The sequence below is a fragment of the Prionailurus viverrinus genome, unplaced genomic scaffold, assembly GCF_022837055.1.
Source record: "Prionailurus viverrinus isolate Anna unplaced genomic scaffold, UM_Priviv_1.0 scaffold_42, whole genome shotgun sequence".
In the NCBI taxonomy this organism is placed as follows: Eukaryota; Metazoa; Chordata; class Mammalia; order Carnivora; family Felidae; genus Prionailurus; species Prionailurus viverrinus.
This window is the reverse complement of record NW_025927609.1, coordinates 3,517,618-3,633,022: the sequence shown is the minus strand read 5'-3', so window position 1 is coordinate 3,633,022 and position 115,405 is coordinate 3,517,618. Positions and strand designations below refer to the sequence as shown.

At 55.6% G+C, this 115,405-nt stretch overlaps 2 protein-coding genes across 11 annotated transcripts; one reads left to right on the top strand and one right to left on the bottom strand.

Annotated features, from left to right (window-relative positions):
- Positions 1-10,339: 10,339 nt before the first annotated feature.
- Positions 10,340-28,964, bottom strand: RSPH1 (radial spoke head component 1). Of its 2 annotated transcripts, XM_047846910.1 has the most exons (9): positions 28,858-28,964; positions 26,454-26,567; positions 26,246-26,351; positions 19,591-19,681; positions 19,219-19,354; positions 15,416-15,487; positions 12,768-12,930; positions 11,784-11,939; positions 10,340-10,542 (listed from the first exon to the last, which is right to left on the bottom strand). In XM_047846910.1, the coding sequence occupies exons 1-9, from the start codon at positions 28,909-28,911 to the stop codon at positions 10,490-10,492; spliced, it is 945 nt and encodes a 314-aa protein (XP_047702866.1). In that variant the 5' UTR covers positions 28,912-28,964; the 3' UTR covers positions 10,340-10,489. The 2 variants fall into 2 exon arrangements, with proteins under 2 accessions (XP_047702866.1, XP_047702865.1); XM_047846909.1 differs by lacking the exon at positions 10,340-10,542 and having other exon boundaries at positions 10,562-11,939.
- On the top strand, positions 28,827-110,756 carry SLC37A1 (solute carrier family 37 member 1). 9 transcript variants are annotated; one of them, XM_047846904.1, is made up of 21 exons: positions 28,827-28,956; positions 37,045-37,106; positions 50,767-50,999; positions 60,448-60,529; positions 68,398-68,530; positions 69,230-69,308; positions 72,795-72,930; positions 74,140-74,216; positions 75,260-75,426; positions 80,286-80,323; positions 82,020-82,100; positions 88,484-88,615; positions 90,960-91,050; positions 93,340-93,402; positions 93,605-93,690; positions 94,639-94,687; positions 96,331-96,404; positions 99,031-99,109; positions 105,449-105,546; positions 109,249-109,313; positions 109,800-110,756. In XM_047846904.1, the coding sequence occupies exons 3-21, from the start codon at positions 50,944-50,946 to the stop codon at positions 109,813-109,815; spliced, it is 1,602 nt and encodes a 533-aa protein (XP_047702860.1). In that variant the 5' UTR covers positions 28,827-28,956; positions 37,045-37,106; positions 50,767-50,943; the 3' UTR covers positions 109,816-110,756. The 9 variants fall into 9 exon arrangements, with proteins under 9 accessions (XP_047702860.1, XP_047702855.1, XP_047702861.1 ...); XM_047846899.1 differs by lacking the exon at positions 28,827-28,956 and adding an exon at positions 33,405-33,465; XM_047846905.1 differs by lacking the exon at positions 28,827-28,956 and adding an exon at positions 33,498-33,515.
- The last annotated feature ends 4,649 nt before the right edge of the window (positions 110,757-115,405 follow it).

Sequence of the window (115,405 nt, the reverse complement as noted above, 5' to 3'; positions counted from 1 at the left end):
ATCGCGCGCACACACACACACACACACACACCCCTCTTCTTGCTGAAACCTGCAAGTTCTCTGAGAAGTCATTCGGCAAATAAACGATCTGGAAACGTCAGATGTCTCCTTCTTTCTCCAAAAGCATATTTCTTTTAACTCTCAACTCATCTTTCATGGTGTGCCACCCCTAATGAGGTAAAGATTCGTCAGTGCAATAAATAATGTATTTTCCAAAGGAGCTACAGCACAAAATGAACCTAAATCCCAAAGGAGAAGTCTGTGAACCAGCCACCCACAGGCAGACTTCCCCACCGACGCCTCCCAGAAAGGCAACACAGCTTATTTTAGTGATTGATTTGGGGAAACACACATTTGATTTGCCCTCAGTGAGCCCTGGACCGCTTTGCTCTCCCTGGTCTGGGTGCAGCTAGAGAGGGCGAAACCTGTGCCCTGGTTCACTTTGACATGATTAAAAAACAGGGCTCCCAGAGCACAGTATCCGGAGAAATAGAACCAGACTTGAGCAAAGGTGAGGAAGGCCCCGTAAGTCATTGGCTACCTTGCTTCTCAAGCCTGTGGTCCCCTGGGCGTCACCTGGGAGCTTGCTGGAAATGCCGTTTCTGGGGCGCCCGGGGGGCTCAGTCGGTTAAGCCTCCAACTCTTGGTTTCCGTTCAGGTCATGAGCTCACAGTTTCGTGAGTTCGAGCCGTGTCGGGCTCTGTGCTGATGGTTCAGATCCTGCTTGGGATTCTCTCTCTCTCTCTCTCTGCCCCTCCCCCACTTGTGCTGTCTCCGTCTCTCTCAAAATAAACATGCTTAGAAAAAGAAACCAGAGACCCAGGCCCCCTGCCAGGCTGCTGGACCGGAAGCTGCCGTTAGCACCGTCCCCAGGGGGTCTGCGTGCCACCAACGAGGAGCCGGGCCGTTTGCCCCGAAGTGTACACAATGCGATATACCGTGAGGAGATGAGGAAGAATAAAGCAGAGAGGGACACGGTGATGGGGAGGGACACTGCCTTGTTAGAGAAACCTGCTACTGTCCCCCAGGTCACAGCTGGTCACCTGAACATCTCCCTAAGTCTTCCTCTTGCTTTGTTTATTGCGTGAGATAAGTGGACTCATATTCTTACTGCTGGAGGGAAACTGTCCTCACCCTTCAAGGCCTCATAGGAAGCCACGCGGCTTGTGTGAGGCGATCACGGGGTGTCTTTGTGGGCAGCGCACCACGAGGTCCTGGCAACAGAAATGCAGGCTCGGACCCTGTCCTGCAGGAGCTCCGGGCAGGTGGGTCCCCTGGCAGGTGGCTCTCCAGGCAGGTGGCTCTCCAGGCAGGTGGGTCTCCAAGCAGGTGGGCGGGACCACGATAGGGAAGATGGAGGGGGCGTGCCCACCTTGCCCAGCACAGCCCCTGTCACTGGGTCGTGAATGTCACCCCAAGCGTGTACTCTGATGCCACAGCCCGGCGCACAAGACAGGAGCCTGGGCAGGACAAACCAATGAGGACTCTCGAGCAAAAACACTCACCATTTCATATGAGCCAGAGATCCAACGAGCCTCAGACAGGCGCCCCCAGACTGAACCCCGGTGTGCTGAGTATGGCAGGTACAGCCCGGGGTTACTCACAGAGAAAACTACCCCCTGTTCCCCGTTCAGACCAGACTGGGCCCCTCCTTGTAAATCCGACCTGGTCCTTGGCCCTGCTGGGTCCTAGGGACAGCAGCGAAGGAAACCCCCAGAGTATAATGGCTTATCATCCATTTCCGCAGTTGTTTTTATTGTGGTGACAAACCTACGGGAGCCCCGTTATAATCCTCTGTGATCTTAACACACACTGCGACTTGCCAACGTTCCGAACTTCGTGGCATCATGAAACGCATTTGTATTGCATCTGCAAAAGGCAAAGAAATCCAATAGTGTCGTGTAATCTGTGTTACGCACTCTTAACAATCCAGATTCCAGGCAACCGTTTTCAAGTCCGTTTCGTTCAGCAGATGTGGTCTGGGCCACTGCTGTATAAAACGAACTCGAGCGGACTGAGTCTTAACGACGGCAGCGACTGCCAGGCAAAGGTTCAGTCCTTGGAGCTGCTGTGATAGCACGTTCCTGCGTTATCTCACCGAATCCTCAAGGCAGCTCAGATCTAGGATGAAGAAATCACATCACATGCAGAGGCAGTCGTGAAGCTGGCTGGCTGTGAGGCTGGTGCCCGAATCCCGGCACCCGGACGCGTCAACTCGCGGGTCCTGACCACCGTGACCCCGAGGCACGTCAGAAAGGCCCTAAGCAGGTGGTTCTCGAAGTGGGGTCCCTAGACCGGCAGCACCTGCATCCCCTGGGAGCTTGTTACAAACGTACCCTCTGAGGTCCCGCCAACTCAGGCTCACTAAGTCAGAAACTCTGGGGTCGAGCCCAGTAACCTGTGTTTTAACAAGCCCGCCGGGTGATTCTGGTGCTCGCCCGCTGGAGTTTGAGAACCACCGCTGTAGGGGGACTTGCTTTGTAAAGGAATCCTATCGCAAATCCCTTACGAAGATCAGCCCCTTGAACTTGGCCACCAGGTGTTCATGTCAGCTTTGCTCAAAGGCAAGACCCCCATATGAGGGGAAGAGGGTCCCGTGACTTTATAACTATCTAGACACATACATAATTTGCCCGTCGGTAAAATCCGAACCACAGGGAAGCTGGAGGCACGGACAGTGTTTCACTTGATGGTCATTTTCTCCTCCTCCTCCTCCAGAAGTGTTCCTGCAGCATGCATCATTGGGGGTCCACACTGTGCCAGGTTGGGTACCGGGCCAAAGGCTGGGTAGGCAGTGAGCTCGAGGACTTCCAGTTGCCTCTCTGTCTCCAGGCTGACCTGCGTGGACACATCACTCAGGCTCCTGTGTCCTCGGGGCCATGGGGAGCCTGGGGGGGGGGCGCCCGGAAGGAGGGCGGGGTTGGGGTATCTATTTCCACAGCTCACTCCCTTACGAGGTTTCTGTCAAGCTACCCTCACCTTCGTGCATTCACTCCTGCCGTGGCCTTGACTAATAAAGTCATCGGTACCAGAGTGGCTCAAGAAAGAGCTTCTCCCATTATCAGGTTCCACGCCAACCAGCTGTGGTCACCCCATCGCTGGCTGGGACAAGGAGTAGGTCACCCACGGCGAGCAGTAGCATCCCTACTGCTCACTTTAGCTGTGGCTGTCACCATAGCAACTAATAACACACAGACTGCACCGTCAGTCACCTGGCGTCTCATGGCCCTGGAGGCACACGTCCAGGGAGAGAGAGACGAAAAACCGTGGGCATACAAACAAGACCAAGCACGGGGACTCAGGGGTCCTCCTCCGCTGATCACCGGGTAGATGTGCCAAGGACATGGGTCTGATTATAGGACTGGAGGGCGGCAAGGAGCTGAGAGCCCATCAAATGCTCAACCCTGTCAGATCTCTTCCAGGAGAAGGTGCTAGAAGGGAGTGAGAGGTGGAGACACGTCGTGGACACATTTGGGCAGAAGCGGATGAGAGGCTGAAGATTTGAAAGCGCAAATTCCCCTGTCGGTAGAGAAACATCCCCCTCTCTTCCCCTCCCCTCCTCTCCCTCCTCCCTTTCCCCTCGACGCCTCCACTCTGCTCTCCCCCAGGGAAGGAAGCCACCCTTTCTCTGCTACACAAGCCTTTCCACACCTGCGTCTGGGGAAGTTTCCTCTGATCTGCTGTCGGTTCTCAGGGCCCCCTCCTCCTCTCATCGCTCCGGCCCCAGAGAAGAGTTGAGGTCAACGGAGCCCGGGTCGGGGGGCACAGACCTTTCCAGGAGGGGGCTGCCCACACAGGGGAAGACGTCGGGTACCCCCAGCACGCCAGCAGGAACCCGGGAGCAAGCGGCAGACCAAATAGGGTGGAATTAGTCGAGATTTGCTGAAATGTTCGACATAAGCGCCCTCGCCTGGGATCTACGTACGCGTTGCCTCAAGCCCCGAAGGCATAGTCAATGAGTTACCAGCTTGACTACCTGAAGCCTGAACAAGGGTGGTGTGGAATTAATGAGGGCAGACTGTTTGAGGTCCTGGGCTCCTGTCCAGGACAGAGGTCGAAGGCTCAGGGACGCAGAAGTGGAGAAACGGATTTGTTCTCTGCAACTGACTCAGCCACTGCCTCGTCATAGCCTCCCGCCTTTGGGGGCCCCGAGGACAAGAAGATTGCATGGGAGTCCTTGCCGAGCCCTGGGCTGTCCTCTGCAGCCTGGAGGGGGTGCTGGGGGCACAGCCCCTGCACTGAACTCCGATGTCAGCAGGGATAATGGGATCCCAGAGTGGGAGTAGCATCCAGCCACCAGGGGTCAGGCGGGCCTGGACACCTCCAGAGGGCACGGTGTCTTGACCCACTGGCCTGTGTGGCTGGCTCCTTGTCCATGAGGTCCCTGGACACGAAGGAGATACGTTCAAAGTGCTGCGTGACCTGTTTGGGTACGAGAAGCCGTGGTCTGCTAAGAAGGGACCTGACTGATGGCTTTTTCCCAGCCAGTTTTCTACACCCAGTTCACACCTCTCTAGGGAGGCCCTCCCTTTACCAAGTGCTCCCTTGAATCACCCGTTTGGACAGGGTCATCCACTTCCTGCTGGGGTCCCCCTCTCAGAGGACAGTATCCGGTGGGGCGGTGGTCACTACCGGGGCCATTGTAAAAATAACCACATCAGGAAGCTCTCCTTACCAGAAGATAAGGGCGCTGAGAAAAAGTCACCCGAGGACAGTCTAGGTGAAACAGCGAAATCCACGTTTCACTATTTGTGAAAGCTCGGGCTCGATCGGACTTCAGTTTGATAAACTAAAAATGGTGAACACAGGTCACCTTGCCAAGAGGGAAATCGTGCAAAGTCGTAGCTGGGCGCCACCAAGGCTTAATACCGACCTGACAGGAGTCGCAGCCTTCCCCCGCGGCGGGACCGGGAACCGTGGGCCTGAGCTTTGCTGATCAGCACGAGCGGGTGGCCTGCCTGATGAGACCCCCTGCCTTTCCAGGGGAAAGTGACCTTGCCTCAGACAACGGTTTGCCTTCTGCTAATAACTTCCTGGTCCCGCCCATTTCTGCCCCCGAAAGCCTTCCGTTCCGTACAACTGCCCAGAGCTCCCGTCCATTTGGCAGGTGGGATGCTGCCCCATTCACGAACCCGCCAGTAAAGCCAATTAGATCTTTACATTTTCGGTTAAGCGTCCGACTCTTGATTTTGGCTCAGGTCATGATCTCACGGTTCACGAGATCGTTCCCCGCAGCAGGCTCTGCACTGAGTGTGGAGCGTGCTTAAGATTCTCTCTCTCTCCCCTTCCCTCTGCCCCTCTCCCCTGCTTGTACATTCTCTCTCTTTCTAAAATAAAATAAATTTTAAATAAATAAAGTTACTTGGTTGAGTTTTTGTTCTTTAAAATCCTAAAACCCTTATAATTTCTTAGGTGATGAGAGATATTCGGTGTTTGACCCTGGGTCCTGAAACTGAGCTCCTAAGTCCCTTGGAATTTCCGGGGTGTCGGGAGCATCTCTTATTCGAACGAGGTGGCTCAGGATGGCTCCCAGGTGGGGGCTGGTCACCAGGAAGACCTTACCTGCTGCCCAAACTGAGACCAGACCAAGTCAGCAGGGAAGAACAGGGGTGCATCTGACAGGAGGGCCCTGGGAGGCTGGGTCCCCAGTGAGAGAGAAGAGCTGGCCTGGCCAGGGCCCAGGCCACCCCTCTGGACTGTCAGGGAGAAGAACGGGCAGGTGCAGGAACTTCTCTGAGATGGGGCCCCAAGAGCATCACCCAGGAGGGCAAACATGCGGGGAGCGGCCCCCAGGATGGCTCCAGCGGAGACAAAGCCGTAAGGCTGGCGGAGGCCAGGGGACAGGAACCGTTTCCATCTTGAGGTCAAGAAGAATGTCACCATTGTTCCGCTTGTGATAAAGACATTTGGCGAACCGTTCTGTGCTCGGCCCAGCGTCACACGCGGCAGGCTCCATACCTGGCGAGCCCCTTCGGGACCCAGCCTTCCCAAGGACGATAGCTACGCGCTCTGCGGAGGTTACAGAACAAGGCCCCGGCGCCAGTGGACAGTGAACGAAAAGCAGCCAGCTTCTAGGAGAGCCAACAGCGGCAGGAAAACCTGGTAAGGGTGACTTCCGTTCGTGTGGCTTCAGCCCGTACCCGCTGCAACCACGCAGAGCAACCTCGGCCCCTGTCCAGTCTGAAGAGCCAGAGGGCTGGGCTCAGGCAGCCACAGCCTTGGAAAGTGAGCGGAGAATCCAGGAGCCGGGGGTACATCTGCCCAGTTAGACTCGCCTGGCTTCAAAGTCCTGCACATCAAGGACTCTGACAAGAAGACAAGGAGGCAGGGGCCCCTGGTGGCTCAGTCGGCTAAGCATCTGACTCTTGATCTCAGCTCAGGTTATGATCCCACAGTTTGAGAGTTCAAGCCCTGAGCCCTGAATCGGGCTCTGTGTTGGTGACACAGAACCCGCTTGGGATTCTGTCTCCCCTTCTCTCTGCCCCCTCACCCACTTGTGCACTCTCTCTCTCTCTCTCTCTCTCTCAAAATTAATAAACTTTAAAACAATTAAAAGTTTTGTCCATTTTGTGTCGAAAGTCCATCACCATCTGGAAGCAGATGATGTGTCATCGGAAGGTCAACAGTAGCCTAACGCTAGGTCACAACGTGTCCGACACTCACCTCACCTCATCACGCGGCATTTTATTATCTCCCATCATCACAGGAGGGGGGAGTGCAGAAAGAGAGAGAGAGAGAGAGAGAGAGAGAGAGAGAGACCACGTTCATACAATGTTCATTAGAGAATATTATCATTGTTCTATGTTGTTATTATTGTTGCTAATCTCTTACGGTGCTGATTTATAAGTTAAACTCTATTATATGTATGCGTGTATGTATAGGAAGAACATAGTCTATGTGGAGTTAGGTACTACCCATGTTTCAGGCATGTGCAGGGGTCTGGGAACACATCGTCCTCGGATAAGCGTGACCACGGAACCACATGTGTACAGTTATACACACACACACTATTCTTTCTCTTTTGCTCTCTCTAAAGCAAACGGGGCAAGATGGAAACAATTTCAGAGTCTGGGCGAAGAAAATACAAGTTCCTTTTACTATTCTTGCAAATTTTCTGTAAGTTTGGAATTATATAAAAATAAATTACAAAACATCAAAAGCACTGGGAAAATGTAATAAAATTTTCAAGGACTGATGGGGTTGTGTCAGAAGGACCAGAAGTCAGTACGAGGAGCTACCAGTGGCCAAAGCCGTCTGTTTCAGCACAGTAGAGAATGAGGATCGCACTGGGTTGAAACACACTGACTCAGTGAAAATCCATGAGGCCACAAGGATCGCTCAACAAAAAATTTAAAAAAAAGAGAGAGAGAGAGATCCGGGGGCACCTAGGTGGCTCAGTCAGTTAAGCATCTGACTTCGGCTCAGGTCATGATCTCACAGTCTGTGAGTTCGAGCCCCACATCGGGCTCTCTGCTGACAGCTTGGAGCCTGGAGCCAGCTTCATATTCTGAGTCTCCCTCTCTCTCTGCCCCTCCCCCACTCGTGCTCTGTCTCTCTCACTCTCCAAAATGAATAAATGTTAAAACAATTTTTTTTAATAACAACAAAAAAAAGGAAAACCACTGTTTAAACCATGGTTGCAATGGTCTGAGGAGTGGTCCAAAAGATTTCAGGTCCTTATCCCTGGAATCTGTAAATGTCACTTCTTTGAAAACAGGGTCTTTGCAGGTGTGATTAAATCAAGCGACCTGAGATGGGGACGTGGTCCCGGATCGTCCAATCACAAGGGTCCTTGCAAGAGAGAAGCAGAGGGACACGTGAGATGGAAGAGGGGGCATTAGGGTAGTCACTGAGCACCGGACCCACCAGGAGCTGCAAGGACAGGTCCTCCCCTAGAGCTCCTCAGGGAGCACAGCCCTGCACAGACCTCAGGTTTGGACTTCCCAGCCTCCAGCACGGTGACGGAATAGACGTCTGTTGATTGAATCACCCTGTTTGTGGTAATCTGAGACAGCAGCCACGAGAAAGTAAGGTAACAATAAAACAGATTCGGACAATGATCAGGAGCTGGTGTTGAAACTGGGCGGTGAGGATGGAGAGCAGAAGGTCGTACGATGTCAGCGTTCACAGCATACACGCCGCTTTTGGCTGTGTGGGACAAGAGGGGTCAGGCTGCTCAGTGCAGGGTGGCAGAGCTAATGCAGGGGCCAGCCAGCCACACTGTGTCTTCTGATCAGATGACACAGGAAGTATACAACAGCAAAAAACGGTGCATTTAGCTAACTGTTCGTGAACGGTGAATCCACCAAGCCTTTGGCCATAACTTCTAGAAATTAGAAATACAGGGGATAGCAGAACAAGCTAAGAGAGCCCAGACACAACCAGGGGCTGCAATAGTCTGCAGACAGCAGCTCCGTCCTGAAAACCAGCGACGTGGGAGGGACTGCGCCCAATAAAGGGTGTGAAGGCTCACGAGCCCGAGGTCCCTCCACACCCTGACGGTGTGCTCTCACAGGTACAGGCTCTTGTGCATTTGGCACAAGTATCTTCCCCATGACCATCTAAGTCCTCTGTCTCTTTTCCCTCTGAGGCATTCTGACACCTGTCCCCTGGTGATGGGTGGCAATACAGCCATCACAGCACTTTTAGAACATGATAAGGGATGGGGCGCCCGGGTGACCCAGTCGGCTAAGCGTCCGACTCTTGATCTCAGCTCAGGTCATGATCTCAGGATTCACGGGACTGAGCCCCCTGTCGGGCTTTGTGCTGACAGCACAGAGCCTGCTTGGGATTCTCGCTCTCTCCCTCTCTCTGCCCCTCTCCTGTTTGTGCTCTCCCTTTCTCTGTCTCAAAATAGATAAACTTAAAAAAAAAGAACACGCTAAGGGAGGGCCCAATCGGGGACGGATTTGGCAGGTGTGGGTTTCTGGAATACATGCGTGTTACTGGTTTGTAGTAACTCCCACGTGTGGTTCCGTTCTTGCACGCTGCTCTGGAATAGCTTCCGGAAATACTCCTGCCACCCATTTGGGTGACTTACCCTGCACTCTGACACATAGGTATGGGGTCAAAGGTCAGGTCTCCATCTGCCCTTGTCCCGTGGACCCAGCACCACGTCTGTGGGAGTGGAGGAACGAGCTTTGAGGGACACCAGGCTCTAGAGTGTGGACGTCACTTCATCTACAGGACGCTCTCCCGTCGGGAACTTGATGATGTGCCGTGCACAATTTTCGGCGCCCAGTAGGATCTATCAGACCGCCTGTACATAGCGCACAGTCGAAGGCAGTTTTGTGAGCCAAGAGATGTGGGGTGTGAGGGGCAATGCTCTAGCCCATCAACCGCCAGGAATTACAAACCGCATTCAAGGGAAAAGTGATGACCTTGCTGATCTCCCTGCAGGAAATCTTGCAAAATTATCGTCGTAGGAAGAGACAGGCTCGGGGCGTGCGGCGAATTCACGCCGTATTCTGATAGTTTTCTAGATGTGCTATTTGTGGACTCACTGGCCTCTGAGTGGGTAATTTTTTTTGGAAATTTCTTATCCTAGAAGAGTATCCGCCTTGGTGTAATTTTAGATTCATAATGCTGTGTGCGTTTCTGTGGAGAGGCTCGGAGGCCATGTTAATAATGCATTGTTCATAAAGAGGCCCCCCTGCTCTGGGGACCGGATGACCAGATGCAGGGCACGGCGCCGGGCGCACCAGCTACGAACGCCATTCTGGGGTGATGAAGACCCCCCCTGCAAGCCACTCTGGGGGTGGAGGAAGACAGATGCTGTTCGTGGAGTTGGGGTAGACAGGGGACAGGGGCTCCTCCAGGAGCTCAGGACTTCACAGCCGTGCTGGGCAGTCAGGAGGGGCTGGGACAGAGAGCTCGTGGTCTACATGTTAGCCCCCGGCCCACCCGAGGACCCGAAGAGTTGGCACCACAGGCCAGAGCCACGCCTGTGGGCAGCCCTGCTCTTCAACCATCCGCAGGGACCCCCGAAACCCACACTGGGATGCTGCAGCCCTAGGATGGCCAGGAGCGCCCCCTCCGATGGCAGCCGATGGTTTCTCGCTCAAGCCCATAGTCTATTCATCACTCTGTGCTTCGTGCGTGTTGCACACGGGGTTATTTTCCAGGCGTCCTCCTGGCTCTGTCGAGGAAGGCCTGAGAGAGAAGCTTTGGTGAGTAGTTACTCCACGAGCTCGGCCAGGAGGCCGCTGCCATGAACCATCTTCTGCAGAGTCCGGGTCGTGGGACCTCTTTCTTTGTCCCAAGAGACAAGACCCCTGGGCAAACACAGCAGAATAACCTGGCGACTTCGGGCTTAAAGAACTGGAAGCAGAAGCTCCTCCACAAGCAAAGGATGAGGAAGAAATTTATTCGTATTGTCACTATATTGCACCATATAAACAACTAGTAAGATAGTTGGATAGACTCGCGTCAGCAGGCAAGCAACAGCGCGTTTGTGACGCATTCTGCTACTCTTCCCGTTTGCTTCCCCTCACGCGGGCTGCTCTCCCTGCTTACTTTCCTCTTCTTCAAAATTAACATTTCCTGGAGGGCGGGGGGACAAAGAAACATGAGTATATCCCACGTCCCTCTTGCTATCTTGAAATTCTGTGAGCTAACAGGTCTTTTGCAGTGAATAATATCATAAATATTAAGCCTTTCTTGGGCAAAAAAAAAAAAAGGAATGTTCAATTTTATCTCACACAGACGCTGGTGGGTTTTTTTCTTTGGCACCAGTTAATACATTAAGCAAAAGTTGTATTCCAAGTCCAGGCTGAGAATGTTCGCGTCAGCGAGCGTGAGCTCGGGAATGTCTCTGCCCGCACACGCCATCCAAACACGGGCAGCTTTACAAGCGCGAGGGGTCACTATTTGGCCTTTGCATCAATCAAAAGAAAAGCAGGGACTTGCTACATTCTGGAAAGATGTTATCTTGAATGCTTCATGAAATCGAGAGTTACCTTGTTTTGGGAAGTGGGCTCTGTAACATGTCAGAAGTGATGAGCAGGGTGAACCTCAGACACGCTGTCAGAATCAAGTTAAGTCTCAAGTTTGGGTAATTGTGCACGCAGGCACACGGCAGGAAGACACGGGCACACGCAAGCACACACGGGCACACACAACCACACACAGGCGTGCACAGGCACACGGGGGCACATGGCACATGCTTCTCCGCTCACTTCCTGTTGGGCCCTCAGTGCCTCTCGGCTCCCCTGGGAAGCACCCGGTCATCCCATCGGGGATGCTCTGCATCAGCCTCTCCGTGCTGTTTCCATGCTCTACGGACACAGCCTACTCTGCCCTCACAAACCCTGGGGCATCCGGTCCACATGCAGGAGGCAGGGGGACAAGTGAGACGTCACCGGGCCGCCCCTTAGCCATGGGCCACCCGATGCCAGCGCAAGCTTCTCGGGTGTGGCCCTGCAGCAGTTACAATCACTTGCCAACAAAAGCCTAACGCTCTGTGCACCTCAAGCATTTAGATTGAAACCTGATTTACGGGAGTTCATCTTTTCAGGTATCTCCAAAAAACCGGGAAAGACATTTGCTCTTACTCTGCAACAGAGACAAACAAAATTGCGCGGGGCCCCTGGCCCTCCAACCACCGTCTAGAGCCGGCCGTTCCCAGACCACCGGCCCCCTCAGCGCCAACACACCCGCCTTAAATCAGATAAAAGAAATCCGGTTTGAAGAGAGCCCTCCCTGGACTGCTGGTACCCACAGCTCTCGGAAGACCTTCAACGGCTCCAGGAACCTGCAGCCCCAAGCAGACCTACAGAGCTCACCCTGGTCGATGGTGCCATATCGAAGCTCCTCTCGGCCGTCCTTGCGCCCCTCCTCCCCGGTGGCGTCTTCGTCGTCCTCCCCAGGCCTCGTGAGGTCAGCCTCCCCCTCGGAAAGGTCCGCCAGAGCCTGGTCGTCCTCCGCAGGCTCCCCACCACCTGAGACGGAGCCATGAGAACTGCTGTCGTGTGGGCTGCGGCCTGTCTCAGGCGGCCTCCTGCTGATAGGGCGCCCGCCACCCCTCCGGGGACCCTCCCCTTCCCGAAGTCACCCAGTCCAGCCTGCACCAGGAGTGCCTGTCCCGCTCCCCGGCGAGGGGCGCAGAGGGGGATCTCTACTCCCCACTGACAAGACACGCTCTGTCGCCCAGGGTTCCAGCGCTGATGGGGCCACAATCTGATGAAGTCGGTTGAGCACCGCTCTCCAAAGGGGACGGAGCGCACACAGCAGAGACCAGAGAGCCGAGGCCTGACCCCACCAGGCCCGGGGAGGCATCTCCACCCCCGACCCCACAGCGGTAGGGACCCCAGCGCGTTAGTATAATTTCACTTGAGCCAGTTCGGGTTTGGGTTTCAATCACTTGCGACGCAAGGACCCCTGCACGGTGTCACCTTCTTCATCGTCCCACGGCACGATGGCTGCTTCTCGGGAAGACCCCGGGCCGGGCACAGAGGCCGCACCCTCCTCGGGAAGGACTTGCCGCCCAGCTGCTGTCGGCCCTGCCCGAGCTCCCGCCCACAGACAGTCGCTGACCGAGGCGGGAGGGGGGGGCTCTTAACCACAGGGCTTTCCCGTGGAACCAGCCAGGCTGTCCCTCCACAGCCAGTCTCTGCTGCTGCTCCTTCCTGCCCCGCCGGGAGGGCCCGACCCCCAAGGCTCCCGGCCCCCTGACTACATCCTGCACACAAAACAGGCTGAGTCTGACTCCCAGAGCTCAACCGGCCACCGGCCCATAGAGAGGAGGCGCCCTCCCCCACACCCCGCACCCTCGGGTCCCGGAGCCTCTTCCTGGATGGTCCCGTCCGCAGGTGGCTGCTCCTCGGGGAGGGTCGGTGTCCACAGAGCCAGTTCTGTGATGCTGGTGGCCTTCCATTTGGGAACGACGGTCATCAGAGTCACCTCCTCCTCCTCTTCCTCTTCTCCTCTTTCCTATTTTAAGTTTGAAAATGTGAAATTACTGATGTCTCTGTGAACTCGCCATGGGATGCTCACAGTGAGGGGCCACTCGGGCATTGTCACCGCACGGCTCAGGGGTCGGCCCGATTGCCAGCTGGCCCTGGTGGTGATCTGGGCTGGAGGGTGGGTCTGGGAAGCGCTAGGACGAGGTGCGGACGGGCATCGCCACGCGGCACCTGCCCGCTCCCCCATGCATGCCGTGAACGGCTCTCAGACCCGACACTCCCAAGCCTTCCCTCTGGAACAGCTGGGAACTGACCCAGGCTCAGTGCGCCTTCCCGCGCTTGGCCACACTTTCCAGCTCCCAGATTCTTTATATGTAACAAGACCACCATCACCGTAAGGACTGGACAGAGAGGGTCCTGAGACAACCATATAATATGAAAGGGCCTAAACACTAAAAGCTCTGGAATCGAGGATTCTGCAGGGAAAATGGAATTCTGCGAAAGCAGACCGAGTGCTGATCACCTCTAAGCGTGGGGTCTTCTGTAAGAGTGTATAATCCCAACAATGGTCAGCGGCCGGCACACGCCCACCAGGCCAAGCAGACCAGCTCCTCCCCAGCTTTATAGCTATCCCGAAATTCCAAAGGTCTGAATATCAGCCCACAAGTGTGGAAAGCATCACTGTCACATGGAGGATGATACCTATGGCAAAGAGTGACAGACACCTCCCTATGACTTCCGCTGAGTCACTCGGAAATAGAGGAGGCAGTTTCAAAATATCTGAGCCCTGTCCCCCGTGTCGTGTAGCATCCATGCCCCAGGACGGCCGTGCCGCAAAGGGAACCGTCCCAGAATCAGCAGAGGACCCGTGAAGACACGGCTCAGAGCGGCCGCGTCCGAACATCGGGGTGGGGCCCGGTCACCTGCACTTCTAGTGGAGGCCCCGGTGATGCCCACGATGCAGGCCCAGGACCAGGCCCGGGGGACCGCCCCTGGAGCCCCCGTCGGCTCGCGTCCTGCGTGCACCATTGACACCCGGGTTCCTCTGCTTCATCACAGACCAGTCACCGTCCCAGAAGGCACAAGGGTGGCCTCGGACGCGGCCTTATTCCCGAACAGGAGCAGTCTGGGGGCTTACGCACTATTTCTCCCCCTTAGAGCTGTTAGAATGTTCTTCCTACTTCCCCCTACTTAGAGGCCCCGACCTCTGAGAACTTCTCCCGGGACACACTTCAACCGCCCACGACGCCGCTGTTTTAGTGTTTATCGCTTCACAAAGCAAAATAACTGTGCGACCACTAGTGAGAACACAAAGGCCAGATTCGGGGGGCAGTGTAATGAGTTCAGCCCACGGGTTCCTCCGGGGGGCGGGTAAGAGGCTTCCGCGCCAGGCGGAGCCCAGCGAGCACGCGCCACGTCGCTGTCACGATCCAACAGCACAGCAATTAACTGCGTTTGCACTTGACGCGCGCGCACGGGGCTCCGCGCAGACGTAGACGCGGGGGGCCGTACCCCGTGGGGGTGACGCATCAAACCCCTCTCCTTGCTGGTGGGCGCGTCGGCTTCTGGGAGCCCCTCGCTCAGACGACGCGTCCTCTACTGGGCGTGGGGGCGGGGCCTATGTTTTAGCAACAGAGTCGCGCATTTGGGCCGTTTCATATTGGGTAGTGAGCTAGGATGCTGGCCCCACCTCGGTCCGTGTCAGCTGGTCCAAAGGGGCCGTGAAGGCAAGCAGGGGCCGTAAGGCCAGGGGACGGGTCACTGTGGGCTCATACGGCATCCTGGCCACTGCAGAGAAGGTGGACGTTCACTCTGCAGACCTCTGGGAACCACAGGCTGTCTGGGGGACCCAGGGGCTCCGGGAGACTGACACACAGGAAGTGGAGCCCAGCAGGAAAAGAGGGGCTGAGCAGCGGCTGGGTGCGGGGGAGCCCAGGGGACGTGGGGGGGGGGGGGCTGTAGATAAAGTGCCTGTTACCTACAGGCCCCATCAGGTGACAATGACAGGAAATCCAGCACAGACAGCGCTCCCCCAGCGTGCGCGCGCGCGCGCGCGCGTGCGCGCGCGCACACACACACACACACACACACACACACACACACGGATGCCTGCTAATGACATCATTCGGGGCTAATCTCCGCTTTGACCAGGGAGCACCGAGGTCGCATCAGCATTACTGCTGAGTACCGGAGAGGGACAAAAAGACAAAACTAGGAGAGCTACCTGCCGCACGCGGGGAGCAGTGTCGCTGGACGGACTTGGGGGGGCCACAGCCCCCCGACTCGGGGCCAGAGCTACGCACAGGCTCTGGCGAGAACCGTGACGCGATACCACTCGGCCCTGGCACTTGGGGGCCAAACCAACGCCCGCACGCCCAGAAGGAGGAGGAGAGCGTGAACGATGCCGAGGGCTGGCACCACTCCCGTCCGACCTCGTCGGGGCCGTAGGGTCCACGTCACGGGGCAGCTCGGTCGCCCACGAAAAGAGAAGCGGTCTGCGGTCTGCCACGTACCACATCTGTCAGACGGTACTCCCCGTGCTGCTCACATCCAATGTCGAACACGTACTTTCCAGGGCCGACGGGCTGCGAGCAAAGGGAAACCGAGAAGCACCTCATTCCCAAGTTCACCGCCCAACGTCCAGTGCACCTGCTGCAGAAATCCCGCCCAAAGTCACGTCCCGGGAAGGCCGGTGCGGGTTAAAGAAAGCCTTTTTGTATTCGTGGCGCCCGGAATTGCCAAGTAGAGGGCCTCTCTCTCTGCCTGTCCCTCTCTCTCTGCCCCTCCCCCCTCTCAAAAATAAATAAACATTAAAAAACTATTAAAAAAGAGTTATTATAGTCTATTTCACCCATTTACTCTGCTAATATTTGGTGTGCCAATACTAGTCTTGGACAAAGGCCACTGCCGGAAACATAAGCGGAGTCACATCTTATGTCCCCTCTTGACATTTTCCGCGGGGAAGTTTCCAGAAGTGGAATTTCTGGGCAACAGCACGCGCACGCACACACATACACCGTGCACATATTTACACACAAAAGATACGGACACACGTATTTTTTAAAATATATTGACCAGAATGAGGCTCCAATAATGTCCCTTCCCACAACAGCACTCAAGAACACCTTGTCCTCAAACTCTTGTTTTTTCCTGGGCATTAACATTTTGCTCTACTTTTAGATTTTTTTAACATACTTTTACATTTTTTTTTGAACATGTAGAAAACAGGATCTCACCATGAAGTCACATTTTTAAGCTATTAGTAGGGTTGGGTTTTTTTTCAACATTTTTTGGCCACTTAAATCACATTGATTGATAGAAGTGCTTTATATTTATATTAATGTTACAAATACCCTAACCCCATTGGTCGTGTATCTCTTAAATTTTTAAAAAATTTTTGTAGGGGCGCCTGGGTGGCGCAGTCGGTTAAGCGTCCGACTTCAGCTCAGGTCACGATCTTGCGGTCTGTGAGTTCGAGCCCCGCGTCAGGCTCTGGGCTGATGGCTCGGAGCCTGGAGCCTGCTTCCGATTCTGTGTCTCCTTCTCTCTCGGCCCCTCCCCCCTTCGTGCTCTGTGTCTCTCTGTCTCAAAAATAAATAAACGTTAAAAAAAAATTTAAAAAATAAATAAATAAATAAATAAAATTTTTGTAATGTTTATTTTTGAGAGAGAGAGAGAGAGAGAGCACAAGCAGGGGAGGAGCAGAGAGAAAGGAAGACACAGAATCTGAAGCAGGCTCCAGGCTCTGAGCTGTTAGCACAGAGCCCGATGCAGGGCTGGAACCCACAAACCACGAGAGCATGACCTGAGCCAAAGTCAGACACTCAACCGACTGAGCCACCCAGGCGCCCCTCTTAAATTTTCTTTATAGTGCATTCTAATCTATAAGGGGTTATTTTTTATCAACCAGCTCTATTGGGTTTTCCTTTTCTACTTCTGTTTAGAGAGTTCTCTCTCCTCATTTCAAAGTTAATAAACATTCACCTATTTTTTTTTCTGTGACTTTGTTCACGCTTAAACCTTTCTTCCTGTCCTCGCATGTCTCCATCCAATGCTAGAGGGGGAACCCTGACATTGCTTCCCTGCCCCACCCCCAGTGGTTATCAAGGGTCCTGGGACCACTCTTTCACTTGTCCCTGTCGGGTCCTCCTCGCTGACTTAAAACGACGCCCTTTTCCAGAGCTAGATTACTGTAGGCACTTGAATCTGTCCCCAGACTCTCTAATCCACGTCACTGATCTGTATTTCTCCACTCGCGTATCGCGGTTTCATTTATCACAGCTTTAAATTTGTTTTAACAATTTGCCGGCAAGGGTTGGAACAGGTGATTCTCTGAGGAAAAGTCAAGCCCGTAGCAAAAGGGTGTGAGGTTGCTGGACTTCACTAGGAACCGGGGAAAAGCGCATCAAAACAACGTGAAAATATTTTTTTATCCATCGGATTTGCAAAAAAGTTAAAGACTGCCGTTGGCGGGAGTGCAAACTGGCACAGCTTTGGAGGGAAGTTGGCAGCATCGATCACAACTTAAAATGTCAATATTTGTGGACTCCACGATTGCAGGGTCTAACCTACACGGATATCCCCAAATGCGCAAATGTGTATGTTTCCATGTCCTGATGTAATGTTTTCCCACGTATGTAAGTGTGTGCATGTGGGTTGCACAGAAAGACGTGGGGCGGGGGGGTCACACAGCCCCAGGAGAAGAAGCAGGGGAAGAAGGGAGGGCTGGAGGCTGGAGCTCAGGTGGGCAGCAGAGGGGGCCACGTGTCTGGGTGCCCTACAACTGGAATGGGCAGCTGACCCTTGAATAACGTGGGCTTGGGCTGCACGAGTCCACGGACACGAGGATATTTTTCAATAAATACAGGAAAGCGCTGTAAATGTATCTTCTCTCCCTTGTGGTTTTCTTTTTTTAATTTTTTTTTTAAGTTTATTTACTTACTTTGAGAGAGACGGAGACAGCACAAGCGGGGGAGGGGCAGAGAGAGAGGGAGAGAGAGACCCGAGCAGGCTCTGCGCTGTCAGCTTAGAGCCCAACGTGGGGCTCGAACCCACGAAACGCGAGACCATGAAACCGAGCTGAAACCGAGAGTCGGACGTGCCACCGACTGAGCCACCCAGGCGCCCCTCTTCCTTATGATTTTCTTAATAACGTGTCCTTTCTTCTAGCTACTTTATTGTAAGAATACAGTGTATAATACCTACGACGTACAAAGTGTGTGTTAATTGACTGTTGGTGTCACTGGTAAGGCGTCCAGCCGACACCAGGCTGTTAGCAGTCACGTTTTGGGAGAGTCAAAAGCTATCTGTGGATCTTCGACTGTGTGGGGGTCAGCGCCCCTGACCCCGCACTGTTCAAGGGTCAGCTGAACTCCTGTGTTTCTAGCACACTTTCACTACCCAGCAGAACAAAGCCCTTGTCCTCCAGGCTCATCTAGCCTCGCTGATTCTTCCCGATTAACTCCTGCCGACTTCTCTTTCCCTCCACATACCTCCCCATGCCAAAAAGTGTCCCAGGAGAATTTTGCCGGGAATTCCGTACAATTGCATATAGGCAGCATATAGATTTGGGGGAAATGTGCTGTTTTACAAACACTGGAAAGGAGAATCCGGAAAGTTAGGGCATGAACGATACGAAAATGAAAATTGAGTTTTAAGAGAGTCTGAGGCGACTCACTGAAATCAGTTAAATATTCCCCACGTCAACTTCCAACACCTTGAATTTGCTCGGAAAACTCTTCAGGGAGAGTTTCGGCCCAACGCTTGCTCGAAGCCACGGGGGATGGCAGCGTGGTGGGTGCTGAATTAGCCGGGGTTTCTCTGTATCCCCACCAGGGCTCGGCAAAGCCGCGGAGCCCTCCAGACAGAAATGAGCAGTCGCGAGCACTGCACACTGAACGCGGGCACGCCTGAGTCCAGGCCCAGGGTGGGTGGCCTAGCCTGCAGGAAGCAAGCTCACGCACGGCTCGGCCTTCCCGGGGCAAAGAAAGTCCAGACACCCGCACGCGCAACCGCAGGAGATGCTTCACGTCCGATCTAGCCATGACGGGGAGCACGTAGGAGAGGAAGGATGCCCCCGTGTTACAAGGATTGGCTGGATCGCTGCTGGGGAGGGGGGGGGGGAGGGAGGATTTCGCTCTCTACTCTGCCCCCCTCCACGCTGCCCTCTGTAGGCACCAGAGGCCTGGGGAGAGGCACGGCCACCTGCTCCCTGTACTTGGAGGCGGCGGGAGGACTCCCTGAGATTTTAGGGTTCTTCCTTCACGTATGTACCCAGACGGGGGGAGGGGGCACACGTTGCTGCCCAGTGACTTACGTTTTTGTTCAAGAACTTGCCCTGGTACCTGTGGTTCAGGTGAATGAGCTCGGCCATGCCCTCCTGCTGTCCGTTCACCCAGGTGCCTACGTACTTACTGCCCGTCTCGGCGTAGAAGTAGGTGCCTTGCCCGTGCCTGGTGAAGACAGACGTTAAAATTGGGCGTGGCCCCTATGTGGCTTGCCTGCGCCCCGTCCAAGCGCGCTCCTGCCCTGTGTGCCTGCTCGCGTTCTCACCTTAAAGCCGTGAGGGGTTTGAACTGCCTGGCAAGAGCCGGCTAGTGGGCTTTTATCATGATTCTGCTTCTTAATAAGACAGCATCCTGTTCTTGTTACGTAAGTAGGTCTACCGAGCTGAGGGGAAAACGCGCACCTTTGGTGAGCAAACCACTCTCCGGTGTAGGTGTCGTTATTGACGTAGTAGTAGACGCCGTAACCGTGTCTTCGGTCATCTGCCCACTCCCCTGGAAGGGACGACACAAAAGCGGGCCCGGGTGAGAAGGGAAGGACAGCCGCCACCTGCTGCGACCCTCACCTCCCGCCGTGACTCCCCGCTGTCCCCCTGCCCCTCTGGCTGGATGGCGTGGCGTCGGGCGCTGGTTAGGGGAAGCTAGGTCAGGGGCTCACCGCGTGCAGGTCTGGGTGCGTGGGCCGCGGTCACCCGCGTGTGCCGACAGCAGGTATCGCGGCCGGTCAGTGGCGTGGCCAGGACTCAAACCAGGGTTTTGTCCGCCCGGCTGCCAGCAGTCCCCACACCACCCTCCCTCTGCTTGCGTGGATTTACCGATCCAGCAGCAACCATCTCGTGCCGTTTCCCACCTCCTTCCTCACCAGACTCCCGCACACTCTCCCAGCCTGGGCGCCCAGGGCGCCCCACCTGTGCACCTGCTTCGCGTGACTGGACGCCACACCTTTGCCAACCAGCGTCCGTGCGTGGACTCTTCCCTCACTGATTGTCCCCGCCGACTTACCTCCGAGCAGGTTCCTGCTGATTTCTGAAATACTGGAACCAGCAAAGATACCATAAAATTCGTAACACCTCTACCAGAATGACCGCAGCAAAGTAGCTAGTGATCGCTGCCCATTCTTGAAGATTGATCCCTGCCCTGGGAGACTCACAGCGTCCTCAAACAATGTCCTCAAACCTTCCAGCCCCCAGATGAAAGAAACTTAATACAGATTTCCGAAGACGACAGCTACCCTGAAAACTCCCACGGCATTGCTAATAACACGCTGTTAAGCTGAACGACTCTTCTCTAGACAGGGAATAATTTTTTTCAAAAGCTAATTTCTATCGATTTTTGATCAAAGACCAGAGATAGAGTTCTCTTATTTTCTCTCTAGAAAGTGTTATCACAAAATTGTTGTCAGACAGACATTCCATTCTTTGCTAGAAAGGCAAGGAAAAGGCAAGCTACAGGCACATCAGACATGAATTTGAGAGACAGGAAGCCTCTTGCACTCTCGGTGGGAATGCAAACTGGGGCAGCCACTCTGGAAAACAGTGTGGAGGTTCCTCCAGAAATTGAAAATAGATCTACCCTATGACCCAGCAATAGCACTGCTAGGAACATACCCAAGGGATACAGGAGTGCTGATGCATAGCGGACTCGTACCCCAATGTTTATAGCAGCATTTTCTTTTTTTTTTTTTAATTTTTTTTTCAACGTTTATTTATTTTTGGGACAGAGAGAGACAGAGCATGAACGGGGGAGGGGCAGAGAGAGAGGGAGACACAGAATCGGAAACAGGCTCCAGGCTCTGAGCCGTCAGCCCAGAGCCTGACGCGGGGCTCGAACTCCCGGACCGCGAGATCGTGACCTGACTGAAGTCGGACGCTTAACTGACTGCGCCACCCAGGCGCCCCAGCAGCATTTTCAACAATAGCCACATGATGGAAAGAGCCTAAATGTCTATCAACTGATGAATGGATAAAGAAATTGTGGTTTATATACACAATGGAATATTACATGGCAATGAGAAAAAATGAAATATGGCCTTTTGTAGCAACGTGGATGGAACTGGAGAGTGTGATGCTAAGTGAAATAAGTCAGGCAGAGAAAGACAGATACCATAGGTTTTCACTCTTATGTGGATCCTGAGAAACTTAACAGAAGACCATGGGGGGAGGGAAGAGGGGAAAATAGTTACAAACAGGGAGGGAGGGAGGGAAACCATAAGAGACTCTGAAATACAGAGAACAAACTAAGGGTGGATGGGGGGTGAGGGAAAGGGAAAAGTGGGTGATGGGCATTGAGGAGGGCACTTGCTGGGATGAGCACTGGGTGTTGTATGTAAGCCAATTTGACGATAAATTCTATTAAAAATAGCGATAAATAATAACTAAATAGCAATAAAATAAAAATTTATATATTATTCCCTCAGATTTTGTAATGGTCACAGCATTTAAAATCTTTACATTTATTTTGATTTCTTGTTACAAATCAAAATTTACTTTGATGCCAATGTTATATTTTTTCTTTCTTTTAAAAAAAAATTTTTTTTTAATGTTTATTTATTTTTGAGACAGAGAGAGACAGAGCATGAACAGGGGAGGAGCAGAGAGAGGGAGACACAGAATCTGAAACAGGCTCCAGGCTCTGAGCGGTCAGCACAGAGCCCGACGCGGGGCTCGAACTCACGGACCGTGAGATCGTGACCTGAGCCGAAGTCGGATGCTTCACCGACCGAGCCACCCAGGCGCCCCTATATTCTTTTTCTTAAATAGAGCCCCCAAAACTTGTATAAGCTTCCGGCTTACAGGAAACCTGGACCCGCTTCCACACAAAGAAGAAGAATTCACATGCCTAGAATACATTGATCGTCCAAGAAATACATGTTCGCGCGAATAAACTCCATGTTCACCACCACCACCAACACATCTACAAAAGGAACTTGTACGCGTTCTCTCTGTCAGTCCCGCAGGGTCCTCGGCACTCTGTGAGACAGACCAGCAGCTGGGCTGGTGACAGAGCCCACGGGGAGGGCCTGCCCTCGTCTGGGCAGGAGGCAGACACCACAAAGAAGAAAGAACTGTGCTTTCGGGAAGCAGCTTCCAGGTTCGGGACAGGGCGGGCGAACCGAGCCTGCCCGGAGAGGAGGATTCGGCAACTGGTAATAGTTAAGGGAGAGGACTGGGTTCCATGGTATGACGCGTGTCAGGAACCCCATGAGCAGAAGGAACGGAGAATCCCCAAACTGAAATAATTCAGTAAAAACAGGAGTTCGCACCTAACGTAGCCACGAGGATAGACAGAGTGTGCAGAAGTCCCCAGAGGACTTGTCTGGAGTTTTTAAAAAAATTTTTAAGTTTATTTTTTGAGAGACAGAGAAGCAGAGACAGAGAGAGAGAGAGCAGGGGAGGAGCAGGCAGAGAGGGAGAGAGAGAATCCCAAGCAGGCTCTTCTCTGCCGGACGCAGGGCTCAAACTCACAAACCGTGAGATCATGACCTGAGCAGAAATCGAAGAGTCGGGCGCTTAACCGACTGAGTCACGCAGGTACCTGGACTTGTCCGGATTTTTAAGGGGCAGTTGTGTCCTTGTAAATTACCAGTTTAAAAGAAGAAAGAAGGGGGTGCCTGGGGAGCTCAGTCAGATGGGCATCCGACTTCGGCTCAGGTCATGATCTCGTGGCTCGTGGGTTCAAGCCCCGCGTCGGGCTCTGTGCTGACGGCTCGGAACCTGGAGCCTGCTTCGGATTCTGTGTCTCCCTCTCTCTCTGTTCCTCCCCTACTCATGCTCTGTTTCTCTCTCAAAAACAAACATAGAAAAAAAAATTTTAATAAAATAATAAAAGAAAATAAATAAAAGAAGAAGGAACAGGAGAAAGAGGAGGGGGAGGGGAGGGGGAGGAGGGGGAGGAGGGGGAAGAGGAGGGGGAGGAGGGGGAAGAGGAGGGGGAGGAGGGGGAAGAGGAGGGGGAGGAGGGGGAAGAGGAGGGGGAGGAGGGGCGAGGGAGGAGGGGGAGGAGGGGGAAGAGGAGGGGGAGGAGGGGACAGGGAGGAGGTGGAAGAAGAGGGGGAGGAAGAGAAAGGGAGGAGGAGGAGGAGGAGGAAGGCAGACGTGTAGCATACACCGATTTCCGCGGTGTAAGTATTCGCACACTGGCCAAGGTTGGGCTGCACGTGGTTCTGGGGCAAGCGGGCAGAGCTGGCTCGTGTGAACGTTCAGGAACTGACCAAGCAGGGCCCTGGGGCCAAGACCTCCCTTGGTCTCTTCCCAACAAAACACCACGACTGACGAAGCAATTCCGTCCTCTTCTCTTGGCCGAGGGAGCTGGTCTCCAGGGCAGCATGGCAAGAAAAGTGTGTGAAGCATTTCACAGGAAATGTTCAAAAAAAGAATTAACTTGCAAACCAAATTTCAAGCCAGCCAGATATGGTGAGGAAGCTTTTTTTTATAAAGTCCCAGTCTAGGGGCACCTGGGTGTTCGACTCCCGATTTCGGCCCAGGTTATGATCTCACGGTTCGTGGGTTCGAGTCCCACGTTGGGCTCTGTGCTGACAGTGTGGAGCCTGCTTGGGATTCTGTCTCCCTCCGTCTCTCTCTCTCTCTGCCCCTCCCCGCCTCGTACTTTCTCTGTCTCTCCAAAAATAAATAAATAAACTGTAAAAAATATTTTTTTCTTTTTAAAGTCCCAGTTTACCTGTTGGAGACCCGGCCCAGCCACCGGTACCCGGGCCGCAGTAAACGGTGCAGAAGTGGGAAAGGTGGCCTCCTGGAACAGGGGTAATAACTGAAACATGCGTTTACAGGGACGGCACCCGGAAACCAGAGACATCATGCACTTTGCCCAAGGCCACACAGCGGGGCTGAGACGAAAATCCGGGTTTCTCTGGCTCTCTTCCACAGGCACCCCAACGGCCAAGCATTTGTGTCTCCCTCCGGCTCCTGCCACCTGAGAGCTTCCAGAAGAGCCGACCCCAAGTCATCATGGCGCTTTGTTTCTCTGCAACTTTGTTGCTAAACATCATCGTCTTTCTTCGCTCCTTGCGGCCAGGAGCAGGACCAGCACTGGAGACGCGAGCCCCCTCTCCTTCCCCAGCCCTCATCGGCCCTCCCTCCCCTCACCTCACAATCTGTGCGGGTGGTCCAGAGGCCCCTCCAAAGTCTGCCACCCACTCACCCCTCCGACCCCATCCCCTGCTTCGCCAAGCACCCCCGTCTCCCTGCCTCTGCTCAAGTGGCCCCGCAAACCGGGAGTGTCCGCTCCGTCCCCGGGCTCCCCATCAGGCTCAGCTCGGTGTCTCGGAGACCAGGAATACGCCCCATACCTCGGGCCGAGGCTGAGCGCGCTCGCTAGCCTGCGGGAAACCACTCTGTGTCCCTCAGGGTGGCAGTCAGCCAACGCTCAGTCGTGACGAATTCGGCCATGGGTTCACACGGACTTTGTGGCCGGAAGCTTGTTTGCTCCCTGAGCTAAGATTGATGTTGCAGCTTCTGACCTTGGAGAAGAACTCCCTGAGTAGTGACTACACCCTGCACCCTCTAAGAGACAAAGCCACAGGGAGACACAAAAACGCGCAGCTGTTTCCAAAGACGGTCACGTTAGAAACTTCTTCCATCTCTTATTCTGAGTATTTTTTCTTTTCTATATTTGTGTGTGGCTCCAGCTGTATTAACGTCTACGTGAAAATAGAACATGACGGCAATGAGATCAGGCTCGTGACGGTTTGGAAAGAATTCGATCGAACTCTATAAATTAAATTGTTGAACGTCGATTCCAAAAGCAGATGGTGCTCCTTCTGGAATAAGCCCTCCGAGAAATAGGGAACAAGCAGAAATGCCCCCTCTGACGGGGAGGCATTAACCACCTGCATCTCGGACGCGGGCAGGATGGTTGCTGCAGAATTCCGGGGCCCTGCCTTCATTCAGCAACGGGGCAGGCGGCTGTGGCTCGCACCCGGAGGACGTGGCGTCGCCCGTCGGGAGGTGATGCCGCCTCCCAGGCCGCCGCACACTGAGCGCTCGCCACCTGTCAGGTGCCCTGTCCCGCTTGCGTTCATCCATTCAGTCCTGGTGCCGCAGACGAGGAGTGAGGCTCCCCGCGCAAGGTCACACCTGTCACCATAGCTCTGGGGTTGGGGGTCACGGGTCTCCTTGGAAAACTAGATAAGTTCTTCCCAGAAAAAGTCCGGAACACGGGCCCCTGCACGGTTCCTGAAGAGTCACGTGCATGCTCCACTTGTGTCTCTCCCCCCAGGCTCGCCCCCCTCCCATTGCGATCAGATCCACACCGTAGTCACCGTGGGGGATGACGGTGCGTGAGGGCTGCAGTGGGGGTCTCGGAAATAAGGGGATTAGCATCTTCCTGAGACATAACATTGGCGGCTAAGAAATCGCCAGACATAGAAATGCCAGCTTGACGAGGCAGAGGGTCCCCCGGACCAGAAGCCTTCATCGAAGGAACCACCAGGTCTAAAGGACCCGTGTGTTCAGCAGAAGAGGGGATGGTCAGAGAGAAAAACAGCAGAAGCAGCTTCAAGGAGAAGAAAGCTACAGGGCATCTAACATCATGGGTCTGGACCCCATGGGGGTCTGTGCGGCCCCCCGTGCCTCAGCACAGGGGCTCACAAGAGAGTGTGCTGGCCGCAGCGACGGCCACATTTCCCACCTCGCTAATTAAGCCTTTCTGGCTTCTGTGTCAACCCTGTGAACACAGGGGCACAGCCTGTGTTTGTTGAGTGACTGACTGATCTGGAGAACTCTAAGCCCTCTCCTACAGTTGAGCATCCGCAGCCAAGTCCAGTCCCCAGGGGACACCACTACAGCACAAACATCTGCTTTGTGACTGCATTTTACCTTCACATCTTGTAATGTTTTTATTTATGTTTGAGAAAAAGAGAGACAGAGTGGGAGCAGGGGAGGGAAGCAGAGAGAGAAAGCGAGACACAGAATCCGAAGCAGGCTCCAGGCTCTGAGCTATCAGCACAGAGCCAGATGCGGGGCTCGAACCCCTGAACCACGAGATCGTGACCTGAGCCGAAGCCGGAGGCTTAACCAGATGAGCCACCCAAGCGCCCCTTACCTTCATATCTTGATCCGTCTGGGTATATGAAAGTGCCACGGCCATGCTTTTTGTTTTTAACGTATTCTCCTATGTATCGAGCACCGCTTTTAAATTTGTAGATCCCCTGAAACACGTTGGTTACATAATTCATATCATTCCTGAATTTAATACTCACCCATAGAGTATTCACTAGAGAAAACGACCCACTCACGTCACCAGTTCTGACCTGGCCGTGCCTTTTCCCGTGTTGGTAGCTCCCTTCATACGTGTCCCCGTTGGGCAGCCTTGCTCTCCCGTGTCCGTGCCGTTCACCTGCCTCATTCCGTTCCCCGTCGTACTCCTGGGCAGAAGAAAGCGGGATCATCACAGCTACCGTGTGTTCAGCACTAATGATATGTCAAAGCATTTTGTAAACAGTGGTTCGTTGAAGCCCTCCCAATCCTCAGCCCCATCTTACAGGTGAGGTAGGTGACTGCACCTGGGCGACATGGGGCATTTGTCCAAGGTAACACACTTAGTACCTGTCGCTGGTGGAAGCCTCACTCTCTCTCTGCCACGTCTGAGCTTGTAATTTATCATGATAACCCTTCACACTGTAAACAAAATTCAAGGCATTCCAAATTGCGTTCTTTATAGCAACGTGTTTGGACGAACATATGTGGGTGGAATCGGTCCTCGGTCACACAAGTACCTCCCTGGTGCTTCCTTCAACAATCCAGGACTTAAAATGCAAAGACAAGTCTTCCTTCAAACGATTCCCTGGGCGCACGTGGTCTCAGGAGGCGCCAGTGGGAGAGGAAGCAGCAAGGGGGAGCCGAGGCGTAAACAGGGCTCAACTGTCACAAGAGTCCCTAAGTCCACTTAGTTTAACTTCCTTACCAAGAGACTTGAGTTTCAAACACTCATAGACTCATATGGAAATAATGACGTATCTGAAAAGTAAATCTCTCTCTCTCTCTCTCTCTACACACACACACACACACACACACACACACACACACACACACGCGCGTATATATAACACAAGCTTGCAATTCACCTGTTTCCTCTGACCCTTCATAAAATAAACCTTCCTCCAGTACCTGATCACGAGTGCAGAGTGCACATAACATAATAAAAGGGCCAAGCACAGAGTAACGATTTGACATAGACCCGCATCTGCATGGACTTATTACAACACAGGTTCAAACACAAGTTCAAGTTCCTGCCGGGGCTTCAGACCCTCTTTCCCAGCACGATCCAGCTCAGAAATCCGTGCTCAGGACAGAAGGTAAAAATGGCATGATCTTACACACTTGTTGCGGGGTCAGTCTAAATCAAAATGTATAAAAGCTTTTGAGGTCTGCTCAAAAGACCTCCCAGTGCACCCCTACTGAGCCAGTGGGGTGACTGAACAGGAAGGGAACCCTTTAAAACGACCCCAGCTGTGATTGAAGCTACAAATTGCAGGCACCAAAACGTGACAAACCAGCAGGGCTATTTGAGGAGACAAACTTGAAGTCTTCCTGGACTGATGTTGTAAGTCGGGCTCCCCCGGAAGCAGACCCCGAGCAAGTGGTTTTTATAAGCCCTCCCTGAGGAACCGGTAAAGGGGACGGGGAAACAGATACGAAGGAGGAGGCCGCCCAGCATGGGGATGTCAGGAGGTGTCCCAGACTCGGCCTCATTGCACGAGGGACCCTGCAGTGCAAATCCTGTGGTTTGCGGTGCTGTTAGCACTAGCCGCTGGCTGTGGGGACAGTGTGCAGATTCCAGGCACTTCTGGCTCTCCGACCTGGCCAGGCGGCTCCCCACGATGGAGGTGCTAGTCTTGAGCAGAAAATGGGGCAGAGGCTGAGAGACGGGCACACAGAGCTGCCAAAAGGTGTGAACAGGCACCAAGACATCCGGCCCCGGAGAGGTGCTAGGTTTTCAGTTAATTCTGAACCTATCTCGACTCTGTGCCCTGAACGCACGCACCGTGGCTGGGGTTCCCAGCCTGTCAGCCAAGAAATGATCACCCCTGGGTTAGACGGTTAATCTGTGGATATGGAAATGGATAGATAGATAGATACACACACGCACACACACCTATGCCCACCCTGCACCCAGCTCACATCGCGGGATGTGCACCCCATACCGCCTCTCTGCTGCCCAAACCCGGGAATAATGCCAGAGACTCGGGTCACCTCCCACCACACTGAAGAAAGCACACGGCATTCCGGGCCTGCAGGAAGCCTTCGCTGAGTCTGAGACCCTCTGAGCGATTCTTCAAGGTTGCCAGGAAGAACTTTCCTCCATCCTCCTTGATCCCGAGCAGCCGAGCTCCATTACAGAGCAGCATGGCAGGTCGGGGTGACGCCGCCAACCAAGGAGACTGCCTGGGCGGACTGCGGCAGCGGGGTCGAGGCCGCTTCCCAAGTCTTTGACTTGGAAATCTTTGCCTTTAATGGGAGGCGGGCTGGGGAGGGGAGGAGGCGGCGAGAAGGGATGTGGCCAGAGACGTCACAGCGTTTCACCTTTCACCGCCAACTTCCAGGCCGCGGTGGCCGGCGCGTCCCCGTCCCTGGCTGGGCCGCCCGGGGGACTGTGGTCGGCCTCCGGGGGTGCGCCTGGGAAGCACCCCCACCCCGTACACCCGGAGCTCTCACCCCAAGATCGTTCTCTCCCTCCTCCTCCAACTCCTCCGAACCCAGGTCCGACATGGCCTCGCCCCCGTCTCGGTCCTCGCCGCCACCAGCGCGTCTCTGGTAGGTAGGTGCACTCTGCTCGCACAGCCGCGTCCGCCGTCGCCATGGGGACGCGGCCCGTCCCGCCTCCCCCCCCCCCCCCCCGCCTAGCGCGGGCGGAGGGATGGGGAAGCGTGAGGCGGAGCCACTGGCCGCGTTCGGGTGCTGTCATAGCAACGGGACGGGGCACCTCGACCAATCGTGGCCCGGGAAGATAGGGGGCGTGGCCTGGGGCGGGAAGGGGCGGGGCGGAGCCGCTGGAAGCTCTCGGTGCTGTCATAGCAACGAGAGGGCCACCTCGACCAATCGCCGCCCGGGAAGAGGGAGGGGGCGGGACTTGGGATGGGCTTGGTACCCACCAGCTCTCCCACCTGGACCCCATGTGACAGGTCCCCGACTCTTTAGTTGGAGGCTGGGCGATCCTGTAACGTGGAGCCACCTTTGGACCAGGGCCCTAAAGAGTTGGTGCACAGAAGACACACCGGGCCAGCTCTCGAGAGGGCCTCATTTCTGCCCCGCGCTGAGCACGGCCCCTTCCCACCCCTCCCCTTGGCTTCTTGAGTCCCTCCGTGGGCCCTGCCCGCTCTTCCTCACCTGTCTGGGCCCTTCTGGCCCTTCAGCGTTAGCAGTCCAGAGACATGTGTCCGCTGAGATCCTTTCTCATGTTTATAAATGTCTCCTGAAGCGCAAGGAGTCGGCTCCTCGCAGAGGCGCTTCCACACTGATGCCCTGCAGGATGTGACGTCCCATCTCCACCCTGAACATGGGTGCAGTCCCCTTTCTACCCGAAGGAGGAAAGGACTTCAGCTCCATGTATGATCTACCCACCTGTCATCCATCCATCCATCCATCCACCTAGCTACCACCCATCCATCTAGCGATCGGCCCCCACAGCACCTAGAAAGGTGTTTTTCCCACAGCCGGTGCTCAGCCGCGCCAGTGAAATCAGTCCACCTGAGCCTTTAGATGCCTGGTGAGATGGAACTATGGTCGAGGTCTTTCTTCATCAGTTGCACTGAAAAGAATCTCTATCTTGTGGTGTGAATAGAGAAAAGCCACCCGAATGAGAACAAGCAAAGACTACTTATTCAGAGCTTGCTACAGCAAGGGGCTCAGCCACCATCATTTGCATTTTGGCGGAGATTCACAGGCAGGCAGGGGATTTGGCAAAGCTGACAGTGGAGAACAGGGAGGCTCCAGGTGCGCCCCGTCAGAGGCTGTTGGCCCGGGAAGCTGTAGGCAGCTAACTAGAAGTGGTGGTGAGCGAGCACAAGGCACGCTGACACCTCGCAAACACCCCCCACCCCCAGGTGGGATTGTGTAACATTCCTCGGGCACTCCTGGCTGCCCAAGAACAAAGGAAAGCGGAAAACAAATGGCTAACTGGTAGAGATCACCGTCCCGCACGACCTGAGTCTCCATCTATTTACAAATATCTTAGTAAATCACCAGAAAAAGGCAATCTTATCAATAGCTAATCTCCAGAAACCTATAGACTCCGTTTCCTGGAGCCCCAACATCACCCCTCCATGGTGACGTGGGGAACAAAGGCAGAAGGAAATGGCAGATCAAATTAAATTTCCTTCTAACCTGCAGCCCATTGACAACCACTTGAGGCCGGCAGAATCCAACGTCTCTCCAGGAACTCCCTGCTGTCTTAATGCTAATGCTTTGCTAGAGGGAAAAACAACCTTAGCTTGACAATAGCTAGGCCTCCATATCCTAGGAGTCTTCTTTAGCATATGAAAATCCTTCTGGGAACTTCCCCTTGACTTTACCTCCCTCAACTCCCAAGTATATAACCAGTCTCTTCTCAGGGTCTGGGGCAGCTCTTCCTTTCTGGGTCCTGTCTTAACAAAATCACCTTTTTGCACCAAAGACGTCTTCAAGAATTCTTTCTTGGCCGTCAGCTCTGGACCCCACCATCACTCCCAAACCTCATCAGTGGGACATCCCTAAATGATTGGTTATCAGTGCAAATTGGACTCCCTCTGGTTGGTCCTAAGCTGGAAGTAGGGAAAATGGTCAGGAACTGCTCAGTTATTAATCAAGTCCTGGCCAATTGTTACAGAAGTTATGGTTTGCTCCTAGACCAATTGGTAGAGACAGAGGACTGACTGCCGACAAGCCTGACTTACAGCACACTGGCTTTTTGGGCTGGTTTCTATAAATAATGGGTTGGTTTCCTGGGTTGTAGCTTGTGCATCAGAGTTCTATTTTTCTATACGACTTGGCCATCATACATTTGTATATCTGATTTCTAATGTGTTTTTGCAAGTTATACAAATAACTGTGTCATCTTAAATCTAAATACTGTTGCTTTTTGAGATTTAGTACCTTCAGCAATAACAATAACCCAATAGTTTTATTTCTTTAAACCCATTTAAGGACTCAAAAAAAAATTGACCTAAATGGGGAGAGGGGGGGAGACCGGTCCTAAAGTCATCATTGTCCAGTGGAAACATTACTCATCTAGAGCCAGAATGCCCAAGTTCCAATTCTGGGTCCCCATGGCTTTGGTGACCTCAAGCAGTTCAGCTGCCCTCTGAGGCTCGGATTCCTATTTTGTAAACTGAGGAGAATATGCCCTTCTAATCTCAAAGAGCCGCCACGGGGACCAAAGATAATATTTTATGAATGTATTGTCATTTATTGTGACAGCTACATCATGTTAACCACAAAAATATTACCAAGAAATCACACATCCTTCATAGAAAGTTCCCCACACACCCACCCCAAGGTGTGTTGTTTGTTGTTGCTGTCAGAGTAGGGGAGGAGTGGCTGAGGAAACAGAGTTTGATCCTGCCCGACAGCCTCGTGGATGCCACATCCAAGAAGGGAAACATCCACAGATCTCCCAGGTCACACACACTTTGCCGGCCTTTCCCTCAGAAACAGTGACAGAATGGAAGATGGCGATCTTAACCAAATCTCAGGCCCAAACACATCATTTACTGAACAAAGAAACAATTTACAAGCTGATTAACACACAAGACCCTACAATTAACATTATTTGTTAGTTGCAAAGAAAAAAAGTTGTAAAAAAAAGTCAGGTGTTTGGGATAAAGATGATTAAGATCTACTTTATGCTTGACGATTGCCACACTGACTACAATTGTGTCTTTTTATAATAAAACGTCAAAAATATTTTAATGTTAGAAATCTGTGATGATAATAGTAACGGAAATAAATTTTTGCTTTTATGCATGTGAAACTGTCGGAAACTCAACTTTCAGATTTGCTCTAACAATGACAGTAACTACGGTTTGCTAAGTTCCAACTTGTGCTGGCAGTGTTCTGTTGTTGTTTTTAATTTTGTTTAATGTTTATTTATTTTTGAGGGGGGGAAGGGCAGAGAGGGGGAGACACAGAATGCGAAGCAGGCTGCAGGTTCCGAGCTGTCGGCACAGAGCCCGATGTGGGCCTCAGACTCACGAACCACGAGATCGTGACACCAGCTAAGTCAGACACAACCCGCTGAGCCACCCAGGCGCCCCTGGGCTGGTGGTGTTTTAAGAGTTTTATATGAATTATCTTATTAAACCCGTGCTGCCATTCCCCCACCATACAGTTAAGGAAAGGAAGCCACAGAGAGGTAAAGTCGTTGCTTGTGATCATAGAGCCAGCGGGATTCAAAGCTCATACCCCTACTGCCTCCCAGATCTCTGATTTAAAGGAGTAACTATGGTTTTTGAGGAGTGGCCTTAACCATCTACCAAGCAGAGAACCACTGGCTCAATACGCTTTAGATTGGAAAAAGACAGCAAGTGGCATAAACAAATCCTGTTCTGGATCACATCGTTAGTAAGCAGCTGGGTGTCTGGCCATAGCACTGGCGAACCCTAAAATTTACAACTTATGTCCCACGCACAGGAGTCAGAGTTCCCCCTCCCCCCATCTTTCCATCTACAGTAATTTCACTACACGGCAGGTTTAGCAAGTGTCCAAATAAAGCAATACCGGGTGACAGCAGGGCCGCCTCCCCAGCCTCCCACAGCAACACGGGACCTGATCCAAACTCCTCCTTCCAGAAGCGTTCCCTGGCTCCGATCAGGCTCTCTCCCTCGCAGGAGACCTGGGGAGTCCCGGGAAGACTTCATCAGGCCAAGCCGGTTCCTGGCAGCTTGACCCCTAACTCCCAGGTGACCCCGAAGTGCCCGGTGATCACAAGAGCAGCGCCCTCAAACTCCGAAGGCCTTCAAAATGCTCGCTTAACTCATCCTTTGCCTTTCTTTGGGGGGAACGAGGGGCAAAAAGGTGAGGCCATCACCAGGAGGGGAAAAAAGAAAGAAATCCTCCTCTACTCCTTTAAAACCTTTTCAGGGAGGCCCTTCCCGTAATTCCCCCGCAAGGGTCTCCCGTCGCGCCCCAGCCGGCCCTCCCCGCCACCCGCCACCAGGCGTTTCCCATCATCCCCCAGGGAGCTCTTCCCAGCATCCCCCACGAGGGATTTCCCATCCACCCCCGCGGCGAGCTTGCGCAGAGGCGGCGCTCCGTGAAGACGGGCGGGCGCGGCCGGCGGGGCCTCGGGTGAGTGCGGACGGGGCGCGCCCACGGGTCCGCCCAGATCCCTTTCTCGGGTAGGAAATCCTCTTCTGCCCCTTCCCCCCGTGTGGGTGACGGAGGCCACCTCTCTACCCACCTGCCCTCCTCCAAAACAAAGAACGAGAGCACAGGGGCCCGACTGGAGCGGGTGCCCCGCGCCCCTCTCGTGGGGGTGCTCCCGAGCGGGGGGAGAGGGCTCTTGGAAGCCCTCCTGGGGGTCTGTTACCCAACCGTGCACACCTTTCTGACCCACTTCCGAGCGGAGGGCTGGAGGCCTGGCGGTTGCCATGGCAACTGGGGGAGTCCCCGAGCCGTCCCTTCTGAGCTCTTCAGGACCCTGCATGGGAAGCCCTAAGAACTGAGGACGGTGGGAGGCATGCCGGCAGGCCTGTTTTGTTGTGTTGCCTTTGCGGCAGCCGCTCAGAGAATAAGCAACAAAATGAACTCAGACCCATCTCAATTATGGAAACGTCAGGCTGTGTATTAAAATTGCTTATGTTCTTGGAAACGTATGCATGTGTTACGGGTATACCCACATATGACCATACATGTACAGATATAGGTACGTAGATACAGATATGTGGGTATAGGGATGTAGATGTATAGCTATTTTAAAAACGGGAGTTGCGGGGGGCGCCTGGGTGGCTCAGTCGGTTAAGCCTCTGACTTGCTCAGGTCATGACCTTGTGGTTTGTGTGTTCAAGTCCCGCATCCCACCCAGAGCCTGGATCCCACTTTGGATTCTGTGTCTCCCTCTCTGTCTGTTCCTCCCCCACTCGCATTCTGCCTCGTTGTCTCTCAAAAATAAAGAATAAAAAAACATTTTAAAATAGGAATTGCAACTTTTTTTTTTTTTTTTTTAGAAGGAGGGGGAAGGGCAGAGAGAGAGAGGAAGAGACAGAATCCCAAGCAGGTTCCACGCTGTCAGTGTGGAGCCTGACACAGGGGTCGATCTCACAAGCTGTGAGATCATGACCTGACCCAAAGTCAAGAGTCAGTTGCTCAACCAACTGAGCCACCCTGGCGCCCTTAGATAGATACTTTATATGGATTTTTTTAAGTTTATTTATTTTGAAAGAGAGAGAGAGAGAGTGTGTGTGGAGGAGGGGCAGAAGGAGAGAGGGAATCCCAAGCAGGCTCTGCACTGTCAGTGTGGAGCCTGACACAGGGGTTGATCTCACAAACTGTGAAATCATGACCTCAGCCAAAGTCAAGAGTCATTTAACCAATTAAGCTATCCAGCCCCCCTCCAACAGATAGATATTTTAAAAACAGGAATTGCAACTTCTTATTTTAAAAAATAAAAGATTTTAGGGGCGCCTGGGTAGCTCAGTTGGTTAAGCCTCGGATTTTGGCTCAGGTCATTATCTCACAGTTCGTAGGTTCAAACCCCGCGTCAGGCTCTGCTGACAGCTCAGAGCCTGGAGCTTGTTTAGGATTCTGTATCTCCCTCTCTCTCTGCCCCTCGCCTGCTGGCGCTCTCTGTCTCTTTCTCTCTGTCTCAAAAATAAATAAACATTAAAAACAATAAAAATAAAAGACTTTTAATGACATTTAGTGGATAGGAGTCAGATGCAGGGTTGGAACCCTAGCTCTGTTTACTTCTTTCTGGTCAGTTTGTCCATGTTTAAAATGGAGATCTAGCTAACTGCCCTCTTAGGGCCGTTGCCATGTCTGAATAAAATGTTTCTAATGAGCTCAGCCCAGTGGGGAGTGCTTAGTAAATGCAAGCTATTATTAATAAGTATTCTGTGTTAACTGTGTAGTAAGCTAAGCACCTTCTATGGGTAGGTCTTTGGTGAACTTTTGACTCCAGTTTATCTTAATTATCTTCAATTGTCATTTCTTGCTAAAGAGGGATCAAACCGCCAAGGTGTCAGCCAGGTAATTGTGAGGATCAGGGTTAGGCTATGATGAAGAGATTTCACTGAATGCTCGTATTCATTAGTGCTAATACACCTGAGGGCAGGAAGAGACTGCAGTTTCTGGAAATATATAGACATGTAGCTTCTCTTTTTAACATTTATTTCTTTGTTTTGAGAGAGAGAGAGAGAGAGAGAGAGCGCGTGAGCAGGAGAGGGGCGGGGGGGTGGGGGGAGACAGAATCCCAAGCAGGCTCTGTGCTATCAGCGCAGAGCCCAAGGTGGGGCTCCACTTCACGAGCCATGAGATCATGACCTGAACCGGAAACTGAGAATCAGACACCTAACTGTGAGCCGCCCAGGCTGCCCTTGACTTGTGGATTCTTAAGCGCAAGTGGCTCTTGGAACAGTTTGAAGTCACGCCTCTCTCATGCAGACGGCAGTCAGCAAAGAAGAAACAGACAGACACACCTGCCTGAGTTATGTGCTTTAAGGAGGGATGTTGAGACTCGTGTCATCAAGAGACAAAAACGAATTCCTGACCACCCAGGAAGCGAAACCATTCAGTAATGTGCATGGGGGGGCGGGGGCAGGGAGGTTAGTGGAGTCAGCCCGGGTGGAGGCGAGGTGTCTGGAAATTGTGCAGACTGGCCTTGTCTGCTGGACAGCACCTCAGGGGAAGAGGTGCGGCTCCTCTGTGCTCTGGTCTCACCACCCAGCACACAGTAAGGGTTCAGTCAACACAAGCTGATCAAACTGAATGTTAGGTATCATTTTGCAACAGCACTGGAAGTTACGCAACACTTGGAAAAGAGAAAGAAAAGGAAAGTACATCCGGTTTTTATTCTTTTTTTCTTCTGCTTTATGAGCTGGGTTTTTTACCGCTCTTAAATCAGGTTTGATTTCCCAGGGGCCCTCTCAATACATTAGTTAAGTAATTGTAGCAGTGTGTGTGTGTGTGCGCGGGGCCCCGGGTTGGGTATTAGGGGGCTCTGAGGAAAGGAGGAAAATGTGCAGACCATTTAGGACAAATTCAACATTAATCCATGCTATGAAAAAAAAATTACCAAAACTCTGATGCTTCGTGGCTTCATCTTGGACCCCTATTCTAAAAAAGATGTCACTCCTGTGTCCTAGTGGATATGTAAGATTGGTCCTACTCTGCCGTCACAGATGACGTTGGTGTGGCCAGTGATGGTGGAGGGAGATCTCAAGGGACAAGGGGCTGCACCCTGCAGGACTTAAGGATGCATCAGGCTCTCTGAGCAAGGTGCAGGGAGGAGCCTGCGAGCTGAGTGACTTCTGCCACAACGAGGCTTGTCCTGCCCAACTTGCAGAAAGGTCATGAGAACCAAAGATAATGAGGATGAGATGCTCTGGAAACGCCCCGTGCTGTAGAAATGGAACGTGTATATTTCGCTCGGGCTTTTAAATCGCTGACCACATACTCTTCGCTCTGTCCGGAAGAATCCGGAAGAATAATATGTTCCCACATGCTAGCGATGTAGCAAAGTGATGCAGTGGTCACCCTGAACCCACTCCCCCAAATGAAGAAATGTATCCGGGTGAATATCTGCGTGCATAGGTCTCTGTCCACACCTCAAATCCACCTGTGTGGGATTTGGTTGTGTGCGGGTTGAGGGTTCACCGACCAGAGGGAGGAACGTGGAGACTAAATGCGCACTACCGTGTTGCCTCCTAGAATGGCCGGCCCCGCCCCGCTCTCCAGCCCGGCGACTGCTGCCCGCGGAACCTGTGCCTACTGTAAGTCATTTCTCTCCTTTGCTAATTTGATGGGCAAAAGGGCATCTCATGGTGCTTTTACTTTGTATTTCCCGGAGTGTTCGTGAGGACAAGCACTTTTCCGCCAAAGGCTTATTCTTCACCGACATGAGCTACTGTTAATTTTTTAGATCATTTTTCTCCAGGACGCCCTCCTAGTCAGTGTATGCTGTTCTCTCTTTCTGAAACGCGATTCCCGATTCTCATGTTTCTCTTCACCTTGAATACCCTACCCAGACGCAACCTGCTGGGGGGCTGCTTTCCTACCTGCTTTGAGCCCCTGGGTCCCCCTCCCTTCTGTTGCGTTCCTGCCACAATCGTGACTGGTGCCTTCAGGTCTGCCTCCCTAAGTGCTCCCAGGGCCTTGACCCCCATAGTCTAGCACAGAGCCTGACACAAGGTCAAGGCTCAAATTATTAAAAATTACTAAGTGTTTTTTGCAAAGTGGGTAAAATGCAGTGAAGTATAAAGAAGAAAGGAAAGACTACCAGGAACCTTGCCTCCCAGGTCCGGCCGTTCCTGGCATTTTGGCGTGAATCCTTCCAGGCTTTTTAAATGCACAGATATTTGTACTTGATGGGAATGCTTTCATTTCTCACTTGCCATTACCATGTACCTTCTATGGCACACGTGTCCGAGCTTCTTCAGAAGTGTTTTAAATTTTTTTTTTAATGTTTATTTTTTACTTTTGAGAGAGACAGAGACAGAATGCAAGTGGGTTGGGGCAGAGAGAGAGAGGGAGACACAGAATCCGAAGCAGGCTCCAGGCTCTGAGCTGTCAGCACAGAGCCCGACGCGGGACTCAAACTCATGAGCTGTGAGATCGTGACCTGAGCCGAAGTCGGACACTCAACCGACTGAGCCACCCAGGCACCCCACTTCAGAAGTGTTTTAAATGACCAATGTTTTGCCTTGAGGATATGTCAAAATTATCTTCATTCGATCAAGGTTTGATAAAAGAATGAGTGGAAATGTTTAATACACGTTTGAAGGAGGTACGGAGCGTTCCTTAAGGAGATTATACTCCTTTACGTTTTTAAGGAAATACCTTTTCAGCTGTCTTTTCTGGGCACCCCCTTCAATCCCTACTCTGGAGCGACCATCAAAAGTGCTTCCTCGGCTCTGGGTGCGAGCCTCGCCTCTGCTTCGGGCCCCGGTATACCTGCGTGTAACTATGTCTGTCTCTCCCTCCCGGGCCTGGTCTTTAATGATCCAGCTGCTAGGAGAAGCCTCTAAAAGGCTGGGGGCCAAGCACAGTACGTAGTCAGGAGAGCTGCGGGATCGTTTCCCTCCCCCTCCACAAAGAGGAGAGCCACAGAGGGTTGAAACACCACGTGAGCACTACAACTTGGCACTGAGACCCTGGCTGGGACCCCCTGTGGGCCACGCCGGGGGTCCTGGTCGCCACCCGCGCCACTGCCGCCGTTCCTGGCACAAGGGGCAGGTTCTCGGTGCGGGGACCCTAGAAGTTTCCCCACCGAAACGGGATGGAAATGTAAAATCCCACGTCTGTTAAGCAAGGTCAGTTGGGCGAAGACGACTTCATCTCACCAGTGCGCTCCTTTGATTGGCTCCGTAGAATGTTCAGAATCCTGTTTGATTCACAAAAGTTGGGATATCAACAAAGTGCATGATTGTTTTTTCTGAAACACTTTTAAAATTTTTTTAAGTTAAAACTAGAAAATGTGTAACCTGTTTAAGGATCTTTGGGGGGATTTGGGGGTTTCGTGGCTGGAGGTTCTCTGTTGTTTCATGCCAGCTAGATGGTGAGCGCCCTGTCCTTTCCCTCTGTGTAACAGGGACAGTGTCTTGCACAGAGAAGTGCTCAGTGACCCTGCCTTAGAGGAGGAAACACTGAAGTATAAGCACGTTCAGGAACATTCCACAGTGGCACATCCAGTAAGTGCTGATCGGCTCAGCAGCGATCGCGAGGAGCATGCTTGCGGGAGGAAGGTGGGCGCGGGCAGCCAGGCCACTCTTTGGTACCCGGCCACTGACGTGGCACACTGCACGTCCCCTCACAGATGCGCCCGTGTCTGCCAGCAGGGGGATGGCTGTGAAGGAACACATAGGCGCCCTGTAGCACATTTGGCTTTAAAACCTCTATTAGCTCTATGCCCCCGAGCCGAACCTTAACACGACTTACATTAAAGATCGGGGGCAGGAAATCAAATTCCATTTTTATTTTATTTTAATTTAAACATTTTTTAGGATTCTTTATTTATTTCAAGAGAGACAGAGACGGTGTGATTAGGGAGGGGCAGAGAGCGAATCCCAAGCAGGCTCCGTACCGTCAGCGCAGAGCCCAACGTGGGGCTCAGACTTACGAAACCGTGAGATCTTGACCTGAGCTGAAACCAAGAGTCGGACGCTTAACCGACCGAGCCACCCAGGTGCCCTGAACTCCATTTTTAGAAGAAACTGGCAAACCCACAAAATAAGCTGCGGAGAGGGACTTTGTAGTTCCCTCTTACCCAGCGCCCAGTGTGTGTCCAGGAACTGTTACGCACTCATGCCGATGAGCTGTGTTTGCCAGTATTTGAGCCACTGCACGCTTGTGACCAGTCAGCGTCAAGGGGTCAGCCAGGGCCCCCTGTGTGCCAGGCTTGACTCTAGGTGCTAAGGATTCACGGTGGACAAACAGGTAAAAAAAACCTCTAGCCAGGCGCCATCCTAACACGTGACCTCCTTCGCCCTCACGTCAGCCCCAGGGAACCATGGGTGAGAGCTGGCGCTCGGGAGGGTAGGGTGATGTTCCCAGGGTGCCCCTCCAGTGAGGACGGGCCACCGCCGTCCACTCTGTTCGTTAGCAACAACGCGGATAATTGAGCGGAGATCACCTCGCTCACCGCCGAGCGCCCCAGAGCTGCCAGAATTCTGAGTTTTTGATGAGTGGAGATAAAATGAAGCTTCTCTTCTCCGGGTTAAGTGAGCCCCGCTGATTTTACCTCTCTAATAATGCTTAATGCTTGGATGCTTTCTAAGCCTGAGGCATTTCCTCAAGCTCTGAAGCCCAGAATCGCCAGAGCTGTCTCCAGGGAGGCCTTCTCTGGGAATGTCTGCCTCTGCTCCTTCCCTGGAGCGTCCTGGCCTCGCCTCCCGGTTCCAGGTCCGCAGACACCAAGCTCTCTCGGACTGGAGGTCCTTGTTTTAAGCCTTACTTCTCGTCGCAACCCCAGCCCCCGAGCACAGGACTTATCTTACACACAGTAGGGTCTCATTCTCCCGTTCTTGGTCATGAAGGACCGAACCTCCCAGTAGGTGGAGTGCCTCCTCCCTGCAAATTGGGGGGGTGACAAAGGCTGACCCCTCAGGTTGGATCTGCCCACCCTCGTCCTCCCTCGGGGTCACTCGGGTCACAGACACGCTCACCGCTTCACGCGCACAGATTGGCACCGATAGAAATTCGTGATGTCCTTATTTTCTGTCTCTCGACACCTGCTGCCCTCCCCCAGCGTTTGCTGCCCTCCCGCTAAATCCTCTGGATTGTCCCCAAACACCAGAGGCCACCTCCTCCCTCTTCACCTTCAGCCCCCGACTTCACCTTCTGCAAGAAGGGAGAGCAGATAACTCTCACCTCCCGCCTTCCCGCCCACAAAATGATCTCTGTCCCCATCCCGAGGCTCATTCTTCCGCGCGTGTTTTGGATTCCTGTCTTTGTGCCCCTGGAGGGCCCTGTGTCCTTTAAGCTGACAGCCCCTTGTCCTGTGCGCATCGACTCCCGCTCCCTCTGGTGGCTTCTGTAGGACGGGTGTCTCCTGAGAGAAGTGGCTGGTTCCGGGTCCGGGGCAGACGTGTGAGGTGAGCCCAGACGTGTTGTCACACTAGAAAGCAAGGACGCTATCAGGGGACCAGGTCGTGGCGGAAGGAGTCGGGAGCCAACGAGAAGAGGCCGGAATGGGTGAATGAGGGGGGCGAGGGCAGCGGGTCAGAGCACAGCCAGGCGCCGGCCACCGGTGCGCGTAACAAAAGGGCAAAACGAAGTGGGAAGAAACTGTTTGGTGACGTGGGGAAGAATGCTAGAAGACCTACACCTTATTTTGCAAACTGGCCACTAAGGAGTTCCGCATTTATTCCTCCTTGCCTGTGTGCACCGCGCCTCAGAGCTAAATAATTGGTGAGGGGAGGCCCGTCCTTGTGGACGCGTGCTGCCCACAGGAAGACGTCATGGGATGAGGACCTCACAGTTTCACTGCTCCTGTGATTCTCACCCGCGGTGAGTAACCGGCTCGGGCCGGGGACGTCTGCTGTCGCGCTTGCTGTGCTCCTCACTGCCCGAATCTGCCCCCGCCTCGAGGCCTCGCCACCCAGCTCAGGAAGGGCAGGGAGCAAAAACAACACGTTGGACCACATCGCGAAGACGGAATCTGCACCGCACGGTGTGGGAGGCTGCGGGACAGACGGCCCGGACTCTGCGACCAGAGCGCGGGGGCAGAGACAGGTGCAGGGCAAACCTCCAGATGGGGAGACCTGGGGGACACATCAGGACAAGGCGCGTGTGGACTGTTTGGAACCCCATTTAAAAACAGACACGGTAGCGGGGTGCCTGCCGGGGTGGCTCAGTCAGTTAAGCGTTGACTCTGGATTTAGGCTCAGGTCATGATATCACGGTTCCTGGGTTCAAGCCCCGCGTTGGACTGCACTGGCAGCATGGAGCCTGCTTGGGATTCTCCCTCTGCCTCTCTCTGCTCCTCCCTTTCTCTCTCCCTCTCTCTCTCTGTCTCCCTCAAATGGACACACTTTAAAAACAAATACAATAGTGAGAACGTAGGGAGTCAGGGAGGAGAGAGCACAGGCTGAGTATTTGATGCTATTATGGGGATTATTCTTGTTTGGGGAGTCACGACGATGGGGTTGTGGTGGTGTTTAAAACCCTATGTTTTAGAGATACATCCTGAAAATTTGCCGATGAAATACGGCCGTGTCTGGGATTTGCGGCAGAATGGTCCTGGGACGGGAAGGGGGTCGACAGAAGGAGGAGGCGCGGTCGGCCGCGTGTTGGCAGTGGATGAAGTGCGTGATGGGCCCACGGGCTTCACTCTCATGTCCTGTCCCCTTCCACCTGTGCTTGGAAACGTCCAGATGCCTCAAACGTGCCCTTCCTCCTCCCCGGGTCCTCCTCCAGCTTTGGGTCCTTCTCTCTCCTCCCAGGCTCAGCGAACCCTCCTGAAATGGTCTGTCTGCTTTACGTGGCCTCTGCTTCCTGCTTCCTGCTCCCACTCAGTCCCCTACGAAGGTCTGCCCGCCCCCCTGGAAGCTTCAGTCCCCGCCTTCTGGGCCAAGCCTGTAAACCCTGACTCCTGTGCTGCATCTGGCCCTCTCCCTCCCCTTCTGGAAACTGCCTTCCTCGGGCCCTTGGACGTCACCGCCTGCCGGCCTCTCCCACCACTGTGTCCGCGGCTTCCAGCTTCTCCTCTCTGTCCGGCCCCTAAATGTTGGCCCCCCTGGGTTCCGTCTTAGCCTCCTGCCTGGGCGAGCTTCTCCCCTGCTGTGCATTGCTGTCCACACCCAGCCGCCCCCACCAGCCTAGGATTCTTCCAGAGACTCTAAAACCACACATCCAGCCCCGGTCAGCATCTGCACTGACGGGTCCCCTGGGCCAAATGCTCAACAAGTACAAATATGTTCCTCTCCCGCCTGCCCCCCAAGTCTGTGTCCCGCATCCATGTCTCCCTAGTGACTCCGCCACTCACTTAGCTGCCCAAGTCAGGCATGTGGGGGCCAGCCCTGGCTCCTATCTCTCCGTTGCCTCCTTCCTCTGGTCTCGTAGATCTTTCTCCAACCCGTGCTCCCCAGCAGCCATATCTCGGGCCCAGACAGCCACAGGAGCGGCTCTCTTGCACCCTGTATGCCCCCTGTTATCACGTGTAACAGTGCTGTGATCGCTGGTTATCTGTGTGACATGTTCCCTAGCCGGGTGCTCTCTGAGCATCACGTCTGTCTCTGCCTCCCAGAGCCGTGCTGTGGCAGTGGGGCCCCGTCGCCTCTGCCTGCCTCTTGGCTTGGGTCAGTGGGAGAGTAGGACTTGAGAGAGAGGACTGCTCACTCCCTGCTCGGTCCCTGCCAGGCCACCGCCAGACAGCAGTCACCCCCGCTCCCAAGCCCCAGCCCCCTCCTGCCGAGCACCTCTGGCCACAGCCTCAGCTCCGCCTGCCGTGCCAGCAGCTTCCTGATGTTGCTAGCCTAAGGATGCATTCCCCCATTAGTTTCCCTACACCCTGTGCCCTGCTCGAACTTACGGAACGCCCCCCGTACCAGGCTCTGCCCCTGCCGCACACATCCTTGTCCTTCCTGGAGCCTCAGAACGTGACCTGACGTGGAAATGAGGCTGCAGATGTAAATAGTTAAGATGAGGTCATGTTGGAGCGGGGTGCACCCGAAATCCAACGACCTGGTGTCCTCATAAGAGGGGAGACATGGAGACGCAGTGCGACGACCGGTAGCTTGGAGCCTGGCGTCCGCAAGCTGAGAAACCCCGAGGATTGCCGGCAACCCCGGAAGCTAAGAGAAAGGCCCGAAGCAGATTCTTCCCTGGAGGCTTCAGAGGGAGCACAGCCTTGATCTTAGACTTCCGGCCTCCAGAGCTGGGAGACCATAAACTTCGGCCGTTCGAAGCTACCCAGTTTGAGGTACTTGGTCACGGCGGCCCTAAGAAATGCCCCTTCCTCACGCTCACGTCGATTTGCTTTGGAGTGCACCCGGCCTTTTGCTCTATGAACTTTTCAGAGTCAAGGCCCCTTGCTGACTTGGAGGCCTCAGTGCCTGGCACAGGGCTGGCCGCTCTAGGCAAGCAGTAAGCATCTGTTGGATAAGAAAGAGCTTGCCCCTCGTTTGGTCTGTGGCTCTTTCACCGAGATAGCATCAAAACATGGACAGCAAGCATGGAAGTTTGGGGTTAAAGCAGAGGCCACCCCCCGCCCCCCCCCCCCACCAGGCGAGGTGTGTTCAGCTGACCAGCCCCAAGTCTGGCCGCCCTGGGTTTGTCCGTGTGGAGCCCTGGCCCTCGGCTGTGTCAGTGGCCCCCCGAGGGCACACCGCCTGTGGCCTGGCGCGCCTGGTCACGATTTGGAAATGCTGGATATGAGAAGTTCAACTGGATTGGAATTCTTTCTGTTCTTCTAAGAAATTTCCACATGACGTGTCAATGAAAGAGAAGGAAGAGCTGTTAGATTCTTTACAATTTCAACTGTTGTAAGATCTGTGATGGCAACAAATGGTTTTAAAATTATCTGGTCGCACAAAGAAAGCGTCTCAGTGGTGACGTGCGAGCTGCGCCCTCCGTCCAGAACCTGCGTGCGGCGTCTTCACCGTCAAGCCTGGTGCGTTCTCATCGTGAAGCAATCACAGGTTTTCATTCCAAAGTGTGACCTGTTTGTTTTATTTGGGGAGTTTGACACAAATTGATTATCTCCCCTAATACATTTTTAGGTGTTTCTTATGATCGCATACCCGATTAATATTTTATAAAAGATAAATATTGTCATCATTTCTAAAATTAAAAGACTGACACTCTCAGCAAACACCATGAAGACCGCCCGGCTCCCTCCGGTTTTTCCGGGTGCCATACAAATACCACTTTCTCTGAGAGGAGATGTTGTGAACACCGTCAGGAGACGCCATCCCTGTGGCACCGCATTCCTTCACGCGGCTGGCAAACAGAGACTGGTGTCTTCTGAGTCAGGGCTGGACCCTGAGAATATCTCCAACCCCAGGCCGGGGGCCAGGAGGTAGATTTAGAAATAACTGGGACCAGCTCCTGGTGATAAGTCAGGATAAACTGGTTTCTACTGCCCCCAGGAAACGCAGCACAGACTAGGAAGACGGAGAGAGTGGATCCAGCTCGCAGAGTTTGAGCCCACCGGGACCGGCTGAGGTTGGAGGGCAAGGCAGAAACGGCCTTGTGTGGGAGAAAGCACGCCTCTTGGAAGTGACAAAGCTTGGGCAGGAAGCTGTAAGCGCGGGTCAGGCCTGTTGTCCCGCTACTAAAGGACCAGGTCGTGTTCCTGCGGGCCAAGGGGCTTCGTGAAGGGTTTTTGTTGGGAATGACAGGATCCCAGCTGCTTCAGGAGGGCGATTTGGTGCCGCTGGGAGAGTGGGTGCCTGAGGGAGAGCCTAGAAGTGGGGGGAGGGGACGGCTGATGCACACGTTCAGTGACAGACAAGGAGCCCTGAGCAGACCCTGCAGGAGCACCAGAGGAGGGGTGACCTAGGACGAGCTGGGAGCCACGCTGGGCGGGTTTGGGGATCACTCAGAACGGAGAGTCAGGAAAGGGAGAAGGGACTGGCAGACAGAGACCCTGCCAAAGGGAGAGAGACGTTGAGGGGCCTGCGGCCATCCCCAGCAGGTGTCCTGTGGCCGAACCCCGGGGCCACCTGCAGCCGGCAGGTTTCCTTTCTGCATGGAGAACCTTTGCAAAAGCCAAGTAGGCCGTGCATTGGACACAAGTCAACTCAGCCAACAGAAAAGGATAACCGTGTTCTAGAAACAGAACGGGGCCCCAGGGGAAACCGCGAGCCTGGCAGGGGAGGAGGGAGCTGGCCCGAGGGAGATGTTGGGCGGGGCAGGGCAGGTCGGTGTGGGCCGCTGTCCCTACAGACCTCAAGGTTTTCACAGGGAGGCCCTGGATTGTTTTAGCCCTAAGCATTGTTCTTAGTTTTAGCTGGGGGCAGCCACTTCCTGGAATTTCATCTGCAAGATGTGTTTTCTGCGCTTTACTCTTCCTGGGAGGTGCTCCTCTGGGAGCTGGGCTTGGGTGCTCTGTGCCTACAGAGGGTGCTCTGTGGGTGCTGTGGGAACATCATGGGGCCCTCTGGCGGCTGCCCAAGGTCAGTTGTGGGCCAAAAGTGAGAGCGGGATGCAGAGAACAATTGTTGGGGGGGGCGGGGGAACGGGGACCATGTGTGAAGACACCAGCAAGTGCAGCGGATGCAGGTGACTGGAGCCAGGCTGGCCTTGTCCGGCTAACCCTGTGAGCTGCTGTGGGTCATGCGCGTCCAGACGCGGTAAAAGAAGGCTCAGCAGAGCCTCTCCGTGGACCCCACTTTCACTTAATACGATGCTACTTTCCTGATTCTGACCCTTGAGAAGGGACTATAGGAATAAAGGCCAGTGGCCCAAGGCACGCCCTTTTTAGCGCTGGGCCTTCCCGCGGGACGCGTCGCTTTGTCTCTTTGCTGCTGGTCGGCAAGACCTGCCTTGAGGACTAAGGAAGGGGGGCTCCCCGGGGGCTCCCCGGGGGCCAGTGGAGAACAAGCCAATGAATGCCCGGGAGCCCGCCGGCAGGTGCAAGGACACAGGACGGCCGCCGAAATACCGCCCGGGGGGATGGCCTGGGGGCCCCAGCAGCCGGCCGGCCGGCAGCGCCGTTCGCGTGGGGGCGCCCCCGGGGCTGTTTGGGACCCTGGACGCACCCCGGGGCCGGGGCTGAGGCGTGGATCGCGGGAGGGAGGGGAGGATCGGAGGAGGGGGATGAGCCAGAGAGGGAGGGCCGCGCCGCCCGCCGCCGCCCGGCCCCGGCGCCCCACGGCCCGCAGGAAAGTGAAAGGGGCGGCGGGGCCGGCGGGGCCTCCGCGCGCCGCCCCAGGAAGTCGCGAGCAGGAAGCGCCCGCGGCAGCCGGGTCGGGCTGAGGCGCAGGTGAGGCACGGGGACGGGGCTAGGGGCTGGGCGGGGAGAGCGGCGCGGGGTGGGCGTCCTCGGGCTTGGCGGCGGCGCGGCACCTGCCGCGGCGGGGCCGGTCCCGGCGCGCCCGCTGCCCCCCGCCCCGCCGGCCTTTGTGCTTGGCCTGGGCCTGGGCCCGGGAGTCTCGACTCCTTCCGTGCGTCCGGAGGGACCCGAGCGGCGCGGGGACCCCGGGCAAGTGGGGGCAGGGGCGGGCCGAGCGGTCCTGCGGGTCCCCCCCTCCCCACCCCGCCCCGGCCGCGCTGGCATTGGGGGACCGGGGCCGCCGCGGGAGGAGCCCCGCGCATTGTCCGCCGCGCGCCGGGGACGTGGGCGTGCCGCCGAGTCCGCCTCCCCCGGGACCGGCCGCCGGGGAGGAGCCGGCGGAAAAGCCGTCCCGGAGGCTCGGGGCGCCGGCGCCCTGGGCCTCTGGGCGGTTTGCGTGCGGCGCGGCTGGTTCCCGGGCTCGTGAGCCTCCCGGCCGACGCGAGTGACAGCGACCTTGTGGATCGAGAGGGGAGCGCCGGGACGTCCCCCACCTGCCGACCACCACCCATCGGGCTCTTTTTTCCTCTTTCTCCCACCTTCCGGCCCTCCCCGCCCCAGCAGCCACGCGGCCCATCCCGGTGACCCGGCGACTGCGGCCGGCGGACCGCCCGGATTTGCATTTGAACGGAGGACCCTGGAAAGCCCCAGCCCTCGGCCCCCAGGTCGGAATTTCTCTCTAAAAGGGGAATGAATTGTCACGCCTGCCTCTCCTCCGGCTTCCCTGAGCTCGCTGCCGGGAACGTGCTGCCTGCCTCGGATCTGAAATCCTGTCAAGTTGTTTGAGTTGGTGACTGTGTTAGATTTCCTCCCAGGCCCCTTCGCTGGTGTCCTTGTGGGTCAAGGCTCCAGACCTTCGGTGTCTCACCATGCAGCTTCTGTTTTGTGCACCACCTTTGAGGTTCTGTCTGCGGGTGGAGGCAAGGACAGTGGTACAGGTAGAGGAGTCCTTTTTTGTGTTTAGACCCCGGGAAACACACAGTGGCCATTGTCATTAATCTTTAATATGGAATAGAGCCTTTAAAGTACCAACCGCAGAAAGTATTTTCTCTGGCAAGGAAGCTGTATTCGTTCTCTCTCCTCCCCTCCCCTCCTCCCCTCCTTCTCTCTCTCTCTCTCTCTCTCTCTCTCTCTCTCTCTCTGTCTCTCTAAGAAAAAAGAAAAACTTTTGGGGGGCAGGGGCATGCACTTGCCATCCATGTTTGTCTCAAAATAAGGCCCACTTTTAAAACTTTGTCTTTAAGTAGGTCATTTAAAATGTGCTCAGGGTTGTGTAGATCGTTTAGAGCAGCACTCAGTTCTGGAAAGACCCTTTCCGCCTTACTCTTGCCATTACCTCCTTTCAGTCTCCTTATTTTTGCTTGGAAGAGCACACGGAGCCACTGCCGGGCCACCAGTGGAGGGTCTGAGGCCGCCCTGGGGAACGCAGGTCTCCCTCTGGTCACTCCTCTCCTAGCTGGCTGGGTTGGGCTCTTCCAGAAGGTGGGTGTAAAAACGTGCCTGTGGCAGATTTTAACAGAGTTGGTGGGGGGTCCTGAAGTTGCTGTCTTTGGTGATAGAATGACACTGGACATGCTGACTTCTCTCCCGAATGTTGAGTTCCAGGGGCGCCTGGAAAGAACGACGGGGGGAAAAGTCTGTCTCCTTTTTACGTGATTGGGCTGCATGCCAAACACAGGATGTCAAGCAGGTGCTTTGCCTCGTTCTTCTGTGCTCTCTGGAGGGGACAGGACAGCCTGGAGGAAGCGAGGTGGGAGGGAGGACAGGGCTGAGAGGATCTGGACCTGAATCTGCCCAGTGTCCAGCCCCGGCGAGCCATCTGTCCCTGTTGTCCTCCGTAGAAGGGAACGCCATGCCTCACGGTGGTTACAGGAGTCCTCGCCGTGAACCTCAGAGGGCTCGGCCGGCTCTCCGTGGAATGCTTCTCAGTGGGCACCGCCCGGGCTCTGGAGGAAGGAGCCTCATTAAGTTGAGCTCTTAACATCTCGCGTGTAAAGTCACTACCTTTATGCAGCTTAACTGCACTTGCTATGAGAATTATATTACTTGGCTTTGACCCACTGTACAGGGGAAAAATCCGCTGTTGTTTTAAAAAGAGATTGACGTTTTCCTCCCCTGCTGTTTTCCAGTGCCTTTTGGATTTTTAAATTTTTTTTGAAATTACAGGTTTTACCAGAATTGAGGTTGGTTGGTTGATTGATTGATTCAGATGACAATAGAATATTCCTAGATAAGCCGTGCCTAGAGAAGCAGTGTTTGGACAGAGGAAGAAATTGCACTCTGACCATCCATTTTCAGGCACTGTGAAGTTGAAATAAAATCGTTCACTACGAGGTCATTGTCGCAAGATTGTTTCTCAAAATAGATTTAGGCTCAAGCAGGGGCCCACTCGTTTTGAGCAGAGTTTTAGTAAAATATTTTGTAAATCTAGATTTTGAGCAAAAACATTTTTGAAGCATTTGTGGAGATACATTTCACACATCTCTTGAGCCCTTGCTGCGTGTGAAGTTCTAAACCTCAGTCACGGGAGCGGGGCCGTCCCCGGCAGTCCTGGGCCTCCCTCATCCGTGTTCGCAAGAACACTAGCTGCTGTTTACCAAGCATCTTCCACACCAGGCCCTGTGTGAAGGGTTTTCCACGGACAATCTCCTGTCCTCTTCATAACAACCCTAAAATGTAGGTGCCATCATCCCTATCTTTTAGGCAGGGACCGCAAGGGAGCAGACAGTTTAAGCAGCGTGCCCAGGGTCACCCAGCCCAAGGCGGGAGGGCGGGGTCGGGAGGGGTGGTGCAGCGGGCTGGCGGAAGTTCAGGCACAGTTCTGGCTGGAGCAGACTCACCTCTCCACTGCCTCCCTGGGTGGAGGGTTCAGGGTCGGGGCTTCTGGGATGAAAACTCAGCAAGGATTTTGAATTTTTCTCTACCGTCATGCAGGGAGATCCTTGAAGAAGGTGTGCGGAGGAAGAAGGGAGAAGGGAGGGCTGGAATGAAAGAGAAGGAGACGCCCAGGCACTGAGGAACTTAGTTGGAGTGCTCCGACTCTCCTATTTGCTTTGCTTGTTTGTTATCCCAAGGAAGTTGCTTGAAGACGTTAAATAAATTTCAGCTGCTTTAGATTGAGATTAATGTTTACTCAAAGTAGCTTTCTTTGAAAAAGTATATAAGCCGGTGAATTTTTGGCCAGGGTCCTACAGTGCACCGTGTACCGTGTTATTTAATGCGTTGGTCCAAAAGACTCCTTGTTGCCGAGCGTGGCGGATAGACTGGAAAATAACACAAGTCATGAGGTTGGCTTTGGGACGGGGGACAGATCTCCCTGGGGTGCTGGGGGTCTCTGAGGTGACCACAGGAGATGAGGAACGGAGAGGCAGATGCGCAGTCGAGTTCCTTCCCGTGGCATTCGGTGTGTTTCCACTGAGTTGCACGGCCACAGTTCAGCGATCGGTTTGCTGATGTGCCATCTTGTCTAGGCCTGCGTTCCTCTCTGTTAGCGCGGCCCAGACGTGGCCTGGTCCGCGGTGGGCGGGATCGAGCGTGTCCGGGGTCCTGGCGTGCCCTGGTAATTGAGCACGTGGTGTAGCCACCGAGCACAACCGGGCTTCCTGTGAAGGCTAATATTAGCTCTGAGGAGTACCGTGGTTAAGAGCCAAGGGGTTGATCTGTAGACGTCTCCCACATGGAGGCGAGCCCTGGGTCGCCTGAGGCTTCATCAGAACATCGGGTGAAACTCATTCCTGTGATCTTGGAACAAGCCGTCCCGAGTGTGGACGCTCTGTGTCCGCCTTGTAGCACTCACGGCGGGAGTTCCCCGTCGTGCTGGACGTCCAGTTTTGCCGCGGGCTGGCCGGCAGCCGTCCAGGGTGTTCCTTCAGCCGGGGACCCCACCGGCATGTGCCGGTCACAACAGCCGACTTTTCCATTCCTCGTCCTCCTTGTAGAGAGCCGAGGCTCCGCCGGACGGAAGAGGGCCAGCGAGAACCAGCAGGACGCCTCGACGCACTTTCCAGTCCGCGTGAGCCGCAGCGGCCAGAGGAAAATCCTTGGAGCCGGGGTCAGGAGCCCGTGGAGGAAGCATCCTGCCTTGTGACTGGAGCTCCGTGGTCAGTGCGGCGTAAATGGCTCCCCTCCCTGCCGGCATCCGCTTCATCGTCTCCTTCTCCCGGGACCAGTGGTAAGTGATGGCACCAGCCAGGCCCGCCGCCCTGTGCCGGTGACACCGCACGGCCGGTGGCATCAGGAAGTCCCGTGGGCGGACCGGCCTCCCTGCGACCTTTGAGTGGCCTGTCAGTGGTGCAGACGTGACCAGGATTGTCGCCAAACCATCTCCCATCTTCGCTTCTGGCGGCGACAGTGTTCGGACCCCTTCACGGGCTCCGGTAGTTTCCGTAATGACCGCAGTCTGCACAGAAAAAGGGCCACTGGCTCCCGGCAGGAGGGAAATAAAAACAAAAGGGCTGCGGGTGAAATGAGTGCATTAACTCCAAACTCAGCGAGCGGCTTAGCCGGGGCAGAACTTGCTGGGAGAAAACGAGACGTAAACAAGTGAGATGCAGACCCGAACACCACTTTCTGTTCTGAGAGCAACCTCTCCTGGCGTGTCCTTCTCATGGTGGGTTCAGGAACCCCAGGCTCCTTGGAGGAAGAAGAGGGTGAGGGCAGCCTAGAGTCAGGCTCTGCATCGTCCGGCCCGCCCTCTCAAAGGCTTCTCTTCCCTGCTGATCTCTATTGGGAAGGAACAAGATTGCCCGTACCCTCTTAGGTTCTTTCTTTGGGGGCATGCGAATTAAACCACAAAAGACAAATGTGATCACATATGTATGGGAGGTTGCAGAAGGGTGTGATTCAAAAGGGCTTATTTGCCATCTTAATAAGGGAAGAGGAGGAGGAGAAGACGTGTGGGAAAACCAACGATGTTCTGGAAAGGGTGAAATGGGCCCTTAGGGACTAGGTGAGAGATATGATAGTGCTGTGGCTACTTCTCATTTCCAGTAAGAAGGGTCGTCTCCCCTGGTTGTGCCCAAGGAGGGTTTTGTGACACTTGAGTTGTTCTAGATGGCTGTGCTTTCGGGTGGGTAAGAGATTTCGGGAACTCAAATGCCTTCTATTCAAAATAGTTCTTATGCCATATTGGTGTATTCTGGACGCTTCTTCTCTGCCACGACAGCCCACTGGTGGCATCACACTCTTCCCTGCTTCTCAGGCCCCTGCTGGTTGGTGGGCACCCACGGGGTCTCCGGTGTGACCGCAGACATTTGCCTCCTTTCCAGAGTGGCTCCCGTGTCAGCTCATTTCATGCCTACCAGTAACCCGGCCACAAGGCTTTACACACTTACCTTTCATCTCCTGGGTGCTTCTCTTCCGTTTCTTTGTCTGTTTTGTAACTCTCTTTTGGTACAATGTTTAAACTCCCAGAGGAAAATTACAAGGATATCACAAAGAACTTGGAAGAACCCCTGAATGTCACAAATTCTTTTTCTTTTTTCAGGTTGAGGCAGGGGTAGAACAGAGCTTCTCACACTTCAGCGCACGTGTAAATCACCCCAAGAACTTGTTAAAATGCGTTGCTGACTTGGGAGGTCTGGAGTGGGGCCAGGGAATCTGCGTCTCCCAGGGGATGCGGAGTCCGTAGACAGCACTTGGGGTAGCAAGGATATAGAGTATCACTTCCATCTTTGCCTCAGACTTGCTCTTTGACCTTCAAAAGTTATTGAACCTTTCTGGACCCAGCTTCCTTCCCTGTAAAAGGAGAGAGCTGGCTTTAAGATTCCTCCGAAGGGCTTTATGTTTTTCTCCCAGCACGCATTGCCCTTCCTGACAGCACCTTGATGTCCTTTGGGGACCTGACTTCCCTCCTTCATGTGCAGTTGTGGGAGTGACGCAGGCTGGCTGGGTCCCTGGACCCAGAGGGGGGCCCACAGGACCAGCCAAGAAGGGCTCTGGGTTTCACACGGGATAGAAATGAAACGTGAGCCGAGAGGAAGTAATAAACAAGAGTTTATTAAAGATACAGAGAGAGTGTGGATACAGACAGAGCTTTTGGGAGACTCGGAGAGGAAAGAAGAGGGAGTCTCCTGTTTGCTTGGGGCCTGGGGTTTTTATTGATGGTGGTCTAGTGCCTATGTCTTCTCAAAATCCGGAAACAAAGACCCAGACGAGTGCTTAGGTGTCGTCCACCAGTCACTGATGCCCTGGGGCCAGGGGTCTTGGTGAGTCCGCAGTCTTGGAAAAACATTCATGCCGCTGATGAGGACCTGCCCAGTCACTCCTTAGATGTCATCTCTTGTGCTCGAAGAAGACTCCAAAGAAGTCATTAACTCCTTGACCTTGACAAGGAGGACATATGTTACCTGTTCTGTAACAGGTGTGTAAGGCGGGGGTGTAGGCCTTAGCAAAAAGCTAGAAACAGGAAAAAGAAAAGAGCAGTTTTTTATGGGGTCCCTTTAGTTTCCCTGTCTCAGCAGGTGGGTAAGTCTCATGCTTTCGGGTCCGTTATGGTGGCCAGCGGAGGCCCTTGAGGCTCTCATCCCGTGGCGGTTCTCACGCAGCCCACGTCCCCCGGGAGGCAGGGTAGGACCCAGGATGGGCTCTTGGTCTCTCCTGGGACATTCAGTCTTTTTTGTTTTTTACTTTTTTTTTTTTTTTAAATGTTTAGTTTTGAGAGACAGAGACAGAGCGTGAGCGGGGGTGGGGCAGAGAGAGAGGGAGACACAGAATCCGGACCAGGCTCCAGGCTCCGAGCTGTCAGCACAGAGCCCGACACAGGGCTTGAGCCCACTGACCGTGAGATCGTGACCTGAGCCAAAGTCGGACGCTCACCTGCCTGAGCGCTCCCGGAGCCCCCGGGACATTCAGTCTTGAGGGTCTTGAGTAGAGTGAACCTCGGGCAGAAGTACTCTTGAAATGCAGCGAGTCCACCGTCCATCAGCATGGAGCCTGCTTAAGAATCAATCAGTCTCTCTCTCTTTCTCTGTCTCCCCCCCCACCCCTCTCCCCTGCTCATGCGCACGTGCCCAAGTTCTCTCTCCAGAAAAAAAAAATGAAAATAAATGATACTAGGAATGGATGATAGCCCATTGGATACACTAAGAATCTAATGAGTAAGTGAATGCACAAACAGGAGAAAGGAAGCCCCTCCCCAAGTGGAATGCCAGCCGCTAAGTAGAGCAGCCGGGCCCGCGATGGCACACTGCCGTCCCGTGACCGTCAGGATCACTGCTTCAAGCCTGAAGCTTCCGTGCACACATTGTTGAGGAGGTGGGAGGGACAGGGTAGCCGTGTGGTCTCCACGTATGTCCCCACGGTTCCTCCGTTAATTGCTTAGAAAAGGTGTGGCTCTCCCTGAGGGACAGACAGGGGCAGACAGCCCCTTAGCCAAGTGGCCACTGCTAACACCACACCGACATCCTGCCTCTGCTTTAGGATGCTCTGAAAAGGACTCCCATCACGGCTAGGCGCGGTTTCACTGTTTCCAGATGAAGCCTGTGGACTGGTGTCTGTGCCAAATCGAATTGCTCCGTTACCCTCGTCTAAAGTATGCGTCATTAGTTGCATACAACTCAGAGCGATAACACTCAGAGGAGGAAACGGATACTCTGCCCCGAATCTCTCAGGTGGCAGCAGGCTGCTATCCATCTGGGGACACCTGCGATATTCGAGAACGTGTCCAAGCAGACTCTGGAAGTGCACACCTGTCCTGGGCTGTCGCTGCCGAGACGTGCTCTGGTTTTGCTAGAGACGTGGTGTTAACCCGCACGCTGTTCTCGTGGTACCGATAGACGCGGACGAGGCCACCGTCAGACGTCCCTACGAAAAGCAGGCGGAACAGCCAGGAACGAAAGTGTCAGGCAGCTCATTTGTAAGGGTTCCTGTTTAATGTCCACAAGCCTGTGTGTAACACAACACAAAAATAAAAGCATGGGATGGTGTCCGTTTCCCAAGGCTGCTGTAACAAGGGACCACAAACTGTAGGGCTCCCGACAGCAGAAATTTCCTCCCACCGTCCTGGAGGCTGGAAGTCAGAGATCCAGGTGTCGGCTGGTCTGCAGGGTGGAGGGAAGGCCCCCTCCTGCCTCTCCTGGCTTCTGTGGTTGCTGGCAGTCCTTGGCTTGGCTGTGCCTCTGCGGTCACATGGCCCTCTGCCCTGCCTGTCCCTGTCTTCACACGGCCTTTTACAAAGATAGCAGTCATTGGATTTAGGATCTCATTTGATTTGAGGTCGCACATGAGCTAAGTATGACCTCAACTAATTACAGCCCCAGGACTCTATTTCCAAATAAGGTCACATTCTGAGGTTTCTGGATGGACTTGAATTGGGAGGAGGGAGGGCTGGGGGGGGGGGGGGGGGAGACATTATTCAACCCAGTATAAAGTGGATAATAGAACAAATAACCATCCACAATCTTGTTTCGTGAACGACAAAGAAAAAGGAGGGTAGAACTACAAAGTGGGAAAAGGAATCAGGGCCGCGTAGGACTTGGGTCCCATAACCCCGGGTAACCCCGAGGAAGTCGAGCGTCTGCTCCCTCTCCAGGACAGGCGTAGTGACCTGGCTGCTGTGGCCAGGCCTTCTGGAAGGGGAAAAGTCGACCTCTGCTACGGGCTCTTCCCCCTCCCCAAGTCCCACGTAAACAAGAGGAGGAAAGAGAGGGAGGAAGGACCGTCGGCCCTGACACTGGCTGAATCAAAGATACCGCTTTCCTCTTTGGGAGACACAGTTTCCATCTCCAAGAAAACTCCAGTTTGCCGTGTATGTTCACCCTTCGCCCTGACGTCGGGACAGCTTCTCTCAGAGAACCCTGCCGGCCTCTCGGCACGTGCCCTCCCCAAAGATGCTGATGCATCACGGAAAATTCAGATTGGTCTGGAAGCACGTACAGCTCCCCTCTGCGGCCCCTGTACTCAGGGGGCATCCCCCAGCGAGGGGCCGTCAGGGGAACGACCTTCACCCACCAGGCCCTGCGCGGGGGAGTGCCCACTATAGAACTGCCAGCTAGGGAAGGAGGCAGCGGCCCGGGGAGCGAAGTTGGAGGCCCAGGGAGGGAGGACAGCAGCCTCGAGGTGGAGGGTGGAGGCCCGGCTCGTCCACTAAGTCCCAATAACCTGGGCGGACTGCACCATCCAGGAATGCAGGGTAGGGTAGGGCCCCCGGGCTCTTCAGATGTTATCTGGACGAACCGAGGAGCTCTTTATGTCTGGGTTTTTTGACTCTATTGAATAAACATGTTAATGTATTTAATAAAAATCAAGTATTTCTAAGTAGAATATTCCGTTTATGTCTGGGTGGAGGGTAGAGAGCGTGAACCCAAAAGCCACTCTGTCAAATTCCTGAGCGGAATGACGATGAAATTCGGATTTCTCCTGGCTGATAACACACTCGTGAACCGGTGTTACATAGCATCCTCGAAGGCTCCAGATGCTTCTCTCAGACTCTGGTCCGGCAGATGCTGGAGCTGACTCAGTCCCAGACCGGTGTCCATACTCCTTGTGGAGACTGGAGAAGGGAGCCCTGTGCCCAGGTGGGGGCAGGTCGGGGTCCCTGTGGAGGTGGAGCCCCGACTTGCCCCCTTCTGTCACCCGTGCCTCCACCGGAGGTCACTACCCGCCGAAGCGGCACTCTTTTGGAAACTCACTGGCCTTTTCAGACCAGAAACAGGCAGGTTCTTCAGGGCTTGGGGCTGCGCCTCCCGAAACGAGGGGCCTGCCTCTACCTGAGAGCAGGTAGAGGCCCCTGCTCTCATCTCTTGCCGAATACTCTTCCTGCTCACCTGTCTCCCTCTCTGAGAAATACTTTTGTAGAAAGTGGTTCAAGCTCTAAAGCTGGAAAAACTTTTATCTTCTTACACAATTATCTTTTCTTGAGTCTCTGATTCAGATTCATTTCAGTCTTCCTCTCGGTTTGCTTTCCGCATAAGCCGAGAAGAGCAGCAAGGCTTTAGGCCAGGGTTTGCTACGTCATCGGCCTTGATCGTCGCATGTCCGCATCGCTGACTTTCTCGTGGAGGTGCCTGAGGTATTTATGTGCCTGCATTTCTTGTGTCCCTTCTACCAAGTTGCACAGAAACAAAAAAGTAAAGAATAAACAGGATCTGAAACACCCAGGATAGTAGGCTTACAAGAAATTTGCAGTTAATTCTGTTACGGACTAGATGACGGTTTCTTTCTGTCTACTTCATGGACTCCGTTCATGTTCCGCATCTCAGATTTCTCTTTGTGGTCGTTTTTTTTAACGAATATTGAAATAGCTTCGATTTGGACAAAAGTGGCAGATGTTTTAAACGTGATATTATGGCCATCCTGCATACAGGATTAATAATGATATAGGACTGAATGAACAATATACAGCATAAGACGATTTAAAATGCATCCAGTATAGGGGCGCCCGGTGGCTCAGTTGGTTAAGCGTCCGACTCAGCTCGGCCGATGATCTCGCGGTTTGTGAGTCTGAGCCCCGCGTCGGGCTCTGTGCTGACAGCTCGGAGCCTGAGCCTGCTTCAGATTCTATGTCTCCCTCTCTCTCTGCCCCTTCTCTGCTCGTGCTCTGTCCCTCTCTTTCAAAAAATGAAATAAAAACGTTACAAAATTAAAACACATTAAGTACATTAAAATACAATACAGTTACAGTGTTTTAGTATGTGTGTATTTATTTATTTACTTACTTATTTTCATCCTGATAAGTGCCCTCCTTAATCTCCATCCCCTACTCACGCTTGCCCCCACCCACCTCCCCTCTGGTGACCATCAGTCTCTATAGTTAAGAGTCTGTTTCTTGGTTTGACTCTCTCTCTTTTTTCTTTTCCTTTATTCATTTGTTTGGTTTCTGAAATTCCACATGTGAGTGAAACCGTATAATATTTGTCTTTCTCTGACTGACTTATTTCACTTAACGTTATACTCTCTAGTTCCGCTCATGTCACTGCAAGCGAGTGGCAAGATTTCACTTTTTTGTGGTTGAGTAATATTCCAGTGTATACGTATACCACATCTACCTTATCCATTCATCAGTTGGTGGACACTTGGGCTGTTTCCATAATTTGGCTACTGTAGATGATGCTGCTATAAACATAGGGGTGCACATATTCCCCTGAGTTCGTGTTTTTGTATTTGGGAGGTAAATACTCAGTATTGTGATTCCTGGGTCATAGGGTAGTTCTATTTTTAACTTCGGAAGGAACCGCCATACTGTTCCCTAGAGTGGCTGCACCAGTTTGCATTCCCACCAGCAGTGCACCCGGGTTCCCCTTTCTCTGCATTCTCACCAACACCTGTTGTTTCTCGTGTTGTTGATTGTAGCCGTTCTGACAGGTGTGAAGGGATATCACAGGGTAGCTTTGATTTGCATTTTCCTGATGGTGAGTGATGCTGAGACTCTTTCCATGTGTCTGTTGGCCATCTGGGTGCCTTCTTTGGAGAAGTGTCGGTTCATGTCTTCTGCCCATTTTTAAATTGGGTTATTCATTTTTGGGGTGTTGAGTTGTAACAGTTCTTCATATATTTGGATACTAACCCTTTATCAGATATGTCATTTGCAAATATCTTCTCCCATTCGGTAGGTTGCCTTTTCGTTTTCTTGATTGTTTCCTTTACCGTGCAGAAGCTTTTTATTTTGATGTAGTCCCAGGAGTTTATTTTTGCTTTTATTTCTTTTGCCTTGGGAGACACATCTAGAAAGATGTTGCTATAACCGATGTTAGAGCAATTACTGCCTATGCTCTCTTCGGGGATTTTTTTAAGTTTACTTATTTTGAGAGAGAGAAAACACAACTGGAGTAGGGGCAGAGAGAGAGGAGAGAGCTAGAATCCCAAGTAGGCTCCACACTGCCACTAAGAGCCCAACACAGGGCTCAAATGCACAAACCGTGAGATCATGACCTGAGCCAAAGTTGGACACTTAACTGACTGAGCCACCCAGGCACCCCTCTCTTTAAGGATTTTTATCTCCTCAGGCCAGTATCTCTCATGAATATAGATGTGAAAGTGCTTAACAAAATAGCATCAAACCAAATCCAACAATAAATCAAAAAAATCATACGCCATGATCAAGGGGATCTATTCCTGGGATGCAAGTGTAGTTCAGTGTTCGCAAAACAATCAGCACGATACCTTACATCAGTAAGAGGAAGTATAAAAACCATAAGATCATTTCAAAGCATGTCAAAATGCTTTCAAAAAGCATTTGACAAAGTATAACATCCATTCATGATAAAAACCCTCAACAGAGTAGGTCTAAAGGGAACGTACCTCAACATCATAAAGACCATATATGAAAAGCCCACAGCGAACCTCATATTCAGTAGGGAAAAACAGAGCCTTTCCCCCAAGGTCAGGAACAAGACAGGGATGTCTGCTCTCACCACTGTGAGAGCCCTAGCTTCAGTAATCCAACAACAAAAGGAAATAAAAGGCATCCAGATGGGTAAGGAAGAAACAAAACTCTCGCTGTTTACGGGTGACATGATAGAATATATAGAAAACCCGAAAGACTCCACCAAAAATCTACTAGAACTGATAAATGAACTCGGTAAGGTCATAGGATACAAAATCAATTTACAGAAAACTGTTGCATTTCCCTTTTTTTTTTTTTTTAGCATAATTAGAGCATTTTATTTATTTTTAGTTTGAGAGAGAAAGAGCGTGAGGTGGGGAGGGGGCAGAGCAGAGGGGGAGAGAGAGAGAGAATCCCAAGTAAGCTCCACACTCAGCGCAGAGCCCAACGTGGCGCTCGGTCCCATGACCCTGGGATCACAACCTGAACCAAAATCAAGAATTGGACACTTAACCGACTGAACCACCCAGGTGCCCCTGGTGCATTTCCATACACTAATAATGAAGGAGCAGAAACTGAAATTGGGAAAACAAATCTGTTTACAGTTGTACCCAAACCAACAAAATGTTGAGGAATAAACTTAACCAAAGAGGTGAAACACCTGTATCCTGAAAACTATGAAACATTGACAAAAGAAAGTCAAAATGGTGCAAAGAAGTGGAAAGCCATTCCACGCTCATGCATTGGAAAAACAAACATTGTTAAAACGTCTGTACTACCCAAAGCAATCTATAGACTCCATGCAAACCCTCAGATACCAAGAGGACTTTTCTCAGCCCTAGAGCAAGCACTCCTAAAATGTGTATGGAACCGCAAAAGACCCCGAATAACCCAAGCACTCTTGAAAAAACTGGAGGCATCATAATCCCAGATTTCAAGAGACACTACAGAGCTGTAGTAATCAAAGTAGTGTGGTACCGGCACAAAAATAGACACATAGGTCAGTAGAACAGAGTAGAAAACCCAGAAATAAATCCACGATCGTAACGTGTGGTCGATTAATCTTCAACAAAGGAGGCAAGAATATGCAATGGGAGAAAGACAGTGTCTTCAACCAATGATGCTGGGAAAACTGGACAGTGACATGCAGAAGAATGGAACCGGACCGCTTTCTTACGCCAGACACGAAAAGAAACTCAAAACTAAATATGAGACCCGAACCATCAAAATCCCGGAAGAGAGCACAGGCAGTAACTTCACTTTCTAGCTATGTCTCCGGAGGCAAGGGAAACACAGTGTACTCTTAACGCATCTTGTATCATTTTACGTCACCCCCCACCTCTGTTCTGTGTTTCAGGTACAGAGCCTTCATTTTTGTTTTGACATTTTTGCTGTATGCCAGTTTCCACTTATCCCGAAAGCCTATCAGCATAGTGAAGGTAAGAAATCATAAAAAGCACCCCGTTTCATGTCCTGCCTATGATTTCCGTAAGGAACTTGTTACCTTAGGAACGGGTTTGGGAGCGAGGGAGGGGGTGGGGGGTGGTGGTGAGACAAGTGGAGGAAACAGACGGTTTAGAAGCAAGTTATCCTCCTTGGTTTCTCTTTTCTGAAATGAACGTCTTCGAAGTGTTTTTAGGGTTTGTAACTCCAGAGGTGCCGCATTAGTCGACGGCTGCAGATTTCTAAAGCTTCGTTAAGTATTTATTCTGTCCTGCGTGAATTTTTCCCGCCAGACACATCTAATCTGAAATCGTTCCCCAAGGTGCTTCTCCCGTCACCGTGCTCCGATCCTAAGCCTGGCCGTGGTGGCCCCGCTATTCTTAGAGCCACGAGCTTCTGTTTGAGTGAGGGGTGAGCACCAGGTGACGCTCAGCAGGGCACTTAACTAGACTTCAAGAAGAGAAGATTCAAGTAGACAGTCCTACGTAGTAGCCAGTTTAAACTGGGGAAGGAGCGAGATAATTTTCTTACCCTCACAGGAACGACATCATTTTGCCTATAGACTGTCAAGGCTTTTGACTCCTGGTTGTAGAAGGAACAGGAAATTGTTTGTTGCCAAAGATCGCTTAGTCAGAACTCGACTGCCTGCCCCCTCACCCTCTGGTCCTGGGCAGGGACCCAGATCGGGCACCGTGATTCTGACCTTTGTAGCCACGCTTCCTCCCTTCCCGCCCAGAGGCCTTCAGGCCAGCGGGACAGGGAATGCCGAACACGGCCATCGTTCTGTGGACAGTTTTGTGTTCCCTGCTCTCCAGTAACGCCCAGTGGGTGTTAGTTAAACAGCATCCATCTACTCAAAGGATCCTACAGTTCGTCCTTGACCCCCAGTTAGCAGGAATCTTCTGTGCCCTTCAGTCACTGGAGTTTTTGATATACCAAGTTTGAATGACTGTGGGGGGACAAGAGATGGTGGGATGTGATGCACCCAACCAGGGACTCTAAAATCATACCAAGGACCCGCCACTACATTTCAATGCTACCACTCACTCCTTGTCTTCCTTGTTAGGGAAGTGCACATACGGCTCAAGGAAAGGCAAGTTCTAAGAATGGAGGAGGCCATTAGAGGGGTCCCGGTGAGCGCCGTGGGGCTGAAGGAGCTGCTGGGGGTTCAGCATTGACCTTGGGTGGGGGGCAAACGCCTAGAGTAGGGAGGGTGGGCTCTCACCGGCAAGCCCCGCCTAGGGGGCAGAGGCTCCGTGCGAGGACACAGGAGGGGGCGCCGGCCGCCACAGGACCTCCGTGGCGGGACAGGACACTTGGATTCAATGCGCTGTCACAAGGGTTCTGCTCAGCCAGGAAGGGATGTAGCATTGTTGTGGGGCACCCTCCCAGCTTCCCCGCCGGGAGCTTGGGGCTTACTGATGAGGCGGTGTCCCATCAACTCCTATGTGAGTATTGCATCCGTCAGGGCACCTGCTGAGCCCCGTGGCAGGGCAGGGTGCCCTGTTCATCGTTTGACAGTCCTCGCAGCAGGCCTGGGGGCTCGGGAGCCCAGTCCCCTCGTGCAGGGTGGCGCAGCTCCAGCAAATTCCACAGGGTCTCTGCTCTCGGCCTCTGTGCCGCGGGCCCGCAGGGTGTGGAGTACCTGAGTATGACCGCAGCCTCGCACCCGGCTTTTCTTTCACACACGGATTTTCAGGCTTAGCACCTGCGATGGGCTGAGCTGAGGTTTCTTCTTCTCAGGTGGATAAGGTTGTCCCACTACCTGCAGCAACTTAAGCTTTATAACACCTGACAAAGCGCTCATGTGCTTGGGCCTCTTCTGTACAAAACGAGAAGTAGGGATGATTCTGGGGACACAAGGAATAGTTTGAATTCTCTGCAGCCTGTATCTCCTAACACATTATAAGCAACACAAAATTAAAATATATTTGCTTACCTGGAATCGGTCACCAGGTAGAACGGTTCTCATTCTGTAGAGTGACAGGTTCTCATTCTCATTCTGTAGAACGCTTCTCATCTGTAGAGTGACAGGACATATGTCATGTCAGATTTAGACTACTCTGTTTGGACTCGCCTTTAATCACCGTTGAGACATTCCACTTGTCTCTGATTTTAGTGGAGCAAAAAGAAAGCAAAGATGACAGTGATGGAGAGCCGGGGGCACAGCCCTCCCCCTTCCCACATCCTGTCCCAGCCGGCCTCAGGCCACGAGGCTGGGCACTGGCACTGGGTGCCGCTGGGGGCTCTTTCTCCGCAACGCGCCGCCCCCGTGGGCCCGAGCGTACCTGAGGGCAGGGGGCTTCTCTGGGGAGCTGCAGGGAGCCCTGTGCCCCGCGGGAATGGGGACACCCACTGGTTTGAGTGTGAGCATCCGGCCCTCCCTGCACACACAGGGCCTGTAGGAAGGAAGGTGTGAAACCCTCAGCAGCAGACAGAAGACCGCCGGGAAAGCTGGCCACGGTGCACACCGTGGGTAGAGCGGCCAGTGTCCCGGTGTGCGGGCTTCATTAGAACACAGCAGCGTTTGTTTTTTTAAGTTCATTTATCTATTTTGAGAGAGAGAGAGAGAGAGAGAGAGAGAGAAAGCACGATCAGAAGAGGGGGAGAGAGAGAGGAAGAGAGAGAATCCCAAGCGGGTTCCACACTGTCAGTGCAGAGCCCAACGTGGGGCTCGATCCCACAAACTGACGTGACCTGAGCCCAGATCCAAAGTCAGATGCTTAACCGACTGAGCCACCCAGGTGCCCTGCCACGGTGTCTTTTTAACTGAACAAAGTCTCCCTAGAATATATGTGGAAAAATGTGCAAGAATTAATGACCAAGGAAAAAATTAAGCCACCATGATCAAGTTTTTATGGTATGCCTGAGAGTAGACCAAGAGGTCCGTAGAAGAGAATAGAAACGTGGCGTGGTCGACGGAGGTGCTGGGAAAAGTGTAGCTTATTTAGCAAAAGGCATGAGCACAGCTGGCTACTCGGCTACAAGAATGAAGTGGGGTCTCTTATACAAATAGATGGGTACATTAAAGAATTAAATGGGTGGGGGGGGCACCTGGGTGGCTCAGTCGGTTAAGCGGCCGACTTCGGCTCAGGTCATGATCTCGCGGTCCGTGAGTTTGAGCCCCGCGTCGGGCTCTGTGCTGACAGCTCAGAGCCTGGAGCCTGTTTCAGATTCTGTGTCTCCCTCTCTCTGACCCTCCCCCGTTCATGCTTTGTCTCTCTCGGTCTCAAAAATAAAGATTTAAAAAAAAAAAAAGAATTAAATGGGAAAAATAAGTAAAATTCCAAGAGCGGAAGTATGTCCATCTTAGAGGCGTGGAGTTGGCAAGCCCGAAGGCGGCCGGCCAGAGGGGATGGCGGGCGGGGTGGTTCACGGACACCCGGTGGCCGGGCGAGAGCGGTCACGAAGGCGAGCGAAAGTGGCCCCTGATCGCATCACTCCCGCTGTCGAAACACTTGCCCTCGTCACGGCAGCGAGGGCAGGGAGACGGCCAGGCGCTGGCAATGGGGACGCCGGGCTCCCCCCTTCTGGGGACCATTTTGTGAACCGTATCTCTTCCGAGATAGAATATGCACCCTTCAGCCGCGCTGGGACCCTTGCCCATTAACTGAAAGCGCCTCCGTACTTCAAATCTGCAAATGTGTCTTTACTGTGGCACTGTTTGCAATTTCAAAAAGAAAAAGGAAAAATCCTGCATATTATGTGACCCTAGTCAGCAGGTGAAAGAAAGTTTGAGTAAATTATGGCCAGTCCATAAGCTGATATACGCAGCCACTTAAAAGAATCACAGGGGCGCCTGGCCGGCTCAGTCAGAAGAGCCTGCGGCTCTCCATCTTGGGGTCGTGAGTTCGAGCCCCACGTGGGGTGTAGAGATTACTTAAATAAATAAACTTCAAAAAGTAAAGAAACAAGTATTAAGAAACAAAACGATAATTAATCAGAGCCAGACCAGGTGACACAGGAAGATTTCTAGAGCTATTTTGCGAGGGGAGAGGAAGGTGTACTTACCGTCTATATAGAACGGTTCCGTTTCTGAACACCAGAGGAGGCACAGGGGCAGAAAGCCCCCCGCCCCCTTTCCGTGCCCCTGTGGCAGCGGGTGTGGGCTGGCGGCGCGGTCCTGTGGTGCCAGTGGTTCCCGCAGACCAGCTGAGCACACGCAGGGCCCGCCGCCCTTCCCGAGGTCAGCCTGTCCCCGAGCTCACGCTGGTCTAGCAAGTTCCGCGGGCTGGGTGGCTCACCAGCAGCAGACGTGTACTGCTCTCAGTCCTGGGGGCTGGAAGTCCCAGATCGGGGTGCCAGCGGGGTCCGGCCTGCAGATGGCCGCCTCCCTGTGTCCTCACGTAGGGGACCTGCCGTCCTCACAGAGGCCCCCGCTCCTACTCCATCACGGGGGCGGGGGGCAGGTTTCAACACAGGGATTTGGGGGAACACAGGCATTCAGACCGCCACAGGTACTGTAACTTTCCTTTCTCCTTTATGACTTCCTCTGGATAATGCCTTGGCAGGTTCTTTTAACCCAAAGCCTGATAAAAGGAATGTAAAGGACTAGTTAAAGTGAACGGGCCCACGCCACCTGGTGGACCACAGAGAGCTGACCACACGTGTCCCTGCATGTGGACTGCGTCCACACTCACACGTACACGCGTGCACTCGTGCTCTAATCTAAGCTCTCACTGTGCCGTCTACAGGGGGCACAACCACGACCCCTCTCCTGGGGGCGTTGACGAGGCCGGCATCCCACTCTGACCTGCCGTCCCCATCGTCACCGCCCTGAATTCCTGACCCCGGCCTGGTCCCCGCCCTGGTCCCCGCCCGGTTGGTTTTCTGCTCAGTCACCCAGAACCAGCAGCATCACTGGGGCCTGGCAGACCTGAGAACCCAGGAGGTGCCCGCCCCCCCCCACCACAGTTGGGATGAATGAGTCTATGAGGCTCGTGGCTCAAGTTGAGGCTTAAACAACAGTCTTCAGTAAATGTGCGTCCACGTACAGATATGTGTGCCTAAGTCTGCGTGGATGTGAGCGCGTGTAGAACGTCGGTGCCTCGGAAAGGCCATGCTGCCCGCTGATCCCGCGCGGTTCCCTCTTGTTGCCCACTGGTAGGGGCACTGGGGGAGGGGCCAGGGCTGGAGATGCATCTGCAGACGGGACAGAGAGCACCCGCACCCCACCCCTGCCCGCCCCTCCCCCACCCCCACCCGCCTTGTGGCCCCGTGGCTGTTTTCGTGGCCGCTTGCCGTGTCCCCCCATCCTGCGGACACCAGCCCCTCCCGCCCCCGCCCCCACCTCCCAATCCCCGTGGCACTTGCTGTGTACTTTGTTGCTGTCCCGCCGTGTGGCACGTGGGCAGCGGTAAATAACCTGGAGGGTCGTGTACCTGGAGCCTCCAGGCCACATAGTCTCCTGATTGCTTGGCTTTTATGACCGCCTGGTGTCACACGTCCATTAATTTTGTTACCTGTGGAAACATTCGCGTAAAAATTGGCAAGGGCCGAGGACTAGCCCCCCGTCGCTGGCACACCAGGGTATGAACCCGTTCCCCTGCTGAGGGTTTTTCTGATCAGATCCTCTTGGCCTAATTCATCCTTCCTTTCCCTCACACACCGGGTGTGGGAATAAAGCTGGTGGCTGACAGCCAGCACGTGGCGATAGAAACAAGCATCCTCGGGACCAGTGTGAAGTCTTTGCTGGCTCTCCTGCAGCCCTTCGGCCGCCCGGAGGGTGGAGATCGCGGTTCCGGTGGGAAGGGTGCGGGCTGGGGAAGGGCTCAGCGTGGCCGCCGGAGGCTGGAGTGAGTGGGGGGCCCCCTGCCTTGGTGAAGTCGCTGTGCCCTCTGAGAGTCCAGGGGAGAAGCGGGAGGCCAGCCCCGTGGCACCAGAGTCCCCGCTCAGAGTCCCCCTCATCACAGGACAACCAAGATGAAACCCTTTTCTGCTTGTTTATGACACAAGAAGGGATCCTTCCTCATCTTTCTTGGTCCCAGGGGATGTGGAAGCCCCGCTTGGAGCCGTGGCTCACGGCCACCTCCTCCCTCGTTCCGTCTCGGCAGGCGGGTCAGCGCCCGGCCTGCCTGCGGCTCTCTCGGCGACGGATGGACAGCGAGGGCGGTGAGGCACGGGGTCTGGCCCAGGGAAGGGTGACTTCTGCGGGGAGAGGAGGAGCCAAGTATGAACCCGGGGGAATGGGGAAGGGCCGCCTGCTGTGTGCAGGGCAGGGGGACTCCTGAGATCCAGGCCAGCACAGCCGGCCTCCGGCCCCGGGAGGGTGAGAGGAAAGCTGTCTTGCAAAGACTCGACTGAGTTTGTAAAGCGGAGCCCGCGGAGAACTTTTAGGGCGAGGTTTGAATGCTAGCAGAACGCCCAGTGCTGATGACAAGCCACGGGACCACAGAGTGGCTGAGTCCCATGTGCCCTGCCAGGCCTCGGTGGCGTGTGTCCGTGCAAAACCAGGAGGCGTCCAGCCCAGGCTGACCACAGCCCTGGCAAGGGCAGCCGTTCGCAGGAGCCTCTTTGGTGACTCCCTCTGGAAGAGACGGGTGCCAGGGAAGGAGGCGGTGGGCAGGACGTGTGGCCGCTGTTCTTTCTGGGGCCAGCTTTCCTCGTGAGCCCCAGACCCCTGCCTTCACGCTGCAGCTCCGTGAAGAACGCCGCTTGGGGCCCCGCTCCCACTAAGGGCCACTCCCTGCCCTTGTGGTTGCCTCCTTTCTGCCCTCACTCACCCCTGGGGGATTACTTCATCTGAGCCCCTGGGAGCAGAAAAGCCCAGAAAATGCACAGCAGGCGGCAGGGGCGCCTGGGGAGGGGAGACATGGACTGTGGGGCTGAAAGGCAGACTGGTAGACAGGTGGAGGTTCCCCCGTAGCAAGACGGGCCCTTTGCTGGAAGGGGAGGTCCTCTTGTAAGGAGCACCCCGCGTCCCCTGTGCCCTGCACACAGCCCCGGTGCCCACTCCTCCGGCCCTCCCTGGTGCGTCCATGCCCCGGAACAGCATCACCAGTCCCGCTAAGTTCTGCAGCTGAGGGGGGCCAGCCCTGTCTGTAGGCGGGCACACTGAGGCAGGTGGGAGCGACTTCCTCAGGCCCCCACACCTGTCAGCCAGAGGGCTCCCGAGCCTCACACTCCTCTGCCCCTGGCCCGCGTGCTGGCTCCGCGGACAACTTGGTGGGTCGGTGGCCTTGTGCCCCAGCTGTGCTGTTGTCTTACTGAGGCATGTGATTTGCACACGGTAACACCCGCAGATCTGAAGCGTCTAGCCTGGCAAATATGCGCAAGCCCGCACGATCCCCGGGTTAGGGTCTGGCCCCTTCCAGCTCCCGCTCCAGGCCCCGCGTGCCCCGCCCCCCTCGCGGCCCTCCTGCTGGTGGGTGAGTGTCACCGCTGCCACCTGGGGCTAGGTTCTGTCCTCCAGTGACTGACCGAGTCTGCCCTTTGCGCTCCTCACGTCAGGCTTCTTCTGATGGGAGGTTCATCCTCCTCTTTGCTTGGACCTGTGCCTTGCTCTCCGGCTTCGCGGGGCATTTGCTTGGGCGTAAATCTGGCACGATGAGGCCGTGTTCGCAGTGTGGCAGGCGGTGCCGGGCTGGCAGCAGGCGGCTCTCAGCTGCGCGGTCGTCTCCGCCGCCCGACCGTCACAGGCCCGTGTTGGCTGTGTGTGAGTTCGGGGCTGGGAGCGGCAGAGGCCCGAGCAGCCCCGGTCACCGCAGGCATTCGGTGGGTCGTGCAGACAGACCGCCCCGGCGGGGGCCTCGCTCCCCCAGAGCGTGGTTGCCCTGGGAAGACCGAAAGGAGGGGGCGGCTGTTCCAATGCCGCGAGCCCCTGAACCTGGCCTGAGCGCGCTCTCTGTCTCTGCTGATGTCCTAGGGTGAGCTCCACAGGTACTGTGCCGCACTGAACGAGGGGGACGTCGAATTCAGCAGCCAGAGCCAGAGGGCCAGTGACACCCCCCGCCAACAGCCACCAGACAACGAGACTGACTGCAGCTGGGCCCCGTTTGGTGAGTTCTCCGTCTGTCCACCCCGGTGCATCCCGATCCTGACGCGCGCCGTCCTGCGGCCTCTCGCGTGGCTAGACAGCCGGTCCTGAAGGCGACAGGCAGCCTCACCGATGTGGGCGGCACTAACGGTGTTCCCGGACGTGACTGCCTGTCCAGGGACAGCTCTGTCCTGTCACCCGCTCGCCTCCTCCCGCAGCTACTGTGCCCGCGGCACCTGCTGACTCCCGGGAGATCCTCTTTCTGGGGAAATCTGCTCAAGAGGACTTGTATCTTGCATCTGTCGGGGCTGAGAGCCAGGCTTTGCCGAGCGGGGACCGTGCTGGACAGGAGAGGGAGCCCCCAGAGGTGTGGGGCGGGGGCTGGCCCGGGGCTGCTGCAGAAAAGCCAGATTAACTCGGGAGGCGAAATGAATGAAAAACCACATGCTCCCCACGCACAGTGGGGATTTTCTCTAATCCAGATGACGTCTAGTTAGTGACTATTTGAGAATGTGGCAACTTCCTTTCCCTTTGTCCAGAAGCCAACCGGATGTCCTGCCACACTTTCTGTGTTCAAAACCGTCCCTTTCTCCTTCTGCGTCTGCTGCCCAAGTGTAGACAGCAGGCGTGTGCTCTTTATCACCCGGCCCCAGAACACAGACTGGTATTTAGTGGAAGTAGGCCACACTCACTGTTTCCTGCTGATTTGCACCCTGTGTAGACCAGGACAACTACCAGCAGCTGCTCGGGGCCCTGGACTACTCGTTCCTGTGCGCATACGCCATCGGCATGTACCTGAGGTAGGTCTGCCTGCTTCTCAAGATGCTCGTCGTTCTCGTCCGTTCGCCGCAGGACATGTCTGCGGGTTGCTTACCGCCCCGGCTCTTCTCAGAGAGGAGGCTAAAGTGTGCTGCAGGGCTGATCAACACGAGACCGCCAAGCGGTGCGTGTAGACGCCCCGGATGTTGTGCTGCTCAGGGCGGGCCGTCCGGGGACGGCTCTCAGGGCCCCGGGCTTTCGGAGGCACCGTCAACCCTGCCGCGGGGTGGTCGCCGGGAACAGGGTGCTGGTAGCTCCCGGGGATCGTGTGCAGAGTGATCCTCTCCTCTGTCCCTGGGGCCACCATCTGTTCACGCGACCCGGATCACTAGAGTCACCGCAGTTTAGGGTGTGTGCCGGGCACGTCCCCCTGGCTGCCCAGCTCGCCCCAAACAGCACCTCACCGTCCTCCCTGTGGTTGGGGCACGGACCCCAGAGACACGCAGCTGGGAATAAATCCGACTCAGTGCTGCCCCTCTTTGGGCCTCAGTTTCCCCTCTGCGAAATGGGCACGACAGTGGTTAACTCCCCGGATCATGGCAGGAGAGGATGAGCTAATCCGTGTAGAATGCGCAGAGCAGAGCCCGGCCCGTGGAGTGTTCCCAGCGTCGGTCACATGTGATTCTCACCCCGTCCTGCATCGACCCAGGAAGGTGGAAGTGTTATGTGGGTAACAGGATATGTGATTGGCTGATGAAAAACTGGTATCGTGTCAGTCCAGCCGGGATTAAAAAAAACAATTATAGGGACTAAAGGCCTTCAGCTCAAGGGGCTTTTGTTCAGAGACCCAGTGATCTTTGAGCATCGTGGGGACACCTGTGAGCGGTTAGCTTCTCTGTGATATCCACCCAGAGTGTGGCATCATCCAGACCTGCCCCTGGACCCCAGTGCAGGGTGGGGGTGGTGCCCGGTCAGGCACTTTCTGTTGGTGGAGTGGACGGCCCGTCTGTGTTTCATTTGCATAGCCCTGCAGAACGGGTTTGAATGACCGAATGTGTAAGGTTGGATATGGAAGCCTGTGGTGTGTGCCCCTCCCCTCTCATGCTCTGTCTCTCTCTCTCTCTCTCTCTCAAAAATAAATAAAGCTTAAAAAAAATTAAAAAAAGAAGCCCAAAGGTTGGACTGTGTTTTTGCCAGTTACTAGAAAACAGTATTTAAATGTAGTTCTCAGCTTAGCGTGATATTGTCCCCCAGGCAACACTTAGCAGGGTCTGGAAACAAGGTTTGTGTCACAACCCGACAAGGGGGTGCTTGGCATCTAGTGGGCAGAGTCCAGGGCCGCTGAGCATGCTACGGCACAAAGAGTGACCCGACCCCACAGGTCAAGAGGGTTGAGGTTAAGAAGGCTTTAAATGAGAGGGTCTTACTGTTGCTTATGTATCAGCAAAGATAACATGTCATGAAACTCGCCAGTGAGGGTTTACTAAAAACTCTGCCTCGTGGGGGCGCCTGGGTGGCGCAGTCGGTTAAGCGTCCGACTTCAGCCAGGTCACGATCTCGCGGTCCGTGAGTTCGAGCCCCGCGTCAGGCTCTGGGCTGATGGCTCAGAGCCTGGAGCCTGTTTCCAATTCTGTGTCTCCCTCTCTCTCTGCCCCTCCCCCGTTCATGCTCTGTCTCTCCCTGTCCCAAAAATAAATAAACGTTGAAAAAAAAAAATTAAAAAAAAAAACACAAAAACCTCTGCCTCATGTAGAATCCGGAGTAGACTCGTGGCTGTAACAAAGGCATACACTGCTTCTTTGGATGGCCCTTTAGTGACACTGCGGCACGTGGCTTAGGAAATGGATCGTTTGTATGTCGCGTGAACCGCATACGGGGGCGCCTTCATCAGCCCAGACCTTCCTAGCAGGTGCGCCCTGGCCTTTGGTCCAAGTATGAATCGGATGTCATGTGGAATGGTGTCCGTTCCCTCAGGCCTTTTCTTTAGCGACTTGGAAGCAGAGACTAAATTTGGGCCCAGTGTCATATAGCAAGACTGGAGAACATGTGTCAGCCCTGGCCGACGGCACTAGCTCTGTCCTGTGACGCCAGGCAGGTCAGCCAGCCCCTCCGAGACACGTCTTCTCTCCTCTGAAGCCAGCGGGTTGAAGCAGAGAACTTGCTTAGCTCTAGAATGCTCTTGAGTTTGTGACCGGTTTCTCCCCAGCTTAAAATCTGACCTGAATGTTGTTTCTCATTTTTTTTTAAATTTTTTTATGTTGATTTATTTTCGAGAGAGAGAGAGACAGAGAGACAGAGACAGAGACAGAGTGTGAGCAAGCGAGGGGCAGAGAGAGAGGGAGACACAGAATCCAAAGCAGGCTCCAGGCTCCGAGCTGTCAGCACAGAGCCCAACGCGGGGCTCAAACCCACAAACTGTGAGATCAATGACCTGAGCTGAAGTCTGACACTCAAGGGACTGAGCCGCTCAGGCACCCCTGTTTCTAATTTTAAGTTACTTCCTCTGCCTTAGTCATTTGCCTCAGTCACCGGTGCGGTGTTAGGTAGATTGGCTTTATTTGGGGACTCCAGAAGGACAGGTTTTCTAGTGTGTTGGTTCTTGAGATAAAAGACAGAATTGTGGAGATGGTTCCCAGAGCATTGTTCACGGCCAGGTAGGGGTCACTCTCCATTAAGTTTCTTGTTTATCCGAATCCCTTAACGGCCACGTGGAAGAAAATGTGACCCGTGGTTTCTCATGGCTGCAAAAGCCTCCCAGTTACCTGGGATTATTCTGGGTTTTGTGCACTGAACAAGTGACACTGTCACGTTGCTCCTTGGTGGCCCTTCCCCTAAGGTGGTGAGAGGCCACCCTGCCCCGGGCCCTTCACCCACAGCGACCCCACCGGAGCACCAGACGGCTCTGGGAAGGAGCTCTCCAGCCAGCTGCTCATTTTGAGCCACCTCGCTGGTGGAAAGGAGCATGTCACCCCCTGTCCCCGACCTCACGCTCCAGTCTGTCTGTCTTCAAACCCGGTCACGGTGGTGCCAGCAGGAAGGCAGCTGGCAGAGCCCCTCCAGCCCGGCGTGTTAACGCAGGGGACTCGGTGACAGCTCGGGGGCGAGCGACTAACCGAGGCCACAACTGATCCCTTTCATGACACGCCTACATCTGCCCTTCCAGATGTTTGAACACTATGCACAGTTACTGGATGCTGTTTACAGAAAAACGCGTTTAACTAGCAGGACGAGATTTTGGTTGTTTTAATTGGCAACCCTCACCGGCAAGTCATAGTGTTTGAGGTTTATTACTTGACGGTTAGTGGCTTTTACTAGAAATAAAGTCCTAAGAGATGTTGCCAATTGCCAATTTCTGGTTAATAAGTGCTCCACCGGAGACAGCTGTGATGAAATCTTCCTGGAAACTGTAGCGCATCGGAGTTCTGAAAGCTCGGAGAACAGCGTGAAAACATCCGGAAAGATCCGGACCCTTCACGTTGTGGGTGTGTTTGTTTTCTCATGTTCGCTTCTTTCTTCTCCGTCCTCAGTGGCATAATAGGGGAACGCCTGCCCATTCGGTATTACCTGACTTCTGGGATGCTGGCCAGTGGTGCTTTTACTGCCCTGTTTGGCTTAGGGTATTTCTACAACATCCACAGTTTCGGCTTCTACGTGGTAACTCAGGTGAGGTCTGGGTCCGCGGCTCCCCACGGATGGGGTTTCCGTGATGAATCGGACTGGGCCTTTCTGCCACGAGAGAAGGCTGCCTGGGGGTGGGGGTGCACGGGGTCCTGTCTGCCGTTGGGGTCGGTGCTGGCACAGGAAGTTCTGTCCTTGCAGTAGCTCTGAGGCCTCCCTTAGTCCTGGGACCTGCCTCTTAAATCCTCCCCCTCCGAGCCCCCCGCTGGGCACTGAGGCAGGGAGCCTGGGAGCCCTGCCGCCCGAGTGTGGGAGACTTCGTGTCCTGTGGCCCATTTGACCTGTCTCGATGGAGGGACACAGGGTGGCAGGGGTGGGAGGAAGGGAGCACTCTGGAGCTGCTGGCGGGAGGTCGGCGTTGCAGGCGGTCAGCAGGGTGGAGAGGAGAGAGCCTCACTGTGCTCCAAGGGGAGTAGAGCCAGGCCGTGGGCTCTGCCCTTCCTGCCGGCCCATCTGTCCTGGTCTGCCACTGCCCCCGCCCTGCCCCGCCCTGGGTGAACATCGACCACAAGTGAGAAATGACGAAAATACTCATGCCCAGCCTCTGAGGCTATCCAGAGCCTGAGGGTGTCATCAAATCATCAAAGCCAACTGTCCGGAATTTGCTTTTCAAATGTTGCCGTTGGACTTGAACAAGTTTGGCTGTTTTAATGACAACAGCGATTCACACTTTATAGTAAAATAAAAAATTAGGAAGGAAAAGAGCTTCCCAGAGTCCCAGCTTGTTCCTAGAGGGAAGGCAAGCCGGACTGGCCCAGGGACGTCGTAGGGGGCAAAGGAGGGCAGCTCCTGTCGTGCCCTTGACCCTGGATGCCCCGGAGACTAAAGCAGACCTGCTCGCGCTTCTTGAACCTTCTGAGAGCGTCAGCCCGGGCGCTGTTGAAACGTGGAGAAACGCTTCCCCGAGCTCTGCGTCCAGCCCGTTCTTCCCTCAGAGGCTCAGGCCACAGAAGTGAAAGCACTTATCTATGATGTCCATGCACGTGTGTGTGTGTGTGTGTGTGTGTGTGGCTGAAAACACACCGTGGCTGCTGAGGCTCCCATCAAGGAGGGTTTTGCTGCCTTGTTGCTGTGGGAGTCCCCGCTGTGCGCCCAAACTTGCAAAGAACCAGGGAAGCGCCTGTGAGCCTGGCCTGAAGACGGTCGCGTGCGCTTTCCCGCCTGCCGTCAGCCCTCCTTCGCCCCTGCCCACAGATCATCAACGGACTGGTGCAGACCACCGGCTGGCCCAGCGTCGTCACCTGCCTCGGCAACTGGTTCGGAAAAGGAAGGTGAGAAAAGGCACCCGCTTTCAGCACCATTTATTTTTTAAGATTCTGACGCAAACCGGACCACGTCATTTTTAGTCACTCTTTAGATCTGCTGCAGAAAAAGCCGCTTTTGCTAGCCTGCTCTCTCAAAGATGATTGACGCTCTGGGGTTCTGAGATTCAGGTGGGCCTTTGTCCCTGTCGTGGGCTGGGGGAGCGTGTCGTTCTGCACAGCTGGTCACCCACGAGCCTGGCAGAAACACGGAGCTCAGGGCCCGGCCCCGGGTTTGTGAAGCAATAAGTATGTCGTCCCAAGACAGGAAGGCACCTGGAAGGGTGACAGGTCCTGAGCTGCACTCAGTGTTTGGCGATGGGCCCACGGTCCGTGATTTCTGCATGGCGCACGGTGTGGCCAGGCCCGAGAGCACACGGCGCTGGGAGCCACGGGGAAAGCAGGGAAGCAGGGCCAGAACCCACCGCCGTGAGCCCGGGTTCGATCCTTCAGCCGGTGGGGTCCTCGACGTGAGCTTTTGCTGATGGGGTATCTCCTCAAACGATTGTATTTGTTTTTAAAGTTTATTTTTAGTTTTGAGAGACAGAGACAGCATGAGTGGGGGAGGGGCAGAGAGAGGGCGAGAGGGAGAATCCCAAGCAGGCTCCGAGCCGTCAGCCCAGAGCCGGATGTGGGGCTCCAACTCCTGAGCCGTGGGATCACGACCTGAGCCCAAATCCAGAGTCAGACGCTCAACCGACTGAGCCCCCCGGCTGCCCCAGATGATTGTATTTCAGTTACGGAGGCACAAATGTAAATGTGGGGCCTTCCAAGAAGGTCAGGGAAAGGCTTCTTTCCTCTTCGTAAGCACAGAATAACAAAGCTCTGAGAGGGGCGTGCAGTGCCACGGCCTGACGCGTGTCCCGCCAGACAACCTTGCGGGAGCGGCATCCGCGCTGCCCGTTGATTTCGATGTTTCCTCGCACCCGTCGTAGGCACCGTCTGTCCTCCACCTGCTGGTCCACTGAAGCTTCTCGACATCATTGGCGGTCTTGTGTTTTGTTGTGTTGCAGGCGAGGTTTGATTATGGGGGTCTGGAACTCCCACACATCCGTGGGCAACATCTTGGGGTCCTTGATTGCCGGCTACTGGGTGTCCACGTGCTGGGGCCTGTCCTTCATCGTGCCCGGGGCCATTGTGGCAGCGATGGGGATCGTGTGCTTTCTCTTTCTCATCGAACGTAAGTACCCCAGCCTTGGAGATGGCTCCCCGGGAGGGCCTCGTGGGGCGAGTTGTTAAGAGAACGGGCTGTGTTGGCCCCTCGTGGGCCCGCGGTCGCCCTGGCTCTCCCCTTGCCAGGCAGCCTTCTGTCTTCAGGTCTGGCTGGGTCTTCTGTGGTCTCCTGATTTCTGGAGTAACTGATGTTGAGATTCCTCCCATCCCAACCTGCCCTCCTGCCCCGCGGCGCAAGGTGCGCGTGGCTGGCCCGGTGCCGGCAACGTCACGTCTGCCCGAGGCCTGCCACGCTGCTCACCTGCCGGGGTGCAGCGCCCAGCCCGCGTGGCCGCACCTGCTCACCTGTCTTGCCGACGCAGACTGGTGCCTCGCCGGCTTGTCTGTCTTCTGATAAGATCTACCTTAGACAGTGTCACCAAGTCATGGCACAACCCGAGACCGATGTCCTAACCAGGTGAAGAGTGTTCTACCGGAAACTCACATTCTTCGCCCCACTCTAGACTCAATACCACCCTTCTGACTTAGTTGAATTTGAAATCAGTTTTCAAAGTAGAGATCCGGCAGGGACAGGGAGTCTTGGCAGTACCCCCAGTGGGAGAGAAGCTGCCGAAAGTGTCAGGTGTCGAGGCGTCCCCGTCCCACGAGCTGTTCTGAGGGGTCACGTTTGGCATTTACTTCTTTGATTTGGCTTCAGGCAAAACAAAATCATACGGTGCAGCACAGCTCCCCACTGTTGACTCCCAGGTAGGGACCCTCAGGAGCCCGGCTACGCCCTCCGTGCTGGGCATTCGTTGTCACTTCAGCTCTGAGTTCGGGCTGCCGGCTTCGTCACCCGGGACGTTGAGGTCTGTTTGACCCAGCTTCTCACTTCTTGTTTCTTGTGCTAAAGGTAACCTTTCCGTCTTAAAGTGACTATCATCAGCTGTGCGGGTGTGAGGCTCCAGGCCAGCCTTGTCAGTGAGAGCGAAGCCGTGGTCCGCTGAGGCCTGGGGTCCACCGCGGGCGGGTGCAGGGAGGGGCGGCTGCGGCTCACCCCCTCTTCCCCTTCCTCCGGGGCCGAGGACACTATTTGCAACGCGTCCACGTGGCCAGGACCAGTGAATCGTGAGACGGACGGGGGTTTAGAGCCGCCTCACCCACATACCCAGCCTGTGGCGGGCAGCCATAGCTTGGGTACCACGGAGTTCCGGGAAAGGTCCCTGTGTCCCCTGTTGTCTCCACGCTGGCTCCCTGGTCCCTGGAGCTCGGTCCCGGGGCTCTCCAGAGTGTTCCTTACGCATTAGTCATCTGGAGAACAATGCGTGTCCTCTTTGCTCGTGTGCAGGGGCCCCCGGGTGTGTCCTGCCCGAGGTCTAGAGTCCACGGCACCTTTTTTTCTCTTCCCCAACCAAGGAAGGGTGGTTTAGGGGGAAAGAGGAAATGTGACATGGAATGGGGTGTGTGGCAGGAGCGATTAATCTGCCAGCCCGGCCGGGATCGTAGCACCGTTCGGGTCGGTTTTCCTGGGCAGGGCCACTCGGGACAGGATTTCCGGGAACAAGGAAGCTGTGGTTCGTCCTCCGTAGGAAAACGAGAGCCCCCTTCCCACGGAGCCACCACTCCTGTGTCTTCCGAGGGGGCGGGACAAGGCAGGGAGGGTCCACGCAGGGCTCTGTCGGGGGCCCCCTCTCCGTCCCGCGCCTGCGGTGACCCCCGAGCTGCTTTCCCGGCCCTACCGAGCCGTGAGGCCAGGGACCCTGCCCAGGAAGTTGTCCGGAGGCTTACAGATCCCCGGGGACAGACCTGCACTTCGTTATCCTGCTCCTGGGTTGTCCTTGACCTGAGGAGAAAGGCCACGTGCTGACCACGGGGGCAGCCTGAGGCACCCTGGGCAGGGCGGTACTGTGGGACGGAGGCCTGGACTCGGAGCCCGCGTCCCCGGCCCTGTCCGGGCAGTTTTGCGCCCTCGCCACAGGCGACACGGGCCCTCGGCCGAGCCCCTGTGCCTCCCCTCCACTGCTCCACCCGCGGTGTCTGCCCACTCCCCCTTCCCGGCCCCCCCACACCCGCCCTCCTGCTCCCACACCCTTCACGGTCTGGGGCAGGTTTCTCGGGGAACCTGCCCTCCCTCCCCCCCTGCCCTCCCTCCCCCCCTGCCCCCAGAGCCAGATCAGTCACCTGGTCCCCACCCTCACCCCGCCTCGCCCGGCACTGCCTTCGGACGAGGCTTACCCTGTTCTGTGCCCTGGACTTGAGTCATCTTTCACGCCCTCTGAGTGATTAGTGGCCCTTCTTGTGTCACCATTCTGTGTCCCCGGCACCGTGCCAGGCTCGCTGCAGGTAGAGTCGCGTGGACCTCCAGGGCCGTGGGTGCCCTGCCCCAGGTCACACGGTAGACGGTGAGGTTGGGGTGTAACAGGTGCCTGCTCACCCATTCAGACTTTCTCGCACTTTGGCCACAGACCCCTTAGGTCCCTGGGATGTGTTCTCGTGGATACGGTTCAAAAGGTTTTTTTTGCCATTTAGGTGATAATTAAAAAAACCAAACTCTGTCGTAAACGCTATGTTCCGTCACAGAGACAATATGCATTTGAGAGACCTACACAGAGAGTGTAGGTTTTTCTTAAGTCTGTTTGTCAAACCGGGGTTCCCCAGGACCCAGAGACTTGAGAGATTATCTCTGGGGCTGTGGGAACTCTTCTCTTAGAAAGCGTCTGAGAGACGCCACACATGGGTGTCTTCTCTGCCACCGTCGCTCCATTACGTGAGCCCCTTTCTCCCGGTGAAGTGAAAGACTGGCTTTGCTCGTGGGACGCGCACTCCCCTGACCGCAGCCCCCCTTCCCGCCCTCGCCGCGCACGTGAGGCGGCCTCCACCCCTCCTCGCCCTGCCTCCGGCCCCCCTCTCCCCGCAGGCCCTTCTCTTTCCTGCCGGGGATGTCGGAGCCCCCGAAGAGGCCCCCCGACGGGAGCCAGGAGGAGGTCGACAGGGCTCGTGACCCCATCGCTCCAGCGCGCGGGCCAGACTTGCCATCCGTACCTGTCGGCAGGGGACCTCATCCCGCAGTACAGCCCCCCCCGACCTCCAAGTGGGCCTCTCTACTCTATGCCGCCCTGTCTGGGGAAGCCCCCTGCCCCCGCCACGCACCCCGTCTCCCCGCAGCCGTGGTCGGGGGGCCTCTGTGCGCGCGGCTCTGACGGGCACTGCCGTGTGCTGACCGCTGACTTTCCTCTGGAGGCGGCGCCTCTAGGCGGCCTCGTGGGACGAGGTGCTTCTGTGGTCCCCTGACATTCCCTCGTGCCGGGACCCCAGGCGCCACGCATGAGCTGGCGTGAGCAGAGAGAACCCGGCGTGCAGGCTCAGACCCTTCCCGTCCTCCTCGCCCGGGCCCCGGCCGGGCTCTCGTGCATGAGGCCCGTCTTTGCATGTCCCCCGTCAGCCCGGGTCCACGTGGACGCAGGGCACGTCAGCCTAAAGGAGGCCGCTTGCCCTCCCCCACAGCAGAACAAAACAGGGGCCTTTCTGCCGGGGGAGGGGGGACCGTGTTCTGTCCCCGTGACCGGGAGGCTCCGTGTGCACGGTGATGACGGCCAGCTGTCAGGACGGGCGATGCTGCCGGCAGAGCCCTTGACACAGGGGAGGCCAGTCGACGTGCACCTTGCTGGTTTCTCTCCGCTCCCTCCCCACCCTTCTCGTGACCGGGGTCCCTCCCGGTCCCCCGTTCTCGGGCTCCTCTGGGTCGGCCTGGGAAGCCGCTCTCCGGCGTGTCCCATCCGAGCGTCCTTTGTGCTGATGCCCCGTACAGTGAAGGCCGTATCGTGGGGACTGGCCGAGCCTCATGAGGAGTGGCGACCCCTGACTGACCCTTGGGGACCTCACAGGGGCCTCCCTGGGGAAAGCCACCTGTGCACTGTTGACATCTCTATAAGCAGTGACGTCACATCTCAGGTGTGCCACCGGGACCACCAGTGCCAAGCGGCCACGCACGGCGGGCGTGGAAGAGCTGCTGGTCCAGCAGAATGTGTGTTCAGTCTGGTGGGGCCCCCGTGGCTGTCACCCCCGTGTCCCCAGAGGGAACTCAGCTGTGGGAAGTTGAAAGCCCCGTTGCTTTTTGTGTTTCAAGGCAGTGAAGCTATTTCACCAAAAGTTACACTAAGACCCGGATTCTGGGTAGGAGGAAGGGCCGGGCTGTTTAAGGCGGTGTCTGGGTTCCAAAGCAGGGGGTCCTGGCGGCCATCTGGGTTTCAAAGCCGTTCCGAAGCAAGGGACCTGTGTATCCCGTTAGGGCGGCTGTCTGGCTTCCGAAGCAGGGGGTCCGCGTCCCCCAGCTCCTGGAGGCTGTGAGTCTGGCTGTCGGCTCTGTGGCTTTGCACCTGTCCTTCCTTCTTCGCATTTCGATAAAAGGCATTTTGCTCTAATCACGATAGATGTTTGGTCCCCACTAACTCTTATTCGAAATTCATTCCGTAATGTTAAAGAGCCTATCACATATGTTGAAAGTGACCAGCTGCTCCAAAGAGGCTTGTCCCACCTCTACAGTTCCTTCTGATTCCTGTCCTTACGTGCGTTTTCCATGGCCTGTCATCGTAGCACACATGTGCTCTGCTTATTTTTATATGTCCCACGTTTTCACACGTGTGACGGTCTCCCTTTGCCGGTGGCTCCCTCTGCCATGCTACGGGCACTGGGGGAGCATGTGGTCCCGGGGACGGAAAGAGGGGGGCGTGGGGCGGCCTGGCGGGTTGACCAGCTGCAGCCTCACCCCGCCGGGCAGCCGTCTTTCCCTTCCGTTTGGTCAAGTATCAGATGGCTCGTGGCGGTCTCATTTCTTGCGGTGGAAGCTCTCAGGCCTGGGTTCACACGTTGCTCTGTTTGGTGTTTCAGATCCCAAGGACATCGCCTGCTCTTCCTCCCTGGTGGCGGTAAGGACTCCCTCTCCACTCCTCGCGTCTGCCAGGACCGTGTGCCGTCAGCTAGGTGTCTGCCGACCGCCGCCAGTCTGGCTGGTCTGTGCGGTGTCAGTGGGTAGCCAAGTGTGGACAGGGTCCCACCCTCGAAGTATTGGCAGTGCCAGGAGAGGGCTAGTCATGACCGTGGCGACAGACCCCCAGATGAGAAGTTTGGAGCAGTCCGGGCCGGGACGTCCCCCCGAGAGGCTGACCTGAGGCTGGGCCCCTGCTCCTCTGCCGCGCCCGGCAGGTGGTGTCCCTTCCCCGGGCGGAGCCCCTGTGGCCCTTACGCCCAGTTCCCCGCTGACCGTGGAGCAGTCCCTGCAGGCCACCCTCGCTGACTTCACGTGCGCACCTCCTGCCTTCCCTCCGGCCCACGCTGGGCCGTTGAAACAGCTCGCCAGGGTCCCTGCAGCCTCAGATGCGTCAGCACCCCAGCCTCTTCCTTCCCCCATCCTCTGTGCTCTCACCACTGGAGATACGTTCGGGCCCTGCCTCGGCACCCCCTGTGCGCCGGTGTGGAGTCCCAGCAGGGCCTCTCCCTGAGCAACACGGTCACACGGGGCACTGCCCGCCTGCCACCCCTGTAGAGGCGTCTCAGACCAGCCACGACCCAGTAATCTCTCCACCTCACCCCATAAACAGCCGGGCCCCGGCTGTCCCCGTCTCAGTCGGGGAACCACTGTCCCCCCTGTGGGCAGGCCAGCTCCTGGGACGTCACGTCCACCAGGCCGGCCCCCGACGCCATCCTCTCCCCTCTGAGCCACTGCTCATCAGTTTCCTCAAACACTGAGCCCTTGCTCCTCCCAAACCCGTGTTTCACGCTTTGCCTGGGAAGTCAGGGCACATCACTGACTTGATTAACCGCCTCCTACTCTACCTGGCGTTACCCAGTACATCTCGTTTACCCCTTGCCGCTGGTCTCCCCAGTGGGAGGTGACTGCGCAGGCAGGAGCTCCTCTCGCTCATGGCCAAGGCCCGCTGCTCCCGGACAGCGCCCGCCGCCATGCAAGAGAGGGAGCCAGAGACTCCCTCTTGTTAATACTTGGAGCCTTTAAGCACAATCTGAAAAGAGGGGTTCCGGTGCCTTATTGAATGAAAACAAACCCAATTTTGAAAATCACGACCTTCAGGAAGGTTAACACATTAAAAAAAAAACCTATAGTTGATATTGTAAAACATTTTAAAAGCCATTTTCCTGCCGCGAGCATGAATTTCCGTTTCAAAGCTCGTAAGGATCGGTTTTTGGTTGTGCAGTGACTAGTGTCCATGAAAACGCCCTGCCCTGAATCGCGCTGCTGACCCCGGCAGGGCCTCTGTTCCACACTCGTTAGAGAAGGACACTGCCCTGTATCGTCTCTACAGGCCTTTCCGTCCATCACTGAAAACTGTCAAAGCCAGTAAGGACAATTAGGTTGCCGTAATCAGCGTTTTTACGTTTCCTTATCCCTCAGTCTTGGCTTATTCGTCAAGAAAGATCTTCTTTCCACGTCTTTTGTCTGAGGGTCCAGAGCCCCCGATTACCTGTTGCTTTATCTTAGTCGTGTGTCTTGCTCCCCTCGGCGCCTGTCCCGGGACATGTTGCACGGTGCCCCTTGCTCTGGGGTGGCCACTGTGGTTGCCGCTGTCCATTCGGGAACCGCTGTAACGCTCTGCTCTTCTGACCCAGCATTCGAGGGGCCACGAGAACGGCGCACACAGATTCAGGCTGCAGAAGCAAGTCTTCGCGAACGACGAGAACAAGCCCCTGGTGAGTCGAACGAGCCCCCGCCGCCTTGCGGAAATCTGAGCCCTTCCTCGGTGACAGACTTGGGCCTCGAGTTTCCTGCATGAGACCTGAGCCTGCCCCTGCGCGATTTCTTTGGGCAACAGGCTGGACTTACTTTAAGTCTGTAATCAAATTCGGAAGCGATGCCCTCATTCAACGGCTGTGCTCAGCGTTCAGTGTCCCAGGCGTGCTCCGCGTCAGGCCACGCCCTGAGCGGCAGTCACACCGTCCCCGCTGCTCTTGTGGACTCACATTCTGGGGGGGCGGGTGGGGGACAGAGGGGAAACCAGCAGTTTCCTGCAGCAGCTGAATGCCAGGCACAGAGCCCGCCGAGACGGGTGAGCGGGCACTGGTTCAGGCCTCGTGTGGGGAGCCATCCCTAAGCAGGGGGCGTGGACAGAGCCGTGAAGGGGGGCGGGCCTGAGCGGACCTGGGCCAGGGGGTTCAGGGGCCACACAGGGAGGGCTGGCCAGTGAGGTGGGCCCAAGAGATAACGTAAAATCATCTCCTAGCCCTCTGCACTGCCACTCCTGTGTTACAGAGGAGGAAACTGAGGCACCGAGTGCTCAGCTGCCTGCCTGGTCCTCCTCAGAAGGGAAGCCTCGATGCAGCCGGTGGGCCTCCCCACTCCAGGATACTGCCAAGAACTTTCTCGTATGGCTCGGCTTCACTGACCACACTGAGCCACAGGGGCATTTTGGATTCGTTTTAGTCATTGAAATAACAAGCTGTTTTCTTTTTCAATCAAACAGCTAGAAGGATACATGCTCCACGTGGGCTTCTTACTTTTTTTTTCTTTACCGCCTAAGGAAGTTTATTTGTGGTGGCTGAAGTGACGGAAAAGGGAAAAATGACGTCCTGCACGTCTTGGTTCTCAGAGTTGGGGGAAATGCCGCTGGAGTCCTGTAAACTCTCTACTCTCAGCTGAGTGTGCATGTCAACAATTGGGTGTGTTAGTTTGGGCCCCCGGAACAAGAATACCGCGGACTGGGCGGCTTAAACGACGCACATTTTTCCCTCGCATTTCAAACAGTTGTTTCTGGAGGCTGGAAGTCCAGGATCAAGGCACCGGCAGGTCTGGGGTCTCGCAGACGCCTGCCTTCTCCCTGGATGCTCAGAGACAGAGCACAGGGAGAGACGCGGGCTCCCGGGGCGTCTTCTCACAAGGCGCTGATCCCATCGTGACCTCTCTGCCCACCACTCGGGGCTTGGGGTCCCACACGGGAATTTGGGAGGAACACATATAGTCGGTCCACACCACCAGATGTTAACCGATGTCCAAATGGCCGTGACTCCCCTCTGGCTGTTACTGAAGACTCACCTTTTCCTCTGAGGCGAGACCCCCAGGCCACGTGTTCTGGCAGCGTGCCACCCGGTACGGCTAACCACGTCTTCTGAGCGTAACTTCCCCCTTGCCTTCTGTTGACCAACTTGTCACCAGAGAGACAGTGGCATGTTTAGAGGCCCTGGCGGGTCTTTTCAGGCCCGGCCACACTGCAGGCTGGCCTTGATGTGCCCGTGACCGGGCAGATTTTGGTCCCATGTCCCTTACGCGGCACCCACTGAAGTGGGGGGAGGGGGGGGCTCTTGGGTCACCAGGCAGGATGTCCCTCCAGTTTGGCAGGACACCCTGTTGTCCCCTCTCCCGGAGTGACCGAGCTCGGATCCGCGGGGCCCAGAGTTGAGCAGCGCCCACCCCCTCATCACCTTCATCACCGTGGCGTCTGGGCCACGCGTGATTCTTAGCAACTTGGCGAGAAAAGACGTGAAGCCAGGGGCGCGTGGGGAGGCGAGTTCGAACAAAGAGGGAGAGGCTCAGGCATCATGAGCCAGGTGGACCCTCTTCCATGGGGGTCTTTGTGATGCTCGGCTTGTGGCTGGCTGGTGGGAATTTGTCACCCTCGGCGGCCCACGTCACCGTCATCCTTGGCTTCTCTGAGGGTCTTTCTGGCCGTCCAGGGCTCAGCCAATGCTTAGCGCTGAGTGGGCGTTTTAATGCCAAAGGTGATTCCACGTGGCGCACCGGTGGGAATCCACGCTCTCTGGGGGAGACCTTCCTCGGTGTGGCTTTGGGCAGCACAGGGCGTGCCGTGGGCTTCGGTTTCTGTCGGGGCAGGATTGCACGCTTCCCCTCCGCCCGCCGTGTGTGCGCGTCTGTGTTCATTGCATGGAGCCCTTTTGCCCTCTGAGTCCTGAGCCTAGGAGCGGGCTGCCTTGGCTGAGGAAGCTCTGCCCCTGCTGGTGCCGTCAGATCCCCTGGGGCTCCTGGTGCCCGGCTTCCCACGTCCGGTCCGCCCGGTGGGTCTCTGGCTCTATAAGGAGGAGGGGGGTCTGTTTGTTGTGGGGTCTTTTTGTTTTTGTTTCTGTTTTTTACATTGAGGGAGAGAGAGAGAGAGCACAAGCAGGGGAAGAGCAGAGAGAGAGAGAGAGAGAGAGAGAGAGGGAGAGACTTTCAAGCAGGCTTTCATGCTCAGTGAGGGGCCTCGCTTGGGCCTCGATCCCACAACCCTGGAATTAAAACCTGAGCCAAAATCAAGAGTCAGACGCTCAAGGGACTGAGCCACTCAGGTGCCCCACCCCCTGATTTGTCTTACAAAACCCACCAGGACTTCCCTTTTTCCTTCTGTCTCCTCCAGACACTGCCAAGGACTGGAATTTGGTAGGTAGGAACCCCCAGGCTGTGCATAAACATGAGCGGGTGTGGGCAGGAGGCCCTTCCCAACAAAGACCAAGCTTGCTTAGATAAAGAGCTGAGGGGCTGAATCCAAGACTTTTCTCCAGCCCAGCGGGCAATCCGGACACGCTTTACGGAACCAGGAAGCGCTGTGACCAGGCAGGTTTCTGTGTACAATTCCTGCTCTGAGTTAGAGGCGCTCTTCTCTTGGCTGAGCAGGGTCTGTTCCCTCCATGTTTTCTCTTTATCTGGCTGAATCTCATCCACTGGTGAGTCTGTTTTCGTGTTTACAAAACACCTGTCCTAGACCTGAAACGATAAAAATGCTAGACGAGAACACAGGCGGTAATGTCCCTAACGTTGGCCACAGCAACTCCTTTGTAGCTGTGTCTCCGGAGGCAAGGGAAACATAAGTGAAAATAAACCATTGGGATTTCATCAAGAAAAAGCTTCTGCACAGCAAAGGAAACCGTCAAAACTAAAAGGCAACCTACCGAATGGGAGAAGATATTTGCAAATGACATACCTGAGAGAGGACTAGTATCTAAAATATATAAAGAACTTATACAGCTTAACACCTAAAAAACAAATCCAGGTAAAAAATGGGCAGAAGATATGAACAGACATAAAGAAGACATCCAGACGGCCAACAGACACACGAACAGATGCTCAACATTACTTATCATGGAGGAAATGCAAATCAAACCCACAACGTGGTATCACCTCACACCTGTCAGAACCGCTGAAATCAACACAAGAAACAACAGGCGCTGGCCAAGGTGGAGAAAAAGGAACCTTCGTGCACTGTTGGTGGGAATGCAGACTGGTGCAGCCGTTCTGGAACAGCGTTGTGGCGCTTCCTCAAAAAGTTAAGAGTAGAACTACCTACCCTGTGACTCCGCGATCACACGACTGGGCATTTCCCCAAAAAATACAAAAACACTAATTCAGAAGGATACATGCACCCCTATGTTTATAGCAGCATTATTTACAACAGCCAAGACACGGACGCAGCCTAAGTGTCCATGAACCAAAGAACAGATAAAGAAGATGCGGTGTATTATATACAATGGAATGTTACTCAGCCATAGAAGAGGATGAAATCTTGCCATTTGCAATGATGTGGGTGGAGCTAGAGAGTATTATACCAAGAGAAAGAAGTCGGTCAGAGAAAGATGGATACCATAGGATTTCACTCATGTAGAATTTAAGAAACAAGACAAATGAGCAAAGGGAAAAAAACAGAAAGACAAACCAAAAAATGGACTTTTTTTCATTTTTAAATAGGCTCCACACCCGGCATGGAGCCCCGTGTGGAACCCAGGGTGGAGCTTGAACTCACGACTGTGAGATCAATAGTCAGATGCTTAGGGTGCCTGGGTAGCTCAGTCAGCTAAGCATCTGCCTCTTGATTTCAGTTTGGGTCATGATTCATATTCTCTCTCTCTCTCTCTCTCTCTCTCTCTCTCTCAAAAATAAAATTAAAAAAAGAGTCGGATGCTTAACCAACTGAGCCACCCAGGCACCCCAAGAAACAGACTCTTAACTATAGAGAACAAACTGATGGTCACCAGAGGGGAGGTGGATGGGGGTGGGGGGATGGGGGACACCGGTGATGGGGATTGACGAGGACACTTACTGTGATGAGCACCGAGTGTCGTGTGGGAGTGTTTAGTTACCACATTGTACACCTGAAGCTGATATCACACTGTGTTCGTGATACTGGAGTTAAAATTTTACATACAGTATCTTATTAAGAGAGTATAGTAACTGTATCGACAGCTACACATAGGTATTAACTCATTTGAAAATCTTTATTTTCTCCTATAAAATTTTTTCATACATTTTCTAATTTAGGGTCTTCATTCCATTCGTTAGCAAGTGTTTTACATCTTTTATTCAAAGAAGCAGTTTCGGGGCACCTGGGCAGCTCAGTTGATTAAGCATCCGTCTGACTTCGGCTCAGGTCATGATCTCACAGTCCGTGAGTTCGAGCCCCACATCGGGCTGTGTGCTGACAGCTCAGAGCCTGGAGCCTGCTTCCGATTCTGTGTCTCCCTCTCTCTCTCTGCCCCTCCCCCGTTCATGCTCTGTCTCTGTCTGTCTCAAAAATAAATAAACGTTAAAAAAAAATAAAAAAAATTAAAAAAAAATAAATACGCATTTTTTTAAATTTTAGAAGAAGAAGCAGTTTAATGAGATCTATGAGATTGTATAGGTTTGGGGAGAGTCTTCATGAAATTGGTGACACCACATGCTGCGGGACTGATTCCTGTGTGTATAATCCACACCTGAAAATTCAGAATTAAAAAAAAAAAAACACCTGTCCAGCTTTCGGCCTTGACTGCACACCGACTCACCCGCGGCCTGCCCCCTGAGATTGCGGTGACTGGCCTGGGGAAGAGCCTGAGCGCTGCAGCCCCTCCGAGCCCTGAGTCTGCAGTGTGTAGTTGCTGTTGATGTGGCCTCCTAAACTGGACAGCCAGCATCATTCAGGAGAGAGACGCGTATTCAGCACAGACTCAGACAGAAGTCTTCTGTGTCCGTATGCTGTTGTGGGACCGTGGTTGGGAAGATGTGCGGTCACACCGGGGGTTGTCATCCCCAGTCGGAAACATCAGATTGTACGCTTACACGTGAGTGTGTTCGTCCCCAGGCCACGCGGGGCCGGAAGCCAGCCTCCAGGAGGTGTGGATCTTGGGCCGTCCCAAGGCGAAGGGCCGAGGGCGAGGCGCAGGGCTCCCGGCGGGCGTGGGACTGTCCCCCACGGGGACTGTCCCCACCCCCACCCCCGGTCTTCCAGTTTCTGTGTTTCACTGGAAGAGAATCCCAAATATCCAACTTGCACAGGTTATAGCGAGGGAAACGCGACAAAACCGTTCGACTTTGTGGAAAGTGTTCATGCACAGAAACGCTGCTTTGGAAGTCTTTGCAGTTCATGGTTCACTCATGAAGAGTGTCATTAGGTCATCCCGGCCCTGGCTGGGCCCCCATCCCCGAACGGGGGAGCACTGTTCTTTGCTTTCGTGAAGGCACACTTTGTCCTGCAGGAATGTCCAGAAGCGGGATTCACAGGATATTGGAAGTGGTTTATGAATTTTAAAATAATGCAATCTCTGGTAACACGCCTGCGTCCAGTGTGAGCTCTTTAGAAAACACAGGGCCGTGTGAAGAATTTTTGACCCCTCCCTAGAAATTACATGCAATTCTGTCACCCGGCAGTAACCATTGTCAGCTTAGAAGTTAGCTGCTCTTCCCCCATCATTAGATCCCGCCAGTTACCCCGATAGAGAAACATAGGTACGTGTTCAGTGTTCCTTAAGATCATAATGAAAACGCAGTTCGGAATGTTCTGTTACTCAATGTGACATAAGCGTCAAAACCTCACAAGCTGTTGGTTTGTTTTTACCGCTGCTGCCAGATTATGTTGTTTTTGTGGGTGCGCTTTACCCGTTTCTCCCAACGGGGGCGTGGCGTTCACCGTATCGTATTCTTCCGCCTTTCCGACTGTCTTTCACGGGCAGAATCCTAGATTGCCGGGCCCAAGGATTTTGTGTGTTTGTAGCGTTTTGTAAAGGCCGCCCCCGAGACCTGGCGGGGCAGCGGCTGCCCTAGGACTTGCGGCCTCACTTCAGCCGGATGCCTGCTAACCCCTCATGTCTCTTTTCTTCCCAACGGGCTTCACCGCCAGGACCCCGAGATCCAGTGCCTACTGCTGTCAGACGGAAAGCACCCGGTCCATCAGAGCCACGTCGTCGTCCTCCCGGCCGACGGCGGGGGCAGCATGGCCGCCATCAGCTTCACAGGGGCCTTGAGAATCCCCGTGAGTACGCGTGCCTGGGAAGGGTTTCGGAAAGGGCCGCTTTCGCCTGCTGTGAAGAGAACTGGCCTGTGGATCAAGCTTTAAACAAAAAGTCCGTGGTTCTATAATCCGGGGGTTAGAAATCTACAGCGTAAACCAGAAGCCGCCAACAGGTGGTCTTGGGTCTGAGTGAGGCGCAGGGTCGGCCTCACACCCGGTGCCTGAAAGGTGTCAAGTTAGTTGCCTCCGAGTAGACGTTGACCCGCTTCCTGGACGAGTAGGGCTTCCCGTCCCCCCTTGGAAAACCAGAAAGTCTGGCTTCGGCAGGGCCTGAAGCCCCTCCTGGCTCAGCCCCTCCCTGGCCCCGAAGACCCTGACCGAGAGCCCCGGGGAGGCACTGTCCCCAACTTCCGCTCTGTGATGTGAGTGGGCCCGCCCCATTTTCTCTACCCTCTGAAGTGCTTTTAGGAGAACACACCTAGTCCGCGTGAGCCACGTGTGCTACTGGGGAAGGGGTGAGGGGGAGGGCGAGCCGGGGGGGAGGGCAGGAAGCCACCCCAGGACGCACAGCTGCGGTGTGCAGCCTGTGCACCTGTTTGGGGTTTAAAGCTCAGGTGCGCTGGTCCGCGGGGAGGCGGCGGGCCCTGGCTCCAGACTGACGGGCGTGCGTGGCACCTGCCGGCGGGCGCAGCGGTACGTGATCAGGGCTTGAAGGAGGCCCGGGGAGAAGTGATCCCAGATGGGCGGGGGAGGGGTGCAGGGGTGCGATTTCTTGTGGGTTTAGACTTTTCTTGCATTAAAGTCCTGGGCTCCCTCAGCAGAGGATCCGGGGAGCTCGCAGAGACACAGAGGAGATGTGTTCTTCTAACGTGGCGAGCCGCGGTGGGTGGGGACGGCAGAGCCGGGGCAGAAGCAGGTGCGGAGGGGAGACAGCAGACCCTGCCCACGCAGGGAACGATGTCCAGGCCCTCGCTGCTGCCAGACCTCGTGGACCACACCTGGAAACGTCTGGGCTCCTGCCCTCGGGTGTGACGGGCTGCTGCAGATTTCACGCCCAGACCGCACCCTCGTGGGCCCTCAGCAAGAGAGGGCAGGGGGAACACGGGTCCAGAGGCCCTTTCGTGACTGGGTGAGGCTGGTCTCCAGCCAGTGGGGAACGTTGAAGCCCAGGCTGGGACTCCAGAGTCACCAGAATGTGGGTGGCCTGTAGGAGATGCCGGTTTAAAAAAAAAAAAAAAGTTACCTTTAAAATTTTGTTGTGAATAACAAGCAACTTTTCTGTGGCGCCTTATGGTCCAGATGCTGGGCTGAGGGTGGGGCGGGGTGCCACGGTCACATAGGAAATGTGGCATTGTGGACGGAGCAGCCTCAGAACTCCGGCCTACTTGACCCTGGCCCAGCTGCGGACGCCCTGGGCGTCCCGGGCAAGTTGACAACCACTCTGAGCCCCCACTTCCCCATCTGCGAATCGGGCTCAGCACCTGGTGTAGATCTTGCCTCACGTTCTGAGGATTTCATGAGACCATTTGTTCCGCAGTGAGTGCCATGCCAGGCGCCTGGTAAGCATGAGGCCGGTCACATGCAAGTCCTCATTATTGGGTCGCCGCTGTGAGACCCTGACTCTTTTAATCTCGAAATCACATCACTTGGGAGCTGTGTCCTCCGCCCAGTTTTGGGGGGTGTTCCCGCACACACCCCGCATGCTGCCTTAGGGTTACCCCTTCTCTCACCCAGATTTCCCAGTGATACCCTGAATTACTGTCTCAAAATGCCACCTCTTTCTAAAAGTGGACCTAAACTCGAGCAGGTGTCTCCCCTTAGCTGTCAGGCCGCAGACCTTGGTTTCCTCGGGGAGGCCTACGTCTCTCTTCCAGGTGACTTCCCAGCACCCCCGGTGTGTTGAGCACGGGCAGGGTGCGGGCGACCGTGCATGCGTGCGGCAGGGAGAAGGCTGTTCAGTGTGGGGCGGCTGCCGTGTCCTTTGCAGTGGATTCCGGTCCGGGGAGAGAGAGCGCTGGGTGCGCGGTGACGAGATGGCCCCTCCAGGCACGCTGTTGGAGAGCGCCTCTCACCGCTAAGTTCCCAGAGCCGTGCGGCGTGGTAGTCGTGTCTTAGGCAGTCTGGGCACGCCCTGCGGGAGTGGCCGCGGGCCCATGCGCTGACCCCCCTCCCTGCTCCCCCATCCCCAGGCGGCACCCTGCCCTATAGGTCCCGCATCCTCTCTCCCTGCAGCGTCTGCAGCTGCCCAGGCCGGAGATGCCAGCCGATGGCATGGGAACGAAGTCATTCATAATTCGGTCGCACGTGTAAGTCAACCTGCAGAGTACACATTGGGGTAAACGCCGGCTCTCTGTCTCCCGTTCAGGGTGTGATCGAGTTCTCTCTGTGTTTGCTGTTTGCAAAGCTGGTCAGCTACACCTTCCTGTTTTGGCTCCCACTCTACATCACCAGTGTGGGTGAGTGTGCGCGGCTGGAAACACAGACGTTAAGTTCACGCAGGGCCTTGACCGGCGCCCCTCTCGTGCGCCGGCTTCCGCGGCCTCAGAAGGAAAGGGTACGCGTGGGGCCCGAGGATTTGAGACGTGCTTTCGAACCACACGACGTGTGATTAGAGAAACGTATAGACAAAAAGAATTCGGGTACGAAAGCTCCGTGGCCGTAATAACCTTGATGGGGCTTAAAGGGCCCACGTTATAGCCCAGCTGCGGCTGCCAATTCCACGGGGCTCTAACTATCTGGGGCGGCCTGCGTTTAAATTTAGTCTGCCTGGAACTTCACGTCACAGCCGCGGCGCGGGGAGGAGGCCTTGGGGATTGAGATAATAAAGGCTGACTAATCCGACCTGGAAATGGCTGCTTGGGGAAGAGCTCTAGTTTTAGGGACAGCTGACAGCTTGTCTTGGGTTCCTGAAGTCCAGCCACGGCCGAAGCTGTACATGTGACCGAACCCACAGCTCCGTGGCACCGTCACCCTCCCTGTGCTGCGTGTGACCACAGTTCTTAAAGGAGCCTTGAGTGCGGGGGCTGCAGACATGGCCGAAAGGGCACGGGGACCGTCAGAGGGGCCGGGGGGACAGGGCTTGCAAGGGTCCCCGGGAGATGCAGGCTCTGGGGAGTGTGGCAGCGAGGGGAGATGTGGAATCCGGGGGTTCACAGAGTACAGACCGCTGTCAGGGAGGAAGAGCTTTCTCTGCCCTTCAAGGTCCTTGTGGCTGGGCTGAGAGTCAAACTGACACGAGACACATGAGCAGGAGGAAATCAAATGGAGTTTGGTGCCTACGGGGAATCCACAAAGATGTGGACGTTCCAGAGACAGTCAGGCAACAGGAGGCCAGTGGGACGTCCTGGGCCCGGGAGGGGGTGGGCTCTGGGGGTCCCGAAGGGGGAGGACGCTAGCAGGAAGGGGAGAGGAGGTGTTTGGAGACAGCGTCCGCCCCGCTGTGCAGACCAGGCCCTCAGGTGCAGAGGAGCGTCTGTGAGAGCTCGCTTCCTGCTCGGGCTCTGCCTTCCAGCGCGAATGTAGGCAGTTGTGGGCGAGGTGAGGAACGTTCCCGAATCTGCCGGGCTTCGATTGCTTTCAACTCAAAATAGTCTTCAGGTCAAAGTGGCCCTTCTTGGGGCTGCCTGCCCTGGGCCCCCGCACCACATACTCCCCACGGCCACAAGGTCCAGCAGACGTGGCTGTGAGCCCGGGGCAGGAGGGCTGAGTTTCAGAGGGACAGCAGGTGAGGCAGTAAGGGGACCGCCACGTTATGGGGGACAGAGTCTGGGAAGGAGGGAAGGCAGTTGCTCCCTGTCAAGCAACCCCCTCTCCATTAGGGTGGGAAAGCCGCACGCGGTGTAGACCGGAGACCCCCCTCTCCATTAGGGCGGGCAAGCCGCACGCAGTGTAGACTGGAGGGACCCCCCCCCCCATTAGGGCGGGCAAGCCGCACGTGGTGTAGACCGGAGACCCCCCTCCATTAGGGCAGGCAAACCATATTCAGTGTAGACAGGAGACTCCCTCTCCATTAGGGCGGGCAAGCCGCACGTGGTGTAGACCGGAGACCCCCCTCCATTACAGCAGGCAAGCCATACTCAGTGTAGACTGGAGACCCCCATTAGGGCAGGCAAGCCGCACGCTGTGTAGACAGACGTCATACCTTCTTTCTTCCTTTGTTCCCCCATGATTGCAGAAGGGGTGACACTTTTAGGACTCCAGTCACGAATTGCTGGCTTTTTCAGTCTGAGTGATTAGAAGAAGCTAAGTCCCTTGGATGTATGTGCCTTGAGGACACCAGGAAAGGCTGGACTCGACTGATGGTCCCACATGCGTCCCAAGCCCGTTTCTCCTGCACTGGCCAACCTCAATCCCCTTGGAGCCCAGCATGGCTCCCTCCCCGTTGTCTGAGGAGTTCCTCGGGGTCCGCCGAGTGTCCCAGGGTGCGCCCAGGTGCCGGAGCCTCTGTTTCAGGCAGTTCTTGCACCTTCGGGGCTGCGCCTAACCTGTGGCTACCCCAGGGACGGACACTGGACCAGAGGGGTGGGAGTTAGGCCGAGCCACGCGGATCCTCCTATTCCGGCGAAGAGCGTTTCGCTTTCATCCTTCCTGTGCGTCTCCCCACGTAGCAGCCTCTGCTGTTTTTCCTTTACCCCAAGTTCACCCCTAACTGCTGCTTGGCTCAGGTCATGCCTAGGAGACAGGAGCGCCACGCACGGTCTTACTTTGCTGTGACTTGCTCACGGGGACACTTGTCGTTTTGTTAGATCACCTTGATGCCAGACAAGCCGGGGAGCTCTCCACCCTGTTTGACGTGGGCGGGATCTTCGGTGAGTCCCTCCCTCCCTGTCGCACGTGGACGGAAACTTGGAGGACAGTCTCGCTCGGGGAGGGACGGGGACGTGGCTGACGGCGAGGGTGGACAGGGACATGGAGAGGGAGATTATTCTCTCCTCACTGCCGTCTTGCATATTCCACTCTCTCTCCGCGGGATCTTGCCCCGGGGACCCAAGCACCCCCTCTGCATTGCAGGTGGGATCCTGGCGGGCGTGATCTCAGATCGACTGGAGAAGCGGGCCTCCACCTGTGGCCTGATGCTTCTGCTTGCGGCCCCCACGGTGAGCCGGACCCCCATCCCACCCCACCCCCCGCCCCGTCTGGACCCCAAGCCTCCAGGAGCAGCCGCCTCCCCCCCCCCCACCCGACCTACACACACCGTCACCTCCAGCCCAGGCTCAGCCCCATTCGTGACTCATGGTTTCTGGATACTGGCCGTGGCCTCAGAAACCCCTCAGCGTGTCCCCCCACTGAGTCTGCCAAGCCTCCTTCCCCAGATGTCTCCCCTGCCCTCTGCACGTTGCTGGGCCACTCTCTTCATTCATCCCTGGCTCCCCTTTGGGTGCTCCCTCCCCTGGCCCTGGCCCCTCCCCCACAGGCTCCTGCTCAGCCTCTAGGGTCCCCCACCTCCCCAGGCAGCAGCAACCCTGCCTATGGTAGTGCTGGCTTCCACTGCTTTCAACGCATTTGGTGACAATGACCTAGGGCAGATCACCTTCCCTTTGTGTGCCTGTCTCTATTGTCACAACAATAGTACCGTCACTCATCGGCCTGCACGGCACATACCTGCCCGCCTGCCACTCGGCTGGGCCGTGTCCGGAACGAGGCCCGGCTGTCCGGCGTCTCAGGGCCTGGATGCTGCCTGACACAGACCCGCAGAGAACCTCACTGAGAAAACGTCAGTGTGGCCCCGTGGCCCCTGCCTCAGGACCCCCTCAGCAGGTGCACCCGTTTAGGCAGACGGCCCGAAGAGGGGACGGTCGGACTGAGGCATGGATCCCAGGGAGAGCTGCCCCAAGCCGTGTGCCCGGCCCTGGGAGCTCAGCGGGAGGCACCATCAGAGCCCGCGTGTGGGGACAGGGCACCAGGCTTCACAGCGCCTGGCGAGGGCCGCAGGGCCCCCGCTCCTTCTTAGGGGCCCCCTCTCTGGTCGGCTGAGAACCGCCGGCCCGGGCAGCATCCGGCTACGCACAGTGACCGGTTGTCCCCCTGTTTTACACCATTTACAGCTCTACATGTTCTCCACCATCAGCAGAATGGGCCTAGAAGCCACGATAGGTGAGTCCCCACGGCCTTTCTTCTTGTCTTCTGTGTGCGGTTTTTGTCCACACGGCTTGATGAAGCAGAGCAACAAATTAGCGTGGAGGCATTCGGCTGGTGTAAACGGAGCCTGTGGGGTGGCCCAGATAGTCCCAGGTCCCTCGTGGGGGGGGGGGGGGGGCTCCTGCCCCAGGAGTGAGGCCTGCCGTCCGCAGGCTTGAGAGCAAGCGTGGGAGAGCACGGGCCACCCGCTCCAGGGCCGCGAGGAGGCACTCTGAGAAGTCACGTGTCCCCCCGGAAGGCAGAGGCAGGGCTCCACCCCGAGACCTGCACCCCAGCAGGTGAGGACAGGCCAGAGCCCAGCAGGGGCCAGACTCCCAGCTGCCCTCCGCCAGCTGCCTTTCTGAGAGCGGGTGCAGGACGCCGGAGGACGATTCTTTACTTCCTGCAAGCCGTACCATCAGATATGGCTCTGACACTTGGGAAGGATTTTTTTAAATGTTTATTTATTTTCAGAGGAAAGAGAGAGAGCAGGAACAGAGAGAGAAGGGGGCGAGAGAGAAGGGGGAGAAAATCCCAAGCAGGCTCTGCACTGTCAGCACAGGGCCGGATGAGGGGCTCGAACTCATGAACTGTGAGATCATGACCTGAGCAGAACCAGGCGTTTCACCAACTAAGCCACCCAGGTGCCCCTCTTTTTTTTTTTTTTAAGTTTTTAAATTTATTTTGAGAGAGAGCGTGTGTGTGCGCAAGCAGGGGAGGGGCAGAGAGAGAGGGAGAGCATCCCACACAGGCTCTGCACTGTCAGCACAGAGCCTGACTCAGGGCTCAGTCTCGAAAACCGTGAGATCACGCCCTGAGCCGAAATCAAGAGTCAGATGCTTAACCGGCTGAGCCACCCAGGCGCCCTGGTAAATATCTTTTCTGTCTTAAGCAGCCAGCAGTGGTGATCGGGAGGGAGGCAGGCTGTGTGTGATCCCATTAGAAGTCATCCAGAAGTCAGATTGCTGACACGAGGAGCTGTGGGTTTCCTGTGACCCACTGGTCCAGAAGCTTCTGCACAGAGGAGTGGTAACCAGTGGCTAATTTGGAAAAGTGAGCCTGGAGGACGGTTTAGAAAGCATGCCCTTTAGAAGTAAGCACGTTACCCTGCCCGTGGGAGCTTGGTGGCTCTGGGTGTCCGGGTGTCCCTCGGGGGCAGCCGTCCACAGCTGCGGGCACAGAGAGAGACAGACAGACACCCTCTCACTGCAAAGCAGGCCAAGGCTGGGGTTAGCGCCAGCCGGCACTGACCACAGGGAGCATTCGCACACCCCCGGCACATCCGTACTCGGGACACCGGGCTTCTGGTCCCTCCAGGCTGTCAGCAGTCGCCACCAGTTGAGGGTCGAGGAAACGGAGCAGCAGGTCCTGTGATTGAGACTTACAGGCGTACGTGGGGCAGGTTTAAAGGAAGAAGCTCACCACCTGGCCCCAGCAGTCGGCAGTCACCGCGCCCCAGGCGTGCGGGCCTCCTTCCCAGCACCCGCCCACATCGCGCTCAGGCCAGACCCGCACGTGACACCAGGGCGCTCGCCCGGGGGCTGCCGAGGCCGTGGGGGCTCTCCCAGAGGGCACCGTTCCGCTGCTGAATCCCTCCTTCTGGTTTCTGGTTCCCACAGCCATGCTGCTGCTCAGCGGGGCCCTGGTCAGCGGGCCGTACGCCCTGATCACGACCGCCGTGTCCGCCGACCTGGTGAGTGGCCGCGGTCTCGGCGCAGGGCGGGGGCGGGTGCTGGTCAGAGACGGTCTCTGTTAGTAAAACGGTGTCTTTAGAGACGGGGCTTTTTGCCCGTGACTGATACCTACGCTTCTGAGAGTCTCCTGAAGCAGATACAGGGAGGTGCTGCCCCCGTTCCATCAACGAGGGTGTCGAGCGAGTTTAAGAGGCCCGTCTGAGGCCCGAGGTCAGAAGGCAGCAGTCCGGCTGGCTCGATCCTCTGTGCTACCCTTGCTTAACCCCGGGGACTGGTGACCATGCACCCCTGAGCCCGCCCCCCGGGGCCCAGATCTGAGGTGCACTGGGGTCGGCCCCTCCTTTCACCCGGCCCCCTGTGCCTGGCCCTCTGCTAGTCTCCGCAGAGCCAATCCGGACGGGGACCTGAGCCCCAGAGGACCTGTTCCAGAGAGGAAGCAAGCCCGCATTCACGCACGCGGCGAGAAATGCCAGTGCCGTGGAGAGGGGGGAGCCACCTGGGCCTTAGGGTCCACAGGAACAACTCACCTGTCCTTCCTGGAGGGAGGGGGCTGCTGACAAGGTGACCTCGGACTCCTGATCATGCCCGTAGAGACCCAGTGGGGGCGGGTCACCCTCATGTGCCTGACACGAGGGACATTCCACACTGTCCGTAGCGGGCACCAACACCCACACCAAGATACAAGATCCTCTTTAAAAAGTTGTTTCTTAAATAAACGGGAGAGAAGAGACAAATCCCCCGCAGACAAGAGTTTCTGTGGATACCCTGTCCTCCGAGAGGGGAGCGCCCTCTCTGTCCTTAGGTGCGGGCTGTGCATGGTGACGTCATAGCTACAGGGAGGGACCTGACAGACGGCCCCGCCAGGGGACCAAGGTCAGTGCCAACAGTGACAGGGCGCGTGACGGCCTGCACCCTGGACACGTGTTGTGAAGATGTCACTTCACCTCTGAGACCACCCTCCCCAAACCCACTCCCAGACTCCTCAGGAGGGAAACGTCACGCACACGCCAGCAGAGGGCACTTTGCTGTCGGGGTCAGAACCCAGGAAGGTGGGCCGAATTGCCGGGCAGGAGGAGCCCTGGGAGGCGTGACGGCTGAGTCATGTGGTGTCCCACACAGAACGAGGTCAAAGGAGACGTTAGATGAAAGTGCTTGGGTTAGGTAAACATAACGCATCAGTGTTGGGCTCCTGACTGTGGCAGCGACAGCAAGCCATATAAGGCGGTGACCCAGGGAAAGCGGGCACAGGGCACGCGGCCCATGTGCCATCTTGGCAAAACTAACGTGCACCCAAGACTTTTCTCAAGCAAAACCATAAGCGGCAACCCAGAAGTGGCCTGTAGACTCATGGGCAGGATGGCCGGCCTTCTGGGCGTCTGGCCCGGTGAACCCTCTCCCACGGGCCCCTGAGGCCCCTGGAACTTTCCTGTCTCCGGTGACCCTGCTTCTCTTCTGCATTTCTGTCCAGTCCTCGTAGAGTCAGACCCGGAGCTCACCAGCCACTCGCTCCTTCTCCTTCTTGGAGGCCATGGCAGGCCCCCCGAGGGCACGGACCCCATGCCCAGGCGGACCCCATGCCCGCCCCCTTCCCCTCCTCTCCCGTGTCTGCCTGACACTCACCCTGCCCATCGGCTCAGAGCGCTGTCCTCGGCCCCTCAGGCCCTTCCGCTCCTGGGACAACCAGAGGCCCCATCGGGTCAGCAGAGAGAGGCAGAGGAAGGGCTCTGGGGAGTCCCACCAGGCGGCAGGCCCTCCAACATCAGGCCCCCCTTTGTGCTCCTGCCTGCATGGGGCACAGATGCTGGGAGGGGCCACAGCAGACCAGTAACAGTCACCTGCTCTGTGGGATCAGAGGAAGGACAGAGCAGGGACTCCAGACTCCAGAAAACATGGGTTATGGGTGATTATCACTTTGTGTGTGTGCTTTATTTATATATTGCTGTGCACACGCTCACAAGCATCTGTTTTTACAGGCTTTGGTTTGTGTCATTTTAGGTTTCCAGGCACTTTTTTCCCCCAATCAGTTACTTTTCTTTTACTGTCCTCGGTTTGTGCTCCCCCCTCCCCCCAGCCTTGTATGTATTGCTTTTTGAAAACCAAAGCTCCTCTCAGTTTGTCATTTAGGACTTGGTGACTGTCACACTGGTGTCTTGGGTCCTGCCCTCTTCCCCATCCTTCCTGGCATTTGCCATTACCCGGGTTGGGTTTTAGGTACTGCAGAGCCACCGGCACGTGTCACAGAAGGCCCCTCGCGGGAACATGGACGTGGGCGTTGATGCTGGCCCCCCTCCGGGGTAGGGACAAGTCTGTGTCCTTCTTTCCCACGTTGGCAGGTGTGGTGTGCTGAGTAAAATAGTTGCTGATTGAAGAATTCTGAGAGTTCTCTCAACCAGAATGTGTTTGGACAGATCTCTCTGATGGTGTCTTACTGTTGAAAACCCTTAAACTTTGTGTATTTTTCCAAAGTAAGTTTGGATCGGACTAGATTTTAGATTTTTCTGATGGAAAACGCCCCACATTTTGAATTGCTTAGAAAATTGGGTAAATTGTCGTAAGGAGGGGCAGGCTGGTTTCTCACTGATGCGGCTGAGATGGGCCTCACATCTGTTTTTCCCTCTCGTCTAGGGCACGCACAAAAGTCTCAAAGGAAACTCCCACGCCCTCGCCACCGTGACCGCCATCATTGACGGGACCGGGTCTGTAGGTGAGTGGTTATGTTTAGGGCTAAGAAGTTAATTGTGGTCATAGGGGAAACCACATTGTCACATCCTAGTTAACAGATGCCAAGAATTCCAAGGGTCTGGATAATACTAGTATTGGCTGGCCTTTTTTGGGTTTTTTTTGTTGTTGGTTTTTTTTACTGCACGAAACACTCTTTACAGTATTGTTATAATGCTTATTCTAAAAGAAAGATTATTTTTCAAGAATCCTTCAAAGATTATTTTTTAGTTAGGTGATGTAATGATGCTGATAAAATTTTTTTTTTAATAATCTCAGTTAATTTCACAAAGAGAACTTAATCCAAAATTTCATCCAAATACGTAAGACCTACACAAAGTCTTGACAAAATGGAGAATGTCTCTCTTGTCGTAAAGGTGGTACTTACTTAAAATTAAGTATACTCTGTACTTAAAATTAAAAAATATTAACTTTTTAAAATAAAAAATTATTGGGGCGCCTGGCTGGCTCAGTCAGTTAAGCAAACAAGTTTGGTTCAGGTCATGATCTCACAGCTCGTGAGTTCGAGCCCCACATCAGGCTCTGTGCTGACAGCTTAGAGCCTGGAGCCTGCTTTGGATTCTGTGTCTCCCTCTCTTTCTCTCTGCCCCTCCCTTGGTCTCTCTCTCTCGCTCTCAAAAATAAACATTAAAAAATTTTAAAAATAAATACATAAAAATAAATAAAAATTACTAATAGTTTTTACTAATGGAAAAATATGGTATTTATAATCACTTAAAGCCCAGTTAGTATTTCAGCAAAGGTGTGAATTTATGTTAATAATTTATTGCAAAAACCAGCTAAGGGCATTTTGATTAATTTTGTTACCACGGAGTTCAGATCATTGCCGTTGACAAGTTTGGATCATTTAATGAGAAAAGAGGCTCTAACAGTTACCATTAGTTACCGTGAAAAAGTGATCTTTTCTAAAATGCCCACCTCACAAGCCCATAGGCTGTAGGAACGGTCTAAGGTGCAGGTCATGGGTAGGAGGGTAAGGAGAGCATCCCCACGCTCAGTCTAGGGTCAAGGGCACGCACGTCAGAGCGACGATTCGCTGTGGCACGACCATAACATCTGAGGTGCGTTACGTTACAGAATTTCCACAACCAGATTTTTAAAATTGCGAGTAGAAGAAAGTAATTCCAAAATACGATGTTCAGATCAATTTCAGTATTCAGAAGGCTCAGTCCCCGTTCAGAAACAGATAAATGGTATATATTTATCAATGAGTTAGGACGAATAATAAAGGATCGGCCAGCCTTTTTCAAATACGAGCAGGTCAAAAACACGTGCGGACCCAGGGGAAGGGGGGTGCGGGCGCCATCTGTCCGCCCTGGTCGGACGGCTCCAGAGGAAACACAGGCCTGTGACTGGCTGGAAGTGGTTTCCCTCCGTGTGAACCAATGCGTACTCAGCTTTTCACCCAGGCCAACCGTCGGCACACCGCGGCCTCTGGGCCACTGGCCTCCTGACTTTACCGCTGCCATTTGGAGACGGACAGAACCCGAATTAAATGCACGTGGCAGGAAAACTAGTAGGTGCCCACGCATAAGAGATCGAGGTGTTGGCAGCCTCGTTACAGTTCTGGAAGAGCATTCCGTAGCACGCTCTGGAGGACAGAGGGGCTGCAAGACGCGTGGGTCCTGCGCTCAGACACGGGCAGGTGCGAACCATGAAGCCTTTTCTTACCCACAAGTCAGAAGGCTGACGGCAGCGTTCTTGACCTCTCTCCGCCTTCGTGCAGGGAGCACGCGCTCTGTGATGGATGGCTCCCTGCCAGGGACCCTGCAGCCTCCTGAACGGGCCTGCCCTGCTCCAGGCGCTGCCCTCCTGCGCTGGTCCCTCGCTGGATGCGGGAAGCTGACGCTCAGGAGCTTGGCTGGCGACGCCCGCGGCCACCCTGGAAGATCCTGGGTCGCATCCTGCTGTCACCTGCCGCCCCAGGCACCCGAAGCAGGGGGACTGAGAGAGAGAGGGCAAGCTGGGTGGGGAGGGGCATCTGGGCATCTGGGACGGTCTCGTGGCAGTAAAGCCGAGCTCTTGCCAGACAAAGGCAGCTCAGTAGAAGCACAGTTGCACCTGCCCCCGGGGGCCGCCCCTCTGTGTGGCTGTGGGAGGTTTCCCTCCTGGTGGTGCCCGCGGGCATGGGTGCTAGCTGCATAGAAACAGCCGCCGTCCTGTCCTGGGCGCCCACTGCTGTCTCACTAAGGCAGAATCTGAAGTCCTCCCCACCACTCTCCGCAGCCATACGGCCTCCCTGCGGCTGCTCTCAGACACCAGCGTGTCCCCGTGCGGGGCCTTTGCACGGGGCCTGTGCCCCGTGCTGGAGGAGCTCCCCTCAGGGAACCTCATGTCTGTGCCCTGTGCCCTGGGAGTCTTTGCTCAGGAGTAACACCACCCTTTCAGTGAGACGTCTCGGCCTGTGTGGAACGTGGACCCTTGTCACCCGCACTCTGAAACACGGACCCTTGTCACCCGCACTCTGAAACGCGAACCCTTGTCACCCACACTCTGGAAGGAGGGCCGTCGTCACCCGCACTCTGAAACGCGGACCCTTGTCACCCATACTCTGAAACGCGGACCCTCGTCACCCGCACTCTGGAAGGTGGACCCTTGTCACCCGCACTCTGGAAGGAGGGCTGTTGTCACCCACACTCTGGAAGGAGGACCCTTGTCACCCGCACTCTGAAACACGGACCCTTGTCACCTGCACTCTGAAACGCGGACCCTCGTCACCCACACTCTGGAAGGAGGACCCTCGTCACCCTCAGCCAGGGCCCCTCTACCCTGGCGTCTTCTCCGCAGCACCTTCCACCTGCCTGCCTCATGCCGTCCCCTCACCCTCCGCCTCAATGGAAGCTGCCCGAGGACAGGAAGTCGCTTCACTCCCTGCCGTACTGTCAGCACGGAGACGGTGCCTGGAGCACAGTAGTCACTCAGTGAACGGGTAGAAAATGAATTGCCTGGCGGCTCCCACACCCAGAATCCCACACGGGGCCAGGCCGCCTCCTGTTGGGGGTGCTGACTTCACAGGGGAGGGGCCGGGTCGGAGAGGCCTGCACGGTTCAGCAGGACAGGGCCGCCCGCCCCTGGGTCACAGGAGCCCCGGTCCCTGCTCCAGCCGCCTTCCCAGGGCCCCCCGCAGCTCGCTTCCCGCAGCAGGTTCTGCTAGTTCTAAGATGCACGGGGCAACGTGGCCGTTGTGAGGGGGCCACACTGTTGCTCCCCAAAGTCATACCTGTCCCGTATTTGGATCATGGGGTGACTTTGAATTTGCTGGGCAGTGTCCGTGGTCACCCCTGTGGTGTTTAAACCGAGACAGTTCCCCTTCGGGGAACGCGGGGACGCGTCCAGGAAAGGGGGGGGGGGCGCTGTGCCCAGGGCGGTCGTCTGCAGGGCAGCACGGTCTGCCCACATGGAGCAGGTCCCCCGCTGTCCCCACTCCCATGGCCCGCGAGAGACTTCCCAGGGCCTGGAGGACATGCTCGGCCAGAAGTCGGGACGCTTCTGGGCTGAGCTCAGTCACATGAGCCGTGTGACTTGGAACCACCTTCTGTGCCTTCTGTCCCCAGAGGACGGTCCACGAGTCCGTCCAGCTGCCACCGTGAAGCCGTGTCTTGAGGCTAACTTGCAGCTCTGCCAGAAGGGTCAACAGCTCTTCTGCAGCAGAGGATGGCAGTTTACCAGGACGGAGAAGTGAACTAGGTGAAAAACACATCTTTCTTGGTTTTCTTCTCAAAACAAGAGGGAGCAGAAGTGCCGAGAGTGGAATGTGTGCATCGGGGAGCCCCCAGGAGAGACACCAGGGCACAGCTCTAAGCGCGTTCTCCCCCACAAAGGACGGCCGAGGGCAAGCAGACCGGCTCGACCTCGCCACTAACGGGCGGGGTGCACCGGCCACGGGGCCCTGGTGCCTCAACCCCCACGGCACCTGCAGTGCTGTTCGCTCCCGGCCCGCGGGCCCAGGAAGTGGCCATGACGGAGCAAGCCGCGCCCCCGCCCTTCTCTCTCCCCCCAAGTGCCGCCCGCTAGACAGAAGAAAGAAAGGCTTGAGTGGAAACGCACACAGTTCAGCAAAAAACCCCGTTCACAGAGCGCTCACCCTGATGCGTCCACGCCGAGCCGTAAATACTGGTTTGGACGGGGGCAAAGCTCAGCGAATAGTAACTAGGCCGATGTCTTCTCACAGCTCACCGTGGCCCCGTGGTTCCGGTGACACGGTTTATGTGCCTGGTGCGTTCCCAGGGCTTAGAGTCGCCTCCCCGTGGGGCGCGAGCCCTTGTTCCTCTGTGTTTCACACACGGCGACTGCACAGCGCCCCAAGTTTCCGCCTGCTAAGTTTTATTTTATCAGAGTAACACTTGATGCAACTGTTGAGGCCAGGTAGCCTCACGGGCCGATTATGACGTGGGACGCGGGTCCCTGTGCCCCCGCCAGCTCCCTCCTCGTAGATGCAGCCTCGTCGGCTCTTCCCTGTGGTCTGAGCTGCGTACGGGCCTACACGCTTCTCCGTCCCTCGGCCCGACACTGCTGTCCTCCTGCGAAGAAGGCCGGGGCTCGGCTCTCACCCCCTCCCCAGCCCCCTCAGTCGACACCGCTCCTTGGGTCGCAGCACTCACTCTAGGCCGAGAAGTGAGCTTTTCGTGGTTATGCTTGCTCCCTGGCTTCCCCCCGTCAGCCGAGAGGGGCCACCGGCCACAGCGCTCCCACGCCTTGTCCCGCAGCCGCTTCCGCCACGTTCCCGCGTTGGACCCGTCTCCCGGCTTCCGTGTCTGCTCCTCTTTAGTGGAGACCTCCAGTGGCTTCCTGAGCAGTAGCCCACGGGAAGCGGAGCCTGAGGGCTGGGAGTCCGTGCAGTCTGGATTCTGCTGCAGCCTGTGGATACGAATCCCGGGCTAAAACTCCTTCTTCAGGATTCCAGTGTCTTGTAGCTTCCATGGTCTCTGTTGAGAAGTCTGTTGTCCCCCCCCCCCCCCTCCGGCCCAGCCTGCTTCCCCCCAAAACCTCTGGGCACGCTTCTTTATCTCTGGTGCCTTTCTTTGTCCCCTGTGCCCCGGGCACCCGGGGACTCACCTGCCTGGAGACACGTGCCCTTCCTCACGCATTTCCCTTACCGCTGTCTGTCTTTAAGTCCTGGAAAACTGATGCGTCAGGTATTAACACTTGTGGGCTGATCCTTGCATTTTTTCTTTTTTTCCTTTCTTCCTGTCGTTTTCTCTTTTCTCTGCTTTCTCAGAGATGTTCTTGACTTTCCTTTCCAGTCTTCGTTTTGGTTGTCATCATGTTAACATTCGTTAGTTCTCACTTCTTGGATGCAGCATTTATTAGACTGAATCGTGAAGTGTTGCTGCTGGTTTTGTGAGAATGTCATGTGGCTCAACTCAATTTTCTGTCGCTTATCTGAAGGTATTACAATTTCCTGGGAATTTTCTCCTCCCCAGTTTGTTTCTTTCCTCCCGGTTCCCCTCCTTCCGACTTATTTGCTCTCACCTTGGAGCTGTCCTCAGACACAGGTGAGCTGGGCTGGCCCATCGTATATTTGTATTTAAGGATGAGCCACCGAGCACTTGCTAGAAGCCCTTTCCACACGGAATGATGCATCAACCACTGGTCTTCGTGGTCATGGGATCCAACTAGAATCTGGAGGCAGAGACTCCCCAGTGCCCGCCGGGGTGTGGGCCTGCGGCCAGCACTCCCATCATTGTCGGGGAGGGTGGGCACCTGCTCAGTGGAAGTGAAATGTACATATACGTCCATACTTTATATATATGCATACTTTTCCCCAAACCACTTAGGAGCAAATTGCGGAAGGCTGCCCCTTTCCCAGTAACTGTGTATTCAGTGTGCATTCCCTGAAGGCAAAGGATCCCCTGACGTAACCACAGTGCCCCATCATCAACTGAGGAAGTTAACACTGACACGGTCTTAGCATCTACAAACCTTACTCATATTTCCCCAATGACACATCTCCTAACCAAAGCGTATCTGAGATCGTGCATTAGATTCAGATTTCGTTAATAAAGTCTTCAATTGGGATTGTTGGATCCAAAGAATGAGCGTGTTAAGGTCAATACATATTTTTAGATTTGCTTCCAGAAAGAGGCCATGCCTGTCGCGTCCTCACCAGGACTGAGCATGAGCGAGCCTTTCCCCCCACCAGTCTGGGAAGTGGGGATGAGATTGTGCTGTTCAGCGTGTTTTTCTTTAACTGTGAGGGAGGCGTCGAGCACCGGGCTGTGTGCTCGCTGGGCCTGGGTGTGTCGGATAGTCGCCTTCCAGCGTTTTCCTCACCCGGCTCCTGTGTGCGCTTGCCCCCCTCCAGGAGCCGCGCTGGGCCCCCTGCTGGCTGGGCTCCTCTCCCCGTCTGGATGGAACAACGTGTTCTACATGTTGATGGTTGCAGACGCCTGTGCCTTACTGGTAAGTTTCTGTGGCTGTCGTCCCAACACGGTGACGCTCTTCCCGACGGAAGTGTGGTCCTCAGGAAGGCCTGGCCCGTGACAGACCCTAGCTTTCCCGAGTGCTCGCGATCCGAGGCCTTCCCCTTTCTGGTCTGAACAAATGTCAGAGCAGAAGCCGGCCTGCCACTCTGCAGCTTTAGGCGGGATGGTGGGGAGGCAGAGAGCAGGGGCTCCCTGCGTGGGATCCCAGCCCCGTCCTCTGCCGAGTGTGTGTGCACCTGGGGCAGGTGACTTGGCCTCTCTGTTCTGCAGCTCCCACGTTGGTTAAACAGGCATAATAATGGCACCCCAAGACAGGGTCATCGAGGGGACTTGGAGGAGACGGCAGGCCAAAACCCATGTCCCACGTGGTGACCTCCGTCGCCCCAGTGCTCCTCCTGCGCCCTGCAGCCCCGGGGAAAGCGGCCTGACTCTTGGGGCCCAAAGGGCTGGGAAAGAAGGAGCAGAGGCTGTGGGTGCCGGCCCCCGGCTTCCGTCTGCGGCCCCTGCAGGACAGAGAGGCCGGGCACCGGCCAGAAGCAGCCCGTGCTCACCCGAGTGGCTAGCGTGCGCTCAACCTGCAGCCGCCCTGCGCACGGGGGTCCCCGACCTGCAGCCACGTGCCTCCTCTCGCTTCCCCAGAAAAACCCCCGAGGTTGATCCCTGTAAGGGTGAGTCGAGGATTTGGAAATCTCAGCTCTGAGAGTTCTGTATTTTCATTCCAGGGCCGTTACACAGCCCCCCATGTCGTAGAGGATCCGGGGCCAGCTTTCAACTCGGGAGCCTGTTAGGTTTTTAAGAGGCTCTTCCTCAAAGCATTTGTTTTTGTAAATGCCCGAGGGCTTTAGTTAAGTCCCAGATCATTTCAACTAAGTGGCCTCGAGACTTCCATCATCATGGCTGGTTAGAGACTGAAGACTGTCCCTCAGCAATGCGGGGGAACACACATTATGCGTCCTTTTAAATGCACAGCCAACCCCGTGGAAAGGAAGGGTATCCTCGGGACGGGACCCAGAATGTCGAAGCGGCATAGACAAGTACCCGCGCTAGAGCAGTGGGAATTGGGGAGTGGCTCGTTCTGCCCCCCTGGGGAGCAGAGGTGGGGCTTCAGGCCCGCACGAGTGGGGCAGGAGGCCAGGACCCTCAGTGGGCTGGGCTCCAGCGAGCACGTGGGTCCAAGAGACAAGGATCTGTGTCCACCTCAGCCTGTTCACCAGGTTGGAGGGGGCTAGTCGTCCCTGAGGATTTTTAGCCACGGACCTGCCTATGGTAAGCTTAGATTTTTGAACTTAGGTAAATACACATAATGTGTACCCAAAAATTGAGTAAAATTGGTCTGGAACCGTGATACGCCTGGTTCTTGGGCAGAAGCAACCCTAAAACCATTTGCAAGGGGCAAACCTCAACCCGCTGCCCGGATCCCCACTGCTAACGCCCGGCAGAGAGGAGCCTGAAATTAGGAAACGGTCCACCGCGACTGAGGTGACAGACGCGACAAACGGCAGAGTCAGACCCCCCAAGATTGCAGATAACATGGTTATCAGATAGACGTAGCAGTACTGAAGACGTCCGAGAAGGACGTGGGTTCACGAGCAAAGAAGGGGAGCCCGTGGAGCGCACGCGGAAGCCGTGGCCGCCGCCAGGGATGAAGCACAGAACGGAGCCCCGGGGAGGAATCTAGAGACGGGGCCGAGCACAGTCGAAGACGGAACAGCCGACAGCTTCAGGGCCCAGAAGGCGGGGCTGCGCGGCCAAGAGGGGCGAGCGCACGCGTGCAAACATGACCGTGAGCGGCCCGCCGTCACCGGGCAGCGCTGGGGTTGCGGGCCAGATGGCACGTGTGGCGCGTCGGAATTCAGAAAGGACAGAGAACAGGATGTGAGAGTAGTAGACAGGCAAGTGGTGGCCGGAAGCAAGCTGGACCGGCCAGGCCAGGTGAGACCCAAACCGAAGAGCGGGAGGAGTCCGCAGGCGGCCTAAACACCAGACAGACGTCTTCTCTCCGCGGGTCAAGAGGCCTGTCCCACCCCCCAAGTCTGAGGCTGGAACCCCAGCACCCAGCAGGCCAGGTCACCCTGTGGGGTCAGACCTGGGGGCACGTGTGCAGAGCCCGGTGGCCATGCTGTCACACCCATGGGCTGACCCCCGCCGACCCGGGCCAGGGGGCTCCAGGCGTCTGGGCAGGCACTTAGAGCAGGCGGGCCTCCCTGGGCTTGCCCACAGACACGGCTCTCCGTCACATGCGACACTGTGACCTTTTTAAAAAAAATGTTTTTTTAATCTTTACTTTTGAGAGGGAGAGAGAGAAACAGAGCACGAGCAGGGGAGGGGCAGGGAGAGAGGGAGACACAGAAGCCGAGGCAGTTTCCAGGATCCGAGCTATCAGCACAGAGCCCGATGCGGAGCTCGAACCCATGAACCGTGAGACCGTGACCTGAGCCGAAATCGGATGCTTCACCGACTGAGCCGCCCAGGTCCTCCCCCCACCTCTCCCCCCTCCCCGCAAGAGTGTGACCTTTGTCCTTCAGGTTCGTTACTACTGTCGGCGGTGTTTCATTGTTTCATGCCACCTTAAACGCTCGTCATTTCCTTCCCTTTTCCCTTCGTGTCCGGGATCTGCTTTGGATGATGGCGGGTCTTCTGCGAACGCTCAACACGGCACATTCGGCGGGACGTGTGTCGACCAGGTGCCCAGCTCCAGGCGAGCAGGCCCATGCTGGGCTGCCGGAGGCTCACGTTGCCAGGGTCCGCTTGCTCCACAGGAACGTCCCCCTCACCGCCAGCCCCACGCTCGGCCCCTGACACGTTCCCTGCTTTACCCCTGTGATCGTATGCGCACCGATCGAGGGTCGGGCACGGCAGCCGGACCGCGCTTTCTCGGAAGGAGTCACCCCCGTTCTCCTCACCGGCCACTTCTCTTCGGAGCTCCTGCTTGAACCACGAGCGCTGAAGGCTCCCCTGCTTCCTGGAGCTCTGACCTGAGGCCACGCCGGCCCTCTCTCGGCCCACTGGTCCCTCCTGGGCCTTGGAAGGGGCCCTCCTGTGGGGCTGGGGTCAGCTTGCGGAAAGACCGGGTCCGCAGCCACACAGGCAGAACCAGTTAGCTGGTGTGGCACCAGGTCACCGGTCTGTCTCCGTAAACGGACCCAGCCCTGTGGGCGCGTACGGGACAGAACTCTGTCCCTGGTTTACTCCCACGGCGGCTGCGAAGGCTGCGGGCGAGGGGCCCGGCGGGGCCCAGCGCTCTCCCAGGAGTTTCCTAAGAAAATGCGGCTGCTCCAAACGTGAGCCTGGTCCGCCTCTGGGTGCCGGGGCCCATGAGATGCTCACCTGGCCTTCAGAGTCCCCCCGTGCGGCTCTCCAGGGCCCCCACCCAGAGTCACCGCGATCGTGGGTCACCTGGTCTACATTCTCTTTCCCTAATTTGGGTATTTTATGATTGGACTCATTTCATTTGCAACGTTACTTGATCCCGGACGTTTTAGGCTGAAACCTGTCCTTACCTCCAGGAGCACGGCCTCCATGCGGCTCACAGGCCCACAGCCCTGCCCTGGGGCCCGGGGCACCCCAGCGTGTGATGTGGGGCCCACACAGCCGCCCCCAAGTGAGCTTCCGAGAGCACTGATGCGGGGTCCCTGCCCGCAGTAACGGCTTCTGTCTTTGGTCTTTGTTCTGGTTGCAGTTCCTGATTCGTCTCATTCACAAGGAGCTGAGCTGCCCGGGGTCAGCGGCCGGGGACCAGGTTCTGTAAGTGCCCCCTCCCCTTGCCCCCTGCCACCGGTCAGAGGTCAGAGAGCAGCTCTAGTACGGGCCTGCCTGCCTGCCTTCCACACCTGGCCTCTCCTAAAATGGAAGGAAAAGAAAACCCACCCACTGTCTTATCATCCCACAGCTCGTCTCGTTCATGCTGATTTGTCCTTTCCTAATAAATGCCTCGGGCGGCTGATGGTGGCAATTAATCTCTCCTCAGAAGCTGAGGGAGAACATCAGGGAAATTGCCTTCTGTGTTGTCTTTGAGCTGCGGCTTAGAGACAAGAATTAGGAGCCCCCACAGCCAGCCTGCCCCACCCCCCGCCCGTCCCATCTCTGTCCCTCCTCGTCCCCAGGGCTGCGGGTGGGGCGGGGCTGCACCCCCCAGGTGGCTCCAGAGGCTCTGGGGGGGGGGGGGCTGTGCGTCCTTCCTGTGCCATTTCTGGCTGTGTCACCAGCTGCTCCTTTGTCCTCCTCTTCCAGGTTCAAGGAACACTGACCGCCGAGTCCCCTGGAGGGAGGCGGGCCTGTCCTTCACCAACGGTCTGTCAAGGGAAAGTTCAAATAAAGGATCCTGTGTTGGAAAGAATGATTGACCCTTGCCTTTTGCACACACACCTGGAAAAGACACAGAAGCCGCCTTGAGAAGTCCAGCTGCCGTTTTAGGCGAGCCGTGGGGCTCAGCACCGCGGACAGGAGGCGCGTGGGAAGTGCCCTCACCACGGCGGAGCCGGGGGACACGTGGCTGGGCGGGCAGGTCCCCGGCGGGTGGCACTCAGGTCAGCCTGAGTCTCGGGCGCTCCAGCCTAGGACGTTAGAACGGGCGCGTGTCACGCTGGCAGGGACCTTGATGTCACCTGAACGGGCCGTGTCGGGGACCCGATGCCGCAGCGGGCGTGAGAACGCAGCCAGCACGGAGCCCAGACTCTGGGAGGACGGAAGAAACCCGATGCCGGGTCAGAAACCAGGACGGACCTCGGGGCCCTCAGGTCTCCCACAAGACTTCCCGCCACCGCCCCCGGCTCCTCACCGGCCTGGAGAATTGTCGACGAGTGGGCAGCCGCGAGGCCATCGGCCTGCCCGTCGAGGGCCCTGGGAACTCCAGGCCCGAACACCTGGATGCGTCTCCCATCTGAGCGCCACGGTGGCCACTGCTGCTGGTCCCTGCGGGGCTCGGGGAGGACGTGGCCGGGGTGGGCGGGCCTGGTGCAGTGAGTCACCTGCGACACACCAGGCGCCTGGAACTGTCTCCAGCCCCGCGGCACCAGCGTGGGGTTATTTATTTAAGATGTGCTGTGTGTTCTAGAAATCCAAGAAAATAAATGGCATTTTGTTATTTATTAAGACGAACTCTGATTGTTTTTGGCCATTTGTCTTCCCAGTTGTTGCCTAGCAGAATACTTGTCTGCTCTTTGAAATAAAATGGTTTTTTAAAGCTTATTTTGATTTATTTACTTATTTTGAGAGAAAGAGCCCAAAGCAGGCTCCTCGCTGTCAGCGCAGAGCCCAGCACAGGCTCATTCTCACAAAGCCGGAGATCCCGACCTGAGCCGAAATCAAGGGGCGCCCCGAGAGAAAATGTTTAAAAAAAAAGCTCAAGCAGAATGTTGATGACGTCTGCTCACGTTTCCCTCATGTTAAAAAAAAAAAAACAAAAACTTCCAAACACTGTGCGTTCTTGGTTTTCTCGGGGTTGGACACAGTCCGTAGCTCTGCAGCTGGAAGGACAGGCTGTTGGTGGCAAAGCCAGGGCCGCCCTGCTGGGGGAGGGGCTGAGTCTGGGCAGTTTGCGAATTATGCGAATGCCACCCGGGGAGGAGCAGGGCCGCCCCTGAAACTGCCGGTGGTGCTCTGAGTTTCTCCCCAACAACAGGCGACAGGTGCCTTCTCCGTCTGCATGACGGGGGCCGTGTGGTGGCCTCCCCCGTGCCACAGTGCCAAGGGCCACGGCCGGGAATGGCCTCGGCGGAGGCTTCTGCTGCGGGCTCTGCGGAGAAGGGCCAGAGAGACGAGGGGTCTCCTGCGGGCGGTTGTCCTCACCAGACAGACTTGCTTTGCTCAATAACGAAAGCTGCTTATTACACGTGCAGAAGTTACCTCCTGCTAGAATAAAACTTGCCCGAGCACCGAGTGGATTGCACGGTGCCTTACACACGGTTCGCTCCGCCCATGGGGTTCTCTTTCCCTCCGGTTCCTTCCGCCTTGTGTTTCTCTTTGCGGCTGGGGTCACTCCTTTCTGCCTTCCTTCCCTGTCCCGGGCGGCAGGGGCCCCGAGGCCTGTGCTCGCTATGCCCGGACAGCCTCTTGCTCGCCCCACGGCCTGTGTGTCCGAGGCGGGCAGGGCCAATAGTGACTAACGCACAGAGAATCCTTCACCGTGACGTTCTGGGGCCCCCTGCTCCCCGAGGCCTGAACCCGTCAAATGCCCGGGTGAGGCCTTCAGCAGACCCTCTGACCCTCTTTGCTTCTGCCCCCACCCCAAAGAGCAGCCACCATCGCCTGTGGTTCAGCGGCAGGAAGCTTTTGGGCCGTTATTTTTCCCGAGTCTGGGACTGAAGTCGAGACAGTCTCCCACAAGCCCCAGAGGACGGCCGCTCCGTGCTCCGAGCCTGCAGGGCCCCCCCGAGGCGGCCTGCTGAAATGCAGACTCGACATTGGAAAGCAAGGAGCACACACAGCGGAAACATTCTGGGCCCAGGAGTGGAAGGTCTCACTGCCTCTATTAAAGAAAAAGGTATACGATTTCAATATAACAATAAATCTTCATTTCCTCCTGAGCGATCGGCTGAGAAGATGTCCTTCCGCCAATAGCTGGTCACGATGCGCGCATGCTCGCCTTTGTACGGAGATGTGACTCTGCCTTCCAAGAACCTGTGCGTCACTAAGATGTTCCTGTTCAAATCCAGGGCGGGGTGCGGGGCGGGGGGGGGGGATGCCCAGCAGGATAACTCCCAAGCAAGCTGGGACGGGCAGCGAGAGAGGTGAGAGCAGGAGCAGAGCCCGTCCGGAGTAGCGTGCCTGGAAGTGCACCCTCAACCACCTCCCCAGCTGTGACACCCGATAAAAACAAATCACTAGATGGGGCGCCTGGGTGGCTCAGTCGGTTGAGCGTTCGACTTCAGCTCAGGTCATGATCCCGCACTTTGTGGGTCCGAGTCCCGCATCGGGCTCTGTGCTGAAGGCTCGGCGGAGCCTGGAGCCCGCTTCGGATTCTGTGTCTCCTCTCTCTGCCCCTCCCCTGCTCACATTCTGTCTCTCTCTCTCAAGAATAAATAAAACATCAAAAAATTTTTAAAAATCACTAGGAAAAAAATGGACTGGGAAAACCCAAGTCCTGATGCCTGTTAGATTCAACAGACATGGTGCCAAATTGTCGTAGGAGTTGGTAATGCTCGCTCCGGTCTGCATACCGCGAACTTCCTCAGGAGAGACGTGCAGGGAGGCAGTGGGGCAGCCACGCGCTGGGGGCCGGTGGTGCGGAGGCTGGGGGCACAGTACGCAGGGACTGCTGTGAATTGCTCACAATGTGTCCCGTGGGGTGTCCCCAAGGAGCCATAGCAGCCTCACGCCCCAACCCTGCAGGGCCTGGTTGGGGGGCTGCAATGTGCAGGCTGCCGATCTCTCGGCCAACGCGGGCCCTTTGTTCAAAACACAGGAAAAAAGTGCCGTTCAAGGTACTGAAATAGAAAGTGTCTTCCTGGGGCACCTGGGTGGCTCTGTCGGCTAAGCGTCCCACTTTGAGCCCAGGTCATGATCTTGCAGTTCACGAGTTTGAGCCCCGCTCGAACATGCTCTGTGCTGATAGCTCTGAGCCTGGAGCCTGCTTCAGAGTCTATGTCTCCCTCTCTCTCTGCTCCTCCCTCCCTTGTGTGTCTCTCAAAAATGAATAAAGGTTAAAAAGAAAAATTTTTTTTAAAGAAAATGTCTTCCTTTCCTCTGTCTGGGAGACGGGAGGAGGCCGGTAGGAGGTGAGATCGTGGGGCCTCCCAGCACCTGCGACCTCAGTTAGAAACGTCAGTGCAGAGATAACATTATTCAGCACATGAACACGGCGACCATGAGGCATGAACCCCCAAGCGTGGGCCCTTCTGAGCACAGGGCCTGTGCGGCTTCAGGGTCACAGGCCCGTGACATCACCCTGCGGACGCTCCACCCAGACTCAGCACGGGGACTGGCGGTGGGAGGGGGGACGGGCTGGTCCTGTCCTTGTCTCTGACGATCGGTGGCGGTGTTGGGAAGGCGGGGTGTGTCCACTGGGTGTCCCTTCCCCTGGTGGTGCCTCCCTGAAACCGTGCAGCCTGTTGAGGTTATGTGCGGTGGGTTCCAAGTGCTCCTCCCACCGAAGGTTAATTTCGAGGCTCTGAGTTCGTCCTTGCGAGCCTTCCACAAGCCAGGCCACTCAATCCTCCTCCGCTACCCTTTCGCCAGTCAGTGTGACGTCATTGCCACCAAAGGCTCATACTTTCTGACGTGCACCTAGGATGTGCGGGTTCAGGGCTGCTGGTCCCATTCTGCCGTCCCCGGGCCCGGCCTTTCCAGCCACTGCAGAGAGACGCTAACTAACGCAGACATGCTCCACCATGTCCTTGCGAGGGCAGAGGTCAGAGTGCAGTGGAAACCTTCATCCATGGACGCGCTCCAGACCGGGAAGCCGGGCTCCATCGGGCCCCGAACCAAACAGAGCTGGCAGACGAGACAGATGTGAAGCCCGACTCAATGAAACTGGTGAGTCACAGTCCCAGCTGGCACAATCCCGTGACAGCAGCGTCACCTGCAAAACTCACGGCTGGGAGCTGCCTTGGAGCTTGGAGTTGTCCTTGGAGCCCAAGCAGGGGCAGAGGGGGGTCTCACCCGGAAGCTGAGCAGGTGGGCAGGGGCGAGGGCCAGCGGGCACAGTCCCAGGCGGTGGGGCGGGGCCGGGCAGCACCTTGACTTGAAGATGCCCTAAATGGCCCGGCCCCCTTGTGAAGTCCCAACCTGAGGCCTGAGTCCGACAGTCTGTTACCTGTTGGATTTCGTGCCCGATCCGCTTCTAAAGGCACCATGGGTAGATGTGCATTGAGTAGAGGCACAGAGACATTGAACGTGCCCACGGCCTGGAGAGTTTCGGGGTCTTGGGCTGTGGCGCCCCCACCCCAGGACGTCTCGGAGTCCACCAGAAGGGGCGCGTGTGCTCCGGCCCCACGCGCTTTATTTGTACGTTTCAGACTGAGGTGAAATTCACACAACACGCACTTAAGCATCTTCAAGAGTGCACACCCGTGCCATGTGGTGCACACACAATGCCGTGCAGCCACACCAGTCTAGTTTCAAAGTTTTTCATCACCCCTGTGCCCGTCAAGTAATCCCACCCCATCCCCTCTGCCCCCAAGCCCTTTGTATTTAAGCCAGGGTACCTTTTAGCACCAAAATTCTAGAGCCAAGTGTCTGGAAAACAGCACTTCCTCTATTTATCGTGTCTTAAGTGGATGCACAGTGCTACGTTTCTATGACCTCCGGCCTCCTCTGAGAGGCCTCCCCGTGGACAGTGGTCCCCGGTCTGCTGACCCCGAAGCCCTCCCCGAGCCGTCGCTGTCCCAGGAACCACACCTGAGTTCTGCGTAGGCCACGAGTGGGGTCAGCTTTGGTTTCCCCTTCCCACACCCGCCGGCCTTCGTTGTGGCTTTGTTCTCCCACGTCCCCACGTCCCCGGTGGCAAAGCTGCCATCGGGGCTGCGGGGCGCACAGGTGGGAAGGACGGTGTGCCTCCCACAGGGGCGCAGAGGCCGGGGAGGGGGACGCTGTCTGAGTCATGGCACACAGTCCCCTCGGTGTGCACCTTGCCTGCAGGGAGAGCTGCTGGGCCACTGTAGGAGCCCCGGATGTCGCCGGAGGAGGCTGCTCTGTCTAGAAGAGAGAAGCGAAGTCTGAGGTCCTTAGAGGCTCTCTGCACCCGTACAAACACCCGCAAACCTCGCTTCTCTCTGGGGGTCGACGGGCCAGGAGATGCGGGGCTGGGAAGGCTCTTAGTGATCCCACACCTTGCAGAGGGCAGCGGAGGAGAAAACACGCGAGCCAGTGCTGAGCTTGGCGCGCCGATGGGGGCTAGA

Coding starts and splice junctions, on each gene's coding strand:
- RSPH1 (XM_047846909.1), bottom strand. CDS start 28,911: ATGTCGGACCTGGGTTCGGAGGAGTTGGAGGAGGAGGGAGAGAACGAT. Junction 26,568..28,857: donor AGGGAGAGAACGATCTTGGG/GTGAGAGCTCCG, acceptor TCTTCTGCCCAG/GAGTACGACGGGGAACGGAA. Junction 26,352..26,453: donor ACGGGAAAAGGCACGGCCAG/GTCAGAACTGGT, acceptor AACGTGTTTCAG/GGGATCTACAAATTTAAAAG.
- SLC37A1 (XM_047846904.1), top strand. CDS start 50,944: ATGGCTCCCCTCCCTGCCGGCATCCGCTTCATCGTCTCCTTCTCCCGG. Junction 82,101..88,483: donor ACGACGAGAACAAGCCCCTG/GTGAGTCGAACG, acceptor CTTCACCGCCAG/GACCCCGAGATCCAGTGCCT. Junction 105,547..109,248: donor CAGACGCCTGTGCCTTACTG/GTAAGTTTCTGT, acceptor TTCTGGTTGCAG/TTCCTGATTCGTCTCATTCA.